Source organism: Salvelinus fontinalis, chromosome 9 (genome assembly GCF_029448725.1).
Source record: "Salvelinus fontinalis isolate EN_2023a chromosome 9, ASM2944872v1, whole genome shotgun sequence".
Classification (NCBI taxonomy): Eukaryota; Metazoa; Chordata; class Actinopteri; order Salmoniformes; family Salmonidae; genus Salvelinus; species Salvelinus fontinalis.
In genome coordinates this window covers 45866706-46010884 of record NC_074673.1, presented here as the reverse complement: position 1 = coordinate 46010884, position 144179 = coordinate 45866706, and the positions used below count along the sequence as shown (strand labels likewise).

Genomic DNA, 144179 nt, shown 5'->3' with positions numbered 1-144179 from the left:
GTAGTCATGGTTTCATTTGGCCTTGGTTCAACTCTAGTAGGGATATTCCTTAACGTAGTTATATTGATCATCATTTTGCTGCTGATCCTCTGTCTCCACCCCTAAATGGAGGCTGTTTTTGTTATTATTTGAGAGGGGCAAAAGGAGAAATTGAGTGGAGGGCTGTGATCCCACAACCTAAGGTGGGAAAAAAGGCTGCCTAAGTATGATCCCCAATCAGAGACAACGATAGACAGCTGCCTCTGATTGGGAACCATACCGGCCAACAAAGAAATAGAAAAACTAGAATGCCCATCCAAATCACACCCTGACCTAACCAAATAGAGAAATAAAAAGGCTCTCTAAGGTCAGGGTGTGACATAATTCTTATTTTCAATGCCAGTTGTTATTCAGATAGTTAAGACCCTTTTAATGTTATGACTTGGATGTATGACAGATTGCATCCAGAAATAAGAAATTACATTTATAGATGAAAAATGCTAACATTTGGTAGTCATATCGCCCTTACTGGCATACCCAGTCTGCAGCCAAGCATGTGTTGATATTCTGTCAGTGATGTCATGACTCTGTGTTCTGGCTTATTTCAAACCCAGGTCAGTCAGCCGTAGAAACAGAGCGAGCATTCACAAGATTGCATTTATTACTGTAGGTGCAATGGCAGCCTTTAAAATAATCCCTGTTTTTTGGTCCCATGTGTTTCAGTTGGTAGAGCATGGCACTTACAACACCAGGTTTGTGGGTTCAATTTCCCCGGGGGGGACCAGTACAAAAATGGTTGCTCTGCTCAATGACTAAAATGTAACACAATAAAATGCATGAGGGGAATCTAGACCAATCCTTTCTTCATCAACACACATGTATACCAGATATACAGAATCAAGTGAACATATGGAAACAAGTCCCCTTTGTTTTCCTCATCATGATTGTCATTTCACTGACCTGAACATGCTTCTGATAGAAGCAAAGACAAAAACAGACACCATTGCCGGCTTGTACAGTAAAGTTGGCAGAGATTCGGGGTTGAACATGTGTCTGTTTTCTAGACCTTTATTCAAAGAGAACTGAAATGTCTTTATAATACCAATGGTCGACATGGCCAATAGGGCCTTTTATTTTATTTATGATCATCCAATGATACCCTCTGACACTCAGTCACTGTTTTAACCCCTCTACTGCTGTACCAAGCTCACAGTACAGTTACAGTATATGAAGGGTTACACTATAGCCCCAACCAGAGTCTCTATCAGAGACCTTTACGGGTCAGCCATTACCACCAATAATGAATGTTAACTACAACTGTATTAGCAATTGAGTCATTTTCTGGTTGTGCGGAAAATAGGCAAATGAAGCAGGTCACAATGCCCCCAGGACCCAGGCGGCTCATAGCAGGGATATGAGGTCATACTGCAGCCAGACTGCTCTAATGGCCCAGAGTAACTCAGCTGAGACCAGGCTCTTCCTGTCAGGACTGTTTGGATGTTGAGCCCTTACCTTTGGCCTGTGGAATGGTCCAGGTTCCGTCGGGCTGTTGCTCTGCTTGAAAGGCTAGCGGATGTGTTGCAAATGGCACTCTATCCCCTATATAGTGCACTACTTTTGACAAGAGTCCTACGGGCCCTGTTCAAGAGTAGTGCACTATATAGGAAATAGGGTGCCATTTGGGACATAGCTCAGGGCTAAATGATCCTCTGTTCACAGACAAAAGCATATCTTCTAGGCATAGACACATGCATACAAGCACACGACAACGTACGCTCTATACACATGGATTTTGTAAGGGGCCTGACGGCATTCACTTAATATGTTGTGAAAACTGTTGTGACTGTAATGTAATGTTTTAACTAATGTATAACTGCCTTGATTTTGCTGGACCCCAGGAACAATAGCTGCTGCCTAGGCACCAGCTAATAGGAATCCATAATAAATACAAATACAAATGGCAGCTAGGGACACTGTCTTCGTCGGACTAGGAAGAACGCGCCCCCCATGGAGGATTGATTGTGACACATACTGACCCTGATGTTGATCGGTGATGCCATTATTAAGAATTACAATTGGAATGTAGTCTAAAAGCCCCATGCATTTTTTGAATATCTTTTTGATAATAATATTGCCTGATGAGCAATGGTCATACATGTAGCAGCACAATTAGAGACGGTAGGACATACAGTACCAGTCAAAAGTGTGGACACACCTACTCATTGCAGGGTTTTTCTTTATTTTTACTATTTTCTACATTGTAGAATAATAGTGAAGACATCAAATCTATTAAAAAACACATATGGAAAAATGTAGTCACCAAAAAAGTGTTCAATTGTATATTTGAGATTCCCTCAAAGGAGCTTCATGAGGTAGTCACTTGGAATTAATTTCAATTAACAGGTTTGCCTTGTTAAAAACCAATTTGCGGAATTTCTTTCCTTCTTAATGCATCTGAGCCAATCAGTTGTGTTGTGACAAGGTAGGGGTGGTATACAGAAATACAAAAATACCAAGTCCATATTATGGCAAGAACAGCTCAAATAAGCAGAGAAACAATAGTCCATCATTACTTTAAGACATGAATGTAAGTCAATGCGGAAAATTTCAAGAACTTTTAAAGTTTCTTCAAGTGCAGTCGCAAAAACCATCAAGCGCTATGATCTAACTGGCTCTCATGAGGACTGCGACAGGAAACCCTGTACTTCTCTCAGCACATATCAAATCACGTATAAAAGCTGCAGGCTAAAGATAAATCTAGACTTGGTTTCCTGTATCGTAATCACTCCTCTTTCACCCCAGCTGCCAAACTAACCCTGGTTCAGATGACCATCCTACCCATGCTAGATTATGGAGACGTAATTTATAGATTGGCAGGTAAGGGTGCTCTCGAGCAGCTAGATGTTCTTTACTATTCGGCCATCAGATTTGCCACCAATGCTCCTTATAGGACACATCACTGCACTCTATAATCCTCTGTAAACTGGTCATCTCTGTCTAACCGTTACTTATTTATAATACCCTCTTTGGCCTAACTCCACCCTATCTGAGATATCTACTGCAGCCCTCATCCTCCACATACAACACCCGTTCTGCCAGTCACATTCTGTTAAAGGTCCCCAAAGCACACACATCCCTGGGTCGCTCCTCTTTTCAGTTCGCTGCAGCTAGCGACTGGAACGAGCTGCAACAAACACTCAAACTGGACAGTTTTATCTCCATCGCTTCATTCAAAGACTCAATCATGGACACTCTTACTGACAGTTGTGGCAGCTTTGTGTGATGTATTGTTGTCTCTACCTTCTTGCCCTTTGTGCTGTTGTCTGTGCCCAACAATGTTTGTACCCTGTTTTGCGCGCTACCATGTTGAGTTCTACCATGTTGTTGTCATGTTATGTAGTTTTGTGTTGTCTCTCCTGTTGTGATGTCTGTTTGTCCAATATTTTTATTCTATTTATTTTTAATCCCAGCACCCATCCCCGCAGGAGGCCTTTTGCCTTTTGGTAGGCCGTCGTTGTAAATGAAAATTTGTTCTTAACTGACTTGCCTAACCTTTAAATAAAGGTTACATAAATAAAAGAAAGAAAGAAACACCCAGAGTAACCTCTGCTGCAGCGGATAAGTTCATTAGAGTTACCAGCCACAGAAGTTGCAGCTCAAATAAATGCTTCACAAAGTTCAAGTAACAGACACATCTCAACATCAACTGTTCAGAGGAGACTGTGTGAATCAGACCTTCATGGTCTAATTGCTGCAAAGAAACCACTACTAAAAGACACCAATAAGAAGAAGAGACATGCTTGGGCCAAGAAACACAAGCAATGGACATTAGACTGGTGGAAATCTGTCCTTTGGTGTGATGAGTCAAAATATGAGATTTTTGCTTCCAACCTTAGTGACTTTGTGAGACGCAGAGTAGGTGAATCGATGATTTCTGCATGTGTGGTTCCCACCGTGAAGCACGGAGGAGGAGATGTGATGGTGTGGGAGTGCTTTACTGGTGACACTGTCTGTGATTTATTTAGAATTTAAGGCACACTTAACCAGCATGTCTACCACAGGATTCGGCAGCGATAAACCATCCCATCTGGTTTACGCTTAGTGGGACTATCATTTGTTTTTCAACAGGACAATGATCCAACACACCTCCAGGCTATTTGGGCTATAAGGGCTATTTGCCCAAGAAGGAGAGTGATGGAGTGCTGCATCAGATGACCTGGCCTCCACAATCATCCAACCTCAACCCAATTGAGATGGTTTGGGATGAGTTGGACCGCAGAGTGAAAGAAAAGCAGCGAACAACTAATCAGCATGTATGAGAATTCCTTCAAGACTGTTGGAAAAGCATTCCAGGTGAAGCTGGTTGAGAGCATGCAAAGAGTGTGCAAAGCTGTCAAGGCAAAGGGTAGATACTTTGAATAATCTAAAATCTAAAATATATGTTGATTCGTTTAACACTTTTATGGTTACTACATGATTCCACGTGTATTATTTCATAGTTGTAATGTCTTCACTATTATTCTACAATGTATACAAACCCTTGAATGAGTAGGTGTGTCCAAACTTTTGACTGGTACTGTATGTACTTGTACTAACTAACTTCACCACAAATACAGCGTTTCAGTCACAGACAATCATTATTCATGTTAACTTAAAAACAAGAGATATGTGATTTACATTTTGTTTGCTGTGGTTAATTTCCCCCGACCACGCCATAGTGTCCCAATGTTTCCCATAGTTTTACTACAGTTATTCACCTCACTTAACCAGTCCTGGGAAAGATCTGTAGGGGGCATGTTTGCTCTGTTTAACGTCAGCTTGTATGAGTAGCTGACTACTACATTAGCTGGCACAAATGACTGAAGCTGTGCTGCCTCATGGTGACTCTGATTGAACTGGTATTAAACAGCTGATCAAAACATAGACTCTTGACCATAGCTCTTAATTCAGAGAGGTATGTTCATCCAAATGAATTCTATAAATAAACAAGGTGCAACATGTATCACAGATCAAAGAGCAATCCATCTTTTGAAAGATGTTTAATCAAGAGTTCTTCACAGTTACTAGGGAAAAATGTAATTCTTCATCAATATTTTTGGGCTGTTACTGCGGGTGCTTTCTGGTATTTCCCTATTGTCCTAATATTATGGGCAATAGTATAATCAACCACACCATCCTTACCCTGGCTCGTCTAATGTCACAATGCCATGAAATATTGCTCCCCATTGGTCTCATAAAGGTAGCAAATGCAGGGCCTAATAAGTGACCCATGTGGTAAAGTAATTTATGGTCATTATGTGTCCACCCCGCTGAGGTCATTGTAAAAGTTAAGAGAGTGCTGTTGAATTTAGTGACTGACCAAAATCTCATTATGTTTTTCTCTCTATTCGTGTAGTCCCCATATGTTTTCATTTTGTGCAGATTGTAACCTATTGTAAGCTAAGATGTAGTTTCTGCTTTCCCCTTGACTTGGCAGGATAATTGCAGCTTGAATATCAGTGTCACTGCACATGCACACGCACACACACGTTAGAACTGGATTAATGCAGATGTGTTTCTCATTCAATTTCATCTTGCATCTAATATACTGTAATCGGGCTTCCATGGCCAGAGAGTTAATTGTGTCACGTTTAACGTTTTGAAGGGTCTTGAACGTAGCCTCAGCTAGCAACACTTACTTACTGTATGTTTATTATGCCATTCAGTAGGGGAGAGATGTAAGTTATCTCTGTTTCAAAACTGTCCTGTCCCCTGGCCCTCTTCTCTACCCCTGTTTGAGAAAGTACAGTTAGGGATGTGGTTGTCAAATGTCTCAAACAAAAATGTAATAACTCCACGTAATAGTTTATTAATCGTGTATTAATCATTACTTACACATTTGTAAATGTTAATAACTTAATTATTCACATACTTATAAACAACTTTTTAAGTATTTAATAATGATTGATAAGATCATAAGATGTTTAATATCGGTCCTTTTAAACCATTTACTAATCATGAGTAAGTATTTTTGTGTGGGCTAGTTATACTTTATAAATGTTTTGAGTGACCATTGTAATTTCAAACAAAAAAATGGATATGCCATTGGTAGACATTCTAAACGTACCTGATGCTCCTTAAGGTCTCAAAATGCCCCCTAGAACGTATGAATAAGAACACAATACAGAGGGATGTTTAAGAAAATATATTGAACATTTTACTCCAAAACAGTCACACGGTTGTAATAGTGTGATGTGTAACTTCAGACACTCTATTTGAGTAAAACAACGTTTTTGTCAGAAAATGCTAAGCGTTTCTTGGTAGTGACTTATCTACCAAAACCAAAGCAAATTGTCGTCACTTCTGACAGCAGTCTAATCTTGGTTAACTCAGAAGTAAAATCTTGCATAATTTGGTCAGCTTCCTCTCTGGCAACTGAGTTAGGAAGGACGTCTGTATCTTTGTAGTGACTGAGTGTATTGATACACCATCCAAAGTGTAAGTAATAACTTCACTATGCTCAAAGGGATATTCAATGTCTGCTTTTTTGTACAGAATAAATTGGAAAACTTCCCTGGTCTTTGTTGTTGAATCTGTGTTTGAAATTCACTGCTCGACTGAGGGACATTACAGATAATTGTATGTATGGGGTACAGAGACAAAGTAGTCATTAAAAAATGATGTCAAACACTTTTATTACGGGGATTTCTGGGTGTTGAACAATTTCTGATTGGCCCAAGGCGGGCGATATAGTAATCAACTGTACGTACGTTAGCCACATGCAATATATATATATGTATATATTTTTTTGCCTGACTGCTCTGAAACAAGAAGCAACTCCCCAGGGAATTATCAACTTTTTCAGTTGCATTTAGCTTTTACCTCATATAATGACTTCCATGAAATTGCAACAAAAAAAAAAGCCTGGTTCATTCTAAGGTAACTTTAATACGGAAGCTAGTGTAAGCCTAAGAGTGCCTGTCTAGCGATGGTTCAGATAAACACCAGCATTTAGTTACAGCCAGCACGTTTATGTGAAGATGCATAAATTATTTTATTTAGCTAGCTTGCTTGCTAACATTACCTAGCTGTGTAGCCTAAGGGCTCCCAAGTGGTGCAGCAGTCTAAGGCACTTCATATCAGTGCAAGAGGCATCTCTGCAGTCCCTGGTTCAAATCCAGGCTGCATCACATCCGGCCATGATTGGGAGTCCCATAGGGTGGTGCACAATTGGCCCAGTGTCGTCTGGGTTTGGCTGGAGTAGGCCTTCATTGTAAATAATAATTTTTTCTTAACTAGTTAAATAAATAACAATATTATAACATGAATGACACTGTATTATATGATTACTTGTACTTTTATATTCGTATGTGAGGGGTCAATGTTCAATATTGATATGTTAACAGTTCTTGATCATGAAGCATGTTGTTAGTTAGCTAGCTGGAAACTAATTATTGCATTGGACATCCTAGAGTGTGCGGCTTGTCCTGTTCTTTTTAGTTTGTTAGCTAGCTACTTAGTAGAATTTAGCTGTGTATTGCCAGCTAATTTAATGTGTAAAATAAACCCTTTAATAGTCTACACTTCTGTATTGTTACATTATTCAAGAGTGTAATAGGTTTTAGAAGAAAAGTTGCTTGGAATGTTAAGTACTTTGAGCTTACTGGCTAGTGTCTTCTGTGATATTTACAGGCAATTCGAGCTACGGACCAAGAACGTTCCATTGCCAGCCACAATGAAAGGTAAGGCAAGGATGTAATGTGAATTGAAAAGTAGAAATCTCTTTCGCCTCTCTGCTCCTCAGAGTCTCCTTCATCTCTCGTATTGAGTAGTGGGTGAACACAAAACACTACCCTGTAATGATAGAATTCACTCCATTAACACTTCAACCCCATTGGTATACAGTATATGGCTCGGGCTTACACCTTTATAGTCGGGAAGTTGTATTAAGCCCATCAGATGAGAGGTTTACAGGACAGTACTCTATCTTGTCATGTAGAAATCTCCACTGTGTGAGGTCCTGGCTGCCTGCATGGATGCTGTAATAAAGAGAGTACATTTCTACAGGCAAACAAGCATTTCATTGAAGAGGTGATTAGATTAGTGCATCTGTGGTTTGAACCCTTCCAGTTTATGTACAGATATGGTCATGTTTCCACAAAAAAAAAAAAAAAATCGAAACATGTCACATGGATATCTGTAATTAAATCTACACTGTGTCCACATGTAAGATGGATATGTACAGATTTCAATTGAGAGAAATTCAGAGGGTTAGGACATTTCCCCTTTGAAATATATTCCTCACTTGGTTTTGTGAGTGTCTGGGGAGAATCCAGTGCTACAGAAGTGTTATATCCCAGGGCAGTCTGGAAAATTCAGGAAAGACAGGGAATGAGTTCATGTTCAGTTACTGTAATGTTTGTGTTCAGGGGTCATGACATGGTTGATTCTCCCTCTCTGTTCTGCCAAGGTGTTGAAATTGGCCCCTGAGGCCAGAGTGGTCTGTGTGTGGCTGTACTTTCTCTCATGGATCTTTCACTCTTAAAAAACCCACTATCCCCAAAATATTCTTACATGATTGATATGGAAAAGTTCAGTTTTAAAATTCATCATGACATATGCTCAGCCTCAGTTTCTATTACCTCATGCATTCATTTTTAGGGGTTCAATGCTCAACTCATAAATTCACTCCAATTCTGCCCATTAATTATTTTTCATGTCGCCACTGCACTGATTATAATGGTCAAACGTTCTCAGGGGGAGGGAGTGATTAAAGAGAATGATTTTTCTTTTTGAAAATACTGGCTTTTCGGAGGTACCCAAATCATTTGCATGGTACTTTGGAGGTTATTGGGTTGTTATTAAATCTTCCTGAACCTGTTTTAATGTACCTGTACCTCAGGTAAAATAGTCTGCCATTTCAAGCGAGGACTTAGGAAACACATCTGAATCTAAAATACTATGACTTTTATAAGAATGTTTTGTATCAAAACAGCTCATAGCTCATTTCTTCCTTTCTTTGTGGATTTGTGTGAGAACCAGACAAAAGCCATGTATAAAGCTCATCCCTCAGGAGAGCTATTTGTTCTGTTGTTATCTCCTCTCCTCTGGGCTGGAGGAGTCATATAGCTGCATGCCTGTCAGCATGGGGGAGGCAGAGAGGATCTATAATGAGTGGGAGGGAGGTGATGAGTAGAGCTTGGATATTTGAGGGAGGAGAGGGAAACACATTCCAGGTCACAGGTCAGCACTCAGCTCCTGAGATGGGAGGATTTAGTTCTCCTGGTCACTTATAAACACAACCTTTCCTTTCTCTAAGATGGAATGAGAGACAGTGTGAGGGACTGAGGGAAAGGGAAGGAGGGTACTTCCCAGCTTGCACATTTGGTTGCTTGGAAGTTGTGGGAATGTGTGTTTTTGGTTTCATATTGTTTCCGAGAACGGAGAACTACGTTTCCTTACCGCTAAAACATTCTTAGAACAAATGTGAGCATTCCAGACGGTTCTGGGAACTTCTTTTGGCTGAAGGGAAGTTCTGAGAATGTTTTACTCAAGTTCTGAATGTTTAATTAATGCTCTGAGAACAGAAATTATTTTAAAGTTACTTTAAAGTAGTTAAATAACATTCTGAGAACATTATCTGAATGTTATGGAAGTTTTGTTATGATTGTTATTGGAAGCCTAACACTCTGAGAGCGGATTGTAAAGGTTATTTTGGAAGTTTTTTAATAACTTTCCTGAAAACATTCCATGTGATTTTAAATAACACTGCTAGCTTATTTTGGGTTATCTTTTTTTAACTCCAAACACAGATAGGACACAGAAAGGGAAATTAATTTGATTATGCATTAATAATTATCCCTCTAGAGTCTGTTGATAAACCGGTGCGTCAATATAATGATATATATTTTTTAAAACCATCAAAATCTGTCAGTTTAACTAGAGATATCAGTTTTTTGCATGGGCTGCATCTCAATCCACCTCTTCTGCCAATGGCTGCATTCCGCATCTGCTGTGGAAGGTGGCCGAGCTACAGCTGTGTTTGTCAAACCATTAGATCGTGAAAATCGGTCTTTCCATGAAAACGGCTGTAGTGTCCGAACGGTTTGGCCTACAAAACTAATATGACCACCCTACAGAAAGATGAGAATCTCACGAACGCTATGGTGGTCTCCGTTTTTCTCTACACACCTCATTCCTCTGAAATTAATGTGCCAACTTCTGTTTGTAGCGTCCAAATAATCTAAAATCAAATCAAAGTTTATTTGTCACGTGCGCCGAATACAACAGGTGTAGACCTTACAGTGAAATGCTTACTTACAGGCCCTAACCAACAGTGCAATTGTTAAGTAAAAAATAGGTATTAGGTGAATAATACATAAGTAAAGAAATAAAAACGACAGTGAAAAATAACAGTAGCGAGGCTGCATACAGTAGCGAGGCTACATACAGGTACCAGTTAGTCAGGTTAATTGAGGTAGTATATACATGTAGGTATGGTTAAAGTGACTATGAATATATGATAAACAGAGAGTAGCAGTAGCATAAAAAGGGGTTGGAGGGTGGTGGGTGGTGGGACACAATGCAGATAGTCCGGGTAGCCAATGTGTGGGGGCACCAGTTAGTCGTGCTAATTGAGGTAGTATGTACATGAATGTATAGTTAAAGTGACTATGCATATATGATAAACATTTGATTACCATTTGATGACCTGTTCAGGAGTCTTATGGCTTGGGGGTAAAAGCCATTGAGAAGCCTTTTGGTCCTAGACTTGGCGCTCCGGTACCGCTTGCCATGCGGTAGTAGAGAGAAGAGTCTACGACTGGGGTGGGTGGGGTCTATGACAATTTTTAGGGCCTTCCTCTGACACCGCCTGGTATAGAGGTTGTGGATGGCAGGCAGCTTTTCACCAGTGATGTACTGGGCCGTACACACTACTCTCTGTAGTGCCTTGCGGTCGGAGGCCGAGCAGTTGCCATACCAGGCAGTGATGCAACCAGTCAGGATGCGCTCAATGTTGCAGCTGTAGAACCTTTTGAGGATCTGAGGACCCGTGCCAAATCGTTTTAGTTTCCTGAGGGGGAATAGGTTTTGTCGTGCCCTCTTCACCACTGTCTTGGTGTGTTTGGAACATTCTAGTTTGTTGGTGATGTGGACACCAAGGAACTTGAAGCTCTCAACCTGCTCCACTACAGCCCCGTTGATGAGAATGAGAATGGGGGCATTCTCGGTCCTCCTTTCCTGTAGTACACAATCATCTCCTTATTCTTGGTTACATTGAGGGATAGGTTGTTATTCTGGCACCACCTGGCCAAGTCTCTGACCTCCTCCCTATAGGCTGTCTCGTCGTTGACGGTGATCAGGCCTACCACTGTTGTGTCGTCTGCAAACTTAATGATGGTGTTGGAGTCGTGCCTGGTCACGCGGTCGTGGGTGAACAGGGGGTACAGGAGGGGACTGAGCACGCACTACTGAGGGGCTCCAGTGTTGATGATAAGCGTGGCAAATGTGTTGCTACCTACCCTCACCACCTGGGGGCGGCCTGTCAGGAAGTCCAGGATCCAGTTGCAGAGGGAAGTGTTTAGTCCCAGGATCCTTAGCTTAGTGATGAGCTTTGAGGGTACGATGGTGTTGAACGCTGAGCTGTAGTCAATGAACAGCATTCTTACGTAGGGGTTCCTTTTGTATAGAGATTGCGTCATCTGTGGATCTGTTTGGGTGGTATGCAAATTGGGGTGGGTCTAGGGTTTCTGTAATAATGATGTTGATGTGAGCCATTACCAGCCTTTCGAAGCACTTCATGGCTATAGACATCAGTGCTATGGGTCTGTAGTCATTTATTCAGGTTGCCTTAGTGTTCTTGGGCGCTGGGACTATGGCGGTCTGCTTGAAACATGTTGGTATTACAGACTCAATCATGGACATGTTGAAAATGTCAGTGAAGACACCTGCCAGTTGGTCATGTCCTGGTAGTCCGTCTGGCCCCGCGGCCTTGTGAATGTTGACCTGTTTTAAGGTCTTATGTCGATTACGGAGATCGTAATCACACAGTCGTCTGGAACAGCTGATGCTCTCACGCATGCCTCAGTGTTGCTAGCCTCGAAGCGAGCATAGAAGTGATTTAGCTCATCGGGTACGCTCGTGTCTACAAACTAATGTAACCCCACTTTGGAAAGGGGAGATTATTTTGCTCTACGTTCCCCATAAGAGTCACGGGACTCGTCTGAAGGTAACCGGTACCGGATAAAAAATGTACTACACAATAAAAGGTGGTTAATACACTATGTACACAAACATATGTGGACACCCCTTCAAATTTGTGGATTCAGTTCTTTCAGCCACACCGTTGCTGACAGGTGTATAAAATCGAGCACACAGCCATGCAAGGACAGACACATCAAAACCTTATTCCTAATGATTTATTTTTGGATCGTTTTTTTTGTTTAGTTTTCGTTTAGTCTATTCAAACGGACCACATTTCAAAGGAGACACACACTCATTCAATCAATCAATCAATTTTATTTTATATAGCCCTTCGTACATCAGATAATATCTCGAAGTGCTGTACAGAAACCCAGCCTAAAACCCCAAACAGCTAGAATGCAGGTGTAGAAGCACGGTGGCTAGGAAAAACTCCCTAGAAAGGCCAAAACCTAGGAAGAAACCTAGAGAGGAACCAGGCTATGAGGGGTGGCCAGTCCTCTTCTGGCTGTGCCGGGTGGAGATTATAACAGAACTATGCCAAGATGTTCAAAAATGTTCATAAGTGACAAGCATGGTCAAATAATAATCATGAATAATTTTCAGTTGGCTTTTCATAGCTGATCATTAAGAGTTGAAAAACAACAGGTCTGGGACAGGTGGCGGTTCCATAACCGCAGGCAGAACAGCTGAAACTGGAATAGCAGCAAGGCCAGGCGGACTGGGGACAGCAAGGAGTCACCACGGGCGGCAGTCCCGACGCATGGTCCTAGGGCCCAGGTCCTCCGAGAGAAAGAAAGAGAGAAGGAGAAAATTAGAGAGAGCCAAGATTTTCAAAATGTTCATAAATGACAAGCATGGTCAAATAATAATCAGGAATAAATCTCAGTTGGCTTTTCATAGCCGATCATTAAGAGTTGAAAACAGCAGGTCTGGGACAGGTGGGGGTTTCGTAACCGCAGGCAGAAACAGTTGAAACTGGAATAGCAGCAAGGCCGGGCGGACTGGGGACAGCAAGGTGTCAGCATGCCCGGTAGTCCTGACGTATGGTCCTAGGGCTCAGGTTCTCAGAGAGAAAGAGAGAACGAGAGAATTAGAGAGAGCATACTTAAATTCACACGGGACACTGGATAAGACAGGAGAAGTACTCCAGGTATAACCAACTGACCCTAGCCCCCCGACACATAAACTACTGCAGCATAAATACTGGAGGCTGAGACAGGAGCGGTCAGGAGACACTGTGGCCCCATCCGAAGATACCCCCGGACAGGGCCAAACAGGAAGGATATAACCCCACCCACTTTGCCAAAGCACAGCCCCCGCACCACTAGAGGGATATCTTCAACCACCAACTTACAATCCTGAGACAAGGCCGAGTATAGCCCACAAAGGTCTCCACCACAGCACAACCAAGGGGGGGCGCCAACCCAGACAGGAAGTTCACGTCAGTAACTCAACCCACTCAAGTGACGCACCCCTCCTAGGGACGGCATGAAAGAGCACCAGCAAGCCAGTGACTCAGCCCCAGTAACAGGGTTAGAGGTAGAGAATCCAGTGGAGAGAGGGGAACCGGCCCTGGAGAGACAGCAAGGGCGGTTCGTTGCTCCAGAGCCTTTCCGTTCACCTTCACACTCCTGGGCCAGACTACACTCAATCATATGACCTACTGAAGAGATAAGTCTTCAGTAAAGACTTAAAGGTTGAGACCGAGTCTGCGTCTCTCACATGGGTAGGCAGACTGTTCCATAAAAATGGAGATCTATAGGAGAAAGCCCTGCCTCCAGCTGTTTGCTTAGAAATTTTAGGGACAATTAGGAGGCCTGCGTCTTGTGACCATAGCGTACGTGTAGGTATGTACGGCAGGACCAACTCGGAAAGATAGGTAGGAGCAAGCCCATGTAACGCTTTATAGGTTAACAGTAAAACCTTGAAATCAGCCCTTGCCTTAACGGGAAGCCAGTGTAGGGAAGCTAGCACTGGAGTAATATGATCAAATTTCTTGGTTCTAGTCAGGATTCTAGCAGCCGTATTTAGCACTAACTGAAGTTTATTTAGTGCTTTATCCGGGTAGCCGGAAAGTAGAGCATTGCAGTAGTCTAACCTAGAAGTAACAAATGCATGGATTAATTTTTCTGCTTCATTTTTGGACAGAAAATTTCTGATTTTTGCAATGTTACGTAGATGGAAAAAAGCTGTCCTTGAAACAGTCTTGATATGTTCGTCAAAAGAGAGATCAGGGTCAAGAGTAACGCCGAGGTCCTTCACAGTTTTATTTGAGACGACTTTACAACCATCAAGATGAATTGTCAGATTTAACAGAAGATCTCTTTGTTTCTTGGGACCTAGAACAAGCATCTCTGTTTTGTCCGAGTTTAAAAGTAGAACGTTTTTAGCCATCCACTTCCTTATGTCTGAAACACAGGCTTCTAGCGAGGGCAATTTTGGGGCTTCACCATGTTTCATTGAAATGTACAGCTGTGTGTCATCCGCATAGCAGTGAAAGTTAACATTATGTTTTCGAATAACATCCCCAAGAGGTAAAATATATAGTGAAAACAATAGTGGTCCTAAAACGGAACCTTGAGGAACACCGAAATGTACAGTTGATTTGTCAGAGGACAGACCATTCACAGAGACAAACTGATATCTTTCCGACAGGTAAGATCTAAACCAGGCCAGAACTTGTCCGTGTAGACCAATTTGGGTTTCCAGTCTCTCCAAAAGAATGTGGTGATCGATGGTGTCAAAGGCAGCACTAAGGTCTAGTAGCACGAGGACAGATGCAGAGCCTCGGTCTGACGCCATTAAAAGGTCATTTACCACCTTCACAAGTGCAGTCTCAGTGCTATGATGGGGTCTAAAACCAGACTGAAGCATTTCGTATACATTGTTTGTCTTCAGAAAGGCAGTGAGTTGCTGCGCAACAGCTTTTTCTAAAATTTTTGAGAGGAATGGAAGATTCGATATAGGCCGATAGTTTTTTATATTTTCCGGGTCAAGGTTTGGCTTTTTCAAGAGAGGCTTTATCACTGCCAATTTTAGTGAGTTTGGTACACATCCGGTAGATAGAGAGCTGTTTATTATGTTCAACATAGGAGGGCCAAGCACAGGAAGCAGCTCCTTCAGCAGTTTAGTAGGAATAGGATCCAGTATGCAGCTTGAAGGTTTAGAGGCCATGATTATTTTCATAATTGTGTCAAGAGATATAGTACTAAAACACTTAAGTGTCTCTCCCGATCCCAGGCCCTCGCAGAGCTGTGCAGATCCAGGACAGCTAAGCCCTGGAGGAATACGCAGATTCAAAGAGGAGTCCGTAATTTGCTTTCTAATGGTCATGATCTTTTCCTCAAAGAAGTTCATGAATTTATTACTGCTGAAGTGAAAGCCATCCTCTCTTGGGGAATGCTGCTTTTTAGTTAGCTTTGCAACAGTATCAAAAAGAAATTTTGGATTGTTCTTATTTTCCTCGATTAAGTTGGAAAAGTAGGATGATCGAGCAGCAGTGAGGGCTCTTCGGTACTGCACGGTACTGTCTTTCCAAGCTAGTCGGAAGACTTCCAGTTTTGTGTGGCGCCATTTCCGTTCCAATTTCCTGGAAGCTTGCTTCAAAGCTCGGGTATTTTCTGTATACCAGGGAGCTAGTTTCTTATGACAAATGTTTTTCGTTTTTAGGGGTGCAACTGCATCTAGGGTATTGCGCAAGGTTAAATTGAGTTCCTCAGTTAAGTGGTTAACTGATTTTTGTCCTCTGACGTCCTTGGGTAGGCAGAAGGAGTCTGGAAGGGCATCAAGGAATTTTTGTGTTGTCTGAGAATTTATAGCACGACTTTTGATGCTCCTTGGTTGGGGTCTGAGCAGATTATTTGTTGCGATTGCAAACGTAATAAAATGGTGGTCCGATAGTCCAGGATTATGTGGAAAAACATTAAGATCTACAACATTTATTCCATGGGACAAAACTAGGTCCAGAGTATGACTGTGGCAGTGAGTAGGTCCAGAGACATGTTGGACAAAACCCACTGAGTCGATGATGGCTCCGAAAGACTTTTGGAGTGGGTCTGTGGACTTCTCCATGTGAATATTAAAATCACCAAAAATTAGAATATGATCTGCTATGACTACAAGGTCTGATAGGAATTCAGGAAACTCAGAGAGGAACGCTGTATATGGCCCAGGAGGCCTGTAAACAGTAGCTATAAAAAGTGATTGAGTAGGCTGCATAGATTTCATGACTAGAAGCTCAAAAGACGAAAACGCCATTTTTTTTTTTGTAAATTGAAATTTGCTATCGTAGATGTTAGCAACACCTCCGCCTTTGCGGGATGCACGGGGGATATGGTCACTAGTGTAACCAGGAGGTGAGGCCTCATTTAACACAGTAAATTCATCAGGCTTAAGCCATGTTTCAGTCAGGCCAATCACATCAAGATTATGATCAGTGATTAGTTCATTGACTATGACTGCCTTTGAAGTGAGGGATCTAACATTAAGTAACCCTATTTTGAGATGTGAGGTATCACGATCTCTTTCAATAATGGCAGGAATGGAGGAGGTCTTTATCCTAATACGATTGCTAAGGCGAACACCGCCATGTTTAGTTTTGCCCAACCTAGGTCGAGGCACAGACACAGTCTCAATGGGTATGGCTGAGCTGACTACACTGACTGTGCTATTGGCAGACTCCACTAAGCTGGCAGGTTGGCTAACAGCCTGCTGCCTGGCCTGCACCCTATTTCATTGTGGGGCTAAAGGAGTTAGAGCCCTATCTATGTTGGTAGATAAGATGAGAGCACCCCTCCAGGTAGGATGGAGTCCGTCACTCCTTAGCAGGTCAGGCTTGGTCCTGTTTGTGGGTGAGTCCCAGAAAGAGGGCCAATTATCTACAAATTCTATCTTTTGGGAGGGGCAGAAAACAGTTTTCAACCAGCGATTGAGTGCTGAGACTCTGCTGTAGAGCTCGTCACTCCCCCTAACTGGGAGGGGGCCAGAGACAATTACTCGATGCCGACACATCTTTCTAGCTGATTTACACGCTGAAGCTATGTTGCACTTGGTGACCTCTGACTGTTTCATCCTAACATCGTTGGTGCCGACGTGGATAACAATATCTCTATACTCTCTACACTCGCCAGATTTAGCTTTAGCCAGCACCATCTTAAGATTAGCCTTAACGTCGGTAGCCCTGCCCCCTGGTAAACAGTGTATGATCGCTGGGTGATTCGTTTTAAGTCTAATACTGCGGGTAATGGAGTCGCCAATGACTAGGGTTTTCAATTTGTCAGAGCTAACGGTGGGAGCCTTCGGCGTCTCAGACCCCGTAACGGGAGGAGTAGAGACAAGAGAAGACTCAGACTCAGACTCCGACTCGCTACATAATGGGGAAAACCGGTTGAAAGTTTCTGTCTGCTGAATGAGCGACACCGGTTGAGCATTCCAACAGCATTTCCCTCCAGAAGCCATGAGAAAGTTGTCCGGCTGTGGGGACTGTGCGGGGGGATTTATACTAACGTTACTATCTGTACTTACTGGTGGCACAGACGCTGTTTCTTCCTTTCCTACACTGAAATTACCCTTGCCTAACGATTGCGTCTGAAGCTGGGCTTGCAGCACAGCTATTTTCGCCGTAAGGCGATCGTTCTCCTGTATATTATGAGTACAGCGACTGCAATTAGAAGACATCATGTTAATGTTACTACTTAGCTTCGGCTGTTGAAGGTGTTGACGAACCATGTCCAGATAAAGCGTCCGGAGTGAAAAAGTTGAATGAGGGAAAAAAGTTGCGATGGAAAAACTAAAAATATAAACGGTAATTAAAAACAGAAACAAAACAAAAAACGTAAAGTTGTCAGCTAGCAAAGTAAAGTAAAGTTGGCAGCAAAACGCACAGCAACACGTCATTAAGATCAGGTGTGGCCTATTAGTGGGTGCAGCCAACACACCTGAACAAACTTAACAAGATAGAGGATAAGAGAGTTGTGTTGATGCTGAGGATGGAATGTATATGTTTTTAAATAATATTCTTAGAAGTTCTCTGAAAGTTACTTTAACTGCTCAATTTGTAAAGAAAAAATTCCATTTACTCAAACCCAAATAATGTTGTTGACTCGCCCTATACTCATATTTGTGGCCAAAGCATAAATTGGAAAAAGAAAACACTTCAAAAACCGCACCTCAAACTTGTATCACATACTCCTAACTAACCCATAACCCATAACCGTGTGTGTGTGTGTGTGTGTGTGTGTGTGTGTGTGTGTGTGTGTGTGTGTATGTGTGTGTGTGTGTGTGTGTGTGTGTGTGTGTGTGTGTGTGTGTGTGTGTGTGTGTGTGTGTGTGTGCACATATGTGTCAGACCCCGGCCCTGCAGCTGTGGATCAACTGGTGGTGGTATCATACTGTAGAGTTGGCTGGCGTTATGCCTACTCTCGAATTCATGATCCACTGTACTCTGGATCTAATACTATAGACAACTTGCTGAAACTTGAGAGTGTGTTAAATATAACATTTTGCAAAAGAATAATGCATAATATTATTCCATTGCAAAAAAAAAAAAAAAAGGAGAGCGTAATGTAATCTTTTTTCTGTTCTATTGAAGTTTTTTTTAACTTCCTTCACTCCGGGTGCCATTACTGTTATATTTCCAACTTGACTGAGTAGAAATTTTGCAGCAAAGACTAAGTAGGGACTTAGTTGCGCTACTGTATAATTACTCTACAATTATGCTGTTGTAATGGAAACTAATAACACAGTAGCCTATGTACAAATTAGGGGGAAAGCTGGTCAGATGAGCAGATCTAGCTGGACCAGTGTCTTAGACTTATCTGACCGTTTGTTCTGTGTGTCTGGGATACGACCAGACTATTTGAAACCGTTCAAGTACTTTGAGCCTTTTCTCTAGCGTGCCAGATGGGCTGGGTTTAATGTTTTGGGACTATTCTATTGGTTTATTTAGCCAGGCACGCTTAATCAAGCACAGATAAAATATTTGAAATGATTTGAAATAGTATTTGAACCCAAGTCTGGAGATGACCAGTGTTCAGGTCAGTGAGTGTGCCATAAAGCCGGGTCTTTTATTTGGCTTTGGTTGTCTTACTTGTCCCCCGCTGCTCCCCTGCTGTGTGAGCAGCTTCTTCTGACAAGTGGGGAGGGATGGAGGGACGGCCAATCTATGGCAGGCTTTGACACGCTGAGTACTCGCTTTGTCTGACGTGTCACCGAGAAAGACCCAGCAGCACTTGAGGTGTGATTGGTGTGCCGCTTTGCCATGGTAACTATGTTGTCGGCACGGTGGATGTGTGTGTCTGTGTGTGTTTTAGTAGGGATGGTGGCGGGGCATTTTCTCATCAACACCCCAAAACGTTGGATATAGAAGCTATAAATGATGTTATTATGTTTGAATAATGTATGATCGGCGCTATGCTACCGTTTGTCTGCTCACAAGAAAGCTTGTTCTTTGTCAAACTGAACACACCGGAGACTCCCACGATGACCTGTTGTTGCAGGTTCAGAATATCCCCTTAAAGTTTTCCAAGAAAACTGAACTTTGTCATGCATCTTCTGCATGGTCTCACTGGCACCAAGTCACACTGAACTTGTCACTCTCCAGACCTGAGCCTCATAGGCTGGAAATGGGCTATGGGACCACCAAAGGGACACCCCAGTGCACAAACTGATTGAATCAACAATGTTTATTGCACATTGTGTTGTGTTACAGCCTGAAATCAAAATGGATAAAATACTTTTTTTTTCTCACACAATACCCCATAATGACAAAGTGAAAACATGTTTTCAAATGTATTGAAAATGAAATATATCTAATTTACATAAGTATTCAAACCCCTGAGTCAATGTTAGAATCACATTTGGCAGTGATTACAGCTGTGAGTCTTTCTGGGTAAGTAGAAGAGCTTTCACACGTGGATTGTATAATATTTGCCCATTGTTCTTGTCAAACTTCTTCAACCTCTGTCAAATTGGTTGTCCGGTAAAACTTAGTTTGAAGTGAGACTCTATATCGCATGACGCTGTATTTCATTTAAAGTCAGAACCCTTTGGTCATTCATAACACATACGTAAAGGCCTTGTAACGTATTACGCTGTGCTTACTATAAGGTCAGGCAACTTTGGTCATTCATAACACATACATAAAGGCGTAATGATGTAAACACAAATTCATTAACCATTAGGGAATTATCACTAGCAGCTAAAACAAATAAACATTAAAGACATGTTTAAATCATACATTTCCTTTTATTTGTAAAGTTTCAAATAGTCCAGCAATGCAATTACACTACCGTTCAAAAGTTTGGGGTCACTTAGAAATGTCCTTGTTTTTGAAAGAAAAGCACATTTCTTGTCCATTAAAATAACATCAAATTGATCAGAAATACAGTGTAGACAATTTAATGTTGTAAATGACTATTGTAGCTGGAAAGATTGCAGATTTTGGGGGGAATATCTACATAGGCGTACAGAGGCCCATTATCAGCAACGATCACTCCTGTGTTCCAATGGCACGTTGTGTTAGCTAATCCAAGTTTATCCTTTTAAAAGGCAAATTGATCCTTAGAAAACCCTTTTGCAATTATGTTAGCATAGCTGAAAACTGTTGTGCTGATTAAAGAAGCAAGAAAATTGGCCTTCTTTAGACTAGTTGAGTATCTGGAGCATCAGCATTTGTGGGTTCGATTACAGTGCACAACTGAGCAAGAGGACAAGTACATTAGATTGTCTAGTTTGAGAAACAGACACCTCACAAGTCCTCAACTGGCAGCTTCATTAAATAGTACCCGCAAATCACCAGTCTCAACGTCAACAGTGAAGAGGCGACTCTGGGATGCTAATTAGATTTCCAATTTTGTTGTTTTTCTATTAAAAAAGTGTGATAAACCAGAAAAAAATGACAGGGTTATACATGCTTTGTGAAGCCTCAATTGAATATGATTTATAATGCCTTTATTAAACAGTGCTTATGCCACCCTTTATATAGCATGTATGTAATATTTTATTTAGTGGGTTATGTCACATTTGACAATTGTGGTTATGTCACACAGCAAGGCCTCTTAAAAGCTCTTTACAAAGCATGACATACTGTTATAGACGGTTTATAAAGCCTTCATAAGCTGCATGCCATTTAAAGCAGGACCAAATTTCAACAACAACAAAAAATCCACTTTTTGGTGAGAACTTTAAAAAATACTTGATCCATTTCGAATACAGGCTGTAACACAACAAAATATGGATTATGTCAACATGTATGAATACTTCCTGAACAGTGTTTTTTCTGAAGGGTTCAATTTAAAAATAGACAATGCATATAGGCCTAGGGTTTCAAGCTTTGGTTGACTTGAAATGTAATCTTCAAGTTCATCATTATGTTGGATTCATATTAATCTTCATCTCAACCAAACATCTACATTAAAGAATAGGCCAACATCAAATCAATCATCATTTAAAGTGCATTTAAAGATTTGATTAGATTTCATCTTATTCTTTCATTTAGATATTTGATGGAGATGGAGATGTGAATCCAACATATTAATGATTAACTTGAAGATTACATTTCAAATCAACCAAGGCCTATATGCAATTCAACATATCAATTATTAATTTGTAGACAAACTGGAATTCAAGCCAGACTAAGTCTGTGGCACAGAAGATACATCTCCTTCAAATGTTAATATTTGTATTTATTAGGGATCCCCATAGCTGCTGCCAACTCTTCATGGGGTCCAAACACACACCAAGGCACTTACATTACACACAAAACAAAAGATTAAACAGTACATCATATAACACCGCTACACTACTACATATCCACAACACAAAATGCAGGACACCACCATACAACAATATTAAAATCTACTTGTGCGTAGAGTTTGGTTGCATTGACAATGACACACAATTCAATATCACTTTTGCAATACAGGTAACAGTAAATGGTGCTGTACTCCAGCACATTCAACTTGAAATAATACAATGATTCTGTGGTAAAAGTGCAGACTGTAAGCTTTAAACTTGAGGGTCTTTTAATCAGCTTTAATCATCTTTAGGGTCAGCTTTAATTTGAGGGTCATCCATATCAGGAGAACCATTTAAAAATTACAGCACTTTTTGTATGTGCGCTCTTAGAAAAAAGGGTTCCAAAATTATTCTTTGACCCATAGGAGAACTCTTTGTAACAGTATTTATTCAACATTTGAATGAGAAACACAACCATGGCCACATTTTGAGGATATTGTAACTATATGTAATCATAGAACGTGTGCATTTACAAGATAACATGCAAAGGTCAGTAAATCTGTGGAGGTCTTCACATTGCAATAGTAATCTGTGCAGAATCTCGAACAGCCTTGATCACTTGCACTATTTACTTTTAATGTGATCGAAACTGCAATCCAGGTCATTTGGTTGTGCTATTAGATGAAGCACATTGATAATACATTAAGTTGTTGTATTAATACACAATATCTGACATTGTATTCCCATTTGAAATTCGTTGTGCTTTTAAATGGTTTAAAGTGTTGTGATAACACATTTAGATGACAACTAAGGGCTCGTGTCACCAAAGATCAGCGCTATAGCACGATTTAAATTTAAAGACAATGTTCCCGGTTTTGCAGAGACTGCATCCATGGTAAATATGTCTCAATCGGAAATGACCTTTTAAATTTCGGATTGAATCGAACCCTAACCCAAAAATCTGACGTAGTTTTTCAAATTCTAATTTGGTTGTGCTTTTAGATGGCTGAAAGCACAGTGATAAAACATTGGGAATTCCACAAACTTCTGGCTGTCTTTCTGAATGTGTGCATAAAGGATGAAATCCCATTGATCAACGTCTCAACCAAATACTACCCAAATTTCCACATTGAAATGACATGGTGCGCCCAGTAGCCTTCTCCAAATTCCACATAACAAATATACGTATATATAAGTCATCTGATAAACACAATGTGTTCAATCATAGTGTTTTTACTACTTTATTAAACAGAACCTACTCAATATTGCTATTGATTATTAGTAATTCCAGGACCATTAAGTGTTGTTTGTGTCCAAACAGTTATATCTTTATTGTGTTTCTTAATCTTATCTAATCTGAGTGAAACTCGAGATCTGGGAAGTACATAGGCTGGGCAACAGACAAAGAGACAGGGGGTGTTAGGGCTCTGGATTAGAGAAGTCTGGGTTATCGTTTTACACCTCCCCCAGGGAAAGCCACATGACCCTGCAGAAGGGAGGTAAAAAGATGTTGGGCCACGTTCTGAGCACTCAATGAGAAACACATGTAGGAGAGAGGGAGAGGAGGAGGAGGGGAGGTGGGCAGTGACTAAAGCCTGTCTCTGTGAGAGGAAAGAGAGTGCTGCTCTGAACGCTCCTCACATTTTCAACAGGCTGCGCAGGGGACACGATCTAAGAGAACAGGAATCCCTGTGTGTGTGTGTCTGTGTGTGTGTATAAGAGAGTGAATGAGTGAAAAAGGAGTACATAAATCTGTCTTATAGAAACCTCCACGCTGGACATTGGGCTCAGGACTGGAAGATACAGAGAGGTTATTCTGAGGAAGAAGAGGAGCTACACTGTCATATTTTCTATCTGATTAAAAGGGGAAGAAGAGGAGAAAGGGACATGTCACGTGCAATCCCGAGAAGAAACACCAGCAAGCAAGGTTTGCAGAACCTCTTGAAGTGAGTAAAAATATGAATACAGTTTTTGGAGTACAAATAGATTGAATAGAGAATGAAAGTTAAGTATGCTGTTTATCAGAAGGGAAGAGCTAGAGAAAAGGATAAAGAAAAGGTATGCTAGACTCTGGTAAATTGAGTCATAGTGCTATATTATTTTACAGGCAGCATGCTAGAGTAAATTGAGTTGTAGCTCCAGCCCCTTTCTCAAGCTCTTTGTTCTGTGGACACAAGGCAGCAATCAGGTTAATAGTTACTGTGACTGAGGCACAGGTACTGTGTGGCCAAAACAGCACACAACTCAAACACACGAAGCAACTGGAAAATTCAAGACCAAATGCTGTATACTAATCTATGAATGGTCTTCAATTACAGCTGAGTTGGTGTTCCACGTATGGACGTGAGTCAGAACCTGTCCTCATTTAACTCAGAACAGCCTTTCTTGGCTGAAGAAAACTGCTGCATTAATTTGTCTAAAATCCATATTTCATTAAAAAAAATACACTGAACGGTTCGATATACTGCATAATATTCTCCATATGTTAAACCATGTGTCCATATATCCCCAGTTGTGGCTAGCCTCTCCTTAGTAAACATGTTTGTCTGATTGGGCACCAGAGGGAAGGATCAGTGTACTGTACTGTAGATGTGGGTCAGAGATCAGAGATCAGATCACACAGCAGCATACTCAAAGCGTCTCAGAGTAGGAGTACCGATCAAGGATCAGTTTTGCCTTTTAAATCACGCGTCTTTTAAATCATAATGACTAAGAGGGGGGACCTGATCCTAAATCAGTACTCTTATTCTGAGACGCTTTATAAATACAGGCCCTGGGCTTTCTCCTGCTGCTCTGATTACAGGAGGGGTTATTCAATGACCATTGCCCTGGGTCTTATCACTGTTGACACAACCTGGACAGGGACTGAAGCAGAGCGCCACTCTGTCACCAGAGACCTTTTCATCAGCCCTCCTGACTGTGTTGTTTATTGTTCCTTTAGGAGGCTTGGAGGGGGGTGGAGGAGAGAGAGAGAGAGAAGTGGAGAGAGAGAGAGGGAGGGACAGAGAGAGGGAAGAAAAGAGAGATAAAGAGAAAGATTATGAGAGAGGTGCCCAAGGCTTTCTCTTCTGACTGCAGCTGAGGGAAATTCAGGCAGTGAGCTGTGTCAGAAGTGACGGGTGACATGGGCAGCGCGATTGTGAAAGAGGCTGCTTATGGGTGGTGGCATGTTAGGTCTTTTTCCTTATTTTTTTCATTCCTCCAGCGTTGCTCTGTGGGAGAAAGCAGGTAGTGAAAGAACAGTGTAGGTACTCTGTAAACTCTCAAAATGAAGGGGGGTAGAGCATGGCACTTGCAACGCCAGGGTTGTAGGTTTGATTCCCAAGGGGGACCCGTACGAAACAATTCTGCATAAGAGCATCTGCTAAATGACTGTAAATGGACATAACATGAGTCATGAAAATAACATTGACTCCATCTAAAGAGAACCAATTCAGTCTCATTAACTAACAGTCTTATTTACTTCCCAGTTTGAAGGAACACAGAATACCGTTTGGGAAAGGAACCTTAAGACACTTCAACCATTATGATCAACAAAAGAATAAGTGAAAGAGAGTGAATGAGTGCTGCATTCAGTCTTCAATGAAAATACAATCCTTTTGTTTTGATTGTGTAATCAGAGTTTTCCAGTTTTGTCAATGGGAGAGGAGAGGCAGGCTTGAGGACTTCAGGTGGAGCAGAGCAGGTGTGGTTTGTCAAACAGCTGAGAGTTGAGGCTTAGGCTGCTCCGAGGGTGTGGAATACAAGATACATTTTTGTGGGTATTTTTTCAGTGCTGCCAAAACGATATTTTCTCGCACACTCACACACTTGTCCCTTTGAAATGCTCTGCCAGTTGCTTTGACATGCCAATGAGAACGCTGTTTATCTTGAGACACGGTGTTAAAGATGTGATTAACATCCAAAGATAACAGGTTTCAAACTGGTGTCGTCCCACAGCTTTTTGATGAACCTGATTATGGCTGTGTGTATGTGTGCGCGTGTGTGTGTGATACCTTTTACTAGACTTCTTGTTTACTCTGATGTGGCCATTTCTGAGTTAGGATGTTTTTACACATATCATACTGTAAACATAATTCTACAAAATGTATGAGGTGAGGTGCCACTGGGCACAGATGTCAGTTCAAGTTTTAATTTACATTTGATTGAGTTGTCAACTAATGTGAATTCAACATGAAATAAAACATTTGAAACATGTCATTGTATTTAGGTTTAAAGTTCCCAAAATTCCTTTACATTGATGACATTCTGCGAATTTTGGGTATGAGTTAACAGAACATAAACTTTTAAAAGTGAGGGCAGTGGTGGAAAAAGTGCTCAATTGTCATACTTCCGTAAAAGTAAAAAGTAAATGTAAATGCTATACATCAAATTCCATATTTTAAGCAAACCAGATGCCAAACAGAGACACATTCCCATACTCAGAGGCAGTAGGGATGACAATGCATTATATTGATAGGTGCATAAATTGGACCATATTGCTGTCCTGCCTGCGCATTTGAAATGTAGTACTTTCGGGTGTAGGGGAACATTTCTGGGAGTAAAAAGTACATATTGTCTTTAGGAATGTAGTGGAGTAAAAGTAAAAGTTGTCAAAAATATAAATAATAAAGTAAAATAGATATACTCCCCCAAAAAATGACTTAAGTAGTACTTTAGTATTTTACTTATGTACTTTACACCACTGAGTGAGGGAACCGTTAGGAGGGGAGTAGAATGCTCTTCAACCAATGTGTTTAGGGAACAGTCATAAAAACTACAGCCAGGCCAGGGAGTGCATCAGAGCTGTGTCCCAAGAAGCACTTGGGCTAATCCTCAGTGCAGATGGTGGAGAGAGATGAATGACATCAGCTTCAGACAGACACTCCTCCATCCCATCCCTTCCTTAGAAAGTGTCTGATTATGCCAAACCTCTTATCCGCTTGTCTAAAGGTTCTGTTGCCTCTGATATACTATCAAGTGAGCCCCATCCCCATCCCATCATTAGAAGGTGTCTGACAATGCCAAACCCTTCTAGTCTTTTGGAAGTGTTTTTGCATTTTTTACAGATTTTCACCCACGCAACGAAAGTACGGTTTTCAGTTTGTTCATGAACCCTCATCATCTTGTCTAAATGTTATGTTGTCTCAAATTTACTATCAAGTGAGAAAGAGATATTGATGTTAGAAGCCAAACAAACTCAACGTTTAGTCTTATTATTGGTAAAAAAGCACTCTTACACTAAGCAATGAAACTGCCCTCAGAAAAATAACTTGACATAAGCGTAGCTTTGCTAGCTGCGCTTGTGTCACAGAGATTTTTCTGAGATTGTTTCCATTTTTGTTCTGTTTGTTTTTGTCGGTATTAACACGCCACTCTTTGAGGTACCAGATGAGGCCTCTAAACACGTTTTATCTCATGTTGTAACATTCATTTGAATGGGTCAAGAAAAGCATGTTGGTCTGTTTTGAATGAAGTGAGAGAGAGAGAGACAGAGCGAGTGAGGGCGCCTCCTCTGATAGATACATAAACTATCAAATCCCACACTGTGAGATAAGATGAAATGCAAATGGTTTCACCAGAGCTGCTCATTGGACAGCTTTATCATGGTATTCTATGCAGTTGAGAAATTACGTGCGCATATACAGTTCCAGTCAAAATTTTGGGTTTTTATTTTTACAATTTTCTACATTGTAGAATAATAGTGAAGACATCAAAACTTTGAAATAGCACATATGGAATTGTGTAGTAACCAAAAAAGTGTTAAACAAATCAAAATATATTTTAGATTCTTCAAAGTAGACACCCTTTGCCGTAATGACAGCTTTGCATTCTCTCAACAAACTTTATATATTTTTTTAAATTTCACATTTATTTAACCAGGTAGGCGAGTTGAGAACAAGTTCTCATTTACAACTGCGACCTGGCCAAGATAAAACAAAGCAGTGCGACAAAAACAACAACACAGTTACATATAAAAAAACTTTGCCAATATCACAATAGAAAAGAAAAATAGAAAAATAGAAAGATCTATGTACAGGGTGTGTAAATGTAGAAGAGTGGGGAGGTAGGCAATAAATAGGCCATAGAGGCGAAAATAATTACAATTTAGCATTAATACTGGAGTAATAGACGTGCAGATGATGACGTGCATGTAGAGATCCTGGGGTGCAAAAGAGCAAGAGGGTAAGTAATAATATGGGGATGAGGTAGTTGGGTGTGCTATTTACAGATTGGCTGTGTACAGGTGCTGTGATCGTAAGCTGCTCTGACAGCTGATGCTTAAAGTTAGAGAGGGAGATATAAGGCTCCAGCTTCAGAGATTTTTGCAATTCGTTGACAAGTGCAATATACCTGCTGGAGCACATGCTACGAGTGGGTGTTTCTATGGTGACCAGTGAGCTGAGATAAGGCGGGGCTTTACCTACCAAAGATTATAGATGACATTATAGATGACCTGGAGCCAGTGGGTTTCGCAACTGATATTTAGTGAGGGCCAGCCAACGAGAGCATACAGGTTGCAGTGGTGGGTAGTATATGGGGCTTTGGTGACAAAACGGATGGCACTGTGATAGACTACATCCAGTACATCACAGTAGTCACCTGGAATGAGGTCGTCACCTGGAATGCTTTTCCAACAGTCTTGAAGGAATTCCCACATATGCTGCGCACTTGTTGACTGTTCTTCCTTCACTCTGCGGTCCAACTCATCCCAAACCATCTCAATTGTGTTGAGGTCTGGTAATTGTGGAGCCCAGGTCATCTGATGCAACACTCCATCACTCTCCTTCTTTGTAAAATAGCCCTTACAGAGCCTGTAGGTGTGTTGGTTCATTGTCCTGCTGAAAACAACATGATAGTCCCACTAAGTGCAAACCAAATGGGATGGCCTATCGTTGCAGAATTCTGTGGTAGCCATGCTGGTTGTGTGCCTTGAATTCTAAATATTCACACGCAGTTCCACCAGCAAAGCACTCCCACACCATCACACCTCCTCCCCAGGGCTTCATGGTGGGAACCACACATGCAAAGATCATCCTTTCACCTACGCTGCGTCTCTCACAAAGACACGGCGGTTGGAACCAAATATCTCACATTTTGGACTCATCAGACCAAAGGACAGATTTCCACCGGTCAAATATCCATTGCTTGTGTTTCTTGGCCCAAGCAAGTATCTTCTTCTTATTGGTGTCCTTTAGTAGTGGTTTCTTTGCCGCAATTCAACCACGAAGGCCTGATTCACACAGTCTCTGAACAGTTGATGTTGAGATGTGTCTTTTACTTGAACTCTGTGAAGCATTTATTTGGACTGTAATTTCTGAGGCTGGTAACTCTAATTAATGTATCCTCTGCAGCAGAGGTAACTCTGGGTGTTTCTTTCCTGTGGCGGTCCTCATGAGAGCCAGTTTCATCACAGCGCTTGATGGTTTTTGTGACTGCACTTGAAGAAACTTTCAAAGTTCTTGAATTGTTCCCTGATTGACTGACCTTCATGTCTTAAAGTAATGATGGACTGTTCTTTCTCTTTGCTTATTTGAGCTGTTCTTGCCATAATATGGACTTTGTCTTTTACCAAATAGAGCTATCTTCTGTATACCACCCCTATCTTGTCACAGCACAACTGAATGTCTCAAACTCATTAACACTTTTTTTGGTTATTACATGATTCCATATGTGTTATTGCATTGTATTGATGTTGATACAATGTACATTGATACAATGTAGAAAATAGTAAAAAATAAAGAAAAACCCTTGAATGAGTAGGTCCGTCCAAACTTTTGACCAAATAAGAGTACGAACAAAGTAAATTACATTATAATAGAATACAGGAATACAGGAACACACAATTTAAAATACAATATTTACATGAATATTGGGGAAGGGGGGAGGGGGGAAAATGTATCAATTGAGCAGTATAATAAGAGTCTGGTAGCAACAGTTGTGGTGTGTGCTAAGGTGAGGAGAATCAGAGCAGGTGGTCAGTCTAGTTCAAGTGTTCAGTAGTCTTATGGCTTGTAGATAGGAACTGTCTCTGAGCCTCTTGGTATACGACCTCATGCTTCGTCACCTTTTGCCGGTAAGGGAGAGAACAGCTTGTGGCTGGGGTGCGTGGGGTCCTTGTTGATGCTGCGTGCTTTCCTCAGGCATTGTTTCAAGTAGATGCCCTGGGTGGGTGGAAGCATGGTCCCAGTGATGTACTGGGATGTCTTCACCACCCGCTGGAGGGCATTACGGTCGTGGATGGAGCAATTCCCGTACCAGGCCATGTTGCAACCGGTCAGGATGCTCTCGATGGTGCAGCAGCAGTATTTGGAGAGAACCCGGGGTGGCATGCCGAATTTCTTCAGCCGCCTTAGGAAGTAGAGACACTGTTGCACCCTCTTGACAAGAGTGGTGGTGTTGTAGTGATGTGGATACCAAGGAACTTGAAACTCGTGACTCTCTCTACTACAGTCCCATTGATGTGGATCGGAGCATGTTCCCTCCTCTGCTTCCTGAAGTCAACAATCAACTGCTTTGTTTTGCTGACGTTGAAGAATTGTTTTTTGTCCTGACACCACAATGGCAGTAAACTTACCTCCTCCCTGTAGGCTGACTTGTCGTTTGGTTATCATGCCTACAACCGTGGTGTCATCAGAAAACTTTATGATGGAGTTGGGGTCATGCAAAGGCATGCAGTCATGGGTGAACAGAGAGTACAGCAGAGGACTGAAGACACACCCCTGGGGGGCTCTGATGTTAATAGTCAGTGTGGAGGAGGTGTTGTTGCCATTTCTCACGGCCTATGGTCTGCCTGTCAGGAAGTCCAGTATCCAGTTGCAGAGAGTAGTGTCCAGACGCAGGGCTCTGAGCTTGGAGGGAACAATAGTGTTGGATACTGAACTGTAGTCAATGACCAGCATTCTCACATAGGTGTTCCCCTGGTCCAGATGTGTTAAAAGCCGTGTGAATAGCGATGGAAATGGCATATTCCGTGGATTTGCCGGAGAGGTAGGAAAATTGGAGTGGGTCTAGTGTGGCTGGCATCCTGGCATTAATGTGGGCCATGACCAGCCTCTCAAAGCACTTCATGATGACCGAGGTGAGCGCGACGGGGTGCTAGTCATTTGGGCATGTCACCTTGTTTTTCTTGGACACCGGGATGATGGTGGTCTCCTTAAAGCAGTAGGGGACTAGAGCCTGGGACAGGGACAGGTTGAATATGTTCAAGAAGATGCCCGCAAAGAAGACGCCCGCCAGCTAGTCAGCACACACTCTGAGGACACGACCAGGGATGCCAACTGGGCCAGTGGCTTTGTGAGTATTCACTCTTTTGAGAGTTTTCCTCACATCAGCCTTGGAGAGCGAACACACCTGGTTGTCCAGTGCAGCGTGAGTCTTCCTCTATGGATTGGTATTTTCTGCCTCGAAGCTAGCGTAGAATGTGTTAAGCTCGTCTGGGAGGGAGGCTTCGGTGGGAACCTCACAGCTGGATTTTACTTTGTAGTCTGTGATAGTCTGTAGTCCTTGCCACATGTAACATGAGTCTGAGTTGTCGAACATCAATTCAAGTTTGAGTCTGTATTGTCTTTCTGCACCCCAAATGGATTTGCGGTGCTCGGACCTGCTTGCCTTGTTTGCGTGGTGCACCACCGAGTCATCTGGGTTCCCAGATGTAGTAAATTCGCTGTGCTCCTCTTATTTCGTAACTTGTTTAACCACTTCTTGGAAAATGAATCTCTTCAGTATCGTCAACAACATGATTTTGTGTCTAGCTGATGTAATGGCCTCCACACAGTAACTGTTCTAACTTGTTTCATGACAACCATGAGATCATTATGGAAAGGTTTCCCAGCACCCCCTCCTCAGTGTCTGTCTGTCTGTCTTTTATCAGGGGATGTTATTATTTAGTAATTCAGTGAGTAAACAACGTATCTTATTTTGTTAAACATGTGCTATTAACCTTTCTAATTTACGCTAATAACGACTTTGTTTGTGAAATGCTTACTTTGTTACCTAATGCATCTGTAGTCAAGTATTACTTTACTACTTACAACGGTCAAGCAAACGGTGTGTTTATGTACAAATTCTACACAATAGCAGGAATATATGTTCCTGTCCTCCTCTGATCTCTGTGGTCTCTGGGTGGCCAGTCTGATTCTTTAACAGCCAGGTGTCAAACCTAACATGGGAGTCAGAAATTAGGGAATGAATTACCAGAGGGGTTCACATTTTGCTCTGCGGGTTAAGGTTGTTGGTGGCCTATGCTAGGAGGGGTTAAAGCCCTCTGGCAGTTCCTGTTACGGGGTCTAGTTAATAGGTAATCAACTAGCTGTTTTGTTATCCAGACCTCGCATGTAGGGACTTGTACAATACTTGAACATGACTATTGAACTTGACCTTCATGTCTGTTTTAATTAATTATTCTAACATATCATACTAAAACATTGGATCAGAAGTGGCTCGAAAGCCACACACTTGTTATTTTTGTAGCTATGTACAGTATAGGTTTAGTTAAATTCCATATTCAAAGAAACACCGTTGTCTAATGCTAATGTTAAATACACCACAGCATAGTGATCACCTTGTTGTTAGCTGGCTAGCTAGCATCACCACATACCTCATTGACTGAAGGCAAAGATATCTCCTATTCCATCGCCGTGGCAGTAAACAATCAATCTCCAAAACCTAAAAAAAAAAAATGTACCTTTATTTTACAAGGTTAGTCTCATTGAGATTAACAATCTCTTTTACAAGAGAGACCTGACCACAAATGTTGCGTACACGGTACACAAAGTTGCATACACATTTACAACATAAAAAACAAAGCAATACAGTTTTTAAAACATCAATTTACACAATGAACAGCAAGATGGTTTGGGAAAGTGTGGCGCAACTAGGGGTCAAAACTTTCACAGACCACCACTTAATTTTCCACCATAGTGTTTAACCTAGCTTCAAACTAATTGAAAGCAATTTCATCTGACAGAGCTGAGTCTGGACAATACCAAAGGCAGACTGCAGTTCTTCAAAGGCCTCATTCAGTAATGAAGCACAACAACTGTGTCATTAGCATAAAATTGACACAATTCTATCAACAATATTAATATAGATATAGGGGTGGCAGGTAGCCTAGTGGTTAGAGTGTTGAGCCAGTAAGCAAAAGGTTCCAGGATCAAATCCCTGAGCTGACAAGGTAAAAATCTGTTGTTAACCCACTGTTCCCTGGTAGGCCGTCATTGTAAATAAGAATTTGTTCTTAACTGACTTGCCTAGTTAAAAAGGTTAAAAAAATAGGTAATAAACAACATTAGTCCAAGAACAGAGCCCTATTGCACTCCCTTCTGGATAGTTAACATAACAGATTACTTGACATCAAAGTGGACACACCGAAATGCTTTCCTGCAATGCAAGCTGGACGAAGAAAGTAGCTTCATGAATACCTTCTGGAACCCTTGGAGTCGGAAACGCTGGCTCAAGCTCCTGTTTGTTGTGGTGCCTGAGGTATATCAACGCAAGCAGCACAAGTTACTGGCTCAAAGCCATTGAACCAGTCGCTGATGATATCCTGATTGTAGGCTACAGTGACACGACGAACAAGCAGAATGCAACCAAGATGTGAAGCTTCTAGCACTGATAGAGCACTGCCAACTGTCACGCTGGTATAAAGGATTTGGAGACAGGCGCAGGAATACACAATAGGAGCTTTTAATACACCCAAAACAAACACGTATACAAAAACACTGGGCTGTACACAAACAAAAGAGTGAGGGTAAACCTTGTTGAACAATATGGGACGATACCCGTAATACAAAATATATAAAGCATGCAGCATAACAGCTTCACCAACGCATAGGTACTCACACCACCAACGGACATGGGAACAATAACCGACAAAGACAGAGGGAACAGAGGGCATATACTGTATATAACATACTAATCAGGAGAAATGGGAACCAGGTGTGTGTAATCAGACAAGACAGTCCGGGATTGATGATAATGAATCCTGTTCAGTAAAGCCTAGAAAGCCAGTGACGTAGACCTCCGGATCTGGTGAACAGAATGAGCATCAGTACCGGGGGGATGCGTGACACTGACCAGTTAAGGTGCGCCTTGGCCTTCTAGAAACTATAATTCAAAGTGAAAGACACTTCCATTGCCACATTCTCTCAGCCAAAGCCCTGCAGCCGGACAAAGAGAAAGTAAGAGTGATCCTCATTATGCCAAACCCGACTGATGCAAAAGGAGAGCAGCATCTTATCAGCTTTGAATACTATCTCGTTCATGCCACAACTGTCAGCAGTCTGTGAGCCTCTACAACGACTGCTGGACGACTGCTATCCAAACACGAGGCTGCGGTGCAGGAGATGAACTTCTCTAGGGTAGGGCCAGTATTTTGACATCCGGATGCAAAGCATGCTCAAAGTAAACTGCCTGTTACTCAGGCCCAGAAGCTAGTATATGCATATAAGTCCCTCTTTATATCCCAAAAACTCTTTATATCCCCAAAAAGTTTTGTTGGCGCGTTTTGTTCAGTCATCCACTTGCTCAAAGGCGACAAAACATGCAGATGAATACATCCTAATAGTACCGGTAAAGTTTGTCAAAACATGTCAAACGATGTTTATAATTAATCCTCAGGTTGTCAATTGTCTAAATAATCAATAATATTTCAACCGGACAATAGCATATTCAATAGAAAGGAAAAACAACGAAAGGCGCAAACTCGGTCACGCGCGCAAACCAGCACTGCATGATTCTACAGTCCACTGACAGAAAGGTCTCATTCTTCTTCATTTTTCAGAAAACAAGTCTGAAACAATGTCTAAAGACTATTGACATTTAGTGGAAGCCATAGGAACTGCAATCTGGGTCCTAACCCATTAGATACTCTATAGGCATTCAATTGAAAATACCCACATCAAAGAAATCCCACTTCCTGGATAGATTTTTCTCAGGTTTTCGCCCGCCATATCAGTTCTGTTATACACAGACAGTATTTTAACAGTTTTGGAAATTATAGTGTTTTCTATCCAAATCTACCAATTATATGCATATCCTACTTTTACTTTGGGCACGCTTCTCATCCAGACGTAAAAATACTGCCCTCAAGCCATAAGAAGTTTTAAGGTCGCTACACACTTTACAAAATGACACAAGTCCTACGTACTTTTATGCAGCGTCTACGACGCTCCGTCACTCTGTTTGCATAGGGTGTGTATAGCCTATGATTTTGTAAGCAAGTGATTGTGTTAAACTGTTTTCTATTATGAGAGTTGATTAATTAAAAAAAGAAAGATGACAACTGAAGTGGAAATAAAATGCAATGCCTTTCCATTTGTTATTGCATGCCAGTGAAGAACTTCATGTTGTTGTTACGTTTGCACGTTCTATTGAAAAGGATGATGTTAAGGGATATAGTTGATAGGTAATCGGCTAGCTGTTCTGTTATCCAGACCCTGCATGTAGGGACTTACATGAACATGGCTTTTGAACTTGACATTCGTGTCTGTCTTTATTCATTAATCTAACGTATCATACTGAAACCGTTCCCACTCCAGTAACTCTGCTATTCACACTCACCTGTGACACACAACACTGACCCATCTGCTCTGGAGAGGCATTTGCCAGTTTGTCTTCAGTTTTGTGTGGCGACAGGAGTGGCAGGCTCAGGCTTGCTCTGGTGTGAATTTACAAAGGGGCAAAAACCGCCCTAAATACATTCCCTCAACAGTCTCACTGTCGGAGTTTGGCTCCTTGGCCCTGCGGCTGTTGCTTTTGAACGTTATTCAGAGGAAGTCGAGCTTAGACATTGTTACAATTGTCAGGAAAGGCAACATAAGCCCCAATGTAAACCAGATTCTGTAAACCATATTCTTTGGAGTGTCTTTTCTCACTACTGTGAGAGTGAGTTCATGGAAATAAAGCTATTACAGATCGGTTACAGATCTAAAAGATGGAGTGAGAAAATGGGTCACTTAGATTAGGTTTAAACGAGAACAGATTCAATGACTGAAAGAGGATGACAAAGAAAGAAAGGCCATCTATAATCCAGACACCAAAAGATGAATTACATCATCATCTGAGTCAGACGTTTGACTTGTGCCAAGAATGAGATAATCCCATAATGCTGATTAAAGGAAAAATAATAAGAGGGTGTAAAAGTTAAGTCAGAGAGTCTTGGTCCTGCCACGTCCACTACTACCATACCAACTGGGTGTGCTTGCGTCCTTGTCTCCACAGTGGTTGTGTCCCAAAAAAATTGGTGACAAACTCATACAAATGATATTTTACCTCATAACTGATGTGTCAAATGTGCTATACTGTGAAATCTCAAATACCTTCCTGATTCACAACTCTGTGGTTTTGGGCACTTGGTCATGTCATTCTCCCCTGGCCTCTCTCTCTCCTACCTACTCACGCTGACCATAACTGCTAAGCGAAAATGCCTGAAGGCAAAGGGAGGAGAGGGGAATGAGGGAACGAAGCTGATGCTATTGCTTGTAACCGAAAATTACTAATGGGTGGTGGGGGGCTGATTTTACAGACCATCCCACCTACATGGTTCTTTATAGGGGGTGTTGTAAAATGGAGAGTCACTGAAACAGATGGGTTGATGGTCTCAGGTGGTGGTAACAACACACACACACACACACACACACACACACACACACACACACACACACACACACACACACACACACACACACACACACACACACACACACACACACACACACACACACACACACACACACACACACACACACACACACACACACAGGACCTGGGGTCTGGGACACATTAGGGCCCTATTAGTGACCTGAGCCTGCCTTAATTGATCCAGAAGCCAAATGGATGTACGTGCTGTCATCTGACACCCTGGCACACAGATGGAACCTATTAACCACCAGTCTTCCTGCATTCACCCTCAGGCTAATACAAATGTATGTTTGCGTGTGTGTGTGTGTGTATTCACCCTGAGGCTAATACCATGGTCCCTTCGCTAAACAACAGAGACATACAGCACAGCAGACACGTCCATACGTGCTGTAGTATCTGCTCATCATAATTACAGAAAAATAGGTGGCATGCACTTCCAGGCAATGTCTGAATGTCTAAATGAGCGAGGGTGAACTTTAAACCCTTTTTGCGTCCCATGGGGTGTTTGGTTTGTTCTGCCGTGGAGAAAGGGGAATAAACTGTTGTGATAAATATGTTGCTGCAGTAAAATGTAAACATAAGGACAGCCACATGTGTGTGCATGTTTACTGGTGAGGGGTATGCTGTAGTGGGTGAGAGAATCTCATCCGTGGCGAGCTGAACGCTGGGCTTAGCGGAGGGCTTAGGCATTGTTTTAAAAACATCTTCTTGGGAGAGCCCAGGCCGAGCCCAGGATGATGACTCAGGGAATCCATGTCAGCTATAAATATAACGCTCAAAGACACACGGTGCTAAAAACAGTTCCTTATTTCGTTTCTAAAGGTACAGTCTGTGATTTTGAAAGCTGTTCAATGGTCATTTCGATTATTTATTACATTTGTTCCATAGTCCCATATCTCAGAAGTATACCGAAACAAGTGGCAAGGACCCATTTTGTTGTTTTTCAAATCTCTGACTATAGCTTTAAACAATGCTTCTCTCCGGCTCTCCACAGAATCACCACCCAAAGGAGCGTTGAGGATGCAGAGGAAGTGGAGCGAGAGCGTCGGCGCAGGGCCCGGGAGTCCTTCCGCAGTATGGGCAGCAGCAGCACCTCGGACCCTGGAGGCCCTTCACTGGACAATGTGGTACTGGCTGAGGACGGCCTGTAAGTACCCAATTACAGTCTTAGAAAAAAGGTGCCATCTAGAACCTAAAAGGGTTCCTTGGCTGTCCCCACAAAATAACCCTTTGAAGAACCCTATTTGATTCCGGGTAGAACGCTTTTGGTTCCAGGTAGAACCCTTTTGTGTTCCATGTAGAACCCTTTCCACAGAGGGTTCTACATGGAACCTAGAAGGGTTCTACCTGGAGCCAAAAAGGGTTCTCCTATAGGGACAGCGGAGGAACTCTTTTGGAACTCTTTTTTTCTAAGAGTGTACTTTTACTTTGACTCATCCAAGATGATAATGGAATTATTGAACCTATATTAGATCAGTCATTTGAGATGACTCATTTCCTGTCCCTAACATTACTCATTCACCCGCTCAGTCATGTCCCATCTCTCAAATCTAAACTACAGTGTCTCTATTACAGTATGTTTTGGATTGTACTGATGCAATGATTTATATTAAGGGGTGTTTGTCAGACTTTCCAGCTGTGGATGCCTCAGTCTATCATATCATGGGAGTGCTACTGGGACGGTTAGTTCCCCCTGTTTGCCATACATTCAGTTGTTTATGGATCTGCTCCACAATCCTGAGGATGCGTGGTTACAACAAATAAATATTTTCTTTGGGAAAAGCAATTAATCTCCACATCTCCTCTTAATCCCTCTCTCTCTCTCTCCTCTCTCTACCCCATTCTCTCTTCCTCACTCTCTAGCTCTCTCTCTCCCCTACTTGTTCATTCTCTCTCTTTTCTCTCTCTTTTCTCTCTCTCTCTCGTACTCATTCCTTCACTCTCTGCGTGTGAAGAAGGACACACAGCTGCCTTCCCATTACAGCATCTCAGAAGAATGTTTACTACAAAGTGTCTTGAAAAATGACTACTATGTCATGGCCCTTAGCATAACTGCCACTTTTAATCTCACAGATGGAATTACAGACTCTCTCCAACACCTTCTCCAAGTGGGGAGAAGAGAGAGTAAAACAGCTGATCATGTCAATGGCTCCACGTTTCTAAAACGTTCTAAACCGGGTCACTTTAGCTCTACCTACGTGTACATATTACCTCAATTACCTCGACTAACCGGTGCCCCCACACATTGACTCTGTACTGGTACCCCCTGTATACAGCCTCGCTATTGCAATTGTTATTTCACTGCTGCTGTTTAATTATTTGTAACTTTTTGTTTCTATAATATACATATTTTTTATTCATCTATTTTTTTTACTTAAAACGTTTTTCTTAACTTCTTAAAACATTGTTGGTTAAGAGCTTTTTACTGTAAGGTCTACACCTGTTGTATTCGCCGCATGTGAGAAATACAATTTGATTTGGTTTAGTTAATGACTTGACGTGTAATTGTTGCTTGATCATAAAACAGGCATTGGAAGATTTAAAAACCTTTTCAAGCACGCACTGTTCTCTTTCAGTTATTCATTTTGATATTTACTCTGGCATTCACAAGAATCTCTAAGTAGCTCGACGAACCAATCAAACACGTATGTCAGAGACAAACAGGTTGAGTGGCGAATGAGGGAGCCCCTCCCCTCTTACTAAAGAGCCACTCTCCCGCCCTCTGATCGTTCTCACCTCTCTTCCTCACAGAAGAGTTCTACTCTAGCTCTCCTCAGCATTACTTGATCTGTTTTTCTGTTTAACTGTTAACAGGTTTGCCGTTGAGGTTAAGCTGTCGAGCACAGGTTTTTTCGTCTTTTGTGGTGGGTGACTTTACCGAAAGGAAAGTTTTGAAAAGTACCCAATTGTCATACTGAGTAAAAAAAAAATATGTCATTCTGAGCAAGGCAGTTAACCTGCTAATGTTAAGGCAGCCCCCCGCAGTTCTCTGATTCAGAGGGTTTGAGTTAAATGCGAAAGACACATTTCTTTTGAATGCATTCAGTTGTACAACTGACTACTATCCCCCTTTCCCTGTGCTCTCTAACTCAGGTGTTATGCTTCCTGCAGGACCTTTTGGACTGAGGGAAGGCTGTCTTTCCAGCCACTATCTCGGCCTGTCATATAGGCTTAAACAAGGACAAGGTGGGAAAACACCCCTTGTTATGTCGTTTCATGAAGGGGGTGTGTTGCTTATGTCCAGATCCTAAATCTTTAGTCCCGTCATGAACTTGTCTATTGAGCTTGAAGCTATTTCACAGCAGCCTTTTGACCTCTGGAAAGTGTGGAGAAATATCTCTCCTTTAAGACCGCTTTAATGGTCGTGATTAGGTCCGCAATGCAAGTGACTGAACTACATGCACTGTCAGTTCAACATTCGTGACACAGTTTGCCCTGGGATTTAACCTTGTTGCCCAACTTCGTATTTTTATCTAAGGTCAGTGGCAATTACAATTGCCTCACCTTGGAGCTTGTGGCTTTCCACCTGCTGCCTTTCCCTTCTACAGAAGAGGAGTGGCTCCTCCGTTCGTGTTCAGTACGTGCACTGTGCATTTACTTGGATAGGACGAGAGCAATGCACAAGAGCGACCCACCCTTGTGTTCTGGGCAACTCCCTGCAAGGGGAGGCCCCTCTCTCGTCAACGGTTGTCACATTGGATTGTGGAAACTATTATATTGGCCAATAATAGCAGCTACAGGAGGGCCTGAGGGCTCACTCCAACAGAGGTACGGCTATCTCTTGGGCATTGTTCAAGGGCATCTCCTTAAAGGAGATTTGTGATGTGGCTTGTTTGGCATCCCCTCATACTTTTATGAGGTTCTACCGACTAGACATAACTGCACCTTCATTGGCACATACTGCCCTCAGTATCGGGGCCTCTGAGGGTTTATTTTGTGGGACTGCCGGGATTCGTAGAGTATGTGCAATACAGGAGTTGGCCGTATCCCACTGTGAGCTATTGAAACAAATATTTGAAAGAGAACATAAAGTTACTTGCGTAACCCTGGTTCTTTGATATATGAGTGAGATATTTCACCATATATTATCCTACTCACAAGAGTGTGAAGAAGTTTTGCATGCTTGGGAAGGAGCTCAGTGTGGGAGAGTGGCTCTTTAGTATGAGGGGAGAGGCTCCCTCATTCACCACTTGATCTGTCTGTCTCCGACAGACGTGTATTATTGGTTCTTGGAGCTAGTTAGAGATTCTGGTGAATCCCACTGTGAGATACAGTATCTCACTCATAATATCAGAGAACCGGGGTTACACAAGTAACCTTAACCGGACCGCACACACGCATGAGTCCGCATGCGCCATCACGCATGCGGTGGGGGGGGGACAAATGTTGATTTGTCCCCCCACACCAGACGCGATCAGGACACGTAGGTTGAAATACTAATATAATTAGTCATGTAATATAAACATTGGGATGTTATTTTACCTGAAATGCACAAGGTCCTCTACTCCGACAATTAATCCACAGATAAAAGGGTAAAAGTTAGTTTTCTAGTAATCGCTCCTCCTTCAGGCTTCCTCTTCTTTGGTCTTTATATGGCGGTTGGCAACCAAATTTAAGGTGCATTACCACAACGTACTAGACTGGAGTGTGGACCACAGTTCATCTTTCAACCACCCACATGGGTAAATGCTCCTAAAAACCAATGAGGAGATGACACGTGGGTATATTCGGGGCGGCAGGTAGCTGGATCAAATTCCTGAGCTGACAAGGTAAAAATATTTCCATTCTGCCCCTGAACAAGGCAGTTAACCCACTGTTCCTAGGCCGCCATGGTAAATAATATATTTTTCTTAACTGACTTGCCTAGTTAAAAAATAAAAAATAAACATATGCTCCTAAAAACCAATGAGGAGTGTGAGCAGTGTGGGTGCAATGATTGAATAACATGTAGATGTGCATTTATTTTGCAACGCACACTACGCGTGCGGTCTGGTCAGCATGTAAATTTCCTCTTTGTCCCCAAGGGTCATAATAGTTCAGAGAGATCAAACTTCAAGACAACTGTCAAGATTGGTTTGGGGTTTACTGTTATTCAATCTCTGTGTCGTTGACACAGAGATTGACACACAGAGAGAGCGACACAGAGATCTCTGTGTCGCTCTCTCAACAACGTAATTACCAGCTCAGATTCAGACCTGCTTCCTTTCTCGTTGTTTTCAGAGTCATCACAGTAGCATGACATGTCAGAGCCATTGCATAAACATTCCTCTCCAACAGGTGCCTGTAGCCTTTATAGGGTAGTGTCTTTGGTGCCAGAACGAACCACTTCATAACATCTAAACAACATCTACATGACTAAACACCTGAAAAATCACACCACCACAATTACTGCCCATTATTTCTGATAATATATATAACCTGCCATCTGGAAACATCAATTTACTTTAGTAGCTAACCTGTTTAATCAACATTGGAATGCCTAGTGCAAGCATTCCATTCAGCCAGCTCCTGCCAAGATGAAACAGACTTTCATTACAGGGCTGTTTTAATGAATGGGGGATAGAGAGAATAAAGAAGTAGAGGGATAGGGAGAAAGAGGTGCGCTGCTAATCTGTTAATCACTCGTTCTGGTAATTGATAGAAGGTTCATGGAGTCTTTCAGCCAGATGCAGATGTTTGGACTAACCTGGGGAGACTCCTGTGAAGTTTGCACAATGAAAAATAACTACTAAATGTCCTGTGGTTGTGTTGTATGAAAAGCAACACAGTATTGGTCTAGAGGCAAGTACCGTGCAGTGACTGCAGTCGCGTTATAAGAAAAGAAATCAACACATTGTTAGTCTAGACTCTAGAGGTAGATATCGTGAGGTGACTGCTGTCTTTTTGTAACTAACATAAGAAAAACCCAGTGTTGTGGTGGTGTTGTGGTGAGGACAAAATGGCTGTGTGGTGATGAAAGGGTAGTTAACATATTTTCTGTTTCGTCTGGACCACAGCCATGTCAATATTGAGCAACCTGGGGGAACACGAGGACAGTGCTCCCTTGAGCACTTAAAAAAAATGGATCTTCAAAAATGTAGGACATCTGGATTTTTGAGCTTTTCCACCATTTCAATACTTTGATAGAAATTAATAGCTCACAAAATAAAATGCTGATATGTACATTTATACTGATTGCATAGCCTTCTTGCCCTGTTAATTGGTTCTCAAAGAGGAGATGACGGTAAAATGCACAGCCTTATCCACTTTTATCACCATTTAGGCTCCCCACCCACTGCCTATCCACCATGGCCCCCACAAGATTATCTACCATGGCCCCCACAAGATTATCTACCATGGCCCCCACAAGATTATCTACCATGGCCCCCACAAGATTATCCACCATGGCCCCCACAAGATTGCCTACCATGGCCCCCACACGATTGACTACCATGGCCCCCACAAGATTGCTTACCATGGCCCCCACAAGATTGCCTACCATGGCCCCCACAAGATTATCCACCATGGCCCCCACAAGATTGCTTACCATGGCCCCCACAAGATTGCCTACCATGGCCCTCACATTGGGCTCCACCTCTCTCCCTGCAGTTAGTCTAATCCCTTGTTTATACTGGCTCTTAAGCGCTCATTACAGAAATCACTTAATTTAATGTTGGTTGACGGAAGGTAGCGGCTCTCGACTTCCAGGTGCCAGTTCATTTGTCCAGCTGTGTTGTCTCTGGGTCCCCGCAGGGCCTGTTGTCCTCATAAGCCCCTTGTCTGTTTGACTCTCTATCCCCTGGTATCACCATTAAGATTAGCCTCTGTACTAAAATAACCCAGGGCTGATTCAGTGTTCAGCTGTAGCAATCTCAGTTATTGTTTTTTTAAATTTCCACCCACACCTCATCACTCCTCTCCCAACCCAAGTGTGAGTGTGTGTGTGTGTGTCTGTGTGTTGGGGGGAGGGGGGGTTCACCACACACACACTTTGGTTGGGATAGGAGTGATGAGGTGTGGGTGGAAATAAAAACACACCACACACACACACACACACACACACACACACACACACACACACACACACACACACACACACACACACACACACACACACACACACACACACACACAAACAAACACACACACACACACACACACACACACACACACGCATACATACAGAAATAACACCAGAGTCTACAGATGGCTGTTCCAGCTGTTTTCCTGCATTGTGTGTTTGATCTGGTCCTGTTGGTGTTAATTGATGGGCTCAGCAGCTCCAGTCCTCATTTACACCTCTCATCCTGTTATCCATCCCCAGCACTCGCTAGGCCGCTGGGAGACAGCTTTGTAAGCTGTGTGTGGGCCACGGTCGCGCTCACTGACACTGTAGTTGACATGTTTAGCCTTTACTGTAGAAGGCATGTTTGCCACATACTACAGAACACATTTGGCACTTTGGGATGTTTCACACCAACCAAAATGGTGGTCATATTACAAAGCTGTAGTCCTCTCTCCACCATCTGAATCAGTTTAGCTTTAAAAGGATTCAATCTTGCAACCTTGCGGTTACTAGTCCAAAGCTCTAACCACTAGGGTACCTGCCGCCCCTTAGAGGCCTTTCATGTTATAAACTGTATCTAGCAAAATCTACTTCCCTCTCAGACCAGGGGTGAGTTTCCCAAAACATTCGTAGCACTAACATCCTTTTTTCGTCCATTGCCTACCAACGGACTTATAAAAGGTTAGGTCACCATTCAGATGAACATCATTAGCTATTCTTGGTTGAGTTACCAAAACCTTTTAGGCACTAAGATCGTTTTATCTCTCCTCTTTGTTTCCCAGGTATGAGAGTGATCTGAAGCCTAGCAGCAGCTCTCCTTCTATGGAGGAGGACGAGGGCTTCAGTGACTGGACCCAGCGGTTGGAGAGACGCCGGCAGCAGGCCCAGCGCATGGAGGAGCTCAGTCAGGCCCCAGAGGAGCAGGACCAGAGGCCCCTGAACGGTGCCGCAAAAGCCCCCACACCACATACCCTCTCTGCCTCAGCCACCCCCACCACATCCACCTCTCGTCTGCAGAGACAACACAAGGCAGAAGCGGAGGATGAGGAAGAGAAGAAGTTGGGAAGAAAGGAGAGTGAGAGGAAAAGGAGGGAGCGAGAGGAGGTGGAGAGAGAAGAGAGGGTGCAAAAGGAGAGGGAGAGAGAAGAGGAGGGAGCAAAACAGAGGCAGGAGAAGATGAGGTTGTTCAAGAAGAGAGAGGAGGACCAAAGACCAGATGCTAAGGAGATGGTATTCTTGTGCATTATTTGTAATTATATGCTAATATGTGATTAATTAAGAACTTTTACAAATTAGAATATGATTATTCAAAAATGTATGTCCTTGAAGTAGTCAACCATGGAAATGTTTAATGTTCTTTACAGTTCCAGGAGAAGAGAAAAGATGTGAAGGTCTCCTACACATCCCAAGTCGTCCTGCAGACGGAGGAAAAGCATGCTAACACCAACGGAGACACAGCTGGGGTGGAAATGACATCATATATGGCTAAAACCAATTTAAGAGCTCCCAGGTAAATCAGGGTGTATTATGGTATATGGATTTGTATCACTAGATCTGTTTCCACATTCAATTACATGGTAAGAAAATCACATTGCAATTCACATTGGGACGGATTCAGACATAGGGAACGTATGCTTTTCCTATGCGCTTACTGTACCTTATGCAGGTGCGTAACGGGCATTGCATGTGTGGTTTTCACTCAGCAGGGTTTTCAGGAAATTTCTCTAAAGCCATCCCTTTAATTTTGGTGTACTTTTAATTTGAAATTTTTCTACAGACTCAATAGAATATATAGAGAAAAACGGTTCAGAATATTAGGGATCAATGAAAGAAATCCATGTAAATGCACACATCTAATTTTCAGCATCAATTGGTAGATTTAAAAATACTGATCTTGTATGCAGGACATTCGGAAAGTATTTAGACCCCCTCCCCTTTTCCACATTTTGTTACGTTACAGCCTTACTCTAAAATGGATTAAATACAACATTTTACTCATAAATCTACACACAATATCCAGTAACGACAAAGCGAAAACATTTTTTTTACCCCAAGAATACAGGAATACCTTATTTACATAATTATTCAGACCCTTTACTTTGAGACTCTAAATTGAGCTCAGGTGCATCCCGTTTACATTGATCATCTTTGATATGTTTCTACAACTGGATTGGAGTCCACAAGTGGTAAATTAAATTGATTGGACATGGATTGGAAAGGCACAATTGACAGTGCATGTCAGAGCAAAAAGTTCAAGGAATTGTCCATGAAGCTCCTAGACAGGATTGTGTTGAGGCACAGATCTGGGGAAGGAGGCCCCAAGAACAGTGGCCTCCATCATTCTTAAATGTAAGAAGTTTGGAACCACCAAGACAATTGCTCGAGCTGGCCGCCCGGCCAAACTGAGCAATTGGGGGAGAAGGGCCTTGGTCAGGGAGTTGACCAAGAACCCGATGGTCACTCTGACAGACTCCAGAGCTCCTCTGTGGAGATGGGAGAACCTTGCAGAAGAACCAACCATCTCTGCAGCACTCCATCAATCAGGCCTTTATGGTATAGTCAGTAAAAGGCACATGACATCCCACTTGGAGTTGGCCAAAAGGCACCTAAAGGACACTCAGACCATGAGAAACAAGATTCTCTAGTCTGACCTGAATGCCAAGCTTCACTTCTGGAAGAAACCTGGCACCACCCCTATAGTGAAGCATGGTGGTGGCAGCATAATGCTGTGGGAATGCAGGAGTGGCTTCGGGACAAGTCTCTGAATGTCCCAGCCAGAGACTGGACTTAAACCCGATCAAGCATCTCTGGAGAGACCTGGAAATAGATGTGCAGTGATACACCCCATGCAACCTGACAGAGCTTAAGAGAATCTGCAGAGATGAATGGGAAAAACTCCCCAAATACAGGTGTGCCAAGCTTGTTGCAGCATACCCAAGAAGACTTGAGGATGTAATTGTTGCCAAAGGTGCTTTATCAAAGTGCATGCCTAGTCCCCTCCTTTACCCACTGTATTCCCTGTTCACCCACGGCTGTGTAGCCAAGCACGACTCCAACACCATCGTTAAGTTTGCTGACTGACAACAATGAGACAGCCTGTAGGGTGGATGTCAGAGACCTGGCAGTGTGGTGCCAGGACAACAACCTCTCCCTCAACGTGAGCAAGACAAAGGAGATGATCGTGGACTACAGGAAAAGGAGGGCCGAACACGCCCCCATTCACATCGACGGGGCTGTAGTGGAGCGGGTCGAGAGTTTCAAGTTCCTTAGTGTCCACATCACCAGCAAATTATAATGGTCCAAACACACCAAGAAAGTTGTGAAGACAATGCCTTTTCCCCCTCAGGAGACTGAAATGATTTGGCATGGGTCCCCAGATCCTCAAAAAGTTCTACAGCTGCACCATTGAGAGCATCCTGACCAGTTGCATCATCGCCTGGTATGGCATCTGCTTGGCATCTGGCCGTAAGGCGCTACAGGGGGTAGTGCATTCTTCCCAGTACATCACTGGGGCCAGGATTCCTGACATCCATGACCCATATACTAGGCAGTGTCAGAGGAAGACCCCAAAAAATCTCAAAGACTCCAGTCACCAAACTCATAGACAGTTCTCTCTGCTACCGCACGGCAAGCGCGGTACTGGAGCGCCAAGTCTGGAGAGCCAATTCAAAAGGATCCCTAACAGCTTCTACCCCCAAGCCATAAAACTCCAGAAAAATTCATCAAATGGCCACCCAGGGTATTTGCATTGACTCCCCCCCCCCTCCACCTTTGTTAATACACTGCTGCTACTCGCTGTTTATTATCTATGCATAGTCACTTGACCCATACCTACATGTACAAATTACCTTGGCTAACCTGTACCACCGCACATTGACTGGTACCTCCTGTATATACAGTTGAAGTCGGAAGTTTACATACACCTTAGTCAAATACATTTTTATTGTGTTTTTCACAAATCCTGAATTTTAATCCTAGAAAAATTCCCTGTTTTAGGTCAGTTAGGATCACCACTTTATTTTAAGAATGTGAAATGTCAGAATAATAGTAGAGAGAATGATTTATTTCAGCTCTTATTTCTTTCATCACATTCCCAGTGGATCAGAAGTCTACGTACACTCAATTAGTATTTGGTAGCATTGCCTTTAAATTAATTAGCATTTAAATAATTTACCTTGGGTGAAATGTTTAGGGTAGCCTTCCACAAGCTTCCCACAATAAGTTGGGTGAAGTTTGGTCCATTCCTCCTGACAGAGCTGGTGTAACTGAGTCAGGTTTATAGGCCTCCTTGCTCACACACGCTTTTTCAGTTCTGCCGACAAATGTTCTATGGGATTGAGGTCAAGACTTTGTGATGGCCACTCCAATACCTTGACTTTGTTGTCCTTAAGCCATTTTGCCACAACTTCAGAAGTATGCTTGGGGTCATTGTCCATTTGGAAGACCCAATTGCGACCAAGCTTTAACTTCATGGCTGATGTCTTGAAATGTTGCTTCAATATATCCACATAATTTTCCTGCATCATGATGCCATCTATTTTGTGAAGTGCACCAGTCCCTCCTGCAGCAAAGCACCCCCACAACATGATGCTGCCACCCCCGTGCTTCACGGTTGGGATGGTGTTCTTCAGCTTGCAAGCGTCCCCCTTTTTCCTCCAAACATAACAATGGTCATTATGGCCAAACAGTTCTATTTTTGTTTCATCAGACCAGAGGACATTTCTCCAAAAAGTATGATCTTTGTCCCTATGCATTTGCAAACCGTAGTCTGGCTTTTTTATGGTAGTTTTGGAGCAGTGGCTTCTTCCTTGCTGAGTGGCCTTTCAGGTTATGTCGATATAGGACTCGTTTTACTGTGGATATAGATACTTTTGTACCTGTTTCCTCCAACATCTTCACAGGGTCCTTTGCTGTTGTTCTGGGATTGATTTGCACTTTTCACACCAAAGTACGTTCATCTCTAGGAGACGGAATGCGTCTCCTTCCTGAGCGGTATGATGGCTGCGTGGTCCCATGGTGTTTATACTTAAGTACTATTGTTTGTACAGATGAACGTGGTACCTTCAGGCATTTGGAAATTGCTCCCAAGGATGAACCAGACTTGTGGAGGTCTACCATTTTTTTCTGAGGTCTTGGCTGATTTCTTTTGATTTTCCCATGATGTCAAGCAAAGAGGCACTGAGTTTGAAGGTAGGCCTTGAAATACATCCACAGGTACACCTCCAATTGACTCAAATGATGTCAGAAGCTTCTAAAGTCATGAGATGATTTTCTGGCATTTTCCAAACTTTTTAGGGGCACAGTCAACTTAGTGTATGTAAACTTTTGACCCACTGTAATTGAGATACAGCTAATTATAAGTGAAATAATCTGTCTGTAAACAATTGTTGGATAAAATGACTTGTGTCATGCCCAAAGTAGATGTCCTAGCCAACTTGCCAAAACTATAGTTTGTTAACAAGAAATGTATGGAGTGGTTGAAAAACAGTTTATTTGACTCCAACCTAAGTGTATGTAAACTTCCGTAGCCTCATTATTGTTATTTTATTGTGTTATTTTATATTTATTTTTTACTTGAGTTTATTTTCTAAATATTTTCTAAATCTATTTTCTTAATACTGCCTTGTTGGTTAAGGGTGTAAGCAAGCATTTCATGGTAAGCTCTACACCTGTTGTATTCTGCATATTTGACTAAAAACATTTGATTTCATTTCATTTGTATGAAGGGTCTGAATACTTATGTAAATGTTATACTTCAGTTTTTTTCCTATATATATATAGTAGTTCCAAGAAGGCGTAGCAGTCGGACGTGTATTTGTCTTGTCTTGTCCCGTCTTGTCCCGCGTAAATAGTCCTCGTATTTTTTGTATACATTTCGTATATATTTTAATTTCACTTTCCATCTTGGAACTGAATATACATTCCCGCAACCAGCCTCACCCAATGTGGTACGGATCTGCTATTTTTTATACTTTAGAACCGTAACCCCAATCAGAAGCTAGCCAGATAACTAGCTACTAGCTAGTAGTCAGTTAGCCACTGCTGCGGTCTTCGCCCTTAACTCGGACACCAGCCAGATTCAGCTCGGGCAAATACCTGCCAGTCTGCAGGCGCGATATCAACCCAGAGAATATAGGACTGCTTTTTCTCTACCACATCACCGGATTCCTGACGCAAGCTCTGGACAATTACACCGGATCATCGTCGCTAGCTAGCTGCAACCAGGTGGCTACTACTGGCTAATACCTCTGTCCCGAAACAAGCACCAGTTAGCCTTGAGCTAGCCTCGAGCTAGGCCCATCTGCCGGCTAGCCGAAGAGGCCTACCAGCGAATTATTGGGCTACAATACCTCTTTTGCCAATTGGACTGGACCCTTTATTGCCGACACGGAGCCCCGCCGATCCATCACGACTGGTCTGCCGACGTAATTGTCCGAGATGGTTTCAACAGGCTTTTCCATTGCGACGTTTCTGAATACCCATCTGCTAATTATTAGCTGTCTTATCGGCTGCTATCTAAATAAATATACCGGACAATTTTTTTTTTCTTTTTTCCTGGGTCACTATATCTATTTGGCCAATTGGATCGATCCCCTCTACCACACGGAACCCCACTAATCTACCGACGGAAACGAACGAGGTGACAAAAAAAATAAAAAAATAAACAAAATAAAAACAGACCTCCATCCTATGTTATCTTGCTACCGATAGCCAGCTACCCGGCCAGCTGTCTGGATCGCCGTGCCCCCAACCAACCTCTACTCACTGGACCCTTATGATCACTCGATTAAGCATGCCTCTCCTTAATGTAAATATGCCTTGTCCATTGCTGTTCTGGTTAGTGTTTATTGGCTTATTTCACTGTAGAGCCTCTAGCCCTGCTCACTATATATCCAACCTCTCAGTTCCACCACCCACATATGCGATGACATCACCTGGTTTCAATGATGTTTCAAGAGACTATATCTCTCTCATCATCACCCATTACCTAGGTTTACCTCCACTGTATTCACATCCTACCATACGTTTGTCTGTACATTATTCCTTGAAGCTATTTTATCGCCCCCAGAAACTTCCTTTTACTCTCTGTTCTAGACGTTCCAAACGACCAATTCTCATAGCTTTTAGCCGTACCCTTATCCTACTCCTCCTCTGTTCCTCTGGTGATGTAGAGGTGAATCCAGGCCCTGCAGTACCTAGCTCCACTCCTATTCCCCAGGCGCTCTCTTTTGATGACTTCTGTAACCGTAATAGCCTTGGTTTCATGCATGTTAACATTATTACCAGCCTTTTCAACCTCTCTTTCGTGTCGTCTGAGATTCCCAAAGATTGGAAAGCAGCTGCGGTTATCCCCCTCTTCAAAGGGGGAGACACTCTAGACCCAAACTGCTACAGACCTATATCTATCCTACCCTGCCTTTCTAAGGTCTTCGAAAGCCAAGTCAACAAACAGATTACCGACCATCTCGAATCCCACCATACCTTCTCCGCTATGCAATCTGGTTTCAGAGCTGGTCATGGGTGCACCTCAGCCACGCTCAAGGTCATAAACGATATCTTAACCGCTATCGATAGGAAACAGTACTGTGCAGCCATATTCATTGACCTGGCCAAGGCTTTTGACTCTGTCAATCACCACATCCTCATCGGCAGACTCGACAGCCTTGGTTTCTCTAATGATTGCCTCGCCTGGTTCACCAACTACTTCTCTGATCGAGTTCAGTGTGTCAAAACGGAGGGTCTGTTGTCCGGACCTTTGGCAGTCTCTATGGGGGTGCCACAGGGTTCAATTCTTGGACCGACTCTCTTCTCTGTATACATCAATGATGTCGCTCTTGCTGCTGGTGAGTCTCTGATCCACCTCTACGCAGACGACACTATTCTGTATACTTCTGGCCCTTCTCTTGACACTGTGTTAACAACCCTCCAGGCGAGCTTTAATGCCATACAACTCTCCTTCCGTGGCCTCCAATTGCTCTTAAATACAAGTAAAACTAAATGCATGCTCTTCAACCGATCGCTGCCTGCACCTGCCCGCCTGTCCAGCATCACTACTCTGGACGGCTCTGACTTAGAATATGTGGACAACTACAAATACCTAGGTGTCTGGTTAGACTGTAAACTCTCCTTCCAGACTCACATCAAGCATCTCCAATCCAAAGTTAAATCTAGAATCGGCTTCCTATTCCGCAACAAAGCATCCTTCACTCATGCTGCCAAACATACCCTTGTAAAACTGACCATCCTACCAATCCTCGACTTCGGTGATGTCATTTACAAAATAGCCTCCAAAACCCTACTCAATAAATTGGATGCAGTCTATCACAGTGCCATCCGTTTTGTCACCAAAGCCCCATATACTACCCACCACTGCGACCTGTACGCTCTCGTTGGCTGGCCCTCGCTTCACACTCGTCGCCAAACCCACTGGCTCCAGGTCATCTACAAGACCCTGCTAGGTAAAGTCCCCCCTTATCTCAGCTCGCTGGTCACCATAGCAACGCCCACCCGTAGCACGCGCTCCAGCAGGTATATCTCTCTGGTCACCCCCAAAACCAATTCTTCCTTTGGCCGCCTCTCCTTCCAGTTCTCTGCTGCCAATGACTGGAACGAACTACAAAAATCTCTGAAACTGGAAACACTTATCTCCCTCACTAGCTTTAAGCACCAGCTGTCAGAGCAGCTCATAGATTACTGCACCTGTACATAGCCCATCTATAATTTAGCCCAAACAACTACCTCTTTACCTACTGTATTTATTTATTTTGCTCCTTTGCACCCCATTATTTCTATCTCTACTTTGCACCTTCTTCCACTGCAAACCAACCATTCCAGTGTTATTTTTTTTACTTGCTATATTGTATTTACTTCGCCACCATGGCCTTTTTATATTTTTTTATTTATTTATATATATATTTTGTTTGCCTTCACCTCCCTTATCTCACCTCACTTGCTCATATTGTATATAGACTTATTTTCACTGTATTATTGACTGTATGTTTGTTTTACTCCATGTGTAACTATGTGTTGTTGTATGTGTCGAACTGCTTTGCTTTATCTTGGCCAGGTCGCAATTGTAAATGAGAACGTGTTCTCAATTTGCCTACCTGGTTAAATAAAGGTGAAATAAATAAAAATATATATATATATATATATGGCTACAGAAGCATATAGCTTGGGTCTCCAAATTTCATCCAAAGTTATAAGGACAGCATTTAATAAACTTCACGGTGTCACGCACGTCATCTAGGAGATGACCGGACCAAGGTGCAGCGTCGTGAGCGTACATTTTCCTTTATTTTTAAATGTCGCCAACAAAAACAAGAAACAACAAAAATGAACGTGAAGCTCCGTCAGGCTATACATGCATTAATGAAGACAACTACCCACAACTAATGTGTAAAAACAGGCTACCTAAGTATGATTACCAATCAGAGACAACGATAGACAGCTGTCCCTGATTGAGAACCATACCTGGCCAAAACATAGAAACAGAAAAAATAGAAATAAAGAAACTAGAATGCCCACCCTAGTCACACCCTGGCTTAACCAAAATAGAGAATAAAAGCTTCTCTATGGCCACGGCGTGACACACAGTGGAAAAGGTGCTTTGTTGATGTGCTTCAGTTTGCTGTAATATGACTCATTTCACATTTGTCTTTAGCAATCACAAAGTAAAGTAGATCTACAACAATTGTCATTTATATTTACAATCCCCCTTATCCAAACGGCTTACTACTTTACCTAGCTGTTATCAATAGCCCTTATCAATTTGTAAATTACAGTGCATGGAGAATGGTGTTATTTCTATGGGAAAAAATAAAGTAAATGTTGCTTGCCCGATGTTATTCATCGTTTCATCGCGCTTAAAGGTGGTGGAATTATGAGGGAATTAAGTCAAGGTCAGAATGCAGCGTATCTGTTGACACATATCCGCCACACTTTCATTTCTTTGATTTTCACCCCAAATTAATAGCGGGTCAGGTCAGAATAGCTGTAGAGAGAAAAGTGCATAAAAAGGAAATTAAGGAAATTAAGTTCCATTTACGCGTGACAACCTCAGGTCGGAATTCCCCCCCTAAGTGACTACTAGATGTTACACATTCTAAATCATTAGGAAACAGAGATATTTCTTGAAACCTGCCCCTCTATGTATGCTCCTTTTTTCCTCCAGCCGTCCTTCAATCTCTCTCTCCATCTCTCCCAGGGCTGTGCTCCAAGTGGCAGTGGTCGCGCCTGAGGAGGAGGCGGAGGCCATCTTAGAGGCCAAGCTGGTGAAGATCCGGCGTAGCCAAGCAGAGAAGGAGAACCAGGAGCTTGAGCAGCTCAGACACAAGCAGGCTGAGGCCGAGCAGGAGCTGGAGGAGCTGAAGAGGAGGAGGGAGGAGAGACGCCAGGTCAGGGAGGGGGAGGAGCGCAGGAGCAGGGAGGAGGAGCACCAGCGCCTGGCCAAGGAGGAGGTGATGGTCAACTGCAGTGTACAGTACATACATAATGTGTAGCCTATGGCATTAAGAAACACAAACAGAAAGAGATGAAACTCAATATCTTACACATCAGCCGGTGGTGTAGTGCAGGGTAAACGTAAGTAAACACAGTTTATCCATCTTTTTTTTGTGAGTTTACTCACCTTTTCTGGAAAAATGCATTGAAAGTAAAGGGACAGTAACTTTTTTCAACGCGACCACGGTCATTTTAACCACCTACAGCATTATTTATTTTTTACCACTTAAATGTATACAAGGATGGGTATTCCGAGTCAAATAAAGAAAACCCTTTGAATGAATAGGTGTATCCAAACTTTTTACTGGTACTGTATATTTAGATAATTTAGCAGACACTCTTATCACACCATAGTGCCATCATTTGACTCTGTTTAAAGAGCCGTTCATTTGGATACCAATGGCTCTTCCATTTGGATCCCCAAATACAGGTGTGCCAAGCTTGTAGCGTCATACCCAAGAAGGCTCATGGCTGTAATCACTGCCAAAGGTGCTTCAACAAAAGTACTGAATAAAGGGTCTGAATAATTATGTAAATGTGATATTTCAGTTTTTAATTACTTTGGAAATTTGCTAAAATTTCTGAAAACCTGTTTTTGCTTTGTCATTATGGGGTATAGTGTGTTTATTGATGAGGAAAAATAAAACAATTTAATTCATTTTAGAATAAGGATGTAACGTAACAAAATATGGAAAAAGTCAAGGGGTCAGAATTCTTCCCGAATGCACTGTATATCTGCTAGATTTAGGACAAGCACCTGTTTTTATGATTTATTTTTTGACTGTCGTTTTTGCCATTTTTTTATTTGTTATTTAATGTGTTTCTCTGGGCTATAGGAGTAAAGGCCAAATTCAATATTTTATCAAATAGTTTTTTTATATAGTCAAAGGTTTGGACACACCTACTCATTCCAGGGTTTTTATTCCTTTGTACTATTTACTATATTGCAGAATAATAGTGAAGACATCAAACTATGAAATAACTCATGTGGAATCATGTAGTAAGCAAAAAAGTGTTAAACAAATCAAAATATATTTTATATTTGAGATTCTTCAAAGTAGCCACTCTTTACCTTGATGACAGCGTTCCACTCTCTTGGCATTCTCTCAACCAGCTCCATTAGGAATGCTTTTCCAACAGTCTTGAAGGGGTTCACATATATGCTCAGCACTTGTTGGCTGCTTTTCCTTCACTCTGCGGTCCAACTCATCCCAAACCACCTCAATTGGGTTAATGTTGGGTGATTGTGGAGGCCAGGTCATCTGATGCAGCACTACATCACTCTCCTTTGTCAACAATTAGCAATGGAGTCATGGTGACATCCCTGTGCAGTTTCAGACCTGTCCTGCAGCTCAGTTCAGAAGGACGACTGTGTCTTTGATGTGTCTGGGTGATTTAATATATAATACACCGCATTATTCGAGTTGGTTTGAGGTTTTTAAATCATGTGAAGCTGTGAAATGTGACGCTATATTAGGGAAATCTGAAGTCAACCCAAATTTACCACGGGCATTACAATTGGGTCACGTGCAGCTGCACTCAGAATTGATGATTACTTGCATGCTGCCAGCTGAGAGCTTGTGGCCAGGATAGAAACAAACCAAACCTTAATTTACGTTGTGATGCAGTCACAACCTCAAGTCTCACAAAATGTTGTTTTGGACGAGACTGACTTAATTACCAAAATTATCCTATTTATACTTTTCAGTCAATTTTGACAGTATAATAAATGTTTCTGACTCATATCAATGCCACATTGGCTGTTTTCTAAATGAGAAGTTGTTTAGAGTTAGTTGCTCTTTAATAATTGACCAATGAAAAAATAGCAAATTTCTAATGTAAAGCCTAAAAGTTGGTTCAAAAAAACTTTTAGATGACCAAATGATTAAATTGCTTGCCAATTTATTTATTAAATGTTTTTATGCACTGCAAAAATGAGCATGGACCTGAATGAGGCTCTCTCCCATTACCTGTTGTTCCTGCAGTGGGAATATCCTTCAGATAATGCTTTACTAAGTTATCTGCAGATAATTGTTGTCTGGAGCTCAAGAAGCTGTACTAGCAGCCTGCAAATTAGTGAGGCAAATGAACCGCTCTTTCACCGATGTAATTCGGTTCCTGACGTTCATTAAAAATATCCATTGTGTGTCTTCCTGTACAGGAAGAAAAGAGGAGGATGAAGGAGGACATAGAGAGGAGGAGGATGGAGGCAGCAGAGAGGATGAAGAGCCTCAGTACCTCCAGCGTGGACGGAGATGAGATGTTTAGCCCGCTCAGTCCCAAAGGCTCCGTCTACAAGGTAGCTAACGTTTCTGTTCCATTCATCTATACATCTATCTATACCTCAGGTTTGTAAATATTGCCCATGGTCATATATGACAAGCACCATTCTTGTGATGATATGGCAGTGAGTTTTTGAGATCATGGATATTTATACCTTTGGTTTTCTGTATAAAAAAAGTGCTCTATATTTCTATATTGTTTTACTACAACAACAAAAAATAACTAAAATTTCACTTTATACCATCTTTACAGCCATTGTGTTAAGTTTCAATCACGTAAGTTGCATGGGAGTGTTATAAATGTCAGCATTTGCCACAGGACATGTAGTGCGAGCAGGTCACACACATTCATGTATGGGTTTGCTGTGATGTGTGGGTTTGCTGAGACGTTTGTGAGACGTGTGCAACTTTTAGTTAGCTCTGACAGCATGCCTTTATGTACAAATTGGATACCACCATTGACTGAAAAAGTCAGAGACCATAATACAGGTGAAGTTGGAGGTTTACATACACTAAGGTTGGAGTCATTAAAACTCGTTTTTCAACCACTCCACAAAATGTCTTGTTAACAAACTATAGTTTTGGCAAGTCGGTTAGGTCATCTACTTTGTGCATAACACAAAGTCATTTTTCCCAAAATTGTTTACAGACAGATTACTTAATTTATAATTCCCTGTATCACAATTCCAGTGGGTTAGAAGTTTATGTACACTAAGTTGACTGTGCCTGTAAACAGCTTGGAAAATTCCAGAAAATTATGTCATGGGTTTAGAAGCTTCTGAAAGGCTAATTGACATCATTTAAGTCAATTGGAAGTGTAGGTGTGGATGTATTTCAAGGCCTACCTTCAAACTAAGTGCATCTTTGCTTGACATCATGGCAAAATCAAAAGAAATCAGCCAAGACCTCAGAAAACAATGGTAGACCTCCACAAGTCTGGTTCATCCTTGGGAGCAATTTCCAAAAGCCTGAAGGTACCACATTCATCTGTACAAACAATAGTACTTAAGTATAAACACCATGGGACTACGCAGCCGTCATACCGCTCAGGAAGGAGACGCATTCTGTCTCCTAGAGATGAATGTACTTTGTTGCGAAAAGTGCAAATCAATCCCAGAACAACAGCAAAGGATCTTGTGAAGATGCTGGAGGAAACAGGTACAAAAGTGTCTATATCCACAGTAAAACGAGTCCACTGCTCCAAAACTGCCATAAAAAAGCCAGACTATGGTTTGCAACTGCACATGGGGACAAAGATCATACTTTTGGAGAAATGTCCTCTGGTCTGATTAAACAAAAATAGAACTGTTTGGCCATAATGACCATTGTTATGTTTGGAGGAAAAAGAGGGAGGCTTGCAAGCCGAAGAACACCATCCCAACTGTGAAGCATGGGGGTGGCAGCATCATGTTGTGGGGGTGCTTTGCTGCAGGAGGGACTGGTGTACTTCACAAAATAGATGCCATCATGAGGCAGGAAAATTATGTGGATATATTGAAGCAACATCTCAAAACATCAGTCAGGAAGTTAAAGCTTGGTCGCAAATGGCTCTTCCAAATGGACAATGACCCCAAGCGTACTTCCAAAATTGTGGCAAAATTGCTTAAGGACAACAAAGTCAAGGTATTGGAGTGGCCATCACAAAGTCCTGACCTCAACCTTATAGAAAATTTGTGGGCAGAACTGAAAAAGCGTGTGCAAGCAAGAAGGCCTACAAACCTGACTCAGTTACACCAGCTCTGTCAGGAGGAATGGGCCAAACTTCACCCAACTTATTGTGGGAAGCTTGTGGAAGGCTACCCGAAACGTTTGACCCAAGTTAAACAATTTAACGCCAATGCTACCAAATACTAATTGAGTGTGTGTAAACTTCTGACCCACTGCGAATGTGATGAAAGAAATAAAAGCTGAAATAAATCCTTCTCTCTACTATTATTCTGACATTTCACATTCTTAAAATAAAGTGGTGATCATAACTGAACTTAAACAGGGAATATTTACTAGGATTAAATGTCAGGAATTATGAAAAACTGAATTTAAATGTATTTGACTAAGGTGTATGTAAACTTCCGACTTCAACTGTATATCATTGTATTTCAGCCCAAGTCCAAATGGTAGCTGTGACAGCCTGTGTTTACACTGTTCTGTGGTATTGTCCTTAACCCCTTCCACCTTGCTCTGCTTAAAAAGTAGGGTATTAAGTAATACAGGTAGTTGTCAGGATTATAGATAGGGTTTCCATGGGTTCATTTGTTTGGATTCAGACGTTTGCACGGCATGGCATGTTGTGAAGCGTTGTGCAGTGTAAAATGTTCTTGTTTGTTGTCAGTTGATTCGACTTGTCAGATCACACAGGGATTGAAATCCACTCAGATCTTGATTTACAAGCCTGGCTCATTACATTACATTATTACTGTCAGATGCATCTATTTATCTCTCATGAATTCTCTTCTTGTATTAACACTAATGAAGAAAATCTCTCAGTCACCTTCTACAAAAGGGCAAGTTCAGCTAGCTACTATAACTTTTACTTCCTGCCTTCTGTTTCTAAGCTGACTTTCCTCTCTGGGTACAGGGTTGCTATGTTGGTGCCCCTGCCTACATCCTTAGTGCTGTCATGAGCTTCCATCTGATTGTGTGTGTAATTTCAGAGAGAGAATGATGAGAGTTTGACAGCAGAAAATACATTATTGGTGAGTTGGTGTCAACATGCTCTGCTCTTTGATTCAGGTCCAGGGCTGAACAGTGAACAGTAACATAAGGGATTATTTTGTGTGGGAAGAACCAGAGCTTGGTGCTGGATACGTTGAAGTATGTTCTCTTTGGCAAGCAACCGTAGAGGACAGGACATTATGACCCTGGCTCAAACTAGAACTCCTCTGATAGAAATGTATTAGTATTTTGATAATGACTAACCTAAAACTTGTAATCCCAAACACATTTTCTTTACTATGATTCAGTCTGTAATGCATTAAATACACAGATTCAAGAGTAAGTAATGGGTTTCGAGATGGAAGTCTTCCCACACCCTGATTGCATTATAATTATGCCTGCAGTAAACCTTGGACTGAGGCAGAGTTTAAATCTGTCTTTGGTGATACGAACTGACAGATACAGGCATATGGAAACGGTTGAGAAAGACCAGCAGAAGATTTCTCTGTTTGCTGCTTAATATTGATCATGATAATCCCGTCTGACAATTCTAGAAGTCATGGAGCACTTCAACTGTTATATTCTAATTCCAAAACAATAACCTTTAACATCATCCTCATGTTTTTCAGATCACAGAAAGAACAGAATCCTTGAACCGGTCCCTAAAGAAAAGGTGAGCATCATTCAAGCATACAAGGCTTTTTCACAATGAGTAACACAAAGCAAACAAACAACTTCCACAGCCCCCGTTGTTCCACTTGTACTCTGAAATTCCTTCCCTCACTAATGCTTCGTTGTATCTTGAGGTTGACCAAAGTACTACTGGGCCTGGATGGAGAGTTGCTATCTGAGGCAGAACAGCAGCTATGCTGGCTAAATGGCTGGTGTGTAAATGTAAACATAGACAAAGAGGGCCAGTGGTGACCTCTAAATCTCTCTCAGTGCATCACCTTTGTCAGCCTGGATGATTTATAGCTTGGTTAACTCTGACCAGATGTGAGGGGTGGAGCCTGGGCTGGCTGGGTTCTCTCTGGTGGCTGGTGAGCTATAGCTCTGGACTGTGGGACGGCTCCATGCAGTCTGACTGCAGTAAGTAATCAGTGGTAAAGAGCTCTCAGCAGCTAGAGTAGTAGAGACCAAGCCAGAGTTTTAATTAATATTAAGACTGTGACTGAAAATAGGGTGTAATAACAACTTTATAGGGTGTGCACCCACTCTGCCCAGAATGCGCTGTGGTGAGGAAAATAAGTTCGAAAATACACTTTACTAAGACATATATGATTATTCATATTCTGAATCGTTCAGTGGAGTTCTTTCTCGAACATTTCATTAACAGTATATCCAAAAAGTGGGATTTCTTAACCTAATACATCCGATAATAATCCCTGAGCTCTGTTGACAGAGGGGTGCAGCTTTCTCGCAGCGACATTATGGATTTTACATGTTGTGGTGGTCATCTTCAAAGTTGCTTTTGCGGGTCGCGATTAGCATAACACGAGCTGAATTAAATGTAAAAGGCTTTGAAAATAAAAAAGCTTGCTCAGAGCTCAGTGCTCTGTTTACGTTTCACAGTGATAAGCTTACTTTTGTGAGAAATCTTCGAAAAAGAACAGGAATTTTGCATTAATATGAAAAGCGTATACTAAAATATCAAATACTACATGTAATGTCTCAAAATCGATATCTACCTCACCTCTATATTGTTTTAAATCTTTCGGATTCGATCCTACAAGGTTAAAAACTCCAATAATTTAAGAGCGGATTATGATAGAGTCATGAGGTTGGCTTCCTTAGAGGATTATCTACACAATTAACATGTGTTTTGAATATTTTTTTTACCCATTGGTCAAAATATGTTTTTCATTGGACACCGTAAACTTTATCTTCCAGGTGCAGGTTTGAGATCTGAGGAATTGAGTGTGACATTATGTTTTAGTCTAGGCAGATGTTTTAGGACAGAGGGAAGGATCACTGTGTGTTAGTCCTTTGATGTGGGCGTTCCACTCCCTTGTTGATGTGTGTAAAAACACTGTAAGACCGAATCAAATCTTTCCGGAGAAGAATACGGTTGACAGACAGCTTTCTTCACCCATTCACTTTTAACAGCCTCACTCATGCAGATAGAAAACATGACATCATTCAGAAAACCCAATTTCAACGTCTTTGCAGAACAAAACACCCTCCAAATAAAGATTTGAGGGCTGTGCACGTTTATGAAGTTAAAATAATCCTACCATGCCTGTAAAGAAACTATGTAATCCTCAAACTAACCAGCCATATCAGGCTAATGACTCACACATGCCTTTCATGGGAGCTCTCTTTTCAAATATAAATGGTTTTGAGGCCATGTTGAAATGCAGGAAATAGGGTCAGTATTTCCAGATTTGTCCCACACGGTTTGTTTTTCTGTTTAGTGTATATGTCTGAGATTAGGACTCTTGTGTAGTGGGGTTTAGGCAACTGGCAGCGTGTGTGTGTGTCTGTGTGTGTATGTGTGTGTGTGTATGTGTGTGTGTGTGCCTGTGTGCGTATGTAGGGGTCCTTTGCACTGGGTCCCACTGTGGTCAGTGAGCAAGCTTCATACTGGGCCTGAAAGACAGTCTTGACAGAAGCTGTAAGAGGTCACGTAATCCCATCCTAATGGCAGTGTAGATTCAAGTGGCTCATTTTACCAAGGGGGGTGTATCACAACAATGTGGAAAAGGGATATTTCACTTGGGGAGGGGAAGGATGATCCCCGTTCACTTGCGGGCCTATAGCCAGTCATATGAGATCTTTAAAATGTATTATTTTCTTCCAACAAACATTTTCACTGACCGAGTGTCTTTGTTTTGGATACAGCAACAGCTTCAAGAAGACACAGCCCCCTGTTCTCCTCGCCAAGATCGATGACAGGCTGGAGCAGTACACCCACGCCATTGAGGTTAGCTCCCACCTGGTAGCTCCCCCCTCCTCCCCTCTCTCCCTCCCTTCCTCCCAACAGACAGAGGCCCCATTGATGAAGGCTGTGTGATGAATGCTTTCATCTGGTGACTATTCAGCCAGACTTCTCAGTCCTCTTCTCTTCCTCTCTAAAGGTGACGCACTGTGTCAGTCTCACACACACAAAGTTACTGTAGTTAAACCTCAGCCTCACAGTCCGTCAAACCACCTCTACTTTATCATATAGGAGAGGATTGATGGGCACTTGAGGCTAGGCTAAGCTTGCTTTCTCATCTCTCATCTAATCTCTGTGGAGTCATACTATAAGTACGGTTGAAGTCTGAAGTTTACATACACCTTAGCCAAATACATTTAAACTCAGTTTTTCATAATTCCTGACATTTAATCCTAATAAATATTCCCTGTCTTAGGTCTGTTAGGATCACCACTTTATTTTAAGAATGTGAAATGTCAGAATAATAGAAGAGATAATTATTTATTTCAGCTTTTATTTCTTTCATCACATTCCCAGTGGGTCAAAAGTCTACATACACTCAATTAGTATTTGGTAGCATTGCCTTTAAATTGTTTAACTAGGTCAAATGTTTCGGGTAGCCTTCCACAAGCTTCCCACAATAAATTGGTGAATTTGACCCATTTGCGACCAAGCTTTAACTTCCTGACTGATGTCTTGAGATGTTGCTTCAATATATCCACATAATTTTCCTGCCTCATGATGCCATCTATTTTGTGAAGTGCACCAGTCCCTCCTGCAGCAAAGCACCCCCACAACAGGATGCTGCCACCCCCGTGCTTCATGGTTGGGATGGTGTTCTTCGGCTTGCAAGCCTCCCCCTTTTTCCTTCAAACATAATGATGGTCATTATGGCCAAACAGTTCTTTTTTGGTGTCATCAGACCAGAGGACATTTCTCCAATAAATACGATCTTTGTCCCCATGTGCAGTTGCAAACCGTAGTCTGGCTTTTTATGGCAGTTTTGGAGCAGTGGTTTCTTCCTTGCTGAGCTGCCTTTCAGGTTAGGTCGATATAGAACTCGTTTTATTGTGGATATAGATACTTTTGTATCTGTTTCCTCCAGGATTTTGACAAGGTCATTTGCTGTTGTTCTGGGATTGATTTGCACTTTTCGCAATTTTTTTTCTGAGGTCGTGGCTGATTTCTTTTGATTTTCCCATGATGTCAAGCAAAGAGGCACTGAGTTTGAAGGTAGGCCTTGAAATACATCCACATGTACACCTCCAAATGACTCAAATGATGCCTATCAGAAGCCATGACTTCATTTTCCGGAATGTTCCGAGCTGTTTAAAGGCACAGTCAACTTAGTGTATGTAATCTTCTGACCCACTGGAATTGTGATAGAGTGAATTACAAGTGAAATAATCTGTCTGTAAACAATTGTTGGAAAAATGACTTGTGTCATGCACAAAGTAGATGTCCTAACCGACTTGCCAAAACTATAGTTTGTCAACCACTCCATTTGTGGAGTGGTTGAAAAACAAGTTTTAATGACTCCAACCTAAGTGTATGTAAACCTCCAACTTCTACTGTACATGGGAGTAGAGTGTGTGTGTGAGTGAATAAGTGTTAGGGGCCTTCTTACTCCTTTCCCGTGAGGACAATGTTTCACAAGCCACTATTGCATTATACGATTACTACCATGCCTTGTTAACTTCTTTCTAAAGACGAAATACAATTTATTCGGAAAGTATTCAGACCCCTTGACTTTTCCAATTTTGTTACGTTACAGCCTTATTTTAAAAAATCCCTCATCAATCTACACACAATACTCCATAATGACGAAGCGAAAACAGGGTTTTTAGACATTTTTACAAACACATAAAACATTTAAAACAGAAATACCTTATTTACATAAGTATTCAGACCCTTTGCTATGAGATTTGAAATTGAACACAGGTGCATCCTGTTTCCATTGATCATCCTTGAGATGTTTCCACAACTTGATTGGAGTCCCCCTTAGTTAAATTCAATTGAATGGACATGATTTGGAAAAGCACACACCTGTCTTTATAAGGTCCCACAGTTGACAGTGCATGTCAGAGCAACAATCAATCAATGAAGTTGAAGGAATTGTCCGTAGAGCTCAGAGACACGATTGTGTCGAGGCACAGACCTGTGGAAGGGTACCAAAACATTTCTGCAGCATTGAGGGTCTCCAAAAATACAGTGGCCTCCATCATTCTTAAATGGAAGAAGTTTGGAACCACCAAGACTCTTCCTAGAGCTGCCCGCCCGGCCAAACTGAGCAATTGGGGGAGAAGAACCTGATGGTCACTCTGACAGAGCTCCAGAGTTCCTCTGTGGAGATGGGAAAACCTTCCAGAAGGACAACCATTTCTGCAGCGCTCCACCAATCAGGCCTTTATGGTAGAGTGGCCAGACAGAAGCCACTCCTCAGTAAAAGGCACGTGACATCTCGTTTGGAGTTTGCCAAAAGGCACCTAAAGGACGCTCAGACCATGAGAAACAAGATTCTCTGGTCTGATGAAACCAAGATTTAACTCTTTGGCCTGAATGCCAAGCGTCACATCTGGAGGAAACCTGGCACCATCCCTATGGTGAAGCATGGTTGTGGCAACATGATGCTGTGGGGTTGTTTTTCAGCGGCAAGGACTGGGAGACTAGTCAGGATCCAGGGAAAAATGAACGGAGCAAAGTACAGAGAGGTCTGTGATGAAAACCTGCTCCGTGAGCTCAGGACCTCAGACTGAGGAGAAGGTTCACCTTCCAACAGGATAACGACCCTAAGCACACAGCCAAGACAACTCAGGAGTGGTTTCGGGACAAGTCTATGAACGTCCTTGAGTGGCCCAGCCAGAGCCCAGACTTCGATTGATGGGGGGGAAAAAAAACAATTTAATACATTTTTGAATAAGGCTGTAACGTAACAAAATCTGGAGAAAAGAAAACACTTTCCAAATGCACTGTATGCAGTGTTGACCGTGAATGCAGTCTTCACTAATGTGGGTACATTCCTTTTAAATTTCAATCATGCTAAAACGCTGAACTTCAGTAATACAGATTGAATCCAGTCCTATGTTACTCATTATGTCAAACTATGTTATATTGTGGTTCATTTTTACTTGCTGTGCTTCATTTTCATACTATCTAATTTCCCCCTAATCAGACTTTATAAATATCAGTGAACAAGCTTGATATATTTTTCTTTTTGATCTAGAGTTCTGTTATTTCTATGCAAATTCCATGCAATTCTGAATGTAAAGTATATCACATTGTTATGTTGTGTAGTACTCCCAGGAGGCCAAGGCAGCCAAACAGGGCCTGATGGACATCCCCATGTCACCTGAGGCAGTGTCCTCCAAGAAGCACTTGTTTGAGGCTGGAGAGGCTTGGAACCAGAGCCCGTCCAAAGGCACACCATCCAAGGCAAGGAAACACCAACTTGACGTTACATACTGTACACATGAATGACTAAAGTCAAAGTCCAATTTATTTCTCACCATCGCTAATGACATTATACATCCACCAACATAAATAGACCCTTATCAGTGTTTTCCCCTAGGATTTTTTTCAGCAGCGGTGGCAAAGTTAGCGTAGGGGGCGGGGCATTGTAGTGGATGTGGCCAATGGTGCTGTCCAACATTTCTAGAGTCCCTCCTCTTGGTCGCAGACAAAATGTTGTTTTAAAACAAATTGACTGCCATTCCATACATTTTTCCATGGGGCGGAGAGAGACATTTTTACAGTTTTAGAGCTAATTTCCTGCAATTATATACATTTTGCAATGGCTTATGCCCTGCTCTTTTGCCATCTGAGTGACTCAAACATTATAACAACATCAATTGTGGCCCCATGCCATGACATTTTGGGAATTTTAGATTCCCCCTGACTGTCAAATGTTTATTTTGGTGATTGTTCATTCTCAAAGATGATCTTATTTAAAAATATATAGCTCCATTATCTTTTCTACATACATTATATCTGTTGTTAGTCATTTAAGTTTACACTGAAAACATTTAACCATCCCGAAAATTATACGAAAATTATACATATACTGAACAAAAATGTAAATGCAACATGCAACAATTTCAAAGATTTTACTGAGTTACAGTTCATATAAAGAAATCAGTTAATTGAAATAAATGAATTAGGCCTTAATCTATAGATTCACATCACTGGGAATACAGATATGCATCTGTTGGTCACATATACCTTAAAAAGAAAAGTAGGGGAGTGGATCAGAAAACCAGTCTGTATCTGGTGTAACCACCATTTGCGTCGTGCGGCGCGACACATCTTCTTCGCAGAGAGTTGATCAGGGTGTTGATTGTGGCCTGTCAAATGTTGTCCCACTCCTCTTCAATGGCTGTTGCTGGATATTGGTGGGAACTGGAACTTGCTGTCATACACGTTGATCCAGAGCATCCCAAACAAGCTCAATGGTTGACATGTTTGGTGAGTATGCAGGATGTGGAAGAACTGGAACAGTCTTCACCTCATGTTTCAGCATGATAATGCATGGCCCCATGTTGCAAGGAGCTGTACACAATTCCTCTGGAATTCACTCTGCCAGACCCCTGACTCAATCAGCTCTCATTCCCTCATCCTTCACAGTAGAAGCATCAAACAAGGTTGTAAAGACTGTTGACATCTAGTGGAAGCCTTGGGAAGTGGAATATGACCCCATAGACACTGTAAATTGGATAGGCAAACCTACAAACCTCAGATTTCCCACTTCCTGGTTGGATTTTTTCTCAAGTTTTTGCCTGCCATATGAGTTATGTTATACTCACAGACATCATTCAAACAGTTCTAGAAACTTCAGTGTTTTCTATCCAAATCTACTAATAATATGCACATCTTAGCTTCTGGGACTGAGTAGCAGGCAGTTTACTCTGGGCACCTTATTCATCCAAGCTACACAATACTGCCCCCAGCCATAAGAATTTAAAACATGTTGGTATTACAGACTCGGACAGGGAGAGGTTGAAAATGTCAGTAAAGACACTTGCCAGTTGGTCAGCGCATGCTCGCAGTATGTGTCCTGGTAATCCATCTGGCCCCGCGGCCTTGTGAATGTTGGCCTGTTTAAAAGTCTTACTCACATCGGCTGCAGAGAGCGTGATCACACAGTCTTCTGGAACAGCTGGTGCTCTCATGCATGTTTCAGTGTTATTTGCCTCGAAGCAAGCATAGAAGTAGTTTAGCTCGTCTGGTAGGCTTGTGTCACTGGGCAGCTCTCTGCAGTGCTTCCCTTTGTAGTCTGTAATGGTTTGCAAGCCCTGCCACATCCGACGAGCGTCAGTGCTGGTGTAGTACGATTCGGTCTTAGTCCTGTATTGACACTTTGCCTGTTAGATGATTCGTCGGAGGGCACAGCTGGATTTCTTATAAGCTTCCGGGTTAGAGTCCCGCTCCTTTAAAGCGGCAGCTCAGTGAGGATGTTGCCTGTAATCAATGGCTTTTGGTTGGGGTATGTACGTACGTACGATCACTGTGGGGACGACGTCATCGATGCACTTATTGATGAATCCAATGACTGATGAGGTGTACTCCTCAATGTCATTGGAGGAATCCCAGAACATATTCCAATCTGTGCTAGCAAAACAGTTCTGTAGCTTAGCATCTGCTTCCTCTGACTACTTTTTTATTGATCTAGTCGCTGGTGCTTCCTGCTTAATTTTTGCTTGTAAGCAGGAATCAGGAGGATCGAATTATGGTCAGATTTGCCAAATGGATGGCGAGGGAGATCTTTGTATAATTCTCTGTGTGTGGAACAAAGGTTGTACATTCTCTGTGTGTGGAACAAAGGTGGTGTATTCCCTCTGGTCGCACATTTAACATGCTGATAGAAATTTGGTAAAACGGATTTAAGTTTCACTGCATTAAAGTCCCCGGCTACTAGGAGCTGCGCCTGGGGATGACCGTTTTCTTGTTTGATTATGGAGGAATACAGCTCATTCAATGCTGTTTTAGTGCAAGCCTCAGTATGTGGTGGTATATAAACAGCTACAAAAAATACAGATAAAAACTCTAGGTAGATAGTGTGGTCTACATCTTATCATGACATACTCTTCCTCAGGCGAGCAACTCGAGACTTCCTTAGATATCATGCACCAGCTGTTATTTACAAAAATACAAAGTCCGCCGCCCCTTTCTTATCAGACACCGCTCTTCTATCCTGCCAGTACAGCTTTTAACCAGCCAGCTGTATGTTGATAGTGTCGACGTTCAGCCACGACTCCGTGAAGGATAAGATATTACAGTTTTGAATGTCCAGTTGGTAGTTTAATCCTCCGAATAGGTCATCTATTTTATATTGTAACGTGGAAAAAGTCAAGGTGTCATTCTAGTTCTGGTTGGCATTCTCTCAACCAGCTTCACCTGGAATGCTTTTCCAACAGTCTTGAAGGAGTTCCCACATATGTTGAGAACTTGTTGGCTGCTTTTCTTTCACTCTGCGGTCCAACTTATCTGATTGTGGAGGCCAGATCATCTGATGCAGCACTCCATCACTCTCCTTCTTGGTCAAATAGTCTTGACACAGCCTGGAGTGTTGGTTCATCCTTTTGAAAAACAAATTATAGTTCCACTAAGCGCAAACCAGATGGGATGGTGTATCACTGCAGAATGCTGTGGTAGACATGCTGGTTAAGTGTGACTTGATTTCTAAATAAATCACTGACAGTGTCACCAGCAAAGCACCCCCACACCATCGACACCTTCTCCTCCATGCTTCACGGTGGGAACCACACATGCGGAGATCATTCGTTCACCTACTCTTCGTCTCACAAAGACACAGGTTGGAACCAAAAATCGAATCTCAAAAATCTCAAGACTCATCAGACCAAAGGACAGATTTCCACCTCTCTTATGTCCATTGCTCGTGTTTCTTGGCCTAAGCAAATCTCTTCTTATTATTGGTGTCCTTTAGTAGTGTTTCTTTTCAGCAATTTTACCGTGAAGGCCTGATTCACGCAGTCTATTCTGAACAGTTGATGTTGAGATGTGTCTCTGACTTGAACTTTGTGAAGCATTTATTTGGGCTGCAATTTTTACAGCAGAGGTAACTCTGGGTCTTCCTTTCCTGTGGCGGTCCTCATAAGAGTCAGTTTCATCATAGAGCTTGATGGTTTTGTGACTGCACTTGAAGAAACTTTCAAAGTTCTTGAAATGTTGCGGATTGACTAACCTTCATGTTTTAAAGTAATGATAGACTGTCGTTTCTCTTTGCTTATTTGAGCAGTTCTTGCCATAATATAGACTTGGTATTTTACCAAATAGGGCTATCTTCTGTATACCACATCTACCTTGTCACAACACAGCTGATCAGCTCAAATACATTAAGAAGGAAAGAAATACCCCAATTTTTTTTTAACAAGGCACACCTGTTAATTGAAATGCATTCGAGGTGACTTCCTAACAAAGCTGGTTGAGAGAATGCCAAGAGTGTGCAAAGCTGTCATCAAGGCAAACCTTGAAGAATGTCAAATCTGAAATATATTTTCTTTTTTTTGGTTACCACATGATTCCATATGTGTTATTTCAAACGTGTGATGTCTTCACTATTATTCTACAATGTAGAAAATAGAAAAAATAAAGAAAAACCCTGGAATAAGTAGGTGTGTCCAAACTTTTGACTGGTACTGTATAAAGTGGAGCGGCGGCAACAATTTAGCAGCAGTGCTTATGGATACAAAACATGCTCTTTACTTACAGTAGCTGCCTTGAGTTATGCAGCAGACTAGAGACACAGACATACCTAGCTAGCGCTTTCAAAATACATTTTCACACTGTGCAGATGTCTAAATATATCAGTCCTAATGCTCCTCTCCATGCTATTGTATGGGTGTGATCTCACACCTCTGTTTATAGTCCTCCCACCCCAGGCCATAGCCCCTGACTCTTCCTGATGTGTTTAATTACTGCATCTCATTCGTCGTGTGCAGGCCAAGGTTCTTTGAGGTATCCGGAAAAGGCATGGCAACTTGACCCGGGGCGAGAGGAATAACAAACACCCTGTGAGCCACAGCGGTAGAGATAAGAGGCGCTTAAGGCTGTTGTTTATTTTTACTCTACCACAAATGTGTGGTTTCCCCCAGCCCCTCTCTCCTGTACCTCAGAGGTATTCAATAGTATGTAGCAGTAGCTGTTAACCTGCCCACCCAAAACCAAATCTATTGTGTGTGCTGGACAGCTACATTTATATGTAAGTCTGTCACAAGACACTATCGCATGCATGCTGAATGGAAGTGTCTTATTGAATGCCTGAGTTGACGTCTGTCTGGGTGTGTGTCAGCAGAATGCTGAAGGTCTGAAGGTGGGTGTGGCAGACCTGATCACCCAGTGGGTGAAGGGGAACCCAGATGGCACAAGCAGGAACTCGCCCCCGAGACCAGCTGTAAGTTTATCTCAGAACAGAGCCATGTACAGTATATATGGGTATACATTTAATGTATATGGCTCTGCATTTCACCAGTCTCCACCTGAGTCATCTTGGTTAACCCAGAACTAAAGTCTTGCATAGCTAATTGGTCAGCTTCTTGATTAAGTTCTGGTTCCATAAGTGTTAAGAGAGGCGATGAAGAGATACTAGAACAAGGAGCTCCAACCTCTCTCTCTGCAAGTTACGGACAAGTTTATGGGCCAAATGTCTTCTCCCTTTCTGAAAATCGAAACATGCCAACACCTGCGAAATCATGATTTGTCTAAATAACCTGTGACGAAAAACCCAAGCACCGGAACTAATGCTTAGCTATCAGTGCCCATACTATAAAGAGATCTATAAAGAGATCTATGGTACCATTTATGTTTATGTATTCAGCTCACAAGAGATTACTTGTGGAATATACACTAACACAAACGGCTTCCCTGTCACTATTCTCTAGCACTGGCATCACCTTTACATAGGTGGCTTAAGGTTGGACAATGTTGTACGATGACACACGGGGTGTCGCATCCCCTTTACAGAGACTGAATCCTTTTCATCAAAACACAGCATTAGTGAAACATGTGTGTATCTACTTCCTTTACTTTCCTTCCTCAGTCTTCTTATTTCAACTCTCTTCATGTCCTCCCTTCTCAAGGTAACTGCTCTTTTCGCTTTCATTCCCTATCCTCTCAGTTTACTTCTGAACTATTCCACACGTAAGTGTTGGCAGTACAGCTGTGTACAGGCATGCAGAGAATCAGAGGAGCGTGTGTGCAGTGAGCTTTATCCAAGGCTGCCCCCTTCTGGGGTGTAATTCTGTTGTGGCAGTTCAGAACCAAAGCCAAGAGGATTGCTTGTTTTGCATGGCTGATAAAAGCATTTGATATACAGCTGAGTTTCTGTTTGGTGCTGTTCATTCCTCAGGATGTAAAAGCTGGTGACGTGATGCAGAAAAAGAACATGTGGGAGATCATTGGAGAAACATCCCCTGGGAGATTAGGGGCAAAGGTGAGCACACTCACTCGCATGCAGACATACACACATTGATACACACATACAGTATTTGAATATTCTGTGACAAACTCAGTGTATTTACTGTGGCAAATGATCTCTGTTTTAAATCAGTCCATATGCTTTTCAGGGCAATCCATCTGGTAAAAGGTACAAATTTGTGATGACTGCTCATGGCAAATATGAGAAGATACCTGTTGATGATGATGAATATATGGATGAATACACCAATGGAAAAGCAGGTGAGATGACTGGGTCTATACAATAATCATACACTTTAAAACATTACTGTAATTACCATGAGTAGTCCAATAATAACTCATATTTTCTTAGGCAAAAAACAAATTTTTATTCTGCTGGTCCTGCAGATAAAAACCAACAATTACAGACACAATACCAGCTACAATTCAATAATTACTTCTATCAAACACCAAAAGTGCAATAACTTTGCCCTTGACCTTGCTCTGCCCATTATCTTCACTACAGAATACATTTTCTCTATTTCATTCTGTAGTTCAAGATGAACTTTCTATGTCAAACATAAACCAAAATCAGCATTTTCCTATTCAAGTTTTTTTTATTTTCTCTTTTATCAAAAATATATAGAAAATAACATTTACTGTACACATACAGATAAACATCAGATTGCAAAACGGTTGAACATCACTCTGTCAATAGGAGACAATGTTCTTATTAATCTTTTTATATAGTCCATGCATGAAACACAAACGTAAAGCATCAATAACAAGCTGACGAACCTAGAGAACCTTAAGGTCAAATGCCACTCTCAGCTCTTGACTCTTCTGGGTCCCTCGTTTGAAAGCTGCATATTTGAAAACTCTGTGAAACATGCTAAATTTAACTTTCACGTTAATCCTGCATTGATGTCAATGGGAAATTCGACGATCTCAAATTAGGAATCTGCCCTAAGTACTTACTGTATACATTTTTCTTCGCATTTATCATCACTTGCCTCCATATCCCACAAGGCCTCCCCCTGACCCCTCATCCATCCATGCCAACAGTCAAAACACTTCCTTCATATAGTTGCCTCATCCCCCAGGAGTTAGCAACCCAAGTTCTCAAAAAACACTCTCACTGACCTGTACTCCTAAAAAGGAAGATGGCAAAGCTGGCATTAGCATATGCAGTGTAATCAAACATTCTAACTTCTAAGAAGCGCCTGAATATCTAAGGTGTATTTGAAAAACGTACGGAAATAGCACCATTTGGAGAAATATACACTCCTTCTACTTTCATCCTCTCCTCCATTTTTCATCCTTATTTGTTTACATTACTCTGAATCTCCTGGAGTCAAATTTCTCCAGATAACCAAATCCTGCATCAATATACTGTACAGTCTAGTTTTCAGTAAGTGGTGTACCTACATACATTACACTACAGTCTCAGGACCACTTTTGAAAAAAAGATGTGAGGAGGTCTGAAAAAGTAATTAATTCTCCTATCATGGTTTAACAGTGGACAAAAAAGAAGCTCTGAGATTTACTTAATCTTTGTACATTTTAATCTCACGAGATGTCTGAATTCCTTTAAGACAAAAATATATTTTTCCTTATGCTCTGATTTTCAAGGTAATATTTTCATACTGTCAGAGAAAGAGTCATTCAGACACATCCGTAACGTAGTCAGACAACAGAACAATCAGTGCTCAAGTATAAAGTTCAGACCACATTCTCTATGAGACCGTCTTAAATATTGTACCCTGTGTCAAGCAGAGAGACTATTACACAGGACCTGTACATTATGACTACTATTTCTACACCTGTACACAAAGAAATTGTAACAGAATTTTTCAAAAGGTTCTTCTGTTTCATCTTTACCAGTCCAAAGAGACATGGTTTATGGACAAGTGAACCCTCTAGCTGTTCTGTTAAAGTCTTTTGGTTCCTCATCTTTATTTTTACGCCCTATGAGACCCATCTCAAACACTGTCGAAATTTTTGTAAGTGGCCTTGATGCAGCCTCTCTTAGCCTTTTGGCATCAAACTTTGGGCTGAAAAGGAGGACAGGCAGACGATGGGCGAAGGATGGAATTTCTTTTGGTCCATCCTTTGGCTGCTCTTTTTTCTCCTCCTCACTTTTGCTAGCTTCAATCACCTGCATAATCTTCTCTTTAGAGGAGAACATATCAAAGAGAAGAGAATCCCACTTCTTAGCTGCCTTGGGAGGATCGTCAGCTGTTACAGCTGCCACCATGTCTTTAAATGACACCGTTTCATCCTTTTTCGCTTCACCTCCCTCCTGCTCAGTTCCCTTTGCGGTGTCTTTCATAGGATTTGATTCTGGGAACGTAGGTGGTTCTTCTTCCACCACCATATGCTTCTTGAGCCGTGACCAACCACTAAGTTTAGACTTCATCATGCCCTTTGGCTTTTGGATCACTTTAAGAAGAGGTGCAGCTGCTGGAAAAGAGTCTTTTCCCTCTTCCTTCTCTGTTGATGCTGCGGTTGGAGCTGATACCGCCTTTTCAGGTTGGGCTTCCTGGTTATCCTTTGGTTTAGCCGGAGACTGAACAGCCACCGAAGGCTTCTCAGGAGCTGAGGTCTTTCCAAGTGGAGAAGAAGTAGTCGGCTTTGTCCCTCCTGGTTTAGACTCAGAGGTTGCTTTGGTGGGCGTTTTAGGCTCTGGTGATTCCTTTAACTCTTTTTGTTGTACCCTGGCTTTAGCCACAGGAGATTCTGTTTTTGAGACAGGAGGTATTGTCTTGCTGGCATCTTTGTTTCCAGCAGAAGGCACGGGGTGTTGGGTTTCTGTGGTGGGTGTCTTGGGTTTTGGGATGACTCCATAAGTTGGGATTTTAACCTCTGGTTTCTTAAACTCAAGTGTTGGAGATTTAGCCCATGGTCTTGTGTTGGCCATAGTTTTAACCTTTGGTGTTTCTGGAACAGGAGTTGCCATTTTGCTGGTCACAGCTGTGGAAACGCTTGGTTCTGAGACATCTTCAGCTTGTGTAACAACAATGATTGGAAGCAGAAGCTTTACTGCTGGAGTCGTGGATATTATGGCCTCATTTAAAGTGATTTTTTCTTTGGAGGATGCTTCCTGGTTGGACACCATGGGCAAAGGATGTGTTTTTACAAGTAACTCTTGGGTAGGTATTTTAGATGCTTCCAACTCTTGCGTTGTGGTTTTAGATTCATCTAGAGTCGGTGTCTTAGACCTGGATATGCCGAATGAAGGTGAGAAACGTTGGATTCCACCATGGGCAACATATGCAGCAGGAGTCAACCCATAATATGTATGGGTTGGTTTAGGGGCCACATATGTTGGTGTATTGGGCCTTTGAAATCCTATGGATGATACCCCAGCTGTGGGAGTCTTTGGTCTTTGATAACCTGCTGGTGGTTGTGGTCTTTGATACACAACTACTGGTGTTGTTGACCTTTGATACCCGATTGTTGGAGTCATAGGTTTAGGCTCTTCATTCGAGGGTGTCTTGGGCATTTGATATCCATATGATGGTGCAGTAGGCTTTGGTGTCTCATTGGTTGGAGTCTTGGGCCTTTGATACCCATCTGAGGGTGCTGTAGATTTTGATGTTTCTTTGGTTGGAGTCTTGGGTCTTTGGTACCCATATGAGTGTTCTGTAGGCTCTAGTGGTTTTTTTGTTGGAGTCTTGGGTCTTTGATAGGAGGGTGCAGTAGGCTTTGGTGTGATAATTGTTGGAGTATTGGGTCTTTGGTACCCATATGAGAGTGCTGTAGGCTTTAGTGTTTCTTTGGTTAGAGTCTTGGGTCTTTGATACGAGGGTGCTGTAGGAGTTGGTGTGACATTTGTTGGGGTCTTTGGTCTTTGATAGCCTAATGAAGCTGTAGGGGTCTTTGGTCTGGTAGACTCAACTATTGGAACTTTTTGTTGAGGAGCCTCTGGTTTTGAAGTGTTTTCAGGAGGTGATTTAGCTGTAGGAGTCTCTTTTGATGTCACTTCCCCATTCGGAGTTCTTGCACCCTGAGTAGTTGATGGTGATTTTGAAGGCTCAGACGTTGGCAGATTTTGAGAACCAGACAAATATGGATTGGCAGAATTAGAACCAGGAGTTGGTGTTTTAGATCTATGTGCATCTATAGTAATTGGTGAGACAGCAAATAAAAGTGGGTTGGGTCTTGATATTTCAATAACAGGTGTTTTGGCACGGGACACATGATATGAGGGTGTCTTAGGTCGACCTAAATTAGTTCTTGGTGTTAAAAAGTCATGAGTTGGCGTTTTAGCTCTTTTCACTTCAGATGTAGGCGTTGCACTCCTTTGGATTTCAGGTCTGGATGTTAAACCTCTTTTTACCCCAGATGTAGGTGTTGCACTCCTTTTGACGTCAGGTGTCGGTGTTAAACTTCTTTTGATTTCCGATGTCAGCGTTGTACCTGAATTCATTTTAGACATTGCAACCCTTTTGATTTCTGATGTCGAAGTTAAATTGCTTTTCACTTCAGATGCCGGTGTTGCACTCCTTCTGATTTCAGCTGTTGGTGTTATTACCCTTCTGATGTCTGATGTGGGTGTTCTACTCCGAGGTAATGTGTCTGCAGTAAATGTCTTTCCAGTGTAATCATGCAGGGGGGACTTAGATGCAGTATATACCCGAATTTGACGGACATCAAACATTGGTTTGGGTGCTTTTAGTGTAGCTTCGGTAGCTTTAAACCGTGGACTTGGACTTTTGCGGTGTATTACTACTGGGGCTAGTCGCAGAGTAGGTTGTGTGGCAGCAGAAGTGATTGTGACAAGAGCAACTGGAGCAGGGACTGGAGGAGCAATTTGAGCAGCAGCTGTCATTGTCACTTCAGGCACAGAGGAAGTTGGCACAGGCGTTGTGGGTGCCACTGCATGCGAGACTGGCCCTGGAATGGGTGATGGGGCTGTTGGAGTAAATGTGTAGAGTGGGGCTACATGCTGGGGGAAGGTGGGGGCTTGAGCAGCATATGGCTTTGGGGAGAACCTTGTAGTACCACCAAAAGTGGCTCCTTGTTGTTGCGGGTAAGGGGATGGCACATGCCGATAGGCTGGCCTGACAGCAAATCTGGGGTGCTGTGTGTTGAAGGGTGCCTCTGGGGTTTTAGGAGGGGTTGAGTGGTCACTGTGCTCCAAGTCAGGGCTTGCTTCATTCACAGGGGAGAGGTTTGAGCGGAAAGGGACCGGTGTCTTTGCCATTTCAGGGGAAGCTTTTTTCTTGATTTTTTTCTCCGTTTTCTTGAGTAGTTTCTGGAGTCTAACATTTTCCTTGCCAGGCTTGGGCAGTAGAGCTGGAGGGTACTGCTGGGACAGCAGGCCTGGTTCAGGGACATTGCTATAACTGGCAGCCATGAGCAGTTTAACCCCCTGAAAAAAATATAAGACAGTGTGAGGAATATTTCTTTGGTTATCAATGATACGGTATTGTGTTAGAAGAAAGGGGCAGTTTACAATCAATTCAACATCTCCTTAGAGCTGCTCTCCACCCCCAAATCCAACATCTCCTTGGAGCTGCTCTCCACCCCAAATCTAACATCTCCTTAGAGCTGCTCTCCACCCCCAAATCCATCATCTCCTTAGAGCTGCTCTCCACCCCCAAATCCAACATCTCCTTGGAGCTGCTCTCCACCCCAAATCTAACATCTCCTTAGAGTTGCTCTCCACCCCCAAATCCATCATCTCCTTAGAGCTGCTCTCCACCCCCAAATCCAACATCTCCTTGGAGCTGCTCTCCACCCCAAATCTAACATCTCCTTAGAGCTGCTCTCCACCCCCAAATCCATCATCTCCTTAGAGCTGCTCTCCACCCCCAAATCCAACATCTCCTTAGAGCTGCTCTCCACCCCCAAATTCAACATCCCCTTAGAGCTGCTCTCCACCCCCATCTGGGTCAACGGTATACACACTTCGAAAAAAGGGTCCTAAAATAACCATATAGGGTTCTTCATTTTGTGTAGGGTTCTACCTAGAACCCTCTGTGAAGGGTTCTTCCTAGAACCTTTTATAAATGCTTCTATGAAGAACCCTTTTATTATCTTAAGTTTCTTCCTAAAACCGTATTTGAAATGTTCTACCAAGAACCCTTGTCTTCTTCCTAGACCCCTCTGAACGGTTCCACCAGCCTTATTACTATTTACAATATATAACACATACCATAATACCTTTCTTTGAGGGCCACAGTGGTGGTGTTATAAAACAATGATTTGATGAAAAGAATGTTGGGCCTTACTGCTATTAGCTCATACAAACGCATTGAATAACAGATTCACTACATGGAACAACAGATGGTCCCCCCAAAAAATCTAAAGGAAGTTTGTTCTGAAGTGTTTGTCCTATATCTGAGCGATATTCAGTGCCTTGCAAAAGTATTAACCTTTCTTGGTGTTTTTCCTAATTTGTTGCATTACAACCTGTAATTTAAATTGATTTCTATTTGGATTTCATGTAATGGACATACCCAAAATAGTCCAAATTGGTGAAGTGAAATGAAAAATATTACTTGTTTCAAAACTACTAAAAAAAATGTAAAACGGAAAAGTGGTGCGTGCATGTGTATTCTCCCCCTTTGCTATGAAGCCCCTAAATACGATCTGGTGCAACCAATTACCTTCAGACGTCACATTATTAATTAAATAAAGTCCACCTGTGTGCAATCTAAGTGTCACATGATCTGTCAGATGATCTCAGTATATATACACCTGTTCTGAAAGGCCCCAGAGTCTGCAACACCAGTAAGCAAGGGGCACTACCAAACAAGCGGCACCATGAAGACCAAGGAGCTCTCCAAACAGGTCAGGGATAAAGTTGTGCAGAAGTACAGATCAGGGTTGGGTTATAAAAAAATATCAGAAACTTTGAACATCCCTCGGAGCACCATTAAATCCATTATTAAAAGATGGAAAGAATATGTCACCACAACAAACTTGCCAAGAGAGGGCCGCCCACCAAAACTCACGGACCAGGCAAGGAGGGCATTAATCAGAGAGGCAACAAAGAGACCAAAGATAACCCTGAAGGAGCTGCAAAGCTCCACAGCGGAGATTGGAGTACCTTTCCATAGGACCCCTTTATGCCATACACTCCACAGAGCTGGGCTTTACAGAAGAGTGGCCAGAAAAAAGCCATTGCTTAAAGACAAAAATTAGCAAACACGTTTGGTGTTCGCCAAAAGGCATGTGGGAGACTCCCCAAACATATGGAAAAAGGTACTCTGGTCAGACGAGGCTAAAATGGAGCTTTTTGGCCATCAAGAAAAACGCTATGTCTGTCACAAACCCAACACCTCTCATCACCCTGAGAATACCATCCCCACAGTGAAGCATGGTGGTGGCAGCGCCATGCTGTGGGGATGCTTTTCATCGGCAGGGACTGGGAAACTGGTCAGAATTGAAGGAATGATGGATGGCGCTAAATACAGGGAAATTCTTGAAGGAAACCTGTTTCAGTCTTCCAGAGATTTGAGACTGGGACAGTGGTTCACCTTCCAGCAGGACAATGATCCTAAGCATACTGCTAAATCAACACTCGAGTGGTTTAAGGGGAAACATTTAAATGTTTTGGAATGGCCTAGTCTAAGCCCAGACCTCATTCCAATTGAGAATCTGTGGTATGACTTATAGATTGCTGGTGTAGGACTGCATGAACCCATCCAACTTGAAGGAGTTAGAGCAGTTTTGCCTTGAAGATTGGTTAAAAATCCCAGTGGCTAGATGTGCCAAGCTTATAGAGACATATTCCAAGAGACTTGCAGCTGTAATTGTTGCAAACGGTGGCTCTACAAAGTGTTGACTTTGGGGGGTGAATAGTTATGCACGCTCAAGTTCTGTTTTTTTGTCTTATTTCTTGTTTGTTTGACAATTTTTTTTCATTTTGCATCTTCAAAGTGGTAGACGTGTTGTGCAAATCAAATGATTAAAAATATTATTATATATTTTAATTTCCGGTTTTAAGGCAACGAAATAGGAGAAATGCCAAGGGGGTGAAGACTTTCGCTTGGCACTAAGATTAGGAAACATTTGTTATATATTTTTTTAACATGTTTTTAACCCCCTATTTTTGGCACTAAACACTCAACATGTACATGTTCGTGAGAGTCTCACCTTTGCACATTGTAGTGTGTAGCCCATACTGTTCAGATGCTACAGACAGAAGTTGGCAGATCAACTGTACCAAGTCCCAAGACACTTGTGGGCAAAACGGAGCCGTAGAGCCAACAGAGAACACCATCATGTTCCATAGAGTGGTCATAATATACTGAACAAAAATATAAACGCAATATGTAAAGTGTTGGTCCCATGTTTCATGAGCTGAAATTTTTTTTTGTGCGTATTGTTCCATACGCACAAAAATATGTTTTTGTCAAATTTTTAGGAACAAATGAGTTTACATTCCTGTGAGTTTCTCCTTTGCCAAGATAATCCATCCATCTGACAGGTGTGGCATATCAAGAAACTGATTAAACAGCATGATCTTTACACAGGTGCACCTTGTGCTCGGGACAATGAAAGGCCACTCTAAAATGTGCAGTTTTGCCACACAATACAATGCCACAGATGTCTCAAGTTTTAAGGAAGTCTGCAATTGGCATGCTGACTGCAGGAATGTCCACCAGAGATGTTGGCAGAGATTTTAATGTTCATTTCTCTACCATAAGCCGCCTCCAACATTGTTTTAGAGAATTTGTATGTACATCCAACCAGCCTCACGCAGACCACGTGTAACCACGCCAGCCCAGGACTTCCACATCCGGCTTCTTCCCCTGCAGGATTGTCTGAGACCAGACAACTGATGAAACTGAGGAGAATTTCTGTCTGTAATAAATCCCTTTCGTGGGGAAAAAATAATTATAATTGGCTGGGCCTGGCTCCCCTGTGGGTGGGCCTGGCTCCCAAGTGAGTGGGCCTATGCCCTCCTAGGCCCACCCATGGCTGCACCCCTGCACAGTCATATGAAATCCATAGATTAGGGCCTAATGAATGTACACTGCTCAAAAGAATAAAGGGAACACTTAAACAACACAATGTAACTCCAAGTCAATCACACTTCTGTGAAATCAAACTGTCCACTTAGGAAGCAACACTGATTGACAATAAATTTCACATGCTGTTGTGCAAATGGAATAGACAAAAGGTGGAAATTATAGGCAATTAACAAGACACCCCCAAAAAAGGAGTGGTTCTGCAGGTGGTGACCACAGACCACTTCTCAGTTCCTATGCTTCCTGGCTGATGTTTTGGTCACTTTTGAATGCTGGCGGTGCTCTCACTCTAGTGGTAGCATGAGACGGAGTCTACAACCCTCACAAGTGGCTCAGGTAGTGCAGCTCATCCAGGATGGCACAATGCGAGCTGTGGCAAGAAGGTTTGCTGTGTCTGTCAGCGTAGTGTCCAGAGCATGGAGGCGCTACCAGGAGACAGGCCAGTATATCAAGAGACGTGGAGGAGGCCGTAGGAGGGCAACAACCCAGGAGCAGGACCACTACCTCCGCCTTTGTGCAAGGAGGAGCACTGCCAGAGCCCTGCAAAATGACCTCCAGCAGGCCACAAATGTGCATGTGTCTGCTCAAACGGTCAGAAACAGACTCCATGAGGGTGGTATGAGGGCCCGACGTCCACAGGTGGGGGTTGTGCTTACAGCCCAATACCGTGCAGGACGTTTGGCATTTGCCAGAGAACACCAAGATTGGCAAATTCGCCACTGGCGCCCTGTGCTCTTCACAGATGAAAGCAGGTTCACACTGAGCACATGAGCACATGTGACAGACGTGACAGAGTCTGGAGATGCCGTGGAGAACGTTCTGCTGCCTGCAACATCCTCCAGCATGACCGGTTTGGTGGTGGGTCAGTCATGGTGTGGGGTGGCATTTCTATGGGGGGCCGCACAGCCTTCCATGTGCTAGCCAGAGGTAGCCTGACTGCCATTAGGTACCGAGATGAGATCCTCAGACCCCTTGTGAGACCATATGCTGGTGCGGTTGGCCCTGGGTTCCTCCTAATGCAAGACAATGCTAAACCTCATGTGGCTGGAGTGTGTCAGCAGTTCCTGCAAGAGGAAGGCATTGATGCTATGGCCTGGGTCGCCCGTTCCCCAGACCTGAATCCAATTGAGCACATCTGGGACATCATGTCTCGCTCCATCCACCAACGCCAAGTTGCACCACAGACTGTCCAGGAGCCACCTCATCAGGAGCATGCCCAGGCGTTGTAGGGAGGTCATACAGGCACGTGGAGGCCACACACACTACCGAGCCTCATTTTGACTTGTTTTAAGGACATTACATCAAAGTTGGATCAGCCTGTAGTGTGGTTTTCCACTTTAATTTTGAGTGTGACTCCAAATCCAGCCCTCCATGGGTTGATAAATTTGATTTCCATTGATCATTTTTGTGTGATTTTGTTGTCAGCACATTCAACTATGTAAAGAAAAAAGTATTTAATAAGAATATTTCATTCATTCAGATCTAGGATGTGTTATTTTAGTGTTCCCTTTATTTTTTTGAACAGTGTATTTCAATTGACTGATTTCCTGAACTGAACTGTAACTCAGTAAAATTGTTGAAATTATTGCATGTTGCGTTTATATTTTTGTTCAGTATAGTTTGTAGGCCAAACCGTTTGGACACTACAGACGATTTTGTGAGAGAACCGATTTTCGGGATGTCTCATGGTCTGACAAAACACCACTCTAGCTTTGTCACCTTTCACCGCAGATGCAGAAGTGCGACATAGTCGGATGCGGTGGATTGAGATATCTCTAGCTTAAACTGACAGATTTTTATGGAGATTTTATTATGCTAATTAGATTTCCACGGGTGCGGACATCGACCAGAGTTGTTTTTAATCACTTGCAACCTGCTTCGGAATGACTGCCAGGGAAAGGAAAATGTATATATGAGACTACCTAAACCATCTAAACTGGAACAACCATCTCAGTAACGAGTGCAATAATTCCTGCTACTAACAGATTGGATTAGTTTAGAAAAATCTATGTTATTTATCTTTATGTAGCATAAGATCAGTCAATAATTGTACATGCAAAAACACAGATAGTTAGGCAAACATTTCTAAAAATCGACCTGCTGTAGAGCATGCTGGAAAATATGATAATAATGGGCATGGTTTTGAGTGTTTTACTCAGCACAGAGTAAAAATAACACAATCACACTCCAACACACCAACACAGGGGGTTATTTTACATCACTGAGTGTTAATTTACCTCTTTACAGAGGTAGGGCTCTATTCAATCTGCGTTGGGGAAGTTCAGCATAACTGAAATTTAAAGGCAATGTTCCCGCTTTAGAGGAGACTGCATTCACCGTAAATGCTGCATATCGGCCGGCTGCAACACAGCCCGGGATCAAACCCGGATCTGTAGTGACGCCTCTAGCACTGCGATGTAGTGCCTTAGACCGCTGCGCCACTCGGGAGGCCTCAGGAAGAGTCTTGGTGGTTCAAAACTTCTTCCAATTAAGAATGAAAGAGGCCACTGTGTTCTTGGGGACCTTCAATGCGGCAGAATTTTTTTGTTACCCTCCCCAGATCTGTGCCTCGACACAATCCTGTCTCTGAGCTCTAAGGACATTTCCTTCAACCTCATGGCTTGGTTTTTTCTCTGACATGCACTGTCAACTGTGGGACTTGATATAGACAGGTGTGTGCCTTTCCAAATCAGGTCCAATCAATTGAATTTAACACAGATGGACTCCAATAAAGTTGCAGAAACATCTCAAGGGTGATCAATGGAAACAGGATGCACCTGAGCTCAATTTCGAGTCTCATAGCAAAGGGTCTGAATACTTATGTAAATAAGGATTATTATTTTATTTTTTTGATTGAATTAGCAAACATTTCTAAAACCCTGTTTTTGCTTTGTCATTATGGGGTATTGTGTGTTGATTGATGAGGGGGAAAAATAATTTAATCCATTTTAGAATGTAACAAAATATTTAAAAAAACGTATCAAAATGTGGAAAAAGTCAAGAGGTCTGAATACTTTCCCAAGGCATTTTAGGTAGTTTAAAATAAAATAAAATAACTCTAGAGGGTTCAGGTTTAAACACTGAGGTAAACACTAATGCTCAAGTCACTAAAGAAAGAAAGAAAAATACAATTAAACGCTTATTCAAATTCAGAAGGGTTCTATGTAGAACCTTGCCTTCCAAAGAACCCTCGTCTTCCAAACGTGTAGAGTGTAGATCAGTGGCTGACTTATTCATTGACCATCAAAAACATAATCAACACACCATTGGTAAACAAACATCTGAATACTTTTTGATTTCTTTTTCAGACCTACCCCATGGTGAATATTGAAAAACATGTGTTGGTGGCAAAGACTTTCTTCTCAAGACGGTATGAACTTCAACAACACCGGTCAGCTTGTCAGCAAGCCCTGTGATGATATCCGGAAGTACCTTACCTTTATACCTTTCCTACCACCTTTAGTAGGTAACTTTAGAGATCTTTTCAAATGGTTAGCCGTTGCTTTGTTTTGTGTATCTGTATATTCACTTTGTACAAAGCAATGAGAACTCCCCAATTCCATTTCATCTTCAGACATAAACTGAGTGTACAAAACATTAAGAACATCTGCTGTTTCCGTGACATAGACTGATGAGAGGAATCCAGGTTGAAAGCTATGACCCCTTAGCCACTTGTCACTTGTTTAAGCCACTTCAGTAGGTGTAGATGAAGGGGAGGAGACACATTAAAGAAGGATTTTTAAGCCTTAAGACAATTTAGACATGTATTGTGTGTGTGCCATTCACACACCGGTTTGTGTCAAGAACTGCAACATTCCTGAATTTTTCACGCTCAACAGTTTCTGGTGTGTATCAAGAATGGTCCACCACCCAAAGGACATCCAGCCAACTTGACACAACTGTGGGCAGCATTGGAGTCAACATGGGCCAGCAATCCTGTGGAACGTTTTTGACACCTTGTAGAGTCCATGCCCCGACGAATTGAGAAAGTTCTGAGGGCAAAAGTGTGTGTGTGGGGAGGGAGGGATTAATATTAGGAAGGTGTCCTTAATGTTTTGTACACTCGGTGTATATTTGGTTACTTGTCAAAAGTATATGTCACATATGTTTATGTATAGACAGTATGAATGTTTTTTTTACTCACTGGTTGTTTCTCTTCTTTGTTTATGCCATTGAAAAGTATTAGGTGAATGCATTTTCATGTATGTTGGAAGTTATGCAGAAAGGAACATAATATCTAAGCTTAGAATATGAAATGGTAACTCTTGTCCAATTTCCAGGTTTGGGAAGTTTAATCACTGAGCCCGTTATTTGTAATATCATGTTTAAAATTAGTGTTTCTTCTGGCATTTATTTGAGCACAGAGATTATCCAGACATCAGCATGAATATGGTGTTAAACACTAGGCTACACTGGCTAGCTTTTAAGCGATTCATCTCCTTTTTTACATGCATTCAATTCTGAATTGAAATGCCCAATTGTTTTGAGGTAACTGAATAACCTGGTAAGAGAACATTGCTTGTCTGTTGTATTATTTCCACTTTATTTCACACATACTAACATTTCATCCTGCCATTTAACCATGATTCTGTTTTCAGTGCTGCACACTGGGGTTTTCCACATCCTTACTTATGCTACTAATGTGACAATATTGTGATTTCTGCTTTTTGTGTTAAAACTTTCTTTACCTTAAACCTATTTGTTTCTGACATGAAATAAAGCATTTTATACGATGATGTTTGTATTTGGTTAGTAGCATTTTTATCAGTACATTTTACGCAGCTAGACAACTGCCATTTGCAGAGGATAAAGAGGCGTAGTGAGTGGAAAGCGAAGGAGGGCAGTCAAGTTTAACACACTGCAATTAAGGCCTCACAGCTGATACTGGAAGGTTCCTTGGCCTAATTTTAGGCAGAGAGTAGAGAGGGCAGCCAATCACCTGCTCCCTTCTATAGATGCTCAGTCCTGTCCTGTACAGGCAGGGTGCATCACTTTTACTCGACGGGGACAGTAAATCAATAACCGAGAAAATAACTGAGGGGCTGCTTATGCATATCAGATAGAACCTAAGAGCATATATTGGTCTAATTACTGTACTGTACATAACAACAAGGGAAAATAATGTGTGAAGACACTGACACTTGTGCATGTGGGTTTACTGTCCAAATTACCAATAAAGATCAAACAAGTCACCAAAAACTATGTTGCTGGTATATCACATGTTTTTATATTCTGGATTACTGTGACACTGAGGTCTGGGCAGTTAGATACTGTTACTATGACAGTGTGAGGACTGACTGGCAGCCATACTTGGCCTGCAACCTACAGGTCCAAGTATTGATTGAGAGTGAAAGTGAATGTTGAGCATTTGACCCCCGTGATGTCACTTGTGGTCATGGTCATTTGAGTAGGTCAGAGTTTTTTTTATGCACAGTAAACAAATGATATAATTGGAAGATCTTGACCCGTATCTTTTTTAAACCTTGATGGCTGTAAAAGTTTTAAAGTTCAGACCTTGATAGCTGTATTTAGATAGAAAAGGAATGTCATAAGCCTACAAATCAGGATATCATATTTATCTCTCACAGCCTTCTGTCTGGTTTAATAATAGAAATTGCATGTATAATGGCATATCAAATACCTTTTAACTTAAATATTTTTATATAGGTTTGTATGATTTAGGCCAGGGACACTAAAGTACTATTTGAGAAGGTACGGTCACACAAATGTCCTTGGTGGCAAAGGTCCGGATGGATATTGTCTTTTATTGGTGTAGTGAGAAAAAAACACCTCGCAATCCATGTGACCCCAAGCTGTTAAAACTGTTTACACCACTCTTGTTGATCATAGACAAAAACATTGCCGTTTTAAAGCTCATTTGCTGCAATTCTACCTATTTTGCCATGGGGCGGAGAGAAAAGTGTGCAGTTTTAAAGCACATTTCCTGCAATTCTACACATTTTGACATGTCAAAATGACATGTCGAATAACTACAAGATTTAGACCACTGGTTAGCCTAACTTACCTATCTAGCTAACATGGGCTAGTAATTGATCAACTCAATATTTTTGACAGGTTAGAAATAGCTCTCTAAGGTCTGTCAGTGAATGACATGACAAGAGGAAAACTGACTATGCACTACCAAATTTCGAAATTGCACCTTGTGCATTCTACTACTACAACTTTCAGCAGCATTAAGTTGAAAGCCCGACTGAGTTCAAGTCAGTACACGCGGTCCATATTGACATCGTTCTGGGTCCTGGATCCGGACCGCGGTCCACCAGTTGAGTATGGCTGTTTGAGGCCTCTACTATTAGTCAAACTCAAATGTAGGCAGCTTGTGATCATGTTTTAAAGGGGCCACTCTGCTACAGTAACAGAGACTGGACCTGCCTCCTGATACATGAGAGGAGGTCATCCTTTTAAGGCTCTGGTAGGTTAGGCTTTTGGAGCACCTCCAAGATGCAAGTTCAAAAGAGGAAAGGGTAATAATAGCCATGCATCATACAATGGCTTTTGGGTGTCCACCTTAGGTGGGAAGAAAAATCTCCCATCCCCTACCCCTACAAACATGCACATGCATTTAGTTTATGAGCACATGATCAGTAAAGCTATACAAATATAACAGCATTGAGCTTACCAGGTAATGCTTACTACCGTTGACAAACACGCTGGACAGGGGAGTCCCCTTACATTTGAAAAAGCAAAAACATTTACAGATTCAACTTAAAACACTGTACCAGCTTGTACTTCAACAATAAACATGCTACCACCCTGTGTTATATGTTCATAGGTTAACATATACACGTATTATAGGAGTATCATGTAGGAGTATCAGAACATAAACCATTATTGTTTTAACCATGATATTATCTCGTTCCAGTTATGACTCCTGGAATGCAACACCCGAAATACAAAGCTTTAACATTGCATCGAAAATCCCTTTGCTCTTTAAAGACATGTCAAATAGTTGTAGCCATAATGGGGCTACAGTATACAGTACAGCCTCCTGGAGGCTGGCTTCAACAGCTCGAAACCTGTCTCAATGCTCTGCCACCCAGCCAATAGCATAAACACATTACTACGAGCTGTCGAAAAGAAATTGTAGTGTATTTACCTGTGTGACTGCTGCTTGGGGGTCGGCCGGCTGCTGCCTGCTTGTCCCAGCCCGGAGTTTCAGAGCGGAAGGCTCATGTTGAGCGCAACTATACCCCCTTCCTACAAATGGAAGGGCCAGTCTCCATGGCAGTCCAAAAATAAAATCTGAGCCCTAAACTCAGAATGTGCTCCGTCGTGACAGCGCGCTAACTTCGACCGTCAGCCAGTCAGGGGGTGGCCATAGCACCTTAGATATCACCACCCCTCGCTGCGGCGACCAGATCCTCCTCTCTGAAAAATACTCTTTCAGAGTGGCGCCCCCTGCAGGAACGCATCAGCCAGCTCAGCTCAAGAAGCTTTTCTCTGCCAATTCGACCGAAATGTTAACCAATCACAGCTCCAGCCAGTGTACAGCATGGTCCGCCTAATAAATCAGTCCAATCAGGCGCCCATAACACAGTTAATGAGGGAAATTCATGATATCGCATATCTGTAAGGGTCTTAATGAAGCTAGAAAATTAGAAACATTCTCAGCATGACAGTTAGTTCTAAGAGCCCTGGGCCCGTATCCACAAAACCTCTCAGGGTATAAGTGCTTATCTAGGATCAGTTTCATATCATCATAAATAAGATTATATGGACAGGTGGGGACCTGATCCTAGATCATCACTCCTACTCTGAGACACTTTGTGGATACGGGCCCTGGTTAGAATCTAATGTACACAAATACAAGACACAGCCACAGTAATCTTCCCATTATAGAATACTTCATAAATAGGCTATAATGGGAAGATTACTATGGCTGTGTCTTGTATTTGTGTGAATTAGACCCACTGGTCAGTCCAAATACTAATTTAAAGCTGCTGATGACCCTGAAAGTTGATTCAGCAAATAATGTAAAGTGTTGAGGTAAAGTACAGACTGTCCACAGATCCTGTCCTCATTTGACCGGGCCATTGACATACATTATGTTTATGTACAGTATCATTATGATCTTCCACTCCTGTGGGAAAGGAACAAGTCTACCATCTGATTGCCTCGACTGACGTTCCTCTTGGGTTCATTTTGCTTGCCTAATGTGATGGCAAATATAGCAACAGGGGCGTTGGCTGTCCCTCTCCAAACTTGACCCTCCCTCCCTACCCCACGATTTATCCATTTCCTTATTAAGTGCCGGGTGTAAGACGTCAAGACATACCCATTGGGGCCTCGCCTCCGACGCTTCCTTGTCCAATAGGGACCTTCCTTGGATCAAGTGTCACTATAACAGAAGGACATAATCAGGGTTGTAATTCTGCAGAACCTTACAGCCAGTCTCGGCCACCAGGGAGCTCACTTCTTCTTTCCGCTATTCTGAGGTAAGAGAGAAAGAGTGAGAGTGGTTGGAAGGAAGAGAAAGTGAGTGGAACAAGAGAAGGAGTGAGTGAATGAGTGAGTGAGTGAGTGAGTGAGTGAGTGAGTGAGTGAGTGAGTGAGTGAGTGAGTGACTGAGTGAGTGACTGAGTGAGTGTGTGAGTGAGTGAGAAAGATAGATAGATAGATAGATAAAAAGCTTCAGATCAAGTGCAACGTTAAGAGCTCAGGGCCCCCCTAGCTGTCTCCTTTCAAGAACAGCTGAATCGACACGTGCAAAACCACTGCCACTGTGTTGGAACACTCAGGCTTTAAAGCAGTCGGCTGCTCCATAGTAATGTTGAGGTCAAGGGTGAAAGGACCCACCAGGGGGATAGGGACAGATGAAGGGAACATACAGGTTTCTACATAAGCTTCTAGCTTTACTTGATCAAGATTGTGGGTGTCTCTTTTTGCAAGAATATAATTCTCGAAAGCCACTGGGCATGTAAAATGTGTCAACATTTTGTGTCAAGAAATGCCGGTATAGGTGTGAAAGTCCGTACTTGTTGTTCTTGTTCGATTAAGCGCTAAAGGTGATTTGGGTGCTACAAGGTTTCTGGGGGTGAGGCCTGGCTCCAACAGGCTATCGCAAGCCTGGGATTTAAAAATGGCCCTCTAAGACATGTGGCTATGTTGTGGAGCTGATCCAATGGTTTAAATCAAAATGGAGGCTAAGATGAGAGAATCTTAGAGATGTGCTCCATGTTACCTCAATGTTAGGGTTGAGAACAGTATTGTTAGCGCTATACTGGTCTTTTGTGATATGGTAAACAGATAGCTGGACACATATCTAGTGGACAGAAATGTTTGCGTGTTTTACGTCACAGCAAAGTCAGTGATAGTTTAATAGAGAGAAAGGTGTGACATTCTGTTATTCTGGAGACCTGTGAACTATGAGAACGTGGTGGCACGTTGAACTTTCCATTCTCATAGGATAAACACATAGACACTCTACTAATGTTACAGGGCCCATTGAACAATAGCCTGATTTGTGAAATCAACCCAGATATCTATAGCTATGATAATATGATTGTAATTTCAAGAAACTACCTTTGACTTTCAGTCTTTTACATTGTCAAACAGTTTCATGTTGTTTCATTATTCCCTATGTCCCCATTTTTGTTTTGTATCTTTAACAAGTTAATATGACATAATGGAATCATGGAAAAGTGCCTGAAATGCCTATGTGAGAGGGAGATGTCCACATAAGGAAATTAAATGGAAATTACTGATAATATTCCAAGAGAAAGAACCTGATCTGTGATTTGGAAATCGGATCCTGGACGCATTTCTTAAAGACATTTGCAGCTGTCTGTTTAGGAATAGTTGTAATGTGTGAGTAGGTCTCTAGGGTGGCCCAGTTATAGAAGTTATGGTTTACAAATGCAAAGGTGAATGTTTTGTGAACATCCTTGTAATGCACACTAATCAATTCAAAATGTGTAACTTTGGGGATTTATCAGATAATGATACATTGTCTGACAAGATAACAATAAGTTGCAAAACCAAAACTAAATCAGAAGCACAAGGCTAGCCACGGCTTACTAAATTGGTCTAAAAGGGACCGAATCCCTTTAAAATGTTGATAAAGAGTTAGATCGTCATGTTTCTAAAGATGCATGTATTCTAGCACCAATGTTGAGGCATGGAATTTGGACCTTAGATTTTGACCTTCACATTGACCTGTGGTCTCATGGAACATGACTCTAGCATCCAGGGAAGGAGGGAGGAAGGGGAGGAGGGAGGGAGGTAAAAAAAAAAGGCCATGAATATTTGCGTGGGTGCCTTCTCATTTATCGCCTGAGAAGCAGAATTGGCAGCGTGTTGAATTTCAGTATATTTTCCTAACACTAATTAGAAAACAGCCATAAAAATGTGCCGGTTTAGAGCTTTGTAGATTCAAAAGCAATCCCTTTACAAATTCAGCAAATTTCTCTGTACCACAATTTATTCAAAAATGTCAACAAAATGTTCCCCCATTAGGGTTGGGTTCTGGTAATGGGAGAAGACATTTTACAGTCTGGCATCGATCATAACCCCATGCTATAAATAATGCTAGTGACTTGAGTGTTGCCTCCTTGGCGTCTTAGTGAAAGTGTTTCTCTTTCTTCCCTTGTACCTCGTACCTCAGGTGCAAAGTCCACTGTCACCATGTCTGACACAGAGGAAGTGTAAGTATTTGCAGCATTATTTTGCATCATCATGATTACCTCATCCAGATTTCATTTTGGTGAGTTGTTTTGACTGCCTGACTGAACTTGCATTATCTTTTTCTATCCTTTTTCTATCCTTTCACAGCGAGGGTAAGTTACATTATTACTATATTATTGCTATGTATCATTATTGTATCTTTTCATTATCCTAGTCATTTTCAATTGGTAATTGTTCAATCATATGCTGAAACATTCTGTATGTTTTTTAACCAATGCCTAACTGATTTCGATCCTCAATGTAGAATAGTTAAACGCAATGGAGAAACTTGGCTGGACTCCTTAGGTTTCAAGTTGTGTTCAAAACTGCCCTCTATTGCACAACAGCATACATTGACTTGATTTTCGATACTTTAAATGTAGAGAAAGCCATGACTTAGTCATGACTTATTGATGAATGGTTTCAGGAGCCAATGTTGATAACAGGCCATGAACTAAATTGAGCATGATGCATTTAAAATGAATTAATGCATTCCTTTAAATTATTTTCTGAATGTCAGACCACATACATCCACTAGTCTGTTAGGAACAGGCCCCTGAAACTATCTAGACCTTTCACAGTTATACTGTCCTCCTAGTTTGTACATATTTTGTCTGAATAAAAATACATATCTCCTCTTTATGGAGGGAGATAAATCAATCCTATTATACTATCAGGCCTTGAAATGTTTTGTCTGCTCAAAAGTCTTCTCAAGAGACCTGATTTAACAGCACTTTGTGAGCTGCCATTTGATCAGCTATGGAGGACTGTACTGTGTATGCATACAATTGATCCCTACTGTACCCATATTTACAGTATATAATATATATACAAAATATTATATTATATACTGATATATTGGATGCAGCCGGATTATTTTGGTAATACTATTGTTTTACTGCTTTCTTTCTCCGAAATTTTTGTTTATATCCGTGGAGGCGAGGGAGAAGGTAAAAAACAATGACCCGCAGACAATGAAAATGTTCATGTCATCGATACTAATTTGTCAGCTGTGTCGCTCTTGATCCTCATAGCATGTTGGATAATGCTAATGCTACCACTTCACCTTACTTCATCAGACTTTAACTTGAACTTACAATATGGTCATTGCAGAAAAGATTGATCTGCAGAGTTAGAAACTACAGGCTCATGTCAGACTAGATATACCAAATTAGAAGTTACCTCGTCGGCAAACAAACCTTCGTAATTGGCAGAAGTGTTTGTATAGTAGAAAAGTAGCAAAGCAAGGACAATTTCAGGTCCCTGTATGTAGGAAGCATCAACACATTGTCCAGTATTGCCTCTATAGATCTATTCATTGACCCCTGAACTCTTTCTCCTGCTTGCTATTTTCTCTGCCTCATATAGCGCCACCCGGTGGTTACGCCCATAAACTCATCTCCTCTTTTAACCTCCATATCTCTCTTCTGTTCTAAATAACTCGCCCTCTTTCTCATGCTTCCATTCATTAACCTCTCCATTCACCTTCCTCTCCCTGGTTACTCACTGCATGTTGTGTAGCCATAGCAGAAGAAGTAGTTGAAGAGGTAGTTGAAGAGGTAGTAGAAGAAGAAGTGGTAGAGGAAGAGGTAGAAGTGGCCCCAGAGGCAGCCCCAGAACCAGAGGCAGAGCCTGAGCCAGAGCCCGAGCCAGAGGCAGAGCCTGAGCCAGAACCAGAGGCGGAAGGTATGTTGGCATGGGGTATTCTATCATCCTTTTAGATGCAGCAGTGCGCTCCACCTGTTACAGCCAGACAGACCTAAGACTAATATAGCTAGGGATGTGTTCCAATGTCCATAGTAGCATACCCCTTAGAATCCAATACATTGGACATATTTTAAGTGGTATGCTAGTGTCGATAATGGGATTTATCCCTAGTGTACTTTCTTGTTCTACATTTACTTTAATGTAGTACCTTCCCTTCATAGCTGGCCAAGACAATGGATGCATGCACTGTATTATTAGTTGTATGTTATTAGTTATATGTTCCCATTTAGAATGTGCAAATAAATATGCCCAATTCCCTGTTCCGTTCTCGCTGCTTTTAGGCCTAGGGCAAACTGCTGCCTCATTGCTACACACAAAAAAATGCTGGATTAAAAAGAACCTAACAACCAGCGCTGGGTAAATATTGGACAGAACACACACTGGGTTATTTTGACCGAGCCAGTTGGGTTGCGTGAATAACCCAACTTGTTGGGTTGTTGGGATTATCCAAACAAGGGTTAATTTAACCATCAGTTGGGTATTTTTAACTTTCACGCTGGGGTGACCTAGCAGCTGTGTCTTATTGTATGTAATCCTTAAATTATTTTCAGGAGGCGTGGCTTATTATGCCTGTGAATATTCAGACAGCTCTTATTGGCCACCCGTGAGAGTAAATCTCATTCCTGTTCATCATGTCAATGTTCAACCTTAACATGTGATAACTATACAACAGAACAGATTAACAGGAATTACTTTTACTCTCATGGTTGGCAAAAAAATCTGTAAGCCACGCCCCTACTGAAGTACGCTTCTAAACGCTTCTGACCCGTTGGGTCATACAGTGCCTTCAGAAAGTATACACACCACTCAACTTTTTCCAGATTTTGTTGTGTTACTGCCTGAATTTAAAATGGACTAAATTGAGATTTTTTGTCACTGACCTAGACACAATACCCCATAATTCAAAGTGGAATTGTGTTTTTCAAAAAAAAAGTAAATTAATAAAAAATGAAAAGCTGAAATGTCAATTAGTATTAAACCCCTTTGTTAGGGCAAGCCTAAATAAGTTCAGCAGTAACAATTTGCTTAACAAGTCGCATAATATGGACTCACGCTGTGTGCAATAATAGTGTTTAACATTATTTTTGAGTGACTACCTCATCTCTGTACCCCACACATACAATTATCTATAAGGTCCCTTAGTCAAGCAGTGGTTTTCAAACACAGATTCAACTACAAAGACCAAGGTTTTCCAATGGCTCGCAAAGAAGGGCACCTATTGGTAAATGGGTAAAAAAATATTGGATATCCTTTTGAGCATGGTTAAGTTGTTAATTATACTTTGGATGGTGTATCAATACACCAAGCCACTACAAAGATACAGACGTCCTTGCTATTTCAGTTGCCGGAGAGGAAGGAAACCTTTCAGGGATTTCACCATGAGGTCCATGATGACTTTAAAATAGTTACAGAGTTTAATGGCTGTGATAGGAGAAAACTGAGGATGGATCAACAACATTGTAGTTACTCCACAATACTAACCTAATTGAAAAAGTGAAAAGAAGGAAGCCAGTACAGAATAAATGTTTTCCAAAACAGGTATACTGTTTGCACTAAATACTGCAAAACATGTAGCAAAGCAATTCACTTTTTGCCCTGAATGCAAAGTTTTTTTGGGGGGACAAATCCAATACAACCCATTACTGAGTACCACTATCCATATTTTCAAGCATAGTTGTAGCTGCATTTATGGTATGGGTATGCTTATAATCGTTAAGGAATGGGGAGTATTTCAGGATAAAACTAAACGGAATGGAGCTAAGCACAGGCAAAATCCTAGAGGAAAACCTGGTTCAGTCTGCTTTCCACCAGACACTGGAAGATGAATTCAGCAGGACAATAAACTAAAACACAAGGTCAAATCTACAATGGAGTTGTTTTTCCAAGAAGACAGTGAATTCATTTTGCATTCAGGCTGTAACACAACAAAATGTGGAATAAGTCACAGGGTTTGAATACTTTCTGAAGGCACTGTATCTCAATAACCCAGCACCAATAACCCAGAATAAACAATCCAATCTGGCTCTTTTTAAAGATATCCTGCACTGTTTATTCCCGTTACTCTAAAAGGATCAAAAATACCTCTGTGCTTCTAATATGGGCCTGAAAAGGCATAATCCTGATTATACTGTACATGCACTCTGAACATTTGTTTGTTGTGACAGTCCCTTCTTAAAGTTAGAATCCTTAGTTGCTACATTTTTTGGAGGTATAAATTAATGATATACACTGAGTGTACAAAACATTAAGAACACCTGCTCTTTCCATTACAGACTGACCAGGTAAATACAGGTGAAAGCTATGATCCCTTATTAATGTCACTTGTTAAATCCACTTCAATTAGTGTAGATAAAAGGGAGTATACAGGTTAAAGAAGGATTTCTAAGCCTTGAGACAATTGAGACATGGATTGTGTATGTGTGCCATTCAGAGGGTGAATGGGCGAGAGAAAATATTTAAGTGCCTTTGAAAGGGGTACGGTAGTAGGTGCCAGCAAGGCTGCTGGGTTTTTCACTCTCAACAGTTTCCTGTGTATATCAAGAATGGTCCCCCACCCAAAGGACATCCAGCCAACTTGACACAACTGTGGGAAGCATTGGAGTCAACATGGGCCAGCATCCATGTGGAATGCTTTTGACACCTTGTCAAAGGTGTTTCTTATTTTTGGTATACTCAGTGTAAACCCATTGATTCTTGAAGAATATAACTTATGCTTGAGCTTAGTTCAACTGTTGTACCTCATCAGAACCCAAAATATAAGTGTTTTCTCCAATGTTTGTAAACAATGTAAATGTAAAGAAACTGTAGAGCTTCAAAACATGGTTAAAACTGTAATTTTTATATCATGGATGGTCAGTCGTTGAATCAATAGCACTGTCTATGAATCTGAGAGTGGTTACATTTCTCCAGTCCCATCCCTCAGCTTTTACCCAAACAGAGGCTGGGTGCCACTTTCTTTTTGTTTCAACTAAGGATTCTAGTTTTAACTGAACGATACTTTGAGGCGCTTTTGTGTGACACATTTACAAATTCATTATTGTACTTCACACGAACTGCTGAAGTGTTGCACTAAAGTAAATCATAGTGCTTAGCCCGACAAAGTGTCATTTCCATTTGAAATATTAAAATGAGATGACGCAAATGCTGAAGCTTAGGTAGAGTATGCAGCCTATGGCTTATTAGTCAGCCCTTGTTGCCATTGCTAACGCTGTTTATTTTGCTTTTATTTTCATTGCTTGCTGCATGCAGAGGTCGTTGAAGAGGAAGGTATGTTGATTAAAGATTAATTATCTGTGTCACTCTGGTTGGTATATAGGAATGCGTATGTATATATTGTCCATGTCCCAGGTCTGAGGTCTCGCTGTATTGGGGGAATGTCTGCTCTGTCATACCTGTTTGTCAGATCTAGAATTACCGTGAAATTGGCTGACTGGTAGGACAAAGAAAAACTACACATCAGTTAATCAAATCCATTTTTAAATGGTGTATTTTGGGAAAGAAATAAGAAAAAGGATGGAAGAATATGAAATGCTAACATTTGCTTAACCGCGCAGTGACCCCACTGTTCAACCCTCCCTGCTGTGCCCACTCATTATTAGCACGGCATGTACCAAACACATAACAAGAGAAAGAACATGCACTTCTAACAATTAAATCTGTGTTGTCTTGCTTGTGAAAATGGTGTGCGGGTCAAACGATAAACATTACACAGTTATAACGTTTCTCTTTTAAAGTTAAACGCTTTGCTTGTCTTTCAGCAGGAATATTTGTTATTGTACTATTTTCCTGTACTATAAGTAGACTTGAATTATTCTAAAATAAGATCACACTAGAATGAAATCAAGCACACGTAACACATGTTCACATTCTTCAATTGTGTGTGCAAAGCTGTTTATGTAAAGTCAATAGCTGAGATTTGGATCTTTCTTTTGGTGGTTATTTCTCGGCTGATTTTCATAGCACTAACAAACATCCACCACCTCAAATTGAAAGCCAGGCATTTCTGCAATATCTACCACAGATCCATTTTTTTCTCCATTTAATGTAGAAACAATCAAATATTCATTCAAGTAATGCCTGAATCTATTTTGCCTGATAATTACTCATTTGCTTTATGCTGATTTGTACATATCTAACCCAATAACATGTACTTGTCCTCCTCTTCATTTCTTAATAAACAGCCCAAAAGCCACAGTTCAAGTAAGTCATCGTTTCATGTAACCCCTCATTTGTTTGTACACATTTCTAGATATGTAGGATTACTACATAGAAATAACTGCCTTCATATTTCCATTTCCATTTCAATCTCTCATAAAACAAATACTACATTCTTAACTGTGGTAGTCAAAGCCTTCAGCTGTCTTATTCTATATAGGCCTAACGCACCAAATATGAATGTTTCTTTCTTTTTTTAGATATCAAATCAAATGTATTTATATAGCCCTTCTTACATCCGCTGAAATCTCAAAGTGCTGTACAGAAACCCTGCCTAAAACCCCAAACAGCAAGCGATGCAGGTGTAGAAGCACGGTGGCTAGGAAAAACTCCCTAGAAAGGCCAAAACCTAGGAAGAAACCTAGAGAGGAACCAGGCTATGAGGGGTGGCCAGTCCTCTTCTGTCTGTGCCGGGTGGAGATCATAACAGAACATGGCCAAGATGTTCAAATGTTCATAAATGACCAGCATGGTCAAATAATAATAATCACAGTAGTTGTCGAGGGTGCAGCAAGTCAGCACCTCAGGAGTAAATGTCAGTTGGCTTTTCATAGCCGATCATTAAGAGTAACTCTACCACTCCTGCTGTCTCTAGAGAGTTGAAAACAGCAGGTCTGGGACAGGTAGCACGTCCGGTGAACAGGTCAGGGTTCCATAGCCGCAGGCAGAACCGTTGAAACTGGAGCAGCAGCACGGCCAGGTGGACTGGGGACAGCAAGGAGTCATCATGCCAGGTAGTCCTGAGGCATGGTCCTAGGGCTCAGGTCCTCCGAGAGAGAGAAATAAAGAGAGAAAGAGAGAATTAGAGAGAGCATACTTAAATTCACACAGGACACCGGATAAGACAGGAGAAGTACTCCAGATATAACAAACTGACCCTAGCCCCCGACACATATATATATTTTTGTTATTATTGTATTGTCCTTATTTCAGGTTAACATCACATCAATTTGTAAATATGTAGACATATTTCATTACTAACAAGATGACATAAAACATAACAAAAGCAACAGAAAACAAAACAGTGACAGTAAAAAATGTAAAATTTAAATAATTGAAATTCAATTTCAGTTCTCTGCTGTCTTACAGTGTTGCATTACCCCTAACATTATAAATGTTTTATTACGTGTGTAAAAAAAGAAATGTTATTTATTTATATTATTTTACTACCCATAGATTCACTGTATTTTTATATTGACACTTCTCAGGGTACCAAAGATTCCTGATGGCGATAAAGTGGACTTTGACGTAAGTAGCCCTCCATACATCATGACCATCTGGAGACAGCTGGCTGAATAATACCAGGGCTAATGTCAAAGTTGACAACATGTACTTAACACATGGCTCTACTTCCTAACCTTACAGGACATGCAGAAAAAACGTCAGAACAAGGATCTTGTTGAGCTGCAGGGCCTGATCGATGCTCACTTTGAGCACAGAAAGAAGGAGGAGGAAGAGCTCATCGCCCTCAAAGAAAGAATTGTGAGTAAGAATGAGTAAATGACATCACTCTGCATACACATGGGTCAAATTTGAAAATGAATACAAGGTCGTAAATAAAATCAAGGTTTTCTTATTGGACAAGTTCAGGTAGTTCACTCCTGCTTGCTAACATTTAGTTCCTGGGGAATACAACCATGACAAAATGATAAGACACTGCAGTGCCCACTGGTGACCAAAGGTAATACAACCAACCATGTGTATCTGTGTGTCCATCTGCAGGAGAAGCGTAGGGCTGAGAGGGCCGAGCAGAACAGGATCCGTAGCGAGAAGGAGAAGGAGCGCGCGGCGAGACGTGAGGTTTGTGTCCTCCGCCGGGTACCACTATCGACCCCTCCGGGCTTTCGTCAACTATCAGTGTTCTGTCAACATGGGACCTACAACTACAACACACTGACTTTGTGCTGTGATCTCTCATACAGGAGGAGAGGCTGAAGAGGGAGGAGGCAGATACCAAGAAGAAGGCTGATGAGGACGCAAAGAAGAAGTCTGCCCTGTCCAGCATGGGCTCCAACTACAGCAGCCATCTGCAGAAGGTGACCTAGCGACCAGCCAGTCTTCACAGAACCATACGTTATGAATAGAAAAAATATCACGTACTTGTATATAACATGTAATTCAGAAAAAAAACAGGGGAAAAAACAATGATTTATGTGTGTACGTGTGTGATCGATGGACTTGCCCCTTGTAACCACTGCCATTAATTTGTAACAGGCTGACTCAAAGAGAGGTGGGAAGAAGGAAACTGAGAGAGAGAAGAAGAAGAAGATCCTGGCAGGCAGACGCAAGGCACTGAACATCGACCATCTGAATGAAGAGAAACTGAAGTAAGAAACAGTTCAAGTAACCGACTTGGGCTTTTTGTACAGTACGGTGTGCGTAGTGTTTTGTTTTGGCAAGGAGAATCAGGCCTACAACAGGAAAAGTCAGGTACAAGTACAATAGCTTTTGCAACTGTCTCGTTATCTGAAATGAATGCACTTTAAGAACAGCCTTCAGCCAATCTCAATCAAGTATTCAACCTCAGGTATAAATATGCAATCTCCACAGAGAGTTTGAACTCACAGAGTCATCTTGCTTGCTCTGCTCTAGGGAGAAGGCAAAGGAGCTGCATGAATGGATGCAGACACTGGAGTCTGAGAAGTTTGACCACATCGAGAGGCTGAAGAGGCAGAAGTATGAGGTATGTATCCGATGACCTGGTTAAAGAAAAGAGAAATATACTGTAAGTTATCCCAGTGATGCATACATACATACATAGATACATACATACATACATACATACATACATACATACATACATACATACATACATACATACATACATACATACATACATACATTCAGCAATATACACATCTGAAAGAATTGTGGTCTGTTTAAGTTGATGAGGGGCGCCTTGTGATATATTTTAAAGACACATTCAATTAAATGACTTAACCTTTTAATTTTACTCGCTCTAAACAAGAGCTAAGCTGATAATATGACTGGCTCCGTTCTTAGAGCATATACCTTTAGACACGACCGCATTCCCCTGTGGCAGTACGGACGGTACTGTTATTGACCGTGACCTGATAAAACGTCTAGCTCAGTCACCACATGATCAGTTTTTCCTTAGGTTGTTACAGACATGGGTCATGTAAGACACCCTGTAAGATATTGTATCTTTAGATACACTGGAAAATTCCAAGTCTTACCTGAGTAAAATCAAGGGTGACAGTGGGCCACCAAGTCTCACCATCTGCTTGGTGGCCTCAGTCATGGCCTCTCAGATATGAAAGCAACTCTGCTTTGATATCTCCTCCAGGTCACAACCCTGCGTAAGAGAGTGGAGGAGCTGAGTAAATTGTAAGTATAGCTGGACAGTTGTCACAGCTCAGGGGGCTCTGCCGCGCCACTGCGTTGCATGGTCTGAAACTTAATGAGAAAGTTGCATGTGAAACTTAACACAGAGGCGACTGAAACAGAGCAAAAGGCTCAATGATCGATCAAGGAGACACCATGGAAGACACCAAATTAAATCTTAATGAATGTTGATTATATTTCACTCATTCAGGTTGAACACTCCATGTTATAGACAGGTTATGACACATGGCATACTGTACCATGTCATTCTGAAACATGCTACAGAGGTATTAGAGTGTGTCTATGTGCGAGCACTTTAGACTGAGACCCCATCATAGACCCATAGAGAACTGCTGAGCTAAAAGCCAGTCACTAGTCAAGTCTTAAGAAATGGTGTGATTCACAGGTAAGTGATTCTGTCTGAAGTGACAGAAACTCAGTAGTGGTAGTGTCTGGCTAATCATGTCTAGCATGTCCTCCTCCCTTAAACTCTCTATTCTTGGCAATTTGGGGAGTTAATACTGACACACACACAGACAACTAGTCTAACTATTCACATGCTCTCGGTGTCCTATTTTTTTTATCAATAAAAACCTATTCATTTTTTATTCTCCCTCTTTGATTAGGCTAAGTGCAGACCAAGACAAGATCAATCTTCTCATACAGCAGCAGTCTGCAAGGGTCTAGTTTAGGGTGTCCTGTCCTCAGTAAGAGTGTCTGGTAGGCTAGGTGTGTGTCCGGTCTTCCCCATACTGCCATATACAGCAGGCAACCCCTGGCCACAGGACATTCAGTCCACAGAAAGGAGAGCATTGGGGCTCCTCAGTCCCAAGGTAAAGCCTCAGTCAGTCAGTCAGTCAGTCAGTCAGTCAGTCTCCTGTAAAATGTGCTGTTAAATGTGTCATTTCCAGGTTATCACTCCCAGGAACCACATTGACATGTTACAGAAACAGTAAGTCATGTAGCTTCGACCCCTATATCATTCTGCCAAAACAGTTTTTAGGACAGTTCATGTAAGTTCATGGCTGAAAACATTACAGTTTAGAATCCACCAATGAGATGAATTGCTATTGAGTTTATCTCTCCCTTCACTATCTGACAGAAGAAACCAGTTTGCTATAGAACAAGATTGACATTCATGTTACTGTATTGGCAAACATAGCCAGCCATTCATTCTGAATTTGCTATGACATGACTTATTTAATACTCTTGGCCCTTTGGACATAAACACAAGCACTACTCTTATACCTTTGGCAAAACACATATACAGTAGACACTGACAATCCAAATCGCAAAGGATATAGACAACCAGGTTCAAGATGACAGACTTATTGGATGCCAACAAAGAAAGCCAAGTTCTTGTGCATCACGTTCCTGAGCTGTAATGTAAGTAATGTATTTTTTGGAATATACAGAGCATTTGAAATCTATTCAGACCCCTTGACTTTTTCAAAACGTTGGTACGTTACAGCCTTATTCTAAAATTGATGAAATCGTTTTTTTCCCTCATCAATTCTCACACAATATCCCATAATGACAAAGAAAAAACACGTTTTTTATTGAGAATAAACTCTGAAATATCGCATTTACAAAAGTATTCAGACCCTTTTTACTCAGTACTTTGTTGAAGCACCTTTGGTAGCGATTACACCCTCGAGTCTTCTTGGGTATGACGCTACAAGCTTGGCACACCTGTATTTTGGGAGTTTCTCCCATTCTTCTATGCAGATCGTCTCAAGCTCTGTCAGGTTGGATGAGGAGCGTCACTGCACAGCTACTTTCAGGTCTCTCCAGAGATGTTCGATCGGGTTCAAGTCCGGGCTCTGGCTGGGCCACTCAAGGACATTCAGAGACTTGTCCCGAAGCCACTCCTGCATTGTCTGGGCTGTGTGCTTAGGGTCATTGTCCTGTTGGAAGGTGAACCTTCGCCCCAGTCTGAGGTCCTGAGCGCTCTAGAGCAGATTTTCATCAAGGATCTCTCTGTACTTTGCTCCGTTCATTTTCCCTCGATCCTGACTAGTCTCCCAGTCCCTGCCGCTGAAAAACATCCCCACAGCATGATGCTGCCACCACAATGCCTCATCGTAGGGATGGTGCCAGGTTTTCTCCAGACGTGATGCTTGCCATTCAGGCCAAAGACTTCAATCTTGGTTTCATCAGAACAGAGAATCTTGTTTCTCATGATCTGAGAGTCTTTAGATGCCTTTTGGCAAACTCCAAGCAGGCTGTCATGTGCCTTTTACTGAGGAGTGGCTCCCGTCTGGCCACTCTACCATAAAAACGGATGGCACTGTGATAGAGAAAACGTTTATTTAATCAATTTTGGAATAAGGCTGTAACGTAACAAAATGTGGAAATAGTCAAGGGATCAGAATACTTCCCGAATATACTGTATAAGGCTCTGGTTCTCTTTGGTCCATGTGTTCTACGTTGTGGGTATTGTCACATTGTCAAATGATTCAAAGCAAAGAAAATATATGAAAGCATCAAATCTGATCCTGAGGTAACTTTAAATTTCTTCATTGTGAAGTCAATGAAATGCCTGTCCAATTACTAAATAGTGTGCTTTCAACGTTGAGCTTTGGACTGCTGTTTATTTGCTCTCTCAGTGTTGCATTCTAATTTCTCGAAGCTATCATGTGTTTTACTGCCACCAAGGACTGGCTGTTAGCCTGATAGCCATAGGATGTGAAAAGAGATCATTTCCTCCATAAAGACAGAAAATACTCCATGAATCCTCACGAGCACAGTGGTATAGAACACCCGGGTCAGTGAGAGAATCATGTAATATTTCCTTTGCTTTCATTCATTCCATCATCACCTCCAGTCCATGGTAAGTGCTGCATGGTGTGCGAAAAGGATAAGCATGACATCTCCATGACTTGTTTTGAGTGGTCTGTTGTGATTGATGATTGTTAGTTAGACCAATGTTATAATATTAACATTAGAACAGCATAACTCACACATTTGCATCCATATCTAAAGTAATTTGGACGTCAATTCAGTAACGTAAAGTCAATGTAAGTCTTTATTTCTAGATTAAAATGTGCATTAATTGTCTCTTCATGGGATGTCTCACTCTGTTTCTCTGTCTTTCTGACGTTTTTATAGCTCCAAGAAGGGTAAAACAGTCCGCAGAAAGTAAACGATACTGTTCTGCTGCTTGGAGCCCAGACTGCCACCGTACTACCGGACACAAGCATAATGCAGCAACAACAACACACACTTACGCTAAGATCATGGCTCAGACACGACTAACACTATGTCTTAATGTTTGCATATTCACACAAGATGTGCTACGGTCTACAGACGTAGAACGGAGTCATTAGCTGCTGTTGTAGGAATTATCCCTCACGCTTTCTCTCCCTGGACTGTTTGGTTCTCAGTATTTTTGTAAATAAAGTGACTCTTCAACCTTGTCTGTAGATCTGTTATTAACCAAAACCCTCAAAAAATACATATATTTTTTGCCGTGTAATTTCAAAAGCAATTTGTTCATATTAATAAATATATCCACTTTAATAAGAGGCATAATGTTGTTGTTTGCAAAAATAGACCAAGATTAGCTTGTGGAATGATTAATGCCTATGTTAGAGCAGAAGAAATATTGCATTATAATTAAGGTTTCTTCAGCATACCATTCCATCACAAACACTGAGCATCAGAGTCATCCAAATGAGGTGTTCTGTCCTATTTTGAAGAAAAATGTAAGCATTTGAATTGCCATCACAATTAGATTGAGTTAGACTGTAACCTAGACTGAAATGTTCTGGTGTGTAACAGATAGTAACGTAAGTGGTTCACTACAGTAACGTAGCACAGTCGTTCCAAACCTTTTCTGTTGCGGGGGACAACCAAATCACTATCAAAATCTCTAGGACCACAATTTGTGTCACGCCTGCTCCCGCTCTCCACTCTCTGCCCAGCTTCACGCACTCCTGCCACCATCATTACGCACACCTGCTTCCCTCGTCACGCTCATCAGCGATTCATTGCACTCACCTGGACTCAATCACTTGTGTTATTTCCTCCCCTATATCTGTCTGTTCCCCATCTCTGTTCTCCGCTTCAGCTTTAATTGTCGTATGTCTTTGTATCACCCAGTTCTGACGCTGTTCCTGTCCTGTTCCATGTCTGTGCTAAATTAAATGTTCAACTCTCCGTACCTGCTTCTCATCATCAGCGTCGGTTCTTACAATTTGCAGAATGGCATAATATTTTTAAGGCACATGCAGTCTTTGTAGTTGTATTTTTTAAAGATGTCTAATAAATCACTGTCTGTTTATTTAATTAAAATAACTTCAACATATATTTATTATCATTTGTTTCCCTGAGCCTCCTTTTGCCCTTGAAATGTTCAGTATGATCACGTGGGCGTTAGGAAACACATTTGAAGATATTGATGTAATAAACAGCCCTAATTAGCTGATAGGATGGTCTAGAGCACACACACTTACCCAGATGAACAGTCATTGGTCTATTGTAATCCAATCACATTGTGACGTCATGATGTGGGCCAAAACTTCCATCCGACCTGAACAGGCTGAGATGCCAGCATAAGTTTTTCAAACAGCTGTTATGGCCTAAACTCACCAAAGGCGAGTGTGTGAGGCGTTTGTGATATATTTTAGAATGCATTGTTTTGAATTATAATGACCCAACTGAAGCCAGGGGTGGGCGGGTTGTCCGCTTTAACGCCTGGCTCAATTAGAATGTCTCTATTTTTGCGTTTTATTGCTTGCGCTGTAGTCACACAAAACAATAAAAATGTTTTCATTATTCACTTTTTTCTAGCTCATTTGCATGCTAAATTAGACCATTTCATCCACTTATGGAAACACAACATCACTAAAAGCAAAGATGATTGGAGAGATGGACTATCCTGCTAGCATACAGTCACTACTCTGCCTGATCCATCCTTTACACCAGCCTCGCTCTGCTTTCTCCGCACGCCCGCTTCTGGTGAAAAGGACATTATCATCATTTTCTGTTATGTGTTATTTCAATTTCAATCTAATTTCGTTATTTTTTATCTCATAGTGTGGAAATATCTTCTTTTGTTTTACTGCACTGCGCTTTTACACATAAAATATCTTGGCAGTCAAATTTAGTCAATTTCAGCAGTGAGTGTAAGACATTAAAGGAGTATTATTATGATTAGAAACAAATGGCCTTGTGGAAAGTAATGTAAAATCACTTACGATACCATTAGACCTAATACTTCCAACTGTTATTATTTTTGTGAGAAACATTTTTTAAATAAATCTTGGTAACAATTTATTTGGATAGTCAATCTGTAGATGCTCTATCAGTAACATTTCAACTAACTATCTACTAAACCTAACTCTAGCCCTAACCCTAACCTCAACACTTATCCTAACCCTAAACTTAAACCTAACCCTAGCCCTATAACCTAACTTTAACCATTATTCTAAACCTAACCCTAACCCGTAACCTTAGCAAGCATTTGCTTGTCAATAGATTGTTTGTTAATAGTATGACTATCTGTAGAGCTGGACTATCCGAACTATCCAAATAGTGTGTGATCGAAATCTTTACAAAAATCTTATAATATATATTTTTTGAAATAACCTCAGATCTACTGCAGTAGGCCAGACAATGGGTTGGAAACCACTGGCCTAGCCTATGTCAATACTATGAAGTGACAAAGCACAACAGAAGGTAACAATGCATTTTTCCACAGACCTAGCTGCCCAGTTTACCAGCTGTAACACATCACGTGTCTTCTTGAAAAATCTGTATTTTGGAGGGAACATGGCTGCCTACAGTGCCAAGTAAACAAATCTAGGCTATAGACCAGTACAAGAATCAGCAAACTGAACTGAACAAATAACTTTGAAGTAGCCACAGTCTTTGAAAGTGGTAGGTCTTTGTGTAGTCTATCTATTCTTTCAAGTAGGCCTAGTCTCTCACTGTCGCTGTAGTTAAATTATAATTTAATCTAATTTAATCTAGAATCGGCTTCCTATTTCGCAACAAAGCCTCCTTCACTCATGCTGCCAAACATACCCTCGTAAAACTGACTATCCTACCGATCCTTGACTTCGGTCATGTCATCTACAAAATAGCCTCCAACACTCTACTCAGCAAACTGGATGTAGTCTATCACAGTGTCACCAAAGCCCCATATACTACCCACAACTGCGACCTGTATGCTCTCGTTGGCTGGCCCTCACTACATATTCATCGCCAAACCCACTGGCTCCAGGTCATCTATAAGTCTTTACTAGGTAAAGCCCCGCCTTATCTCAGCTCACTGGTCAGCAACACCCACCCGTAGCACGCGCTCCAGCAGGTATATTTCACTGGTCATCCCCAAAGCCAACACTTCCTTTGGCCGACTTTCCTTCCAGTTCTCTGCTGCCAATGACTGGAACGAATTGCAAAAATCACTGAAGCTGGAGTCTTATATCTCCCTCTCTAACTTTAAGCTGTCAGAGCAGCTTACCGATCACTGTACCTGTACACAGCCAATCTGTAAATAGCACACCCAACAACCTCATCCCCATATTATTACTTACCCTCTTGCTCTTTTGCACCCAAGTATCTCTACCTGCACATCTATCACTCCAGTGTGAATGGAAAAGTGTAATTATTTCACCTTTATGGCCTATTTATTGCCTACCTCCCTACTCTTCTACATTTGCAGACACTGTACATAGATTTTTATATTGTGTTATTTGACTGTACGTTTGTTTATGTGTAACTCTGTGTTGTTGTTTTTGTCGCACTGCTTTGCTTTATCTTGGCCAGGTTGCAGTTGTAAATGAGAACTTGTTCTCAACTGGCCTACCTGGTTAAATAATATATATATATATCTTTTTTTAAAGTAGGCCAGTGGTTCCCAAACTAGGGGTCATGACCTCATGTGGGGTCACCTGATATGAAAATGGGGTCACCGGAGAATTTCTAACAACTGAAGATAAAACAATATATAAATATATATATATTTATAAACAGCTTGTATCTCAAAATCATTGTTGTGGGGTTAACCTTAAAAATCCAAATAATAAAAAAAAAAATCTAAAATATACAATTCAACCAGAGAGCTTCCTGTATAATGGGAAAAGGCCACACAGGACCGTTGCACTTGAATCATTCCCATGATGAATGGCTAGGCATGCTATGCTATGAAACCACACACTATTGCAGAGACTTTGATATTACCAGCCACAATTGATATGTTGAAAACAATGTGTGGGGAGGCACAGAAACTCACATCAATACCTTTGTCAGATAACACTGTTATATGAATAATTTATGCTTTTGCTAGCAATCAAGAGGAGACTCTGACTGAACATCTTTAACTCCTCAGCTTATGCTCTCCAAATGGACATTAGCTGTGAGGGCCCAGATGCCCATGCATTGACTTTTGTTTGCGGCTGCAACCTGGTCTCCGAGCATTTCGTATTATTCTGTATGAGACACTCCCTTTGTATGATAATATTCAAACTCACAACCTTTGGGTTGCTAGACATTAGTGTTATACACCAACCCAGCCACCCCGACCAACCACTCCGCTTTCGTTTTTGCCTTAAGTAACCATCTGTCTTATTTAACCATAACAAACGTAACATATCCAAACTATATGGAGTGTCTCACATTTATGTACAGAATAATATGAAATGCTCTGAGACCAGGTTGGCTATACATGTAGAGGGACGCTATTTACAAGGACAAATTGTTCTGTCTCACAATTCCCGAGCATGAAACTGCACAGGGATGTTCAGTGTGCTGATTGGCTATATCTATGGCGGGATGGCGAGCAGGCCTCTGCACTCTAGTTATGAATGTGTCCTCCTCTGGCATATGGACGCATTGTATGATACACTGAGAGCAACTGGCGGCAAAAGAGCTGAGCACACAACTCAGAGATATACTGCAGCAGGTAACTTTGATCGTAAACTACATCAAACCACATCCACTGCGCACACGCTTGTTCACAATACAATGTGGAGAATATGGGATCAGAGTATGACAAAGTTATATTTCACACCGAGGCTTGGTGGTTGTGGAGGGGGAGTGTTGGAAAGATTTTTCACGTTGAGAAAGGAACTGTTGTCATTCACAATGGATGTAAAAAAACAGACTTAGTTTACTTTCTGGGTGGAGGATGGAACGACAGGGCCCTTATCGACCACTACCGCTGCAGCCTGCATGAGGATGTCCGTCGGGAGTTGGCCTGCAGGGATACCACCCTCACCTTCGACCAGCTGGTGGACCTGTCCATTCGGTTGGATAATCGATTCCCCCTCCCAGCACCACCACTCCGGTGCCTATGGAGCTGGGAGGTGCTGCGCTCAGGGAGGCAGGAGGAGGGGCCTTCACGTCACACTGCTGGTCGGTGCCAGGATGGTTCCTTTAGGGGTCGAGGCAGCAGGCAGGGCACTCTGGCGTCGCCCCAGGTGAGCCTGCACCCCTCTCATCCAGAGCCCTCTGTTGTACACCTGTTTGTGCATGTTTACTTTCCTGAGTTTTCCCCGCATTCCCAGCATAAGGCGCTCATCGATTCAGGCGCAGCTGTGAATTATATCGACAGAGCATTCACCCATAGGTTAGGGATCCCTATTGTTCCAGTGGTTAGGCCTTTCCCAGTTCACGCCCTGGACAGTCGACCATTAGGGTCCGGGTTGATTAGGGAGGCTACCATTCCCCTGGGCATGGTGATGCAGGGAGGTCACGAAGAGAGAATCAGTCTCTTCCTCATTGACTCTCCTGCGTTTCCTGTGGTACTAGGCCTTCCCTGGTTAGCTCATGACCCCACCATTTCATGGCAACAGAGGGCTCTCACGGGGTGGTCGAGAGAGTGCTCAGGGAGGTGTTTAGGGGTTTCCGTTGGTGCTACTACGGTGGAAAGTCCAGACCAGGTCTCCACCATGCGCATTCCCCCCGAATATGCCGATTTGGCTCTCGCCTTGTGCAAAAAGAAGGCGACTCAATTACCACCCCATCGACGGTGGGATTGTGCAATAAATCTCCTGGTAGACGCCGCACTTCCCAAGAGTCACGTGTATCCCCTGTCACAGGCGGAGACGGCGGCTATGGAAACATATGTTTCCGAATCCCTGCGTCAGGGGTATATTCGGTCATCCACTTCACCTGCCTCCTCGAGTTTCTTTTTGTGAAGAAGAAGGAGGGAGGTCTGCGCCCGTGTGTTGACTACCGAGGCCTAAATCAGATCACTGTGAGGTACAGTTACCCGCTACCTCTTATCGCCACTGCGATTGAGTCAATGCACGGGGCGCGCTTCTTCACCAAACTAGTTCTCAGTAGAGCTTACAATCTGGTGCGTATCCGGGAGGGAGACGAGTGGAAGACGGCGTTCAGCACGACCTCAGGGCGTTATGAGTACCTCGTCATGCCGTACGGGTTGATGAATGCTCCATCAGTCTTCCAAGCCTTTGTAGACAAGATTTTCAGGGACCTGCACGGGCAGGGTGTAGTGGTGTATATTGATGACATTCGGATATACTGCGCTACACGCGCCGAGCATGTGTCCCTGGTGACAGGGTGCTTGGTCGACTGTTGGAGCATGACCTGTATGTCAAGGCTGAGAAATGCCTGTTCTTCCAACAGTCCGTCTCCTTCCTAGGGTACCTCGGGGGTGGAGATGGAGAGTGACCGCATTTCAGCCGTGAGTAATTAGCCGACTCCCACCACGGTAAAGGAGGTGCAGCGGATTCTAGGGTTTGCCAATTACTACCGGAGGTTTTTCCGGGATTTTGGTCAGGTAGCGGCTCCCATTACCTCACTGCTGAAGGGGGGACCGGTACGTTTGCAGTGGTCGGCTGAGGCGGACAGGGCTTTTGGTCACCTGAGGGCTCTGTTTACCTTGGCTCCCGTGCTGGCCCATCCGGATCCCTCTTTGGCGTTCATAGTGGAGGTGGACGCGTCCGAGGCTAGGATTGGAGTCGTGCTCAGCACTCGGGTACGCCACCGAAGCTCCGCACCTGTGCCTTCTTCTCGAGGAAGCTCAGCCCGGCGGAGCGAAACTATGACGTGGGGGACCGGGAGCTGTTGGCTGTCGTCAAGGCTTTGAAGGCGTGGAGACATTGGCTTGAGATGGCTAAACACCCTTTTCTCATCTGGACTGACCACCGCAATCTGGAGTACATCCAGGCAGCTAGGAGACTGAAACCTCGCCAGGCAAGGTCGGCCATGTTTTTCACCCGTTTTGTTTTCACCCTTTCGTACAGACCAGGTTCCCAGAACGTGGAGGCAGACGCACTGTCCCAGCTGTATGACACAGAGGAGCGGCCCATGGATCCCACCCCCATACTCCTTGCCTTCTGCCTGGTGGCACCGGTAGTGTGGAAGATGAATGCGGACATAGAGCAGGCGTTACGTGCAGAGCCCGCTCCCCTCCAGTAGCCCGCTCCCCTCCAGTGTCCCGCTGGACGTCTGTACGTTCCGTCTGCTGTCCATGACCGGCTGATCTATTGGGCCCACACGTCACCTTCCTCTGGTCATCCAGGCATTGGTCAGACAGTGCGCTGTCTGAGTGGGAAGTACTTGTGGCCCACTTTGGCTAAGGACCACTTTGGCTAAGGACGTGAGGGTTTATGTTTCCTCTTGCTCGGTGTGCGCGCAGTGTAAGGCTCCTAGGCACCTGCCCAGAGGTAAGTTACACCCCTTACCCGTTCCACAACGGCCATGGTAGCACCTGTCGATCGATTTCCTGACCGATCTCCCCCCATCACAGAGAAACACCACGATCCTGGTTGTTGTGGATCGTTTCTCTAAGTCCTGCCGTCTCCTTCCTCTGCCCGGTCTCCCTACGGCCCTACAGACTGAGGAGGCCTTGTTTAGGCACGTCTTCCGGCACTACGGGGTGCCTGAGGATATAGTATCTGATCGGGGTCCCCAGTTCACTTCGAGGCTCTGGAGGGCGTTGATGGAACGTCTGGGGGTCTCGATCAGCCTTACCTCGGGTTTTCACCCTGAGAGTAACGGGCAGGTGGAGAGAGTTAACCAGGATGTGGGTAGGTTTCTGCGGTCTTATTGCCAGGACCGCCAGGGGAGTGGGCGGCGTTCGTGCCCTGGGCAGAGATGGCCCAGAACTCGCTTCGCCAATCCTCCACTAACCTCTCCCCCTTCCAGTGCGTACTGGGGTACCAGCCGGTCCTTGGCATCAGAGTCAGACCAAAGCTCCTGCCGTGAACGACTGGTTCCGGCGCGCGGATCAGACATGGGATGCCGCCCATGTTCACCTTCAGCGTGCCGTGCTGCGCCAGAAAGCGCACCGGGGGACCGGGTCTGGCTCTCGAACCGAAACATCGAGGGGGCCCCGGTGTATGCCGTTCGCTCCATACTGGATTCGAGGCGAGTGGCCTTCAGTACCTCGTGGAGTGGGAGGGGTACGGTCCGGTGGATCTTGATCTTGATGAGTCAAGAGGACAGACTCTCCTGCTGTTCAGGGCGAGGTGCAGGGCGGTCCGGTGGAGGACGTGTTGGACCCTGCAATGCTGCGGGAGTTCCACCGTCTCCGTCCGGACCGCCCTGCACCTCGCCCTGAACAGCAGGAGAGTCTGTCCTCTTGACTCATCAAGATTAACGTGGTTATTTTTCCAATTGAAGTAGATATTGCAATCACACATCTTCCGCTGCAGGAAACAGTCTAGAACAAACCCTTGTTGTAGCCTTGAGAGGGCTATAACGGAAGTACTTATAGCTGTGATCCGCGGTAGACTGTTCATTAACATTGTTCAACATTTTGGATGTTAATTGAAATATTTGGTATGCTGCTTTGTTATTTACTGCAGGAACTTGATGCAACATTTAGGTGGTAAAGGAGGATGGTGAGGTTTGTATATTTAATGTGTCTTCAGCTTTTGTATCAACCAGTGCTGTATTTTCTGATTTAGGTGGAGGATAGTCATACATGGTGGCATTGATGGGTACAGCCGGCTCGTTGTTTCTCCGTGCTTCCAGCAACAATCGCAGCAGTACTGTAATGGATTGCTTCATGAATGCTGTCTCCAGACATGGTGTTCCCTTCGTTGTTAGGACGGACCATGGAGGAAAAAACAACACTGTCTGTCTGCTTGTTGAATGTAATACATATTGAAAATATTATTTCAAAAATAGAGCTACATGCATCCTTAAAATGTCTTCTTGACCTACACATTGATTACATTCTATAGTGAGTGATGCATGCGGCTACATTTTTTTTCTGTAAATCATTTTCAGAACACAATCACATTATGTTTGACAGCTTTATTTTTTTCTCCATGTTTTTGAAATGTATAAGCCTTTAAATGACCTTTTACAGACTACTTCTACAAACGAGGCTACACTTGTGGCAGCACCTATTCCTGTGGCCCCCCATCTTCTGCACAACTTCTTGTGGCCCCCCTCCAACTATACCACTTCCTGTGGCCTCCCCTCCACCATTCCCTGAGGCTTATCGTCCACCTTCACCACACTCTTCTGTTGATGTTGGTGATGACAATGAGCAAGTCATCCCTGTAAATAATTCAATGTCTTGTTATTACAGATGAATTGTGGAAAGTATCTGAGCTTTGCTATTCTGAATGTCTCTTTTTTTAGTGTTGACCTCCAAACACTGCTGAAGTTAATGAGATGCCAACCAAATTAACGTGATGAGGGACAACGTTTATGATTGTGCAAGGACAGGCTTAAGAGAGCCCGCTTTAATCCGGAGGCAAAAATAGACATGGTTTTTAGGCACGCTGACGGAAAAGGGGCAGCTGATGAGGGTGGACCCCTCAAGAGAATTTCTCCAGCTGCTAATGAGTGCCATCCATTCCTCTGCAATTTTTGAGGGACCTGTTTGCAAAAATGCCTTTCTTGCAACTCTCAAGGCGAGTTACACTTTTACACCAACAAAGACACGTTTGTTTTTGGCAATATATATGACTTGTGTAAGACATTCGATTTTTGAATGTAATGTGTCCTTTATTTACAGTTTGTCTTCTGTGTAACAGCACTCTATGATGGTGTAAAGAAGCAGGTAGGCCGCATGATTTGCTGTCTGTCTGGTACATGGGGGTGTAGAGCCACATTTTTTCAGAGGCTATACAGGCAAGTGTGTGGCCTACAACCTCCTGTGCCAGAACTGAAAGAAATTGCGGAATATGACTTCAGAGAGAAGTTGGAGAAGGTAAGTACTTTATACTGTGATGGATGTTATGTTACTGTTAATTTGCACTATGTTTGAAAACAATTTGGGTTGTAGTTCATGAATGCTTTTCCACGTGGATTTGGTTTCCTTTTGTTGGCAGTCAATCATTTTTAAAGGTAGTGATAATCAGTTTATTGTTTTGCTAATTTGTCCCAAAACACAGTACAATAAACAATCTAAGATCCAGATAGCACAAACTGTTGACGAGGCACAGGAAGCGGTCATGTTGGGTCCAGTGCGACACATTCGTTAATTGGAGAGGGATGCCCTGGTGGAGTCAGCCACAAAGTTCTACTTAGAAAGCAGGATACGGGATGCTCTTGAGCAATGAGTTTCCATATATCTAAGGTATTTCAAGTTTAGTTAAATTCTTCAGGGAAAATTCATTGACTTTTTTTACTTCATAGATTCAAAGAGTGTCTGGAGTTTCTAGATCTCCTGCCTTACATGAATAGACACTCAAGCCTCTTCAGAGAGGCTTCCATCTACGCTGAGAAACCTATTTTGGCCAAAGACATAGCTTCTCTCTTCAAAGCAGAGCGCTGCCCACCTGGTACCAATCAAAGAGCAATCGAGAGTAGAGTCATATGTTTCTGGAGGGACAGGCTGCTGGAGATGGAAGGTTAGATGCAAAACCATGATCATTGAAGTAATACAGCCCACATCAGTAAAATATCACTTAATCACTCTCACAACTGTGGGACAGCATTTTATAGCCTTATTCTTCCATGGGCCCCCTAAGAATGTAATATATTAAATCCCAAACTACTTTCACTTAGAGTATTGTGTTCTCCAATAAACATTACTTATGGACTTTAATGTCCCCCCCTTCAATTTTTTCATACCCTTTAACCATGGAGAAGGTTTCATTTTTACTTCGGGGTTTTCAGCATTTCTAGGCTGGGATTGACAGTGGAGCCACAGCTACAGTTCTCTCTGCTACAGCACGGTAAGCAGGACCGGAGCGCCAAGTCTAGGTCCAAGAGGCCTCTAAACAGATTCTACCCCCAAGCCATAAGACTACTGAACATCTAATCAAATGTATTTATTTATTTATTTTATTTATCCGTTATTTTACCAGGTAAGTTGACTGAGAACACGTTCTCATTTGCAGCAACGACCTGGGGAATAGTTACAAGGGAGAGGAGGGGGATGAATGAGCCAATTGTAAACTGGGGATTATTAGGTGACCGTGATGGTTGAGGGCCAAATTGGGAATTTAGCCAGGACACCGGGGTTAACACCCCTACTCTTACGACAAGTGCCATGGGATCTTTAATGACCTCAGAGAGTCAGGACACCCGTGATGGTTGAGGGCCAAATTGGGAATTTAGCCAGGACACCGGGGTTAACACCCCTCCTCTTACGACAAGTGCCATGGGATCTTTAATGACCTCAGAGAGTCAGGACACCCGTTTAACGTCCCATCCGAAAGACGGCACCCTACACAGAGCAGTGTCCCCAATCACTGCCCTGGGACATTGGGATCTTTGTTTAGACCAGAGGAAAGTGGCTACCCAGACTATTTGCTGCTACTCTATCTATGCATAGTCACTTTAATACCTCTACCTACATATATACACTGCAAAAATAAAATAAAGGGAACACTTAAACAACACAATGTAACTCCAAGTCAATCACACTTCTGTGAAATCAAACTGTCCACTTAGGAAGCAACACTGATTGACAATAAATTTCACATGCTGTTGTGCAAATGGAATAGACAACAGGTGGAAATTATAGGCAATTAGCAAGACATCCCCAATAAAGGAGTGGTTCTGCAGGTGGTGACCACAGACCACTTCTCAGTTCCTATGCTTCCTGGCTGATGTTTTGGTCACTTTTGAATGCTGGCGGTGCTTTCACTCTAGTGGTAGCATGAGACGGAGTCTACAACCCACACAAGTGCCTCAGGTAGTGCAGCTCATCCAGGATGGCACATCAATGCGAGCTGTGGCAAGAAGGTTTGCTGTGTCTGTCAGCGTAGTGTCCAGAGCATGGAGGCGCTACCAGGAGACAGGCCAGGACATCAGGAGACGTGGAGGAGGCCGTAGGAGGGCAACAACCCAGCAGCAGGACCGCTACCTCTGCCTTTGTGCAGGAAGAGAACTGCCAGAGCCCTGCAAAATGACCTCCAGCAGGCCACAAATGTGCATGCGTCTGCTCAAACGGTCAGAAACAGACTCCACGAGGGTGGTATGAGGGCCCGACGTCCACAGGTGGGGGTTGTGCTTACAACCCAACACCGTGCAGGACGTTTGGCATTTGCCAGAGAACACCAAGATTGGCAAATTCGCCACTGGCGCCCTGTGCTCTTCACAGATGAAAGCAGGTTCACACTGAGCACATGTGACAGACGTGACAGAGTCTGGAGACGCTGTGGAGAACGTTCTGCTGCCTGCAACATCCTCCAGCATGACCGGTTTGGCGGTGGGTCAGTCATGGTGTGAGGTGGCATTTCTTTGGGGGCCGCACAGCCCTCCATGAGCTCGCCAGAGGTAGCCTGACTGCCATTAGGTACCGAGATGAGATACTCAGACCCCTTGTGAGACCATATGCTGGTGCGGTTGGCCCTGGGTTCCTCCTAATGCAAGACATTGCTAGACCTCATGTGGCTGGAGTGTGTCAGCAGTTCCTGCAAGAGGAAGGCATTGATGCTATGGACTGGCCCGCCCGTTCCCCAGACCTGAATCCAATTGAGCAGATCTGGGACATCATGTCTCGCTCCATCCACCAACGCCACGTTGCACCATAGACTGTCCAGGAGTTGGCGGATGCTTTAGTCCAGGTCTGGGAGGAGATCCCTCAGGAGACCATCCGCCACCTCATCAGGAGCATGCCCAGGCGTTGTAGAGAGGTCATACAGGCACGTGGAGGCCACACACACTACTGAGCCTCATTTTGACTTGTTTTAAGGACATTACATCAAAGTTGGATCAGCCTGCAGTGTGGTTTTCCACTTTAATTTTGAGTGTGACTCCAAATCCAGACCTCCATGGGTTGATAAATTTGATTTCCATTGATAATTTTTGTGTGATTTTGTTGTCAGCACATTCAACTATGTAAAGAAAAAAGTATTTAATAAGAATATTTCATTCATTCAGATCTAGGATGTGTTTTTTTAGTGTTGCTTTATATTTTTGAGCAATGTATATTAACTCGACTAACCGGTGCCCCCGCACATTCGCTGTACCGGTATCCCTTTAATATAGCCTCGCTATTGTTATTTTACTGATACTCTTTAATTATTTACTTTTCTTTTTTTGCCGTTTAAAAAAAAACTGCATTGTTGGTTAGGGGCTTGTAAGTAAGCATTTCACTGTAAGGTGAAATACCTGTTGTATTTGGCACATGTGACAAATACAATTTGATTTGATTGAAAAACAATTCCTTTAAGGGGAATTATCCAACATGTTTATTGCATGACTACCTAGTAAGTTCGGAATACTGCAGCCAATGTTAATTGGTGATGTGTCCCATAAGAATTGATATCCTGAAAGTTTCCGACAGGATTGTCCATCAGCAAAATAAAGTTGTGTGTTGAAAGTTTTCCAAAACATTACAACCAACCAGAATCAATTGGACACAGTAATACATAATGCAACTTTAATATTTTAATAAATGTATGATTTCTTAGTAGAGTGGGTAAACTGAGCATTATGCAAAGTAGTTCAGTCATGTATGTCAAGGGACTATGTTACAATATGTGCAATAACACCATAAATAAATCTTACAGTAAATATGGACATTCCATTTACATGTGTTATGGCAATAAAAACAGACACCGTAGATGGTACATAGGTCGTGGTGCAGCAAGTTTGAGGGTAGTGGAGAAGCACAAGTGGGACTTTGAGTGAAGTAACTGAGGGCAGAAAAGGATATCAGGGTGCCCAGGAACTGGAAGCAGCTGATCATCTCCATGTCAATGTACAGTAGATGGGAGAACGGTCAAGTATCACCATTTACTTTGTTTTGCTTACGCTGAGACTGTTGTCCTATCAGCATTATGTCAGGGCCCACAGCTCCTTCATGTACTCATGATCGCTGGTGATCAGGTGTACCATGGTAGTGTCTGGTCCATTCTGGGGACACACATTCTTGTGATAATGTAAAAAAATGTAATTTGTTATTACAGGGTTTACACCCAGAGCCCTGAGTCTACTAACCAGTTTGTGGGTTAGGATGGCATTGAAAGCAGAGCTATAAAAGAAAATGCACTCTGACGTTTGTAAAAAATGTATAATTGACATTTGTTGGGACAATAGGCAAACTGGAGTTGTTCCAGTGAAATGATTGCTACTATGTGCAACACGATATCTATTGTTCCAGTTTTTAAAATCGATATTGACTGGGCTGCAGTGGAGATGGTAAGAAGCTTCGTTATCATGGGAACCTAACTTCTAACGTCCTTTCCTGGTACACCCACAGACACTGCAGTCAAAAACCAGCTGCTCTCCATCCTACGGTGACGGAAGACGTTTTGCCTGACGTCAAACATTAAAAAGAGTGTCAGATTGAAGTGTCTGGAAAAATGTAAACAGAACCATAAGAGCAGATTACTTTGTCATCTTTACTGGCACAGTTTTAAAATGTCTAATTGCAGTCACTTTCAATTGATTCATTGACTCCAAGAACCATAGATTGTTTGTAGTTCATAACATTAACACAACTGACAAACGTTGCTTGACTGTAAATTGGGATACATGTTTTAATAACAATGTATATTTGATTGGGCTTAATGTTGCATACCTTGTGTTGTGCATGCCAACCAGGTGAGAATCATTCAAAAAACGAAGTGAAAGTGCACATTAAAGTCTACTCTGTTTGAGAGCTGACATGTAGATCTTTGCAAGGGTTTTACAAGGTAGTCACCATCCAAATTTGCTTTATGTGAGCTTTTCAGTGTCTTCATGCTAATCGCGAGCTAGCGCATTGAAATGACAGCCAGTCAAGCTGAAGAAGTTGCCTACCTTCAGCTGTTGTTTTGCTTAAATACAAGGTTTTGGGCCTGCTTCAGTACTAGCCAATAAGTCCCATTTAGGTAGCTTGTCTTCCTTTAGTCAATGATAAAGCAAAATAAAGACAATAGCCCAAAAATCGAGAACTACCAGGATGTTGAGCATCTCCGTTGTCTAATCTATGTATGCCTAACCCTGCATTCAAGCAACAATCTTGCTAGTATGTAATTTACCTTCATAGAATTAACATAGTTAAATGTGTTTCCGTGTCTGTTATAGTTGACATGTTTTTTGTCTATCAAGTATCTGATTTAGCTTGTGCTAAGCACTGCTGATCCTGGTGCTAGATTAATGTTAGCTGAATGTTACAGCCAGTGATGAGAAACAGATCCTTCCACTGTAAACTAGCTGATAAACTTTATGATTCAGTAACAACAATTTTCAAAGACAAAACCATTATCTTGTAAAGGTTCATACTCTGCTTGCAATGCAGTGGGAAAGGAAGTTCCTTCAAACTGTGAAATCTGGTTGAAAGGAGGAGCTAGGGAAATTGGCTAGTAAAATTAGCATATTAAAGAATGTGTTCAATTAGCATGTGTATGTGTATATTTAGCAGCTGTAGGCATTAATTTGAAGTGTGCAGGAACGCTTGCAGCCGTTTATTTAGCACATGTTGCACCGCCTGCAAGCACATTTGCACGCGCTTATTTGACGCGTGTAGGCGTTAATTTAGCGCCTGCACCTGTAACAGTATAACTTTAAACCCTCCCCTCGCCCCGACACGGGCGCGAACCAGGGACCCTCTGCACACATCAACAACGGTCGCCCACGAAGCATCGTTACCCATCGCTCCACAAAGGCCACGGCCCTTGCAGAGCAAGGGGCAACACTACTTAAGTCTCAGAGCAAGTGACGTAACTGATTGAAATGCTACTAGCGCGTACCCGCTAACTAGCTAGCCATTTCACATCCGTTACACACCTGTTTACTTTACATGCGTAGCATTAAAAAGATTGCGTTTTGACCACGTGCTTTAAGACCCAAACGGCGTTCCATAGAATACCCTGCCATTTTCCTCTGAGCATTAATGTCGCGTTCAAGACAACTGGGAATACTCAGAATAAAAACAAGCCCCGACTGGGAAAAATCGTTTTGAACGGTCATCCAACTCGGAATTCAAACTCAGGAACTCTGGCCTCTTTCTAGAGTTCCGACTTTCCGATCTGAAGATCCTTGACGTCATGATTTGACCTCATATTTTTCCTAGTTCCCAGTTGCAGTGGTGGAAAAAGGACTACATTGTCATACTGGAATAAAAGTAAAGATATTTTAATAGAAAATTACTCAAATAAAAGGGAAAGTCACCCAGTAAAATACTACTTGATTAAAAATCGAAAAGTATTTGGTTTTACATATACTTAAGTATCAAAAGTAAATGTCATTGCTAAATACTTAAGTATCAAAAGTAAAAGTATTTTCACATTCCTTATATTAAGCAAACCCGATGGCACAATTTTCTTGTTTTTTAAATGTAAGGATAGCCAGGGGCACACTCCAATACTCAGACATAATTTACAAAGGAAGCATTTGTGTTTAGTTAGTCCAACAAATCAGAGGCAGTCGGGATGACCAGGGATGTTCTCTCTTGATAGGTGAATTTGACAATTTTGCTGTCCTGCTAAGCATTCAAAAAGTAGCGAATACTTTTGGGTGTCAGGGAAAATGTATGGAGTAAAAATAACATTATTTTCCTTAAGAATGTAGCGAGGTAAAAGTATAAAAAAATATAAATAGGGAACTAAAGTACAAATATCCCCAACCCGACTTATTAAGTAGTACTTTAAATTATTTTTACTTAAGTACTCTATCCCACTGCCCTGTTGTATTGAAAGCACCATAAAACTCGTGGTACCCTTCGCCAACCCATATCTGTGTGAAGCTGGATTCAGTGCTCTTGTCTGCATTAAAACCAAATATCGATCCAGGTTGGATGTGACAGCAGAGATGAGGTGCGCACTGTCGACCACTGTTGAGAAGCTACGCGACATGCGTCAAGCACACCCATCTCATTAGTGATGGTAAGTTAAGATACATTATGCCACATTAAAAGTATGTGATGGTGAGTTGAGAAGACAATCACAAATTGTTAGAATGTTTTTCAATTGACTGCCATAGCCGCAAATAAAAAAAGTGAGCATTGGCTGTTCATTGGGCTACATATGTTTTTTCACATGGTTGAGGATGCGAGAATTTTCAAATATCAAAATGAGTTCGTGGACCGAAAAAGGTCGCGAACCCCTTGCCCTGGTCCAGTAACCTATCCTTATGGTTTGGGCGACATTGTGATGCATTCGGTGCAGCCTGGCTTACAAACAGAGCTTTTAACACAATTTGTATTTAATTACAGACCTTTTAGGAAGACATTACTCTACACAACAACAAGTGCCTACTCACCGCCACAAGTCGAAGGGGCTTGGCTCAGACAGCCAATACCTTCCTGCCCATGCTCGATTAGGTTAAATCCAATGGTTTAAAGCCTGCATTGCTGATGCTACTATTTATTGGCAATTGAGCAGTGGTGGAAAAGGTATCCAATTGTCATACTTGAGTAAAAGTAAAGATACCTTAATAGAAAATGACTGAAGTAAAAGTGAAAGTCACCCAGTAAAATAATAATTGATTAAAATGTAAAGGTATTTGGTTTTAAATATACTAAAGTATCAAAAGTAAATGTAATTGCTAAAATATGCTTAAGTATTAAAAGTAAATATCACAGGCAGTACTAGGGTTGTTCTCTTGGTAAGTGTGTGAATTGGACCATTTTCCTGTCCTGCTAAGCATTCAAAATGTAATGAGCACTTTTGGGTGTCAGGGAAAATGTATGGAGTAAAAAGTACGTTATTTTACTTAGGAATGTAGTGAAGTAAAAGCAAAAGTAGTCAAAATTATAAATGTTAAAGAAAAGTACAGATAACCTAAAAAACTACTTAAGTGGTACTTTAAAGTACTTTACACCACTGCCATTGATAGGCTTTGAAGCCACCGGTCGGCCATATTGGAACTCCCAAGTAGTAGCAGTCCTTCATAGTGATGAATGGAATTCAACACGATTTCAATTAAATGTTTCAATAACAAAAGTAATTGTGTTTAAGTATTTGTGTTTTTGTTGTAGTGGGGACAGTACATTAGTAATCTTTATTTATTTTTATTTTATCTTTAGCTCACCTAATATAATTTAAAAGTGTGTATTAATGTGTCTGTAATAGAATACATGTGACAAAAACGAATGTAGACGTTAATAAATTCATTTCTATAGCTTCAAAAATTCCGGGCTTCTGCACTGCAGTACACAATGTGAACTCGTGATGACGCTGTTGCTCTCTCAATGTTCAAGGGATATTTTCTGTCCTGACTGTAGATCTACTGTACTGATAGAAATATAATTACTAATAATAATACTATTGGGTAGGCTTCTAGACCCATGAAGCAAGCAACTCACTTTGCACACTTGTCAGCTAAAAAAGAGACTCATTGTCCCCTTCACTTCTGTTCAAGATGTTTACTGTCGTTCACTTTTGAACAAGACAACAAATAAAGGCAAAAACAACTATGTTCACACAGCTCATAATTATTTTCCATCAAATGATATGTATCCTAATTGGCTATGATGTTAAAAATATAGGCCATATCGGGCCCAATGTTGTTTGTGCTTTGAAAAAACATGCATGTGTTAAAATAGTTTTTTTAGGCTATAGACTAGGCATGTACTGTCTGTCTATTTATTTTTGTGAATTGCAAAAGTGAAACCCCTCGTGATAATTAAAAATTGTGTGTTACTGCTATACACCATTTTTTTTAAATGAAACATGCTACAGTTCGAGTTGCACATACGCTAGTAAGTATTCGGCCCTCAGTTGATAGGCCTAATATCGCTTAAATTAACCTCTCTTATAAAATAAGGTTTTAGACCGATTATTTATGGCAACAGTTCATGTCTAATTGGTAAGTAATTTGGGTCATTAGATGTGTTTCATTTAGCGTATCAAATCTCTTGAGATGCACCATCTCGTTTTCAAGTGTCCGAATTATAAATAAAAATAAATAATAACAGAAATAATAACAACAATAATAATAAAAACGTACATTAATAGCATAAAACAAAGTTTTACAATTACTACTAGTCCTACTAATAAAAACTACTTCTACATCTACTAATACAACTAATAAAACAAAGTACCTATAATATATATATATATATACATCTTCACATGCAGATGTTTTTATTAGTTAAATTCACTGTGTAATGCCCTGATTTCTATAGGTTAAATTGTTCCAGTCAGTTTTTACAAAAAAAAAAATTGTATGTAACTTGGCAAGTCAGTTGAGAACAAATTATTATTTACAATGACGGCCTACTCCGGCCAAAGGCGGACGACGCCGAGCCAATTGTGCGCCGCCCTATGGGACTCCCAATCACGGCCGGTTGTGAAACAGCCTGTGGTGTCTGTAGTGACGCCTCTAGCACTGAGATGCAGTGCCTTAGACCTCTGCGCCACTCGGGAGCCCAGCTGGGCCTTTGTATCTGAAAGATCTTACTCCAACCTCACGATGTACCCTTGGAATTTGTAATTGCTGCTGTTGTAGAAAGGAGTAGTGTGTGTCTTGTAAAGTTAGGTGTTTCTTAATATATAGGCATACAGGGATTTTTTTTAATAAATCTGCTCCAATGCAGTTGTCTTCTGCTTGGAAGAAACATGAATACTTTAGAAACCATCATCTTTCCATCATAGTTAATGCGTTGAGACGTTACATATGACATGGAGTAAGTATACAAATAATTTATGTCTGATCATATGCTATTGTGTTCTTTATTTCGTTTTATTTTGTAATCAAAGGGATGTGAATTATTATATATGTATTTTAAATTATGTGGATCCAGTATAAATCGCGAAATGATCAAATTTACAATAGGCCTAATATTATAATATAATGTGCTTAATATAGTATAATATGCTTCAGTATTTTGAAGATATTTTAGAATTTCAATATGTCATTATAATCTTTGTTCCTCAGGTTAAATATACCAGGCAAAACACATTCAGTTATCTTTGCAAAGCAATAGAGTAAATGATGAATCATGTTTTGTATAAATAGCCATGGTCATTTATTTATAATAACATCGAACGACTTTCACAAATTTTAAGATGTATAAATATAAAGTTAAACATTTCTCACAACAAACAAACCACGAGCCCCTGAATATAAACAGGCAACATTAAATACATTAAAAAGCTTTTTTCGTTTCACCTCTTATTTACACATAGACCTATACAAAAATGGTCCTCTATTGTCATCAACAATTAAAATGGCAAGGGAAAGAAAGTGGTCAAATATTTCAAATACGATTACATTCACATAAATAAATCGGTAAATTATATCTTATAAAACGTGACCCATGGGATGCCAATGATTGAATTTCAAAGATTTTAAAACGTTCTATTAAAGGAAGGAAAGGCAACTTTGCCATCCTATTCTTATCGTACAGCAATATTCTGTAACCCTGTTCGTTCGTTGTTTTCTTCATTTACATGAATCGATTCATTTTTATGAATGTAGCCATATACTATCACTGTCTTTTCATAGCACTTGGTAGATGGGGTCATGGGAGGGCTGTGGGCACTTGGTCGGTGACGGCACGGTTGTCCCTGTCTCGCTCAGGATAGATCCCTCTTGGGGAGAGCAGGGGCTACCCTCCTGAACTGATAACATAGTGCACGCGGACGTGTCTGTTGAGATTCTCTCCACGATGCTGGATAGACAATCCAAGCTGGAGATGACTGCGTTCTTTTTGCTTCTGGCATCAGCTGTAACAAAGGCGAAGAAAACATCAGAGACAACAATGAACTAGTAGCGTTGTCTAAATGTCAAATACTGTCTGTCATGAGTCTTGAACTTTGGGCTACTGAAGAAGAGCTGCTGCTGAATAAAACGTTCTTTTAAAACCGTATAATAAAGGTCTGGGCCTATAACAAGTCACAATAATATAACACTAAATAGAAACTTACCATTTGGAGTCTCCGCGAAATAAGAGCTTTCATAACTGCTTCGTCTTGCGGACGTGCACGCCGGACCATTATAGTCCATCTGGATAACAAAAAAAATATGAAATTATTAAGAATTCGACCAATACAATATCACATTTTGTGTTCTGTCAACTTTTGGAATGATATGTCAAACCAAAGACCTATAAATCAACATATCATTCTATAGACCTCAATCCAAAATGATATTTACAAATAAAATGGAATAGATCTACTAAATGTATGTATACGTTTTATGTAAATAAGAACGACCGAAATCCAGTGGACATGCCCATAGACACTGAGGTCAAGATGCACCAACTCACCATTCCATCAGAGCAGTTGGACTGTGGGCTGGATGCGTCAGAGTCCCCGTTGTAATGCTCCAGCGAAGGGTAGTAGTTTTCGCCGTCCTGGCCCCTGAGCAGAGACTGCAGAGACTCGATGTAGCTGATGGCATTTCTCAGGATCTCCACCTTTGGAAGCCTCTGATTGGGGTTGTTCGACGTACATCTCTTCAGGTTCTCGAAGGCGTCGTTGACCTTGCCCAGTCTCCTCCTCTCCCGCATGGTAGCAGCCTTCCTGCGATCGGTGTTGGTGGTTTTCCTCTTGCAGGCTTTGCATGCCCAGAGGAGGCACCTACCGGCTTGGTGGTGCCCGCTTGGGGCCCTGATGTGCTCGTCTTCGTTATGATGATGGTCGTCTGGTTTGAGGAGACCAACATGAACTAACCGGGGGTCCATGTCTTCGAAGAAATGCATGTCGCTGGTGTTGAAGCACGGGTCGTCATAAAAGTCATCAGCGGAGGTGATAGGGAACGAAATATCCGACAACTCCATCTCTATCTAACTGTCAAATTCCAAGACCAACTTTGTAACAATTGTTCTCCTGGCTCTGTATTTGTTACAAACGTTCTAGGTTACCAGAAACTTTGGGCAAAAAAGTAAAAGTATCCTTAAAATGATGGTTAGGTTTTAGTGTAGGAATGTGGTTATCTTTCCCCAACCTCTATCCTAATGCACCCTGCAAACTGTTGCTGATGCTGTGGATCGAACAAGCTTTTATCCTTGGTGTTAGAGTTAGGGGAGTGCTCTGCATTTCTGACAACTCCCTGGATTGGCCAATGATCGCGCGGAATGGGTGCTTAGGGAGGGGTTTACAACTTCACGCTAATTAGTGAACAATTCCTCATAACTGTCCCTATAATGACATAGAGATCGAGGCCTATTATTCGTTTGAAAACAGTCATACTGATATTTTTAAAAGCTCTGACACTAGAGAAAAATAAATCACCGCAATCAATTCACTTTTCATTCGTTTTTCATAAATATAATTTACAGATAAAAAATTTCTATTTTGGTGCTTAGCTGTATTATCGGTATGATTCTATGTAGTCCTGTTACTAGAATGTTATGCTGTTACTAAAGTTCCTTCTGGAATAAATCAAATAGGCTAATTCTATTCTATTCCGTTTCATTGGGGCGGCAGGGTAGCCTAGTGGTTAGAGCGTTGGACTAGTAACCGGAAGGTTGCAAGTTCAAATCCCCGAGCTGACAAGGTACAAATCTGTCGTTCTGCCCCTGAACTGGCAGTTAACCCACTGCTCCTAGGCCGTCATTGAAAATAAGAATTTGTTCTTAACTGACTTGCCTAGTTAAATAAAGGTAAAAAAAAATAAAAAAAATAAAAATATAGCCATAACCTGTCTGAAAATATCATTCTGTTATGCACAAGTTTCTCTAATGTCCCTATAGCCTATCGGTTCAAACGGATGTCACAACAATTTGTTTCTGAGAGTTTCTGAACCCAAGTTGGCCTAATGATATCAGTACGTATTCTCTTGCGCACGCTATTACCTTCGGCAGTGGCAGTTAGCCTATAGCGGTTGCAGCATTAGGCAAGTAGCCAAAATGTTGATAGTTCGAATACCCAAGCCAAAAAATAAATAAATACATATGTTGATGTGCCCTTGAGCAAGGCACTTAACCCTAATAGCTCCAGGGCTGCTGTTGATAATGGCTGACCCTGTCCGTGACCCCGGGTGTCTCAGGGGGAGTTGGGATATTATATCTTTTTTTTAATTCACGTGTGAAACAGGGCAAATATAAGCATCCACCAAATGATTATTCTAATCTATAGCCCTCAGATATATTCATTATCCAATGTGCATGCTGCTTTAGAAATAATCAGGCAGACCAGTTTGTTTTAAACGCAATGTACTTTTCTAACAACAAAATGATCTATTGGCTGTAAATGCTGCTGCTACCTAAAGTGTACATTTTTTAGACAGGTAGGTCTATTGGAGAATGAGGCCACTACACGCCTACTTCTTAAAAACCTGACAATATTATGTTATAGGTGAGAATCACTAGATGGCGATAGTGAGTTGATTAAACCAGTGTTGGCATCCCATGCAAAACTCCTCCAACAATCAAATCAAATCAAATTGTATTGGTCGCATTCGCCTATTTAGCATGTGTTATTGCGGGTGTAGTGAAATGGTTATGTTCCTAGCTCCAAAAGTGCAGTAGTATCTAAAAATGATTCACAAAAATAGAGACACATCTAAAAGTAAAATAATAGAATTAAGAAATATATAAATATATAAAAACATATAAAATATATTAATTAGTAAAGCAACGTTGGAGTGGCATTGACTAAAATACAGTAGAATAGAATACAATATATACAGTTCAGAAGTTTACATACAAGTCAGAAGTTTACATACACTTTAGCCAAATACATTTAAACTCAGTTTTTCACAATTCATGACATTTAATCATGGGAAAAATTCCCTGTCTTAGGTCAGTTAGGATCACCAATTTATTTTAAGAATGTGAAACGTCAGAATAATAGTAGAAAGAATGATTTATTTCAGCTTTTATTTCTTTCATCACATTTCCAGTGGGTCAGAAGTTTACATACACTCAATTAGTATTTGGTAGCATTGCCTTTAAATTGTTTAACTTGGGTCAAACGTTTCGGGTAGCCTTCCACCACCAGCTTCCCACAATAAGTTGGGTGAATTTTGGCCCATTCCTCCTGACAGAGCTGGTGTAACTGAGTCAGGTTTGTAGGCCTCCTTGCTCGCACACACTTTTTCAGTTCTGCCCACACATGTTCTATGGGATTGAGGTCAGGGCTTTGTGATGGCCACTCTAATACCTTGACTTTGTTGTCCTTAAGCCAATTTGCCACAAATTTGGAAGTATGCTTGGGGTCATTGTCCATTTGCAAGACCCATTTGCGACCAAGCTTTAACTTCCTGACTGCTGTCTTGAGATGTTGCTTCAATATATCCACATCATTTTCCTCCCTCATGATGCCATCTATTTTGTGAAGTGCACCAGTCCCTCCTGCAGCAAAGCATGCGTGGTCCCATGGTGTTTATACTTGCGTTCTATTGTTTGTACAGATGAACCAGACTTGTGGAGGTCTACAATTTTTTTTCTGGGGTCTTGGCTGATGTCCTTTGATTTTCCCATGATGTCAAGCAAAGAGGCACTGAGTTTGAAGGTAGGCCTTGAAATACATCCACAGGTACACCCTCAATTGACTCAACTGATGCAATTAGCCTATCAGAAGCTTCTAAAGTCATGACATAATTTTCTGGAATTTTCCAAGCTGTTTAAAGGCACAGTCAACTTAGAGTATGAAAACTTCTGACCCACTGGAATTGTGATACAGTGAATTATAAGTGAAATAATCTGTCTGTAAACAATTGTTGGAAAAATTACTTGTTTTTCAACCAATCCACAAAGTAGATCTCCTAACCGACTTGCCAAAACTATAGATCGTTAACAAGAAATGTGTGGATTGGTTGAAAAACGAGTTTAATTGACTCCAACCTAAGTGTATGTAAACTTCCGACTTCAACTGTACATATGAGATGAGTAAAGCAGTATGTAAACATTACTAAAGTGACTCGTGTTCCATTATTAAAGTGGCCAGTGATTCCAGGTCTATGTATATAGGGCAGCAGCCTCTAAGGTGCAGGGTAGCGTAACCGGGTGGAAGCCAGGTTAGTGATGGTTATTTAACAGTCTGATGGCCCTTAAGATAGAAGCTGTTTTTCAGTCTCTCGGTCCCAGCTTTGATACACCTGTACTGACCTCGCCTTCTGGACGATAGAGGGGTGAACAGGCCATAGCTCGGGTGGTTGACGTCCTTGATTAACAATTTCAGATTGTCAGTGATGTGGATACCGAGGATCTTGAAGCTTTCAACCTTCTCCACTGCGGTAACATCGATGTGGATAGGGGAGTGCTCCCTCTGTTTAGTGAAGTCCACGATCATCTCCTTTGTTTTGTTGACGTTGAGTGAGAGATTATTTTTCCTGGCACCACTCTCCCAGGGCCCTCACCTCCTCCCCGTGGGCTGTCTTGTCATTATTGGTAATCAGGCCTACTACTGTTGTGTCATCTACAAACTTGATGATTGAGTTGGAGTTGTGCGTGGCCACGCAGTCCTGGGTGAACGGGGAGTACTGGAGGGGGCTGAGCACACACCCTTGTGGGGCCTCTGTGTTGAGGATCAGCGAATCAATAAGAATCTTTTGACAATCAGGACACTGAAGTCACTATGAACACAAATATTACTTGAAAGTGTTAAATCAAACACTCAGCCATAGAGAAAAAGAGACTGCTCAGAAATTTTTCTAAAACTTTATTTCAAAAGGTAGACATATTGTTGTAATATTGTACTGTATGTGATGAAGAGGGACAGTGCATATTTAATCTGTATAGTAGGTAAAGGCAATAGTTTTTTTTTTAGAAACAAAGTGTACAGATGAGACCATTCCCAAACAATATCCCATTATACATCAACCCATAATTTCTTATGAGAGTAACCTCTTTGTAAAATACTGAATACAGAAATACCATTATAAGCCATATAACATAGCGAGGTGTGTCAATCCAGATATTTACAGTATTTCAAGTACTTTGCCTTCAGCTTTGATTGTCACATTGTTATCACTCAATTGATGCAACACCACAACAACTTTGCTTATGGAATACATACAGTGCATTCGGGAAGTATTCAGACCCCTTGACTTTTTCCACATTTTGTAATTTTACAGCCGTACTCTGAAATGGATTAAATACAAATATTTCCTCAGCAATCTACACAAAACACCCCATAATGACAGAGGGAACACAGGTTTTTAGAAATGTTTGCAAATTTATTCCACTAAAAAATATATTTTTAAATAAGTATTCAGACCCTTTGCTATGCGACTCAAAATTGAAATCAGGTGCATCCTGTTTCCATTGATCATCCTTGAGATGTTTCTACAACTTGATTGAAGTCGACCTGTGGTAAATTCAACTGATTGGACATGATTTCTATATGAGGTCCCACAGTTTACAGTGCATGTCAGAGCAAAAACCAAACCATGACGTCGAAGGAATTGTCCGTAGAGCTCCGGGACAGGATTGTGTCGAGGCACAGATCTGGGGAAGGGTACCAAAACATTTCTGCAGCATTGAAGGTCCCCAAGAACACAGTGGCCTCCATCATTCTTAAATGTGAGAGGTTTGGAACCACCAAGACTCTTCCTAGAGCTGGCCGCCCGGCCAAACTGAGCAATCCGAGGATAAGGGTTTTGGTTAGGGAGGTGACTAAGAACCCGATGGTCACTCTGACAAAGCTCTAGAGCTCCTCTGTGGGGATGGGAGAACCTTCCAGAAGGACAACCATCTCTGCAGCACTCCACCAATCAGGCCTGTATGGTAAAGTGACCAGACGGAAGCCACTCCTCAGTAAAAGGTACATGACAGCCCGCTTGGAGTTTGCCAAAAAGGCACCTAAAGAGTCTCAGATCATGAGAAAGAAGATTCTCTGGTCTGATGAAACCAAGATTTAACTCTTTGGCCTGAATGCCAATCATCACATCTGGAGGAAACATGGAACTATCCCTATGGTGAAGCATGGTGGTGGCAGCATCATGCTTTGGGGATGGTTTTCAGCGGGAGGGACTGGGAGACTAGTCAGGATCGAGGCAAAGATGAAGAGAGCAAAGCACAGAGAAATCCTTAATGAACACCTGCTCCAGAGTGCTCAGGACCTCAGACTGGGGTGAAGGTTCACCTTCCAACCGGACAATGACCCTAAGCACACAGCCAAGACAATGCAGAAGTTGCTTCAGCACAAGTCTCTGAATGTCCTTGAGTGTCCCAGCCAGAGCCCGGACTTTAACCCGATCGAACATCTCTGGAGAGAACTGAAAATAGCTGTGCAGCAAAGCTCCCCATGCAACCTGACAGAGCTTCAGAGGATCGTCAGAGAAGAAATGGAGAAACTACCCAAATATAGCTGTGCCAAGCTTGTAGCGTCATACCCAAGAAGAGTCGGGGCTGTAATCGCTGCCAAAGGTGCTTAAACAAAGTACTGAGTAAAGGGTCTGAATACTTATGTAAATGTGATATTTCCATTTTTTATTTTGAATAAATTAGCAAAAATGTAAAAAAAACTGTTTTTGCTTTGTCATTATGGTGTACTGTGTGTAGATTGAGGGAAAACAACGATTTCATACATTTTAGAATAAGGCTGTAACACAACAAAATGTTGAAAAAGTAAAGGGGTACTTTCCAAAGGCACTGTACATGATACAATGAGGCTGTGCCCTTTTAAATGCCCAAATCTAGTGCATAATATATGTATTCATTCTTTTTGAATACATGTATTTTAGAACTTAAAATACTGGACTCAAGATGTTGCCCTCTCTCGAACACACCAAACATTTAAACAAATTGTGCAGAAATGCAAACAGGAATTAAGAAGAAGTGCTACAGCTTGGTTCAGAATAAACCTAGTTGTAACTAAGCCATACGCCTCAAATTATTCCCCTTGTTTTTTCAGTTTCAATCATTTCTATTGAGGAGCTAGCAAGTTATGTAGGACTAGGGAGTGTCTTCTACAATACATTGGCCTTACAGACGAGCAATAATAGAATATAGGTGGCCATAAAATACTGACAGGAGAGGCTTGTTTTGAGAGTCGAACTCGCAAAGTAGTTTTCTTTAATATAAACTACTGAGTGATTTATCTACTGGAGACGTTGGTCAACTCCTCCTGCAGCTGGTCGATGAGGTACTCCCCGAAGCCCCCCGAGCGGTCGCTGGTGCAGCCCACCCTACGTGCGTTGGTCAGCAGGTCTCCCAGCAGTTTGACACGGGGCACCAGCGGCCCCAGGAAGCGGCTCTTGACCACACTGGCGGAGTGCGAGTCGCTGTGCTCCTTGGACAACTGGCTCAGCTCCACCATCACGGCCATCTCCTCCTTCCACTGGCCCAGCATCAGCTCCAGGGCGGGAATCACCGCACACACCTCACAGCTAGGCCTCTGGGGGACAAAGACAGCACACACACACAAAGACCGCCATTAGAATGCACTGACTAATTCGCTCTGGATAAAACATCTGCTAAATAACCTAAATGTTACATAGACAGCATTGAAGGATAACATTATTTTTTTAACTTGTAATAAATAGTATTTTAAAATCGTACCACCTTTTCATAAAATTCTAATAGTTTGCCTAATTTCAGTTTTTGTGACAAAACAAGCAATGTACAGTGTAGATAATAATTGTACTATCTAAACTGCTGTGAAATATATTTTAAAAAACAACAAATATTGTATTTTCAGTTGTTTGAAGCTGGTGTACAAAACCAAAAGTAAAAGATGCAAAAACGAAACTTATGAATGGGAAGCATAGAAATAGCGCACTTTGAACAGATCTACCGTTTCTCAGGCTTGCTTTTAATGAGAATGACAGATGTACAGTGCCTTGCAAAAGTATCAATCCCCCTTGGCATTTTTCCTATTTTGTTGCATAACAACCTGTAATTTAAATTGATTTTATTTGGATTTCATATATTGGACATACACAAAATAGTCCAAATTGGTGAAGTGAAATGAAAAACAAATGACATGTTTAAAAAAATTCGACAAAAAAGAAAAGTGGTGCGTGCATACAGTATGTACTCACCTCCTTTGCTATAAAGCCTCTAAATAAGATCTGGTGCAACCAATTACCTTCAGAAATCACATTATTAGTTAAATAAAGTCCACCTGTGTGCAATCTAAGTGTCACATGATCTGTCACATGATCTCAGTATATATACACCTGTTCTGAAAGGCCCCCCGAGTCATCTGCAACACCACCAAGCAAGCGGCACCACCAAGCAAGCGGCACCATGAATACCAAGGAGCTCTCCAAACAGGTCACGGACAAAGTTGTGCAGAAGTACAGATCAGGGTTGGGTTATAAAAAAATGTCAGAAACTTTGAACATCCCACGGAGCACCATTAAATCCATTATAAAAAAATTGAAAGAATATGGCACCACAACAAACCTGCCAAGAGAGGGCCGCCCACCAAAACTCACGGACCAGGCAAGGAGAGCATTAATCAGAGAGGCAACAAAGAGACCAAAGATAACCCTGAAGGAGCTGCAAAGCTCCACAGCGGAGATTGGAGTATCTGTCCATAGGCTGGGCTTTACAGAAGAGTGTCCAGAAAAAAAACATTGCTTGAAGAAAAAAATAAGCAAACACATTTGGTGTTCGCCAAAAGGCATGTGGGAGACTCCCCAAACATAAGGAAGAAGGTACTCTGGTCAGATGAGACAAAAATGTTGCTTTTTGGCCATCAAGGAAAACGCTATGTCTGGCGCAAACCCAACCACCTCTCATCACCCCGAGAACACCATCCCCACAGTGAAGCATGGTGGTGGCAGCGCCATGCTGTGGGGATGTTTTTCCATCAGCAGGAACTGGGAAACTGGCCAGAATTTAGGGAATGATGGATGTCGCTAAATACAGGGAAATTCTTGAGGGAAATCGGTTTCAGTCTTCCAGAGATTTGAGACTGGGGCGGAGGTTCACATTCCAGCAGGACAATGACCCTAAGCATACTGCTAAAGCTACACTCGAGGGGTTTAAGGGGAAACATTTAAATGTCTTGGAATGGCCTAGTCAAAGCCCAGACCTCAATCCAATTGAGAATCTGTGGTATGATTTATAGATTGCTGTACACCGGCAGAACCCATCCAACTCGAAGGAGCTGGAGCAGTTTTGCCTTGAAGAATGGGCAAACATCCCAGTGGCTAGATGTGCCAAGCTTAGAGACATACCCAAAGAGACTTGCAGCTGTAATTACTGCAAAATGTGGCTCTGCAAAGTATTGACTTTGGGGGGGTGAATAGTTATGCACGCTCAAGTTCTGTTTTTTTGTCTTATTTCTTGTTTGCTTCCCAATAAAAACATTTTGCATCTTCAAAGTGGTACGCATGTTGTGTAAATCAAATTATACAAACCCCCCAAAAATCCATTTTAATTCCAGATTGTAAGGCAACAAAATAGGAAAAATGCCACTGTATAACACACATTTCCATGTGAATTTGGTTGGGTCGCCCAAAAAGTTACATATTGTAACTTTAATCGTTTCTTAAACCTATTTTAGCTATAATCTTTATGAAAATGAATCTGTCCAAACTGTAAAAAAAAAAATAATAAGAAGAAAAAAAATGGCCAACTGTTTTTTCCCAAACTCCAACCAAAGTCATCTATTATTGCAGAATTGAATACACATCTTAATAATATTAGAACTGACAAATAGACTTGTTCAGGACATATCATTTGCCCTCACTGATCAAATGGATAACAAGGTGTCCCAAATTGCTGATGATGGACCCCTTAGCAGTCCCACACAGGTTCTATTTTACATGACTCGTAAAACTAGAGGAGGCAGAAAGAAAAACTAAAGTGGCAACATCACCCCGTACATCTGGAAACACAATTAATGCACTGTCCTTCCGCCTGCGCATTAATCTCCCCAATTTTCCGGAATTCAGGGGAAATGTACACCCTGACAGGCATTAGGCCTGAGCCCCAGGCAAAGCCCCAAGGTTAGGGTTTAACCCCCCCATCCCCCTTGGCCTCAGATTTCCCTATCCTGTCCAGTCCACTCACAACCCCTTATCTCTAGCCCCAAGGAGCCCCAACACCAACCAAAACACCATCTCTGAAAGGTATGTAGCAGATCCTATAGGTATTACGTTGCAACACAAGGACTTTAGGAATAATTAACATAAACTCACCCAATTCCATACAAATGTGCGTAACCGCGACATTCAAACGAGACTGCAATAAAAACTAATGGGACTGTAGTGACTGTGTTGGCATCAAAATCCAGGGTGTGAACTACGTTTCGAGTCAGCATTGATTGACATGGTAATGGTCTAACAGTATTGGAGAAAATATTAAAAAACTGACCCCTCTGACACTGTACGTTACATCGTGACGTGTCACTTGCAACTCATTTTGTGCCGTACAGCCTCTTTCCACCAGGGGTAGCCCTTCTCTCGCAGATTAAAATCATGCTTAACCATATATACTTGTAAGACAACTTCATTATTCATGATTTTTGTCTAAATTAATATAATTATTGCTAATATTAAACTAATATTTAATGACTAGGGTGCCAATTGCATTTCGTTGCACGTCATTACTGCGAGCCATCATGACACTCAAAAGCCGGAACAGCTACAGTTCACTTGTCAGGCTAACGTTAGCGCAGCCCTAAACCCCTCTTCAAATTCGACACAAACCTTCAAACAGGTATGTGATGAGACATTACATAAACTCTATGTTTTATTTACATTTTAAAGTTGATTAGTTGGACAAATCGGGTGAAAAAACCTGTTTCTTCACACAGCATATTTCCCCCTTTCAAGATCACCGCTAATCTTAACAGGCAGCGTGCCATTAATTGTTAAAGGTCAGACACACTGAGAAAACTGACGACCGATAGGTTCATAGCACAATAGGAGGCCGTTCCTTCTCTTGCAAAAACACAATACGTACCTGCTACGTACCGACCTGGTACCGAAGAACCTTCCATTTCTACTTGGCTGTGAGCCAAAATCAGAAAGCAATTTTCCCGGTGTAGTCCACAGCCTTTTCATCAGAATTGTTCCAACTAAAACAATAAGGCTGCATTATACTTTTTGTTTTCTATAGCAAGTCTTTAGATATTTGACATATAGCTTGAGTTTTAGGTTTGATGATGTGTTAGCATCATGGTGTGTTAGCATCGACATTTGCCAGTTAGCACAACATAGCTTGCTAGCTGCTCCACTGACTCTCAGCAGCTAACAGGCAGCTGTTTAATTAAAAAATGAATCCATTGTGATTGAATTATAATGTTGCTAGCAATGCTAGTTATCTAGTTGTGGCCATCTGGCTAGCTAGCAACAACATTAGCACAGATAGAACAATGATACAGATATTTCACTTGATGTATAAATGTGATGCATCTGCTTGGCATTTCCACTCACTACCAAATATGGTGGTGAGAGGAAGTCCAGTGCCCGGCAATGGGGGAAGATGGAACGAGATGGATTTTGCACGACATTCTGCAAATGTTCTCAATACAGTTTTCAGTTCCCAAAACTAGAATCTGTTACGAACAGAGTGGACTAAGTTTTGTAGACTTTACTAAAATACATGCCAGAACACACCAATAGGCTCTTGCTAGCTCATGGTTGGCTCTGCCCCCCTTACTTGCTTGTTTTGCCCACTATGACTCATTTGTTCCCATTGGAAATGAGCTTGCTAGTTACCTAACCTTAGTTATCTACAACAGGCACAAGCCAAACATATCTTAAGAAAGGTACTGCCAACTTGTGGTCTGGAGTATTTTAACAAGGCATATCGCCAGTTGAGCTGTGCTATGTCAACAACAAAAAGTTGACTGCAGACACTTTCGGCAGAGCTGCTAAGAACAGTATCCTTGGTGTGTTTGATGCTTTATACCATTCATATACTGTATAGTTGCATGTTGCATTAGTGCAGAGTAGGGACTTGCAGATCCTGATCTATGTATTTGCTCAGAGTTACTACAGTAATTGTATCACACTCAAAACATTGAGTTAATCACAGGATTTGCCATGATTAATCGCAAATTTTAAATTTGCTAAAATTGAGCTGTAAATTAAGATTTTTCTACAAAAAGTATTACAAGAAAATTGACATCTTGATTTTGTCCAACGGTCATCAAAATCAGGTAGATTGATGAAGCACAATTTATTATGTATTTTGGATATTTTCTGTATTTTGAATGCAAAAAATTGATGCACAGAAATTTTAAAAACACATTAACTCTATCAGCCCTAGTTCATAAACTCAGCAAAAAAAGAAACGTCCCTTTTTCAGGACCCTGTCTTTCAAAGATAATTTGTAAAAATCCAAATAACTTCACAGATCTTCATTGTAAAGGGTTTAAACACTGTTTCCCATGCTTGTTAAATGAACCATAAACAATTAATGAACATGCACCTGTGGAACAGTCGATAAGACACTAACAGCTTACAGACGGTAGGCAATTAAGGTCACAGTTATGAAAACTTAGGACACTAAAGAGGCCTTTCTACTGACTCTGAAAAAAAAAAAAGATGTCCAGGGTCCCTGCTCATCTGCGTGAACGTGCCTTAAGCATGCTGCAAGGAGGCATGAGGACTGCAGATGTGGCCAGGGCAATAAGTTGCAATGTCCGTACTGTGAGACGCCTAAGACAGCGCTTCAAGGAGACAGGACGGACAGCTGATCGTGGCAAAACACATGTAACAACACCTGCACAGGATTGGTACAACCGAACATCACACCTGCGGGACAGGTACAGGATGGCAACAACAACTGCCCGAGTTACAGCAGGAACGCACAATTGGACAGAGCTTGTTGTCATTGCAGGCAATCTCAACGCTGTGCGTTACAGGGAAGACATCCTCCTCCCTCATGTGGTGCCCTTCCTGCAGGCTCATTCTGACATGACCCTCCAGCATGACAATGCCACCAGCCATACTGCACATTCTGTGCGTGATTTCCTGCATGGCAGGAATGTCAGTGTTCTGCCATGGCCAGCGAAGAGCCCGGATCTCAATCCCATTGAGCACGTCTGGGACCTGTTGGATCAGAGGGTGAGGGCTAGGGCCATTCCCCACAGAAATGTCCAGAAACTTGCAGGAATAAATTCAACCACACACACATTTGATTCAATCCAAATTGTATTTGTCACATACGCCGAATACAACAGGGCACTATGGTGTTGAACATGGAGCTGTAGTCAATGATCAGCATTCTCACATAGGTGTTTTGATTCATCACAAAAGCGGAAAGCAACATCCGGTGAAGTAGACAAAGCAAATATTGTATGTAACAAACATTTTCACCTGTTGTTAACGACATGCTCAAGCAAGTTAATGTTTGACAGTTTACTAAGCAACTACTGATTTAGAACCACAGCAAGTCAGCACAAAGAAACAGGAGCACTGCCTCCGCTTTTCCAGCACTATTTCAACTTAAACATCCTCAAATCAACTAGATTATACAGTATATGCTTTGTCTAATACAGTGAAAACAAACTTAAAAGATACCAAAAACAATTCAGTCCAATCAACATGAAATAAATATCATGTGGCTCTCCATGGTACTGATTTCTGTGTGCGTGCGCAATTAGGAAAAAACATGTTTTTGACTCACCCTACTTGTAGAGTAGATGAACGCCAATGCCATCCATCTCTCTTTCATGTTGGCAAAACAGTCTATGACATCAATTACGAATAGTAGGCTACACACGCTTGTAGTTTTTGATGTCCTAGACTAAGCTAGCTGGCTAAAATGCTTGCTTGCCTAACTTCCTTGCATGGGCAACAATGAACCAGCTAAGTTAGAAAGTTCCTTGTTGTCCATATCACTAACGTTCTATCATGGTCTAAACATGCCAACACAGTCGTGAAGGGGACACGACCAAGCCTCTTCCCCCTGAAAAGATTTGGCATGGGCCTTCAGATCCTCAAAAGGTTCTACAGCTGCACCATTGAGAGCATCTTGACTGGCTGCATCACCGCTTGGTATGGCACCTGCTTGGCATCCGACCGCAAGGCACTACTGAGGCTAGTGCCTACGGCCCAGTACATCACTGGGGCCGAGCTCCCTGCCATCCAGGACCTCTATATAAGGAGGGACCAGAGGAAGGCCCTAAAAATTGTCAAAGGGTCCAGCCACCCAAGTCATAGTGTTCTTTCTGCTACTTCACAGCAATGTCCTATACTAGGCTAGCTAGCTAAAAGACTTGCTAGTCTAACTTCCTCGCATGGGCAATGATGAACCAGCCAAGTTAGCTAGCTAGTTAATGTGAGCCCACTACATCTAGGCTACATGTTGAACTTCGAAAATCAGCTGATTATCAGTTGCTGTCAAACGCACGTGGATCTGAAGAGGACTCTCTTCCCCAATATTGTGCAGCGAATTATACTAGATGAAATGCAAAAATGAGTATGACTGCCTGGCATTTAAAGCATACTTCATTTTCAAAATTTTACATACGATAAAACACAAAATGCCTACTATTAAGAACGCAAGTACGAGTATTAGGACTCGGCCAGTGTGCCAATTTCTTAAGGCTAACGCGAAAGGAAGACAGCATGCATGACCTATGGAACAGTGGGTTCACTGCCTTGCTCAGGGTGCCGATGACGTGGATGTCAATTAAGGCAGCCCCCCGCACCTTTCTGATTCAGAGGGGTTGGGTTAAATGTGGAAGACATCTCAGTTGAATGCATTCAGTTGTACAACTGACTAGGTATCACCATTTCCCTTTCCATGCCCTGCTTTAGGGTCATCACTAGTTACCACAGACACAAAGTCATAAACCCTGCCTATTTCTACCATTTTCTTCTTAAAATCTGATTCTCCACCCTAACCTCAACTCTCACCACATTGCTAAACTTATGCCTAACCTTAAATTGAGACCAAAAAGTTTTCCAATATAATTTTGACTTTGTGGCTGGGGAAACTAGTGGAAACCCTGCTTTAGTGCCTAGAGTTAGGAGCCCATCACCTCTCCGCTGGCAGTGGTCACACAGAATTAGAATATGTAGAATGGGCGTCTCCATTTGGGTCAATTATGCTATTGTAACGGATGTGAAATGGCTAGCTAGTTAGCGGGTACGCGCTAGTAGCATTTCAATCAGTTACGTCACTTGCTCTGAGACTTAAGTAGTGTTGCCCCTTGCTATGCAAGGGCCGCGGCTTTTGTGGAGCGATGGGTAACGACGCTTAGTGGGTGACTGTTGTTGATGTGTGCAGAGGGTCCCTGGTTCGCGCCCGTGTCTGGGCGAGGGGACGTACTAAAGTTATACTGTTACACTATAATGGGTGTACTGGAGGTTCATTATATTTCTATGAGTGGGCAGCTTTACCTGGATGTCTTTACTGCAGTACTGTCCCCCTCTGTCTGACAGGTAGTCCAGCATGGCCTCAGCCTTCGCCTGCTCGTTCACAGACTGCTCGTGGAAGAACGCTGCCACTCTTGGCAAGGCAATGTCATCCTGCTCAAATATCTTGGCCTGGAAGAGTCAATACAGAATACCTCCAGTAAGAGTGATCCACGTACAAATCGGTTATTGACATATATTGCTGTATTGGAGGGCATACAACTTTATTTATATTGTGACTCTCATAGGCTATTTGGTAAACGTAATCAACTCATGATGTCCATTTGTTTTCCTCTCCCTCCTCTTTCTTTCTTCCCCGTGTCTCTCCATCTTCCCTACATCTCCCGTTTTCCATCCTACTCCCCTGTCTCCATCTTCCCTCCACCTCTACCCTGTCTCTCCATCTCCCTTCCTACTCCAGTCTCTCCATCTCAATTTACCCTGATAGAATTTTGTAAACAAGTAACTTGCAGTTGCAGCCTATTGCTAGATGGTCGGGTCGCCCTTACCAGTGCATCAAGTATGTAAGCAACCTCCATAATAAATGTAGATACTCCGCACAAACTCTCCTCAACGACCGCTGGGAGATTCTGTTTCACTCTGCTCCCGAGAAAAGCTCGGTGAGTTTTACAGTTAGGCAGGTTGGTCTTCAATCTTTTGCCGCTTGGTTCAGCCATGTTCAAAAAGTCCCGACGGTGGTTAGATTGTAACAACAACCGTTGTTGCGCAACTGAAATAAAGTAGATCGCTACTGATCTCGATTGAACGACACACTTTCTGCTCCCCAAACCTTCACATACACTTGTGATAGCATGTGTAATACTTAATTAATATATCCTAATATAAACAACTACTTACAAAATAAGTGTTGTATACAGTCTTTGGTTGCGGGGGTGTAGGATAATAGAAACGGATAAATCGTTTCCCGTTCAGCCTCTCAAGTTCATCCGGTGCCCGTGAACGACACACCGCCCTATATCAAAGTGAAGAGCGACGTCAATTACGAATAGTAGGCTACAATTAAACAACGATGAGTGAACATTGTTAGAAAGAGAGCATGTCAGCAAGAACAGTGACTAATGCATGAACATGAATTGTAGCTCAAGCCAACTGTGATCATACTATCGAAATCCTTCATTTTGATTCAAGAGATGGGCTGTTGGTCAGTGCGTCACAATTGGGTGTCAAAAAATTATTTCTGCTAGTCACAATAAAATAGAACAGAATAGAGAATAAAATAGTACAATTTGCACTGAACAGAATCCCTTGCTTAGGGATAATTACAAAAGGGCATTATTGGATTCCTTAACCTGTAATTCTATTGACAAGGTATGACAGCAATCCATGCTTTGGTTAAGTTTCCTGGCACTGTTTCCTAATGTCATGGTACCTACAGTTGAATTTGGAAACTCAGTTTGTCACAATTCCTGACATTTTAATCCTGGTAAAAATTCCCTGTCTTAGGTCAGTTAGGATCACCACTTTATTTTAAGAATATGAAATGTCAGAATAATAGTTGAGAGAACGATTTATTTTAGCTTTTATTTCTTTCATCACATTCCCAGTGGGTCAGAAGTTTACATACACTCAAATCGTATTTGTTAGCATTGCCTTTAAATTGTTTTACTTGGGTCAAACATTTCAGGTAGCCTTCAACAAGCTTCCCACAATAAGTTGGGTGAATTTTGGCCCATTCCTCCTGACAGAGCTGGTGTGAGTCAGGTTTGTAGGCCTATCTCGTACACACTTTTTCAGTTCTGCCCACAAATGGGATTGAGGTCAGGGCTTTGTGATGGCAACTCCAATACCTTGACTTTGTTGACCTTAAAAGCCATTTTGCCACAACTTTGGAAGTATGCTTGGGTTCATTGTCCATTTGGAAGACCCATTTGTGACCAAGCTTTAACTTCCTGACTGATGTCTTGAGATGTTGCTTCAATATATTCACAATTTTCCTTTCTCATGAAGCCATCTATTTTGTGAAGTGCACCAGTCCCTCCTGCAGAAAAGCACCCCCACAACATGATGCTGCCACCCCCGTGCTTCACGGTTTGTATAGTGTTCTTCGGCTTGCAATCCTCCCCTTTTTTTCTCCAAACATAACAATGGTTATTATGGCCAAACAGTTCTATTTTTGTTTAATCAGACCAGAGGACATTTCTCCAAAAAGTACGATCTTTGGCCCCATGTGCAGTTGCAAACCGTGTTTGAACTTGCGTACTATTGTTTGTACAGATGAACGTGGTACCTTCAGGCGTTTGGAAATTGCTCCCAAGGATGAACCAGACTTGTGGAGGTCTACAATTTTTTTTCTGAGATCTTGGCTGATTTCTTTTGATTTTCCCATGATGTCAAGCAAAGAGGCACTGAGTTTGAAGGTAGGCCTTGAAATACATCCACAGGTACACCTCCAATTGATTGACTCAACTGATGCAATTAGCCTATCAGAAGCTTCTAAAGCCATGACATAATTTTCTGGAATTTTCCAAGCTGTTTAAAGGCACAGTCAACTTAGTGTATGTAAACTTCTGACCCACTGGAATTGTGATATAGTTAATTTTAAGTGAAATAATCTGTCTGTAAACAAGCGTTGGAAAAATTACTTGTGTCATGCACAAAGTAGATGTCCTAACCGACTTGCCAAAATTATAGTTTGTTAACAAGAAATTTGTGGAGTGGTTGAAAAACGAGTTTAAATGACTCTAACCTAAGTGTATGTTAACTTCCGACTGCAACTGTATATGATCATTTTTTGTGCATAATATCCAAATGACCTATAACTGACTTTGTTGAGCTACACAGTCAACTTCAGATACTTTAGGATGCTTTGGACATGATGCACATTTTTTTTTATAGGTACCATGACTTGCATGGGATTTGTGCCACTAATGCTAAAACATTAACATTAGAAAACAGTCCCAGGTAAACTAAACCAAAGCATGTCATCATGCCTTGTCCATAGACTGCTTATGGGGTAAGGAAACCAATATGTTATTTTGTAATTTGAGAGAACTATCCCTTTAAATGAATAAATGACAGGTAGCCTTTTCTTGACAGGCAAATAGTCAAAAACATCAATGTAAATGTTTTGTTTTAAGTGCTGTGTTGTTACTGGATTTTATGACAATGGTAGAAGCAACTCATAATCAGCCAGTTGTGCCAGGACCCTACCCCCTGGACACTGGCCAAATTTAAATTTGATCCCCATACTATTTACTTTACGCTTTCATGTATGTTGATCCACAAGTAGTGACTGTGACTGCATTCATATCTTCCATGTTACAGAGATAATTTTTCATCTGGGACTCCCCTGCCCCTCTTCTCTCTTCTACCGCATCTCCCTCATTTCCTTCAACTCCCCTTCTCTCCTTTTCTCTCCTCTCTACCCCTCTTCACCCCTCCTCCTCATCTCCTTCCCCCATCTCATGTTTCAGCAGCGCCCTGTGCCACCGCTGCCTCTCACAGATGAGTGACTTGTGGGGCTAGTCGCTCCTCGGGGACCTGCTCGGCCAGTAGGGAAGAAAGAGGAACACCCAGTCTCAGGGCTGGTTTGAGGTCAACAGGACCATGACCCCTACGGCCCACAAACACACAGATAATCACCACGGCTGGACTTAAGTGTAACAAATTACAGCCACGCTCCAGGAAAGAGACAAGGGGCTGTCCCAAATGGCCTCCTATTCCCTATGTACTGCACTATTCTTTTGACCATTCCCCATAGGGGTCTGGTTATAAGTAGAGCACTATATACGGAATAGGGTGCCATTTGGACATACAGTCTCCAAGGCCTCCAGGAAATACTTTGAATCAGTGTAAATTATATCAATCTGAAAGAATAGAATGAAAAAGATAGAATGGCATGATTTTGATTAAAGGGTACAATACGCTTTACAATATGTGCTGATATACTAAAAAACTTAAAAGGAATTGTTTAATTTACGTGTTTTAACTACTGCATTAATCGTTCCTATGGCGATGTTCTATTGTTACAGACCCCGCTGGGGATTGTCCTTTAACCTACATCCCGGCAGGGTCCCCCCACCCCTCTTTGTCACTGTTTATTTGGTCTGCTCACACACTGGTTTGGAACGCAGCTGTTGACAGACACTCAAGGGCACTATGTGGACACTTGTGTCATTATTCATGTCCAGCTGAACTCTGTACAAACACAGGGCCGTACTCAAAAACAATGAGACTTCCCATACCTCACCAGATTTACAATTTGTAGTTCTCCACTGTATCCAATAGCCATTTTACCATTCCTATACATCATCCTATTTGTAATCTGTCATTCATCTCTGCTTACTCTAACTTTACTGTTTCTTATCGATCGCTTTAAGTTGGTTACTCTAACCTCAAAGTAATGTTACAGAAAG

The 144179-nt window shown here is 42.0% G+C and overlaps 5 protein-coding genes across 8 annotated transcripts; 2 read left to right on the top strand and 3 right to left on the bottom strand.

The window, feature by feature from the left end:
* The first annotated feature begins 23469 nt into the window (after window positions 1-23469).
* Window positions 23470-85049, top strand: LOC129862700 (non-muscle caldesmon-like). Of its 3 annotated transcripts, XM_055934598.1 has the most exons (14): window positions 23470-23843; window positions 37514-37666; window positions 44347-44794; window positions 44929-45074; window positions 53772-54024; window positions 56229-56366; window positions 59001-59042; window positions 59631-59674; window positions 61843-61924; window positions 65213-65350; window positions 70227-70325; window positions 71280-71363; window positions 71497-71608; window positions 83622-85049. In XM_055934598.1, the coding sequence occupies exons 1-14, from the start codon at window positions 23785-23787 to the stop codon at window positions 83642-83644; spliced, it is 1821 nt and encodes a 606-aa protein (XP_055790573.1). In that variant the 5' UTR covers window positions 23470-23784; the 3' UTR covers window positions 83645-85049. The 3 variants fall into 3 exon arrangements, with proteins under 3 accessions (XP_055790573.1, XP_055790575.1, XP_055790574.1); XM_055934600.1 differs by lacking the exon at window positions 70227-70325; XM_055934599.1 differs by lacking the exon at window positions 59001-59042 and having other exon boundaries at window positions 23472-23843.
* LOC129862699 (mucin-2-like) lies at window positions 71680-87650 on the bottom strand. Of its 2 annotated transcripts, XM_055934596.1 has the most exons (3): window positions 87431-87650; window positions 86954-87001; window positions 71680-76703 (listed from the first exon to the last, which is right to left on the bottom strand). In XM_055934596.1, the coding sequence occupies exon 3, from the start codon at window positions 76686-76688 to the stop codon at window positions 73227-73229; it is 3462 nt and encodes a 1153-aa protein (XP_055790571.1). In that variant the 5' UTR covers window positions 76689-76703; window positions 86954-87001; window positions 87431-87650; the 3' UTR covers window positions 71680-73226. The 2 variants fall into 2 exon arrangements, with proteins under 2 accessions (XP_055790571.1, XP_055790572.1); XM_055934597.1 differs by lacking the exon at window positions 86954-87001.
* Window positions 87651-89967: 2317 nt separating this feature from the next.
* Window positions 89968-103742, top strand: LOC129861841 (troponin T, fast skeletal muscle isoforms-like). Its single transcript, XM_055932980.1, has 14 exons — window positions 89968-89992; window positions 90938-90977; window positions 91105-91109; window positions 92476-92682; window positions 96013-96030; window positions 96945-96963; window positions 98187-98226; window positions 98344-98460; window positions 98701-98778; window positions 98901-99014; window positions 99193-99305; window positions 99571-99661; window positions 100286-100326; window positions 103435-103742. The coding sequence occupies exons 1-14, from the start codon at window positions 89968-89970 to the stop codon at window positions 103466-103468; spliced, it is 942 nt and encodes a 313-aa protein (XP_055788955.1). The 3' UTR covers window positions 103469-103742.
* A 19876-nt stretch (window positions 103743-123618) lies between these two features.
* Window positions 123619-125543, bottom strand: LOC129861792 (myoblast determination protein 1 homolog 2-like). Its single transcript, XM_055932942.1, has 3 exons — window positions 124853-125543; window positions 124512-124590; window positions 123619-124310 (listed from the first exon to the last, which is right to left on the bottom strand). The coding sequence occupies exons 1-3, from the start codon at window positions 125363-125365 to the stop codon at window positions 124084-124086; spliced, it is 819 nt and encodes a 272-aa protein (XP_055788917.1). The 5' UTR covers window positions 125366-125543; the 3' UTR covers window positions 123619-124083.
* Window positions 125544-129176: 3633 nt separating this feature from the next.
* On the bottom strand, window positions 129177-140958 carry LOC129862698 (ferritin heavy chain A-like). Its single transcript, XM_055934595.1, has 3 exons — window positions 140313-140958; window positions 139789-139935; window positions 129177-131870 (listed from the first exon to the last, which is right to left on the bottom strand). Exons 1-3 carry the CDS (start codon window positions 140478-140480, stop codon window positions 131571-131573), a joined length of 615 nt encoding a protein of 204 aa, XP_055790570.1. The 5' UTR covers window positions 140481-140958; the 3' UTR covers window positions 129177-131570.
* Window positions 140959-144179: the final 3221 nt, after the last annotated feature.

Coding starts and splice junctions, on each gene's coding strand:
- LOC129862700 (XM_055934598.1), top strand. CDS start 23,785: ATGTCACGTGCAATCCCGAGAAGAAACACCAGCAAGCAAGGTTTGCAG. Junction 65,351..70,226: donor CCAAAGGCACACCATCCAAG/GCAAGGAAACAC, acceptor GTGTGTCAGCAG/AATGCTGAAGGTCTGAAGGT. Junction 71,364..71,496: donor CTGGGAGATTAGGGGCAAAG/GTGAGCACACTC, acceptor TATGCTTTTCAG/GGCAATCCATCTGGTAAAAG.
- LOC129862699 (XM_055934596.1), bottom strand. CDS start 76,688: ATGGCTGCCAGTTATAGCAATGTCCCTGAACCAGGCCTGCTGTCCCAG.
- LOC129861841 (XM_055932980.1), top strand. CDS start 89,968: ATGGAAAAGTGCCTGAAATGCCTAT. Junction 89,993..90,937: donor AAAGTGCCTGAAATGCCTAT/GTGAGAGGGAGA, acceptor CTCGTACCTCAG/GTGCAAAGTCCACTGTCACC. Junction 98,779..98,900: donor AGCGCGCGGCGAGACGTGAG/GTTTGTGTCCTC, acceptor TCTCTCATACAG/GAGGAGAGGCTGAAGAGGGA.
- LOC129861792 (XM_055932942.1), bottom strand. CDS start 125,365: ATGGAGTTGTCGGATATTTCGTTCCCTATCACCTCCGCTGATGACTTT. Junction 124,591..124,852: donor CCAACTGCTCTGATGGAATG/GTGAGTTGGTGC, acceptor TTTGTTATCCAG/ATGGACTATAATGGTCCGGC. Junction 124,311..124,511: donor TTTCGCGGAGACTCCAAATG/GTAAGTTTCTAT, acceptor CCTTTGTTACAG/CTGATGCCAGAAGCAAAAAG.
- LOC129862698 (XM_055934595.1), bottom strand. CDS start 140,480: ATGGCTGAACCAAGCGGCAAAAGATTGAAGACCAACCTGCCTAACTGT. Junction 139,936..140,312: donor CTTACATACTTGATGCACTG/GTAAGGGCGACC, acceptor TGACTCTTCCAG/GCCAAGATATTTGAGCAGGA. Junction 131,871..139,788: donor ACTGCAGTAAAGACATCCAG/GTAAAGCTGCCC, acceptor TTTGTCCCCCAG/AGGCCTAGCTGTGAGGTGTG.